General features: G+C 46.5%; 3 protein-coding genes and 1 long non-coding RNA gene across 15 annotated transcripts; 1 reads left to right on the top strand and 3 right to left on the bottom strand.

Annotated features, from left to right (window-relative positions):
* Window positions 1–30,197: 30,197 nt before the first annotated feature.
* On the bottom strand, window positions 30,198–44,486 carry ST14 (suppression of tumorigenicity 14). Its single transcript, XM_032201905.1, has 18 exons — window positions 44,330–44,486; window positions 43,995–44,122; window positions 43,386–43,456; window positions 42,754–42,914; window positions 42,258–42,293; window positions 41,585–41,822; window positions 40,693–40,832; window positions 40,173–40,270; window positions 39,516–39,625; window positions 38,444–38,574; window positions 38,049–38,153; window positions 36,968–37,075; window positions 36,427–36,540; window positions 36,109–36,231; window positions 35,532–35,718; window positions 31,968–32,227; window positions 31,546–31,682; window positions 30,198–31,011 (listed from the first exon to the last, which is right to left on the bottom strand). The coding sequence occupies exons 1-18, from the start codon at window positions 44,484–44,486 to the stop codon at window positions 30,850–30,852; spliced, it is 2,466 nt and encodes an 821-aa protein (XP_032057796.1). The 3' UTR covers window positions 30,198–30,849.
* A 23,311-nt stretch (window positions 44,487–67,797) lies between these two features.
* NFRKB (nuclear factor related to kappaB binding protein) lies at window positions 67,798–86,050 on the bottom strand. Of its 3 annotated transcripts, none has more exons than XM_032201821.1 (26): window positions 85,913–86,050; window positions 85,344–85,497; window positions 84,693–84,894; window positions 84,470–84,597; window positions 83,232–83,406; window positions 82,919–83,020; window positions 82,268–82,341; window positions 81,788–81,872; window positions 81,151–81,331; window positions 80,357–80,465; window positions 79,747–79,873; window positions 78,784–78,849; window positions 77,921–78,000; window positions 77,784–77,827; window positions 77,268–77,328; window positions 76,222–76,396; window positions 75,517–75,623; window positions 74,890–75,013; window positions 74,366–74,445; window positions 73,437–73,657; window positions 73,062–73,335; window positions 72,509–72,727; window positions 71,255–72,040; window positions 70,431–70,537; window positions 69,549–69,684; window positions 67,798–68,768 (listed from the first exon to the last, which is right to left on the bottom strand). In XM_032201821.1, exons 2-26 carry the CDS (start codon window positions 85,476–85,478, stop codon window positions 68,643–68,645), a joined length of 3,924 nt encoding a protein of 1,307 aa, XP_032057712.1. In that variant the 5' UTR covers window positions 85,479–85,497; window positions 85,913–86,050; the 3' UTR covers window positions 67,798–68,642. The 3 variants fall into 3 exon arrangements, with proteins under 3 accessions (XP_032057712.1, XP_032057711.1, XP_032057713.1); XM_032201820.1 differs by having other exon boundaries at window positions 85,921–86,050; XM_032201822.1 differs by having other exon boundaries at window positions 77,268–77,325; window positions 85,921–86,050.
* Window positions 86,051–86,909: 859 nt separating this feature from the next.
* PRDM10 (PR/SET domain 10) lies at window positions 86,910–131,042 on the bottom strand. Of its 6 annotated transcripts, none has more exons than XM_032201772.1 (24): window positions 131,018–131,042; window positions 122,143–122,332; window positions 120,129–120,293; window positions 118,407–118,466; window positions 115,487–115,606; window positions 114,247–114,454; window positions 113,630–113,871; window positions 112,346–112,549; window positions 110,218–110,290; window positions 109,625–109,742; window positions 108,551–108,680; window positions 106,154–106,381; window positions 103,704–103,715; window positions 101,259–101,606; window positions 99,264–99,419; window positions 98,078–98,257; window positions 97,206–97,316; window positions 95,894–96,094; window positions 95,164–95,307; window positions 93,982–94,152; window positions 92,623–92,763; window positions 91,609–91,777; window positions 90,890–91,002; window positions 86,910–89,906 (listed from the first exon to the last, which is right to left on the bottom strand). In XM_032201772.1, the coding sequence occupies exons 2-24, from the start codon at window positions 122,233–122,235 to the stop codon at window positions 89,670–89,672; spliced, it is 3,624 nt and encodes a 1,207-aa protein (XP_032057663.1). In that variant the 5' UTR covers window positions 122,236–122,332; window positions 131,018–131,042; the 3' UTR covers window positions 86,910–89,669. The 6 variants fall into 6 exon arrangements, with proteins under 6 accessions (XP_032057663.1, XP_032057662.1, XP_032057665.1 ...); XM_032201771.1 differs by lacking the exon at window positions 131,018–131,042 and adding an exon at window positions 130,935–130,993; XM_032201774.1 differs by lacking the exon at window positions 131,018–131,042 and adding an exon at window positions 130,935–130,993 and having other exon boundaries at window positions 122,185–122,332.
* Window positions 131,043–131,121: 79 nt separating this feature from the next.
* Window positions 131,122–140,992, top strand: LOC116497828. 5 transcript variants are annotated; one of them, XR_004254134.1, is made up of 6 exons: window positions 131,122–131,182; window positions 132,073–132,624; window positions 132,756–133,814; window positions 136,407–136,568; window positions 137,991–138,122; window positions 139,374–140,992. It is a non-coding gene; the product is annotated as an uncharacterized LOC116497828 (long non-coding RNA). The 5 variants fall into 5 exon arrangements; XR_004254132.1 differs by having other exon boundaries at window positions 132,073–133,814; window positions 136,412–136,568; XR_004254133.1 differs by having other exon boundaries at window positions 132,073–133,814; window positions 138,058–138,122.
* The last annotated feature ends 1,114 nt before the right edge of the window (window positions 140,993–142,106 follow it).

The following is a 142,106-nucleotide window of genomic DNA, read 5'->3' as shown; positions in this document are numbered from 1 at the left end:
AATATCATTAGACCAGGAGAGAGGCTGGACTTATTAAATCGCATTACCATATTGGCAGAGTTTAGATTCCTGTCCTGGAAGAGTGTCCTTAGCAAAACAATCTGCCTAATTACCCCTTGGTCCAGCGGCCTTGAGTGAGAAAAAACAGATTTCACAAAGTAAAACTGATTCAGCTGTTACCTTTCCAGTCCACTGTCCTTAAACAAAGCAGTTGCATCTCTCCATAACCTTGTAGTGAATGAACTTCAACTCTCTCAGCCAAGTCTGAATTTAGCTTGTGTTTTTTTTATCTCCAGAGGTGTTTCATTAGCTCAATTACAAGTGACATGTTCCACTATGCGCTGCTGACTGAAAAAACTCAGCCAACGTAAATCCCTCTCCAAATAGAATCCAATTAACCTCTTACTCCCCCTTCCTTTAATCCCCCATGCCCCATGACTTGTTCACAGCCACTCCTTTTAAAGAAGACCAAAATAAACTACTTGAGGTAACTATGCACTTAACAACTGAGGTGTTTGTACTTGCTTTTTTGGTTCACTTGGGCTTGGGTGTATGCTGTTATTGTTCAAAAACCAAGAGCCTGTGTTTTTTTAGATGGCATCCAGTGACAGTTCTTTGTTGCACAAGTCACAGTTTGGGCAAGAGTCTGTCCCTAGGTTTGCTATGTGGGTATTTTCTGTGCCTCACTGTCCCCATCTGCAAAGGACTTGCAGTGATCCCCAGTAACATTTAGAGAGGCTGTTGAACCCTTTGGATGCAGACCACTGTGTAACTGCAGAGACCACACAGGGACATACATGGTGTTATGAACGTGCTTGCTAACGATTCATTTTGTTTATATGCACTTCAGATCTTCGTTAAGCATTGCATGTGGTTAAGGTGCCTGGGTGTTGCACTGGCTTCCTGCTTGGGGCTGAGTTTTGCCCTAGATCCATTAATGTTTTGGCAGCAGTGCTTCCTCGCTGGTGTTGTCAAGACAGTTAGATGCTGAAGTCATCAGTAAGGCATATAACCCTAAATGGATAGGTTGGATCAGTGACCTACTTTAACATACAAGTCTTGCACAAGCCTGACCTTCTCCCCACGATCCGCCCTGAGACCTCAGCAGCAAAACCCATCCCGAAGTGTCCTGCGTGTTGTTCTGGTCATGTGCTGAAGGCTCGCTAGCAAGGCAGCAAGTCCATCAGCTGGGGCCAGGAGCTGTGATTTGGAAACCTGGAGTGCTTGATTAGGCTACAAATCCACACAAACATCTCTTTTTCCTGGCTTTTTCTTCCATTGTACCCACAGTCTGTGTCCCAAAGAACTTGTGTTCCCTGTGGGTTAGTGGTAGGATTATTACTGGCATTTTGTCTGCTTGCATGCTCCAATGAGATCTCAGTCTGGGCTGAGATTTAGGCTGCAGCAGTTGCTGGGTTTTGTTTAGTTCTGTTAGCAGAAGGTGATTTTAAAAATAATGTTTAAATAATATATATATATTAATAATGTTTAAATTTGTTTTCATCTTCTAAGCATTTTCCTCCAAATGGGACTACAACAAATAAGCAGTAACACTCAGAGAGTGGTATAAATCTGCTAATGAGGACAAACCAGCCCTGTGGAGAGATGAGAGCAGGTTCTACCAGAGGTAAGCAGAGGCCTGGCACCCCATAAACTGAGAAATACAGTCAAAGACATACAGATAGAGTCGGTCTCTCCTGATAATGATGCTTTGTGCATTTTGTGGGTCTTAGAGTAGCACGATCAAACTCTCTGTATTCCAAGCAAAGCTTGGAAGTGTTGCCACAAACCGCAATGTAAAGTTTCATGTCTTTGTGGGGTTCCACTTTTTATTCCTTTAAGTTTGAATTGCCTGACAAACTTGTTTCCTAAGAGTCTGGTGTGCGGACTGACATCGTGGGTGCCATATTACTGCCCAAACTGAGTTAGTCTGGGATAGACTAGAAAAGCAGACATCTGCCTTGGGAAGGCTGAGAGGTTCTGGATGGTTGTCAGAATGAGTGTCAGCGTGGTGCTTGGTGGGGTAACACAGGCAAGGCGTCCAGACTGGTGCGTGCCTGTATTTATTTATGTGCCTTCATTTGTGCTGCCTGTTGAGTGATAAAACAGGCTGAATGCTCTGTAACGTGGGAAGGCAGAGATGAGGCTATACTTAACTGCAAAGTCAATACTGAGAGAACTAGTCTGGTCAGGTTTTCCACAGACAATTATCTATTTATTCTCTTCATGTAACATCTCCAAATCCTTTTTTGGCTTTTATGCTTTTAATTCCCTTCTCTTCCCCTAAGCTGAACATCTATCCTTCCTATCTCCTGCTGTCTAAAGCCCATTCATGCCAGTGGTCCAGCAGCCTTCAGACAAAGCACATGCCTCCTGGTTTCCCTTGTCATCAAAACCAGCAGGCTTCTCCTCCCGTCCCTGCACCCCAGGCAGCCCAGGACTGTTGGCTGCTCTGCTCTGGGCCCAGCTCATGAGCCTGGGGTTTATGGGGCAATGGGCCCGATCCCAACCCTGAGCTAAGCCTGCCTAGAGGTGCTTTCCCCATCTCCTGCGTCAGGCTGGGACGCTCACAGGTGTCTGTCCAGTTCAAAGCAGGGGTGAACCACATCCCCCAGTGCTTTGGGCTGTTTGAAATCCACACAGCATTTCTGTGGCTTAAGCCCATTTCTTCATTTAACATTCTCATTCCTGGAGATGTTTTGTTTCTGCCTATCCCCTTAAGAGGTCAAGTGCTTCCACAGGGAGGTTAGCCTGTAGTTTTCCATGCACCCTGACTACTCCATGCACGAGTGAATTTGTTCTGTGATAATACAGCCGAGCAGGCAAAACCACAAGTAAATCAGACTTTTTTTTTCCACTTTTAATAACAGTTTACTATTCTGTAAGTGCATGTAAAGCACATGCCCTATTCCCTCAGCCAAGGAGCTTGACAGCTTGTCAGCAAGAACTACCATAGGTCTAGAGTGACTGATTTATACAAGTAAAAGCACACGTGCCAAGACCTGGCAGCAGCTTGCTCCTTCTTTTTTTTTTTCTTTTTTTTTCTGTAACAACTTGGCAACTCTCTCTCTTCTCCTTCATCCAAACTTTTGCCTTTTATAGTCTTTGAATAACGCTTTTTTTTTTTTTTTTTTAATGTATGTAGCAGTTTCCCCTCCCTCCTCTTTCAGCCATTTGCACTCCTTATCTGAATTGGCCATGGGACAGAGGATCTTGGCCTCACAACAAGCAGTTCTTGACTGAGTACACAGAATCACAAACACGACTGCACATGGACTCATGTTTTTGGGCATGGTAGTGGGTGCATCTCCAGGGCTTCACGACACATTTACCTGTGCTCTGATATTCCCATGCTCCTGTATTGTACATGCTCATGTTAAAACTCTCCTTCACAGAAGCATATGCACATGTATGAACTCACATCAGTGCAGTCAAGTATTTATTAACATGGAGTCTCATGTTCTCAGAATTACACAAATTTGTCTGCATTATCCAAGTGGGAATTCTTACACGTTTGCACACACGAGCCATCCTGCCTTACCGTATGGCCTGCAACATGGGTTCAAACTTGTTTATGTATGAGGGTTCATTGACTTGCCCTATCTCTCTCAAGTCTACATTCAGGTATGGGCTCATACGCAGCTGTGCAGCCACACGGTTTCTCAGACACATGCATTCTCAGGCACAGACAGTCTCTCACACATAAGCTTATAGATTTATGATTTGTTGTGAGAGTGGAAAACAGCTGCTGCAGGCTAATCAAATACAGCAGAAGATTTAATGCAAAATATTGAAAAACACTGTCTGGTAGGAGGGTGAAATTCTTAAAAACATGCTTGTCTCGTGGCTCTAGGCCAGTGCAAGAAGATTTGCACCTGGCCATGATAAACGTCAGCAGCGGGTCTGGAGGAGGCTTAGAGGGCTGCCAGGCACATGGGGTAAAATTCACGTTGGGTCTGGCCCTATGAATAAGCTACATAAGTTTGAGGCCATGGTTTTTCCAGGGTGTGCAACAGAGCTGCTCAGCATGGACCAGTAGGAGTAAGAGTAGTCCAACTTGAGCAGAAGCTTTGCAGCACATTGGCAGAGCAGGCTGAAGTCCTCGTTGTTCGCTCACTTCTCCCTACCTCCGTGGACAAATGGAAAGCCTATTTCTTCAGGGCTGTCAATTCGGCACCTTTCACCAGCTCTGCAAAGGCTGCAAAGACTTGGAAATAATTAACTGCAAAGGAAAGAATTTCATCTCAGGTTTCTGCTGACTGACGACACAGGCAATTTATGATGCCACAAGAAGCTGGGGCTGAGATTATTTCTATGTAACTCCCTATGCTGCTGCTTGGCAGCTTAGTGACTGTGTTGGAAGTGACTGAACTGGATTAATGCCTTGTGGATTTGCACTGTAAACTTCCATGAGTTTGGAGTTCTGGGGCTCGCCCTAGCTGAGTACAGACTAGGCTGTGGCACTGGCCATGTTCTCTCCTGCTTTCCCTGTTGCCTGTAGGTGGGACTTTCTGAGCACAGGTCTTCCCCTTCTCACCCAGCAGGGATGATCTCACTCATTCGTTTCCAAAGGTGAGAGCGCAGAGGGTCTGACTGAAGTTTATCTGGCACTTGGAAAAACAGATACACAGGGCTGGGCTGCAAAAATAGCACGGGGCCAGTCTTCAAAGTGTCCTTCCCACAGAACCTTGGCAGCTGAGGCTGGTCTGTGCTGCTGCTCGCCTCCTGCTCCTTTGGGTGCTAGGCAGAGAAAATAGGAGATCTGAGAAGGGCACTCAGTTATCGTGGCTAAAGGACAGGTGTATTTTGTTCCTGTCTGTGCTTGGTCTACAAAAGGAGACAAGAGGCTCCTGCCCCAGTAGTGGTGTTGATGTCGAACCCAGTGTTTAATCTCTGTGTTTCACCTGCAGACCTGTGTTATTCATTCTGATTGAAGAATTCACAGACCCAACCAAGCAAACCCATTCTCCTGTGAACCCTACTGTGAGTTGAGAGTGAATAATTTCTGAAGAGTAGGGTTACGTGGCTGTTGGATCTGGCCCACTGATTCTGTACGTGCCTGTCTTCACAATCTTCAGCCAGCAGCTTCCTCCTAGTTATTCCTGAATCTGCCTGATCCAAATATGCTGTGACGATCTGCCTGTCTTTGCTGTGCATGTTAGGGTCATCAGGTGAGCAGTGCAGTTCAATCTGTAGCTGTTCTTTGCAGTGAGCCACCAACACGCCTACGTACTAGAGAACCAACAGCTCTGATTCATGGCTGATGGGTGCCGTTCTGCCAAGGAACCCATCTTCCCCCTCTCCATGGGCAGGCAGCCCTGGGTGGTATAAAGTGCACATTGAAACACGCTCTCCAGGGATCCGAGAAGCATCTGTTCCTTCCAGATGTTCAGTTGTCTTATTGTTTGTTAGATTTGAGGCTAGGAACCCCCTTCAGTTATGTGAGGCACTCACTGTTCTCAGATGTCTGGGAGAGCGTGGGGTGGGGGAGAGCTGGCTTTGCGTGACGTCAGCAAGGAACAGAGGCAGAGGTTTCGTGCTTTTTGGAAAACACTTGAAAGGCCTTTGAGATCTGGCTAATCTCCATTGTTCTTGTGTTTTCCGGCAGCAGAATGAGAGAGGAAGAATGGAAAGAGGCAAGAGAACAGAGCTGAGAATTGGAACTGGAAGCTTCTCCTGTGCTCAGGCAAGCTTGGCAGAACACATCGTGGCAAATGGAACTGGATGCAGCAGAACCCAGGCTTAAGCCTGTCTCAGATCGTAGACCCAGCACAGCCTCCTTAGATCTGCAGGATCTTTGTGAGTAGAGGAGTGTTTCAGCTAGCCTCACTGAAGCAGACCCAAGTGCAGCTGCTGAATTCAGCTGTGGGATGGGGCAGAGGGTAGCACTGCACAAATGTGAGGACTTTCTGCTCACAGCCATTTTATGTCTTTGATTTTTCTACAGGTTTGTTTTCTTCTGTTGTAGATCATAAAAACACTGTTAGAACCACACATGCTTTGCAAACTTTGATCCAGTAACACAGGTAAGCTGGGGGACAAAGCTGCAAAATGACTTCACAAAGTTGCCAGTAAATGCTCAGCAGAGCTGGGTATTGTAGCTGCAATGCATGGAATTCCACATTAAACCTTTAAACAACCCCCCCTCCCATCACGTTGCATTTCAGAACAGTATGGGCCAGTTGTAGAGTCTGTCCACATCATTAGATCCTAGCTGATGGGTGGGCAGGTTGAGATACATGGTCAAATCATTTTGGAATGGAAACATTTCAAAGTGCAATGATATCTAAAACACATGGCTTGAGGAACAGAGATACCGTGGCTCTTTATTTTTCTGTGTGGGCTCAACCAGGTATAGATTAGAGCAATTCTGGAGTAGAAACCTGACACTGGCCAGAGCAGTGCCATGTCCCTTCCTGCTTGTACAGCCCACAGACTTTCCCACTCAATACTTCTTCTCCTTCCTGTGCACCAGCAGAAAAGCTTGGTTAAAAAAGAGTCATTTTCAGCTCAAGGTTTTAAATGTTTTGTTCCTGATGGTGAGTCAATGATTTTTCCAGTCCCACCCCCACAATAAACAAGTGCAGGCTGAGTGTGGTCCAGAGGAAAATGTGAGTTACACATGTCCTGGCCACATGCTCCTCCGGTACCAATGATAACCATATGGTGGCTCTCAGACCCTAGCTCTCCAACGAGAAGAAGTGTTAGCAAGCATTAGTGCAACCTCCTGCAGAGCAGATATGTAACCTAGCCTCGCCTGTAGCTGCTTGCATGTGCCCAGTAAACACCTTCACAACCTAGTACAGTTGTAGTGCCACATTTTGTGGTTCAGCTATGGCTAAACTGGGGAAGGTTGGGCTGATGGGCTTGCTTGAGAAAATTCCTAAGAATAGCACCATGGCAGGTGTATTGCCTGCCCTTTTTGCTAAGCCCAGACCACAGAGTAAGCAGGCCTTTGCTTAGTAATTTTATGGTGATATAGGCTGTTGTTTATTTATTTATTTTTTTAAAGACCTGTTTCTTCTGTCACCCTCAAAGTAACAGTCAGAAATGTGTATGGTATAGCCATTAATGTAGAAGGATGTTGCTATACTGTTAAAGCATCAGTGGAGCTTGGGGGAATTGTCCCTCCCTCCCTCCCTCAGTCTGTCCCACTCTTCTTTTTCCCCATCTCATCAACCAGCTGCTCTTCAGTCACGTCACCTTGTCATGGCACTGGGACCCATTTCAGACAGCCTTTATATGCCTTCATCAAGGTAGACTGTGCTGGGACAACTTAGTCCTTCATCTCCCATGCCCTCTGGAATGCAGGTACCCTAGTATAACAAACTCATCGCTGAACCCACAGCTCCTACTGTACTTCTCTGCTCCAGTGTTTCGCAGTCCACCAATTGCTTGTCAGATTTGGGGACTGTCCTGGAAGCAACCATGTCCCAGAACCAGTGCAGGAACCACAGCCCTCAGCAGGCCCCAGCACACATCATACCACCTACTGCCAGACTGGGAACTTGCCCCAGGTTGGCTGCTCTCCATTCCCTCACTCTCTGTTCATGCCTTATATCCATTAACTGTCCAGCCATTGCATGATACTGCTTGCATGAGCTCCTAGACCCCCAAAAATTAGCATCATCTTCACCATTTTCTGTAGAGTTAATGGGAAAGCTGAAGCCCAGAGATCCTGAAGGATGTTATTCCCATCAGGTACTTTTAAAGATTTGGTCATGGAAGAACTCAAAGGAAAAAAGGGAATTATATTAGAACCCCTGTCGTTTGAGGCTGGTGCCCTGGTTTTCCTTTCTCTGAGCTCGCCCTGGTCTTTGCTCACATGGTGTGGGATTTCCACATGCGTGGCTCCTCATTTCTTGGGAACATTCACTTTATGTAAGCTCTCTATATCTCGCTTACCTGTATCTTTGTTTCTTTATTTTGAGCTACTAGCGGGGTAAACAGGAAGAGGTTCATTTTTTATTTTGTAGTGTAAAACCTCAGCTAGGTAACCTTTATTAAAGCTAAGATAAATACACAGCAAACATAAGCTTTACTCAGGCACCAGTTCACAGGAACTTGGCAGAGGCCTGCCTGCGTTTCAGAATCCTTGTCCTTTTTCTAGATGAAAGCCCTGCAGAAGGATTTGTTTTTCAGACAGAAGGCAAGCCAAGTTGGTGATTTCATCCCAAGGCAGGCTGTGTCAAGCTGGTCCTATTCAAACACGCAGGAAATCAACCTTGGAGCTCATTCAGAAATGAGGATGGAGAGTGGGGGTAGAGACGGGGGCTGTGAGGAGGATGAGAACTTGGATTTTGAAACTGAACTCCAAACAAGCAGGAAAGATACCTGCTGTCAGTGTAGTGCTGAAGGGGCCAGTCCTTCACCCTCTGAAGGATTAACTGGCAAGGTTTCAAGTAACATTTCTTAATTTCTCGCTCTTCCAAGAAGCAATCTCATCTCTGTCCTCATGCAGCCCTGCAAAGGCCGTGCACAGCATCACTCTGATAACAGGTCAAGTGGCTACCACAGGCTAAGGGAAATTTTCTCAGTGCCCTCATTCCAGTGCATTTTTTTCTGTTTAAAGCAATCATTGTCTAATTAAAACAGTTGCTTTTTGACCTAAAGGGTGGATTTCTGAGCAGAGAGAGGGAGAGCTTGCTCTGAACAAGGGAGAGGGAGAAGGAGGTAGAAAAGTGATACTTAGGGAGCGGTTCTTTACCAGCTACTGTAATGATCTCCACTTGAACATTAGTAGAGCAGCTACACAGCACCAGTGACAGAGGGGAGGCAAAGGATGGCAGAATTCAGAACATTTATTCTTGTCTGATACAAAATCTCTGAGACCCTGGGCCAGTCACTTCATCCTTCTTTGTACTCATTTCAAAAATGAGAATATTTCTCTTTCTCTTATGGAGGAGTATGTCTGCCCCCAAGTTTTGCTCCACAGGCACATGAGCAAGAGCCTCTCTGAGTACCTCGATGGTATGATCACATTTATCCAGCTCTCCAGGGAAGAGTTTTCCCCCTCTTTCCTCATCCTGGAATGTGGGGGAAAATTCTGTTTAAAAGTTCCCTCTGCCTTTTGTACCCTCCAATGGGTACTAAAGTACCCATTGTACTTTACCCTAAGTATGGATTGGTACCAATTTAGATGCACTGGCACAAAAAGAAAAAACCTGTACCTTTACTTATTTTTTTCTGATGATGTGTATACATCAAGTCTCTCTGTGAAAGCCCTTACTAGAGCTGTGACCAAAGCAACATTTCCCACCTTCTCTACCCATGCCATATCTGTTCTGGCAGGGCCCAGTTCTTTACTTTGCTTGTCAATGCACCACAAAGGGCAAAGATCAAAAGAACCTGCAAGAGTTTTGTTGCTTCCTCCTCATTTAGCTGTAGCTCCCAGCAGCAAGAGAAGCACAATGGAGAAAAACTTGGCACAATTTTATCTGATGCTTTTCTGCAGCTGCAAACTTGCTGTTGTTCAGTAAAGATATCACTCCAAGACACCCCACTGCTGTGCAGCCTTTCCAGTACAGCTAATCACATGGGAAATTAGGGAGAGAAACCTGCTTGGGATCTGTGTGTGTATAATTCTTCAGCCCTAAATAAGACCTGCAGGGACTTCCCAGCAAGGCAGATACAGTTTGCTGCTGCTGCTAGAAAAAGCCAAGACTTGCCCCTTTGCACTTACTCTTTCTATATAAGAACTTCAAGGACTGCAGTCCTTCCTTTCTAGCAATTGCTCTCATGGATCCAGATTTTAGTGGTTTGGTTTTTGTAATCAAGCACTTTCTGATGTGAATAATACCAACAAAATGTTTGCAGCTTGGCCTGGAGGATGGGAAAAATGCAGACACCAAAAGCCAAGGCAGTTTTTTAATGTCGATGCTCATTAGGTATTTTTTAACATTAGTGGCTGGTGCTGGAATCTGCCCACGCAGGCTGGAGGCTGAGGAAATATTATTTGCACACATCTGCTCCAAGAGATACTGTCAGACTTGGGGAGCATCTTGTGGTAATTAGGGGAATTCATTCCTTAATTTGGTCCAGCAGAGTTCTTTCCTGATTTTTTTTTCTGTTTGTGAGTTCCTTTAAAATTTTATTTTCCATGTTGTTTTTTCAGCAAGTGAAAAGCTCCCAAGCAGTGTTCAGATCCCGTGTTCACATAGCACCTTCTTCCCTGTGAATTGCAAAGCACTTGGCAAAGCTGGGCAAGAAGTCTTTCTGAAGGAAGGGAAGAATAGCTTGCAGTCACGGGCTTGAAATAAAACAAAAAAAATGTAATCCGTTATTGCCTTTCCACTTTCCTGTTCCTGCCATATCTTTTCCCTCCTCCCTCCCCATTCCCCAACCTACACGTGTGCATTTGCTTCCCAGACAGAAGCCCCTACAAGACCTCAGTGCCCAGGTTGAAGCAGACCAGGTGCCTGCCTTTGACTCTTCTACCCGTAATGCTTCCCTGAGCTCTCCTCCCAATCTCCTCCGCTGCTGTTCGAGTGATGTGTGCTTAGTGGTAAAAGAAAGACGTTTAACTGGATCAGCCAGATGATGTCCCAGGCCAGAAGTGGTCCAGACAACATCTGATGAAGTGAGACTGTGACACACTAGCCGCTGCCTTCTGGAGCTCTCTTGGAAGCCACGTTTCCTCACCTCACTGTTGTCTTCTTCTTCCTTTCTGCTGGTCTTGCCCAAGGCAGGGTACCTGTCCTCCCCAGCCCAAAGCTCAGTCCCCCAGAAATGTTCACCTCCATGTGTTCCTTTACAAAATCTTTTAAAGAAGAGGACAGCTTTAAGGCCCTGTGCTTTTTCTGAAGAAGGGGCCTTTAATATAGTTTAATTAAAAGTTCGTCCTGCGGAGCTTGTTTGATGTCAGTTTTGAAATTCTGTACATTTGGTTTCCATTCTTATTCTTTTGTGTGTTTAAATCAGTACATTTCCAAATAAGGTTTTTGTGTGCTCACCGCAGATCTCTGTGCTCACTCCTTGAACCTTAATGCTTTTTGTAGCATTGAGCAGTGACAGGGTTATGTTAACCTCTCTGCTTCACTAGGCACATTTGTTCCCTCAAAATCAACACAGCAGCTGTAGGCACTGACATCTGAAACAGTCCTGGCTCTCTTTACGGCACGGAGTTTCTCTTTGGTCTGTGTGGATTGCACAGGGTGCCTTGAAGGAACACACAGACAAGCAGGTGCTCAGTCCTGCCCCACGGGGCAGTTTTTTGGGGAAAAGCTGCTTAGGCAGCGTGCTGGCTATTTTGGGACATTGGTGGGTGAGTACCCGTGGTGGGGATAAGGCAGGTTTGTGTCAGGCCAGGCTTGGTTTGGGGCCAGGTGCAGCTCTACCCAAAACTGCGTTAGGCCAAGTGGGAGCACCTGGCTGGATTGAAATGCTGCTCCTCAGGGCCCTCCTTCTGCCTGGTGAGCTTCCATATCCCTTCCTGGGGTACTGAGGAATTATGAGGAGGAAAAAGTGGAAATCCGAAGGTAGGTAGGAATATGTTTTTGTAGATGAACATGGGAGGCCCTGGCTGAAACTGTTCAATGTCAGATCCAGGAGACCAAACAGTTGCTTTCGGGATCCTGTGCTTGGGAGAGTGCAGGAAAGCCAAGGTGGAAAGTGAGTTTTAGAGCCTAATGCTGACGTATCAGTGTTGTTTGAACTGTGGTTGGGGATACAGCTGCACAGTGACTATGTGTCTATCCCATCGCACTCTGGAGAGCAAGGGAGAGCTACGGGATGCTGCTGGGAGAGGCAAGGTGCCTGTGTTGTAGCTTTTGAAAAACCCTTCACAATAAAGTGAAGTTAATCTAGAAAAATCCTGAGATGGGACAAAGTTCCAAGAAAGCTGCAGCGCCAATGCAGGATTTAACCCCCCACCAGCTCCTTAGTTTCCATTTCTAGCTCAACCAGTTGCTAGAGCCCTTTCCTGGGTGGCCAGGCACCTAAAAACCCTTTTTTCTAGCCAAAATGGAGAGAGAAAATAACAACATATTTCTGTCCTGCAGCACTGAAGCTGTTATTGGAGCAGCTCTCTGTTTTGTAGCCAGGTGAACATGCTGGGAAGACAACACGATCAAGAGGTGCTTTAAGTGCTGAGAAGGCGCCATGAAAGGTAGGGGGAAGAATCTACTTCTGTGTGAGCTGTTTAAGATGCCTGAGAAGTGGCTTGGGAGGGCGCTGCTTTGTTCTGTGCCTCTTGCCTGTGCCATGATCGCAGAAGTGCTGAGATCTGAATAGTTTTAATTTTATTCCTAATCTTGTGTGCTGTGCACAGATCATAAAAATCAGTGATGTGGTTGCCCAGTGGAGACGAAAGCTGCTTACCTGACGTGTACGGTGAATAACAATGAGAATTAAGTTGCACATTTCAGAATTGCTTCTGCTGTTCTGGATGGATGAAATTATGCCACAAAATGGTGGATTTCCTGACGCTTTACCTCTTTCTCAGCACCCACACTGTTTTCATGTGGCTTTTTCCATTTGTTGTCCTTTTCCTTTGAGAGCAAAGTGTATGGAGGTCACAGCCCAGGATCCACCCCTGTTAGTTTTGAAATGGGGAAAACTGCGACCCAGAAGTAAGATGAGTGTGCTGAGGGAGGTATGGTGATCGGGGGGCTCTGAATTAAGGCGAAGTCTTCTGAAGGCTGTGAAGCTGTGTTACGTGCCAGTGTCTTTCGGCCCATGGCATGACTGATGGAGAGCTGTCCCGAGAGGGAAATGGTGGTAGTGGTCATGGGGCCTGTGCTTCAGGAGTCATTTCTGTTGTCTGATACCAAGAAAGGATCAGTTGTCATGGTTACCAGCCTCCCCTTCCTGGTCTTGCCAAATGTCTTCTCTGGAGCCTCGGGCTTGGAGCAGGATTCAGCGTCTCTCTCCTGGTGAGGTGACACGCTGATCCAAGCACCTTGAATTTCAGATTCACCTGCTTTGGAACACTCATGTGACACTGCTTTGTGCTTGTGTATCTCAAGGGTGTTCTTATGTTCTTGCTTTCTTTTTTTTTTTTATATATATAATTAATAAGGAAGAAGTAAATGAAATAAAAATTAAGCTCTGGGCATTCTTAGGGGTGCAACCCTGTGCTTGCAATCTGGACAGAGACATCAGGTGTCTGCATGGGCCTGGGGGGTCTCAGTTCCCTGTACCCCATGCACAGGGTCAGGGACTCAGCACAGTCAGCATCTCTCTTATTCTTCTTTTCTGTATTCAAACCACAGCACGTCTAGTTATGAAGTGACCTGAACCACGGAGGTCTGTCTTTGCAGGCCTTTTGGTTTGAATGTGACTTTTTTTTTTCCCTGAATGCCAGAAGAAGCTTGAGTGAAAGGTGAGCAGGTTAAAAAGGAGTCTGTCTTTTTTTTTTTTTTTTTTTTTTCCTTCCTTTTTTTTGAGCTGGACTTGGTTAGCATTCCTTTTGAGAACTGAGTAAAAAAGGACTCGTGTGAGTCGTGCTGGAGTCCCAGGCAGCAAGGGAATGGCAAGGATAGCAGCAGGCCAAGCTGGAGAAATTCTTGAAGTAGGAGGAAGGTGAGGAGTCTCAAAGGAAACATGAGGTCATTTCCCTTTTAACATAGTACATTTCGGAGATATTTTAACAATTAATCAATATCTAAATCTGCAGTCCATTATAGGGCTTGGCAATGTGTTATTTTATAGTCTAACAAATGGGAGCCTGCCTGTGCTAATAGGTTGAATCCCTGAGCTACAGTAAATGTTACTATCACATGGCAAGCGGTAACTTGCTCCTCCCTGCCTTTTTTGAGATGAGGTCAATTATATTTACCATTTATGGAAGATATTCTTCTAATTAAAATGACGAGGATACAAGGAATCCACTTTTGCTTTCTTTATTTTAAACGTTTAAAGTAATAACCATTACCAAAACCTGGGAATGAGGGGCAGGGGAATCTCTCTGCATAGCCAGCCAAGTGTTACAACATCGCTTTGGCTGCGGGCTCCAAGGCTGCTGCTAAGCCCCTTCGTAGCCCGTGCTGGAACATCTGGTCCATCTCATGATGGATGGTCAGCCCGAGCAGCCGGGCAGTGGAGTCTGGGCCCGACTGCTGCACAAGTGCCCAGACTGTGGGGGCTGAACAGCTGTGTCTGATGTTCTGAGCACAGAGCTGGGAGCCTGCGCCGCCTGGGACACTCCTGGGGAAAGAGCTCAGCTTGCAATGTCACGCTGGGAGGTGCAGGCTGCAAATTGGCATTCTCCGTTCCCTGTCAAGCTGCTGGGTGGCCTGAGAGCTTCTGAGCAGAGCGTCGGGCTTGCAGGTTGCCTGGGTTTCCCCAGCTCTATGAGCAAAGTCCCAGTGAGGTGTTCCTGGCGTGACATGTGCATTTCTGTAGGCCTTGTGGTTAGGCAGCAACCCCTTTCTGCTTTGCTAGCACTATGTCTGGTGATGTCAGCTGGTATTTATTCCTCTGCCCTGCTTACCTGGATAAAAACAAGCTCTGGTCTCTCACCATTTGGATTGACTAACTTGATCAATCTCCTCTCAGGCACAGAGAGGAACAAAACCCAAATGTTCATTTTATTTTTTATTTTTTTTGCTCCCCCCTCATTCTCCAAACAACCAGATCGTGCTTCTCTAACTTCTGTCTGGAAGCTTGTTTGGGTTAGCAGGCGGTGAGCAGCAACTCCTCACTCCCAACCTGAGCCTTTCTGGAGCTGGGGAGGGAATGGACTTCCGTGTCTACTTGAGGGGTTATCAGAGCACAGCGTCACGGGACTGTGAAGGCATTAGTTATTTAATTAGCATTAACAAGGCAATTATTATCTTAATAAAATGACTGATTATGACATTGAAGTTGTATTTGAGGTTTAACAGCTGCAGCAGCCTGACTGAATTGTATGTTTGTTAATCCTCAATGAGGGTGTTCTATTTCACTGAGTGATGTTTATTTAACATGCAATAAGTGTCTTAGTGAATCTCTATTAAAGGCATATGTGGAAACCTTAATTTGAAGCATTACAGAAGAGAGTGAGACTGTTCAATTCATAAAATCCTATTTAAACATTGTGAGCTCCAAACCCAGCCAGTGCCAAAGCAAACTGTATCCTGTACGTCCTGTGCCAGATGTCTCATGTGGGGTAAACTCAGGCTCCAAAGAAAATAAGGTCTGAAGGGAACACTCTGGCCATTGAATCTCCAATCCAGCCTATATAAAGGGGTTTCGTTTCCATTCAGGAAATACAAACCTCTTCTATATGGATCCTGTTCAAAGTGTGTTTGCTGAACAATTCTTCCCAGCAGCAGCGATTCTCAGTAACACCTACGCCTGTGAGCAAAACTGCATCTGGTGGAAAGGTTTGGGAAATACTCTAACCTCTCTGTGAAGTTCTGAGAAAGAAGAGACAATGAATCAAGAAGATTCAATTCCTGAGAAAGAAGAGACAAAGATAGAGAGGTCTCTGGGTGTTTCATATGGCACCGACTAGTGTCTAGCTGGGTGTTAGACACCCTAGCTGTTCTGATTGTGTTCTGGGTCAGATGTGAGATGAATGAAGCCTTAGCAAACATGACTTTATCTTTTCTTTTTTTTCTTTCTTTTTTTTTTTTTTTCTTTCTTTCTGTGTCCTATGACGTTAGGCAACTTGCTGCCACCTGACCACTGTGGTTCACCACACTCAGCAGGGTGCTCCAGGGCACTGGGGAATTGACCTCTGGGAGGCTGAGGTGGTGTCCCTGGAGCTCCTGACTTCACTCTGAACCTGGCGTGTTTCTGTCTGAGTGCCTCTGGTATTTTGCAGGTAGATGCATGTTCATTTTGCTTGTGTTCAGAGATTTCTGGACGTGAACCAGGTCTGAACTGGCACCCTGTAGCAGCAGTGAACACAGCTAAGAGGCAGGATCCTTTAGTGCTAATTTGGCACTGAGTTAACGCAGGCACAGGACTTCCAGTTGGCTCAGAATAGGCAAAGTGCGTGTAGAGACATGACACAGGCTGTATCTCAAGCTCCTCTGAGTTTAGTGGCAATTCAGCTCCACATCCACACTTTTGGACTCCGATGCCAACCTTCTGGGCCAGGCCAGCACTCAGCCCTTGGATCTGGGCTCTGCTTTCCTTCCACCTACATGAGAACTGTTCCTGCTGGGCCAGGCAAGGGATCGGCAGTCCTGGCAGCCTTCACAGCATGAGCTGTTTGCCTTGAGTGAAACACAGTAACTGGAGAGGGACCCACACTTTGGGCTCCTGGGAGCTCTGCTCTGCTCCCTCAGGTGAGTGCGGGCAGGCTGCACTACCTGTGAAATAAATCTGCTGGGGTGAAGCCTTCTTCATGTCTGTATGAGGTCATCTGCCACGGTAGTAAGGTCCTGCGTGTTTTCCCCTTAAAAAGTCTTGTTCTGTGTCAGAGAGGGAAATGGAGGGTGCTAGGAGGATTGCCTGAGGCTATTTGACAAGGAAACAGCAGGCTGCTTTAGAAGCTATCTCCTGTCCAAGAGACACAGCTACCCTGATGTCAGAGGCTATTCGGATCCTGTACGAACAAGACTGTCTTCTCGCTCACTGCTGGCTCTGGTGGCCCCGTTGGCTCTACCTCGTGCTGTGCTTCAGCTGTGGTGTGAAGGCACCAGCTTCTGCCTGCTGGGCTGACCACGTACCTGGCCAAGGTACCAGGAAGCCCACCAGCAAATTCTGGGGCACCCTGCTCTAAGCACCTTGCTCTGAGCACATAACAGCCTTGCTCGTAGTGGGAATTTGCTATCCAAGACTGGCAAGGGTTCTGGCCCCACGCAGTGGTTAGGTTGTGTTCATCAATTTCCCTTTCCTTGCCTGTAATTTCTTCAGGGCAGCAAGCCAAGCAGACCCATAGGCATGATCAGAACATGGGATAAATATTCCAAGTGGCTTGATCTATAGGAACATGCGGATGGGGGAGGGAATGAGTTCATCTCCTCCGTGCTCTTGGCAGGGCTGTCCCTATATCCCCCTGCGTCCTGCAGTGGGGCGATAAGCTGGCTGCAGGGAGAATGTTCTGTCCCTTCCCTGGAAGAAGAGATTCATCTGAGCCTTCCTCCTGGGAGCAATCCTTGGTAGGCAGCTGAAACTTTCCTTTTCCTCTCATCCCATGACTATTAGGGAATATCCAGCCCCTTACATTGTCCAGAATAATTCCACTGAAAAGAGGATTAGTGCGTTTCAGTAACCGCGGGCTGTTTCTTGTCGTTTACCTTTTAGCTGCTTTCTCCCAGGTTGGTGTCTCCAGCCCCTAATGATTTCTTTTGTTCTTGGAGCAGCAGGTTATTGCAGCTTCCCTGTAAGAATACATTTAAAACAGAAGGGCAGGGAAGGAGCAAAGACGTCCTTGACTCTGAAACACCTCCGGTAACAGAGCAGAAAGCAGATCCCCAAGGCCCTGCTTTCAAAGGTGTCTTAATTTGCTGTCTGAAACAGTTGCCAGGGTTTCTAGTCCTGTCAATCCCATCTAAAAAGAAAAAAAATGTTGTAAGTACAATTTTTACTGCATACAGTTGCCCAAACAGGTGGGGTGAAATCAGTGTGAGCTCAGGTACAGCCAGTCGGATCAAGCAGTGTAAAAGGCACCTGGTGGATGGTGACCCGACACCGTGTCACGCTAAAGATGTTTTGAATTTCTGGCACGGACAGGGGGAGAAGGGTGAATGAGAGCTGTGTTGGGGGTTGTTTTGTTTTTGAGAGAGGAAGCATTTCATTTCTGATGGGAAGTATTTTGTACTTGCTTTCTTCTGCTATCTGTTCCCAGCTCAGACAGCTCTTCTGTTCTTCAGCGTGCTTGCCCAGGGCTGTTGTATATGACTGTTTAAACAGTGTTTAAACAGCCATAAGCCTGTTTATTTACCGAGGCTATAAATTATCTTGAAATCAGAATTCATCATCCTGCAAATACCATGTTTCAACAAGCAGGCTGGCTCTCTGCTAGCATAGCAATAGTAATAGACCTCCTCGCTGCCCTGCCAAGTCGCTGACAGGGGCAAGTGTCCTTGCATGGGCAGCTGCTGCCTCGCGGGGATCCAGGCAGACTCCGAGGGCTGATTCCTCTTTGTGAGCTGATCTGCTAGCAGACTGGGGAGTACAGTGGCCACTGCAGGTCTCTGATGGATGAACTGTGTGTTCGAGTTATCTTGTCCTTGCCGGGGTTTGCTACGAAACTAATGATCTGTCTCTTCCAGCCGTTAGCAGCAGTTGTCTCTACAGTGTGAAAGGCTGACGATAATCAAGGAACGGGCTTTTCCCAGTGGAATTTTCTCCCTCACTCCAGCTAGTAACAGGTAACTGTTTCTGAAGCATGTGGCTTTTAGATGACAAAGCCAGCAGTATCCTGCTCGGTGTTACTGGGGATATTTCCTTGACTTTGTTTTGCTGAGGCTGTGGACATAGAGAGTGACTAGAAGAACTTGTCTGAAAAGGCTTAAAAGCGACGCTTCCCCTATGCGATGTGTAAATTCCTTTCTCAGATAACGTCTGCCTTAAATATTTAATCTCGGCGACTCAAGCAGTTGAGATTAAAACCCATCAAGGCAGCTGCCGTGCCCTGGCTGTTGCACAGGGTGTGGGTTTTCCTCTGGATGCTGACATTGCTGCTCCCATTAGCACCTCACCTCAAGCTGAGAGTGGTCCTGGCAGTCCAGAGCCCCAAACCTTTGTATGAGCTGCGTTGATCAGGTTGGCTCACTCCGCAGCAGGTCTGGTAGCAACAATAGATCATCTGACTTACCTGTTGTGTGCTGTGTACGCCTCTGCAGATTTCTGGAACCACATAAACCAGAGATGGGAAAGATTCGAGGTCATCCAACTTCTCCATTTTCCCCCTATGGGGAAGGCTTGTTCCCTACACTGGATTTTCCTGTACTTGGTCCAGTTTGAAGTGACTCAAGCAGCAGGGTTTTCATCGCTTCCCTTGGGAGGCCTGGCAGTTTTCTTGCCATGAGAGATGTTTTCCTAATTCTCCACCTGATCCGTTCCTCTCCCTGATTCCAGCCCCACAGAGTGGCCAGCAAAAAGCTACGGTGGGCTAATGCTCATTAGGTTATATGAGCACTGGTTAACTCTTTCTGGGTGGCTTTGATGCTTGTCCTAAGCAAAAAGGAGAAATTTGGATGTTTGGAAAGGAGAATGTTATGGTGCTGGAAAGGAGAATATGATGGTGCTGCGATGATGACACTTGTCTCAAAGACACTGATGGTGTAAGTAGTACAAGTCCCAAGACCCGTGGTTCTTATAGGATTTAGAGGTTCATGGAAGGTTTTCTTCTACAGCATGTAAGCATACCTGCAGCTGGTGAAAACTGGTAAAATAACCCCTGAAATGTTCAACTAAATGACAACCTGAACGTGCAGTAGTGGCTGTTCTTTATTTTGGGGCTTTGCTTGTGCCTAACACTTCTTCGAGAAGCTTGTTTTTTCTTAACAAGCTGGAGGTTTTCCCATGGATTGCTTTCTTTGCTTATCCTGTCTGTGCTGCCAATGCTGTGTAACCAGTAGCTTGACTCTAATGCTGAAGTAGTTCTTAAAATATCGTCTACTAACTGGATTGGTCACGATGGGATAAAGCCATCTTTCATGAAGGATGAGCAGGATCAGGCCTTGGAGACACTGTCAAAGGGGAGCCAGCACAAGAAGAAGGGAATAAATATTTAAAGTGTGGTTATGCAGGGGACAAAACTAGATGCAAATCTAATGGTCCACAGCTCAGATAACTGCAGAAACGTTTAGGGCAGAAAGCTGGTAGCAGTTGAGAGGTCTGTGGTGGTGTAACACAACGTGATGGGCAGCTTTGTGTTTGTTTTGTCTGGGGTTCCCCAGGAGGCTGTTTTATGCTTTATCCAAAATGAGTAAAAGGGTTCTCAACCTTTCTTCTTTGCCACGGTTTGACCAGACGTAGGGAACAGCCCTGTGTTCGTGTCTCTGCCAGGGGGATGGAGGGCACTTGGTGTGTCTGTGTCCCCTGGCAGCCCCACCAGCCTCGGTGTGCACCGTGAGGAGCTGCTGCTCCCCTGGGAAGGGAGGCTTCTCCGCTCTGCTGAGCGCCACGGCTGTGGTGCTTGCTGGGGGTGGGCACAGCCACGGAACATGACTAATGGGTAACATAAAGAACCACCTTCCCTGCAGCCTGATTCACCCGATCCTTGCACAGATTCAGTCTTTCCTTCAAGGAATGTTTGATAATGCAGCGCGCACCGCTGAGATCACCCTTCTGGCAAGTGCCTGCTGTGGTATGAGACCCAGTCATCTGGCAGCACATTGCTTACTGCAGTCTCCAAGGCAACCCTCCATGCTGTTCTTCTTTGGAAGCTCTGTGCATTCGTAACGAAGCTGTCATCCCTCTTACTGTAAGTGCAGCAGATGTGAAAGATTTTACCTGTGCCAATGAACCCCAGGCCAGGACACTGCTGCTCAGAGGAGCGGCGCTGCGGTGGGCATCCCACCTCCCTCTGAAGGTTGCTGCCTGTCTGCTCGTGGTGCCACAAAATGTCTCCTGCCCTGCCTGCTGTGTCTGTAGCCAGCTGTGTTCACACAAAGAGACCCTGAGGATCACACGAGAGCTCTGCTGAGGCAAGGCCTTGCGGTGCTGACGTGCCACAGAAAGAATTCGTCCCGGATGGCTGGTCCCAAGGTGGATTTACCAGTCCTGCAGTTATTTGCTTCTCACTGACTAAAATGTGAGTCCTGGTGGGGAGACAACCAAACTGCAGCTCACTGCCACGTCCCATGGGGGCTGCTCTGAATTTCTTTTGAGCAGAAGCTGCCAATTGCTCAGTTTGGAGGCACAGCCACCCTCTGTTGTGGGTGCTTAACCTGGCAGGTCAGAGGGGCAATTATCTGCCTCCAGCATCCCATCACAAGTCCTCTTGGATGCTCTAAGAGAGGTTGTAAATCAGGGAGGGTGGATACCGTGTCCTCTGAGTAGGCCTGATAGATGCTCAGTGCTGGACTGATGAGCTTCATTCTGCCTGCTGCAGCCTATGGAGAAGCTCTTTTTTATGTTTGCTCTTCTGGTTGGTCTGTTGGTCATACAGAAACCGGGGTCTGGCTCTAGCTGAGGGTATTGCAATTCTTTGGGTTGAGCGAGGTAGGGGGAAAGTCTGTGCTGTTCATACAGAACGAACCACATCTCCCTGGTAGATCCCATGCAGACCTAGACTGGAAGAATCTGTCCAGCTTCATCTGCTTGAAAGCAGGCATCTAATTTCAGTCCTTGATTTTAAGGTCACCAGTGCAGAGCAAGAGACTCCCAGCTCCTTGGAGAAAGCCAAAGCCCCTGCTGGAGCAGCCGACCTGCCTGGCAGCTGGAGTCAGATGAGGTGATGAGCCTTTGCCACAGCCCCTCCTGATCCCAGTGGGTGACAGGTTTGTACAAGCTGGGGACGTTCTCGTTCCCTGCTGTGAGCTTCGGGAGAGATGGTGCTGGGTTAGGTGCGAGCTCTGGTGCTCTGCAGCGGTGGCTTTCTCGTCTGCTCCGCGTCCAGCAGCAGCTGCTGGGAACACCCCATAAAGATTGCTTGCTCCTGCTTTCTGACAAGCTCTGTGCTCCCAAACATGCGCAGACCCCTCCACCTCGCACACCTCCATCCCTGCCCTGCCATCCTAGCCCTGGCTCTGTCCCAATTTGTCTGCCAGCTGTGCCAGACCGCTGGGACACGTGTCTTGGGGCAGGTGCTTTCCAGGAACTCTGTGGCTGCTGCCCTGTCTGTCTGTAGTTTCACTTGACATCCCCCGAGGTCTGGAGGGAAGAAAAGGTATTTTCCTCTTGCCCTTGGGGTGATGCTGTAAGGTGGTGGTACAGGAGCTGGGAGCTGCTTGACCTGGGCCTGGGGGGTGAGAGTGGGGAGCTGCCCCTCCGGGCTGAGGAGCCCCAGTCCTGCAGCACCCTCAGGGTCCTGCTGGGCACAGAAACAGGTAAAAATAACATAAAATAAAACAAAAATAATAAAAAAAATAACAGGTAGCTGTGAGGTGGGAAGCCTGCCCCATGGGTTGAGGTGTTTTTTGAAGGATGCCGTGCAGGCAGTCCACTTGGAAGCTTGGCTGCTGTGGGGGGGGGGGGGGTTAATTTTGGGGCTGTTCTTTTTTTCGCTTGTTTCCCCATCAGCAGGCTGGGGAATACGAGTCGGGAAACAAGTCAACAAGCAGACAGTGGCATGTGAAGTGAGTCCCCCTGCTGGCACAGCTGTGATTGCGAGGCAGTGACACAGATGATAAGGAGCACATGCAGATACAACACCAGTGATAGCAGAACTCTCCCAGTGCCCCCCAGTGCTGCCCAGATCCCCCCTGTACGCTCCCAGTGCTGCCTAGAGCTACTCAGCAAACTCCCAGTGACCCCCAGTGCTGTCCAGAGACCCCCTGCATCCTCCCACTGCCTGCAGGGCATCTCCAGACAACACTGGAGGGCACTGGGAGTGTCGCAGGAGGATCTAGAAAGCACTGGGACTGTACTGGGAGGTTCAGGACAATACTGGGACACACTTGGAGAGTACTGGGGGGTCTCTGGACTGCACTAGGGGGCACGAGGAAGCTGTAGGCAGCACCAGGGGTGCTGAGAGATTATTGAGGGGCTCCAGAAAATGCTGGGGGGAGCACTGGGAGTGTACTAAGAGGGTCTGGACAATACTGGGGGCTGCTAGGAAAATACCTGGGGGATATAGGTTGTATTAGAGGGCACTGGGAGAGTACTGGGTTCTCTGGTCGGCACTGGGGGACACTGGGGTTACTGGGAGGGTACTGGAGAGCTACAGGCAGTAGTGGTTTTGCTGGGGTGGTACTGGGGTACTTGAGGTGGTGCTGGGAAGTTACTGGGTGTCCTCGAGGAAAGCACTGGGAAGTTACTGGGTGGCTGTGGGCAGTACTGGAGGAGAATGGGGCTCCAGGTAGGGCTGGGTGGTTCCAGTATTACTGGGGGGAACTGGGAGGGTACTGGGAGGCTCCAGGCAGCCCGGGGGGTACTGGGATGATACTGATAAAATGGTTTGGAGGAAGAAGGCAAGACCCTGAGTCTGCTAGTTTGTGAGGGGTGTCAGATGCTTCACTGCTTGCACTTGTTTTTTGTCTAATTGCTTTCTCCAGCACTCACGAGCAGTGGGGACAGGCTGGCAGTAGAGCACACCTCCCTCCCTGGCAGTGTGAGCGTGTGCTTGCTGCGGGCAGGCGGCTGTGGCTGCACAGAAGGCTGCCTGCCAGAGAAGACAAAGCCCTAAAAGATCTGTAGATCTGTCCCCCCTTCAGCCCTACTTAGGCAATGTGAGGTTTGCTGCTCTCACCTGCCCTTGTTGCAGTGAATTCCCCACGGTTCGATGTGCTGTCTGCCCTTTGCATGTTCTGAAAAGTCTGTGTAGCAGCTCTCCATCCCCACTGGGTTTGTTGTGCACGTGCCAGACAAGAAGAAAGCAAAGTGGGGTCTTTAAACCTTGCCTTGTTCAATTGCAGAAGGGAGCAAACGCCTGGGATAATGGATGTAAAGAAGGACACAGTCAGTATAGTGAGATATATGGACTGGGGCAGGAGGAGAAGGCAGAGATTCACCAAAAATGCAGGACTGGCAGAGGCTGCTCATTGTGGGGTGGGCACCTGTGGGGTGTCTCTGAGCAAGCCTGAGCCTTAGTGCCTTATCAAGAGAAAACTGGAAGCTTTTAAGGAAAAGAGAGCAGGAGAAAATGCTTTGTGTGCCCTGGACCAAATCCTCTTTGAGCCCAAGAGGGCTTTTTAAGCACCCAAGGCTGCTGTGTTGGTAAAACTGCCTGGAGCAGCACGCGGGGGGCATGGGGCAGGATGCTCAGTGCAGCTCACAGCCTGGGGACAGACCCGGTCCTGTGCATGGCCATGGGAGCAGCCAGGCTGCCCAGCCAGGCGGTGTGCATAGGTTTTCCAAACAATCGTGTGGGATGTTTTCCTTTGATTCATCGGCTGTAATTCCTCCCAAAGACCTGGCATGTTTCCTGGTGGCTCGCCTTCCACGTGTCATCTGTTCCCCTTTGGGACTGGCCTCTCCAGGAGCTGACCTCCCGGTGGCCCTGCCTGGGGTCACTTCCATGGGACACGGCTTTTCCTCAACCCCACAAGTGTCTGGGGGGCTCCCAGCAGCACAAAACCCTCCCGGCTCCCTGTTCCCTGACCCTGCTGTTTGTGTTGGCTCCCTGGGGTGAGAGGTTGCCCCTGCCATCGCGTTCGGGTCCCCGATCTCTTTACTTTTCTCACAGTTTCTAAGACAACCGGTGCAATGAGACACAAATGTCAAACCCTCTTATTTCTGTGTGCCTGGGGACCAGGCTGCCTGCGCCACCGCCAAGCTGCTGCTGGATTATACAACCCTCGTGTTTCTGCTGCTCGGTGTGACTGCTAACAGCTCCCAACCCCAATTTAGCAACATTTCACCCCTACCTGCTTGGGTACGAGCTCAGCTGCGCTTAGATGGCTTCTGACTTGTGTTGCTGCCTCTGCAGAGCTCGTGTTGGCATTTTGCTTCCATCCCACGTGGGGACAGGGTCTGGGGACTGCAGGAGGAAACGCTGAGCCTCCCCTAACGCTGGGGAGCAGAGAGCTGAGCAGTGGCACTTCCACCTCTCCCAGGGAGCTGCTGCTGGCTTCGCTCCTGGCCCTGCTGCAGCCCAGGGCTCTCGGCCTTGCCTTTCCCTTGCTGAGGTGGGACACGCAGCTGGGGGACACTGAGGCACGGGGAGATGAACGAAGCACAGGAGCACGAGGCCAGAGCAGGGACTGAAGGCGCCACGATGAGGACGGTGTCCCGCAACCTTCGTATCGCTTAGCCTTGTGGATGCTTGGGTTTGTGATTTGGGTTTTGGGGTTGGGCTGGGTTTAAGCACTGGGCTGTGCTGTGCAGGGGATGACAAGTGTAAGGCCGTTCTTCCTTCCAAGTGGTGCCTGAACCCTGCGGTACCAGAAATGCCCCACATTGAAACAAACCACGCTGCTTGGGGTTACAGCTCGGATCTTGTAACGAGCAGGAGGAGGAGCGCTCCCTCCAACACCTTTCAGCTCTGTGATCTGAATGACTACAGAGGGGAAAGTTTGGGACCTTCTGGTGAACGGGGGAACAACTCAAGTGGGCTGCTGGCCAGAAGCCTGGATCCTTAACCCGAGGGAGGGGACTTCCCGGGCTGATTCAGAGCCGCTTTCCCCCCAAAACGAGGAGCTCACGGAGGCACCTTGCAGGCGAGGCCAGCTGCTGTGGCCGCCTGTCTCTCTCCATGCAGCGCTGCCTACACGAGTTTCCTTCCCTGCCTGCTCATTCTTTCTCTCTCCACTCTCTCCTCTTGGCTCCCTCCCCTCTGGCCTGCTGAGAGGTGCCTGGGGTGCAGCTGCGGGCCTGGGCGCTGTGGTGGTGCTGCGGGAGCCTCCTGGTGCCTTGGCTGAGGGAGACACCTAGTGGGGCCGTGCTCCTGGGCGCAGCTCGGCTTGCTCCGGCTTTTATTTCCTCCCCCGTTTATTTTCAATCCCAATGAAGGGCTGGAGCAGAAGCTGAGGTTTCCAAGTGGCCCCTCTGTACTGGGTGTGCACAGTGGGTGCTTGGCAGGCCAGTTCATTGGGGTTTCCTCACCTGATGCTGTGGGAACACCGGTTGGGATGTGCCTGGTTCCTCTGGCACTGTGAGGTGCCCACCTGGGCTCTATCAGTCCACGTCCCCTCTCAAGTGGAGGCATTTTCCATCCTTACCCTGCCTTGTGACAAGGCTCTGGAGCCCAGGTGGTTGTCACCTGGGTGCTGAGGGATGGGGTCGCCTCCAGAGGGGCACACCAGAGAGGAACATGCCTGTGGGATGGCTGTTGTTACCCCCAGGGCCTGTTTGCTCCGGGTGCAGCCGGGCCTCCAGGAGCCCCTCACGCCCTGAGTGTCTCCAGGACAGGGACAATCGGTGATGTTTTGTGTCCTGCTAAAATCCCACCCTTGGCACTCCTCCCCGCCATGCTATGTCAGGCTGAAACAAGGCAGTGAGAGCAGCAGGGAGGAGAATGTGAGGAGGGAGGTATCTCTTACACAGAGGTTCCTCACTGAGGAGCCTCCGTGTAAGAGGTACAGCTACGGGCTTGCAGAGGACGTGCTGGCAAACGCCCTGGGTACAGCAGTGAGAACACGAGAAGTGAAAGAGGAAATTGGATCCTCTTGGGAAAATACCTTCCCCTGGGCTCTCTGCCCCCTTCCTGGGGCTGCAGCGTGTCAGCAGCCAGCACCAGGAAGCCAACACCCAAGGTGAGAACTGGGCACTGCCAGCAAACCTGGGCTCTGCTGCTCGGCTGCTTCTCTCCTGCCTCACGTATGAGGTTTTGGATGCCCCTGCCATGAGCTTCATCCAGCTGAGAGGGAGCTGCAGCGCTGTGTTGTACCTATGAGTCCTCAGGTGAGCACAGAAACTGGGCAGTGGGAACCAAAGCAGTAACTGCGCTGCTTCAAAGCAGTGAGCCCTTGCACAGCTTTGGGGTAGAGCACTTGTAATGGCAGTTTCCCCCCCTCTTCCAGGGGGACTTGCACTCATTCTTCTCTCTGTACAACAGAAATGCCCTGGATCAGGTTATCAAACCCTGGAGGCAACTTTGAGGATACTGGTCTTTGGTGAGGTGAAGGTGATGCTGGAGTCATAGCTCAGCCATCCATTAATGTTCTCGGCTCTCCTCCCAACCACTTCTTTGAGCTCTGCTTTGCCAAACCCTCAAGACCACAACGCAAACAAGACTCATCTTGTGTTACAGGCACAGTAAACACACACCCAAAGCACTGCCAGGAGTGAACGCAGCATTTTCTTCCCTGCTCACCCCCCTCGTGCATCAGCCGGTGTTACACCAGCCTTGCACTTGCCCCCTTCTGCCTTGGGTGACAATGGGAGCCCACCGTGGTGGGAGGAAGGAGATTTTATTTTTTTTTTTATCAGGGGTCACCGAGGGGTGGCTTGGAGCAGAAGCGAGCGCAGCCCCTTGCAGACAATCAGAGTCTGGTTACGCATATGTGTGGGGCATAAAGGAAATGTGCTGGCAAAAGCAGGGATGAACTTGATGCATGAGCCAAAAAGGCTTTTAAGAAACACCCCCCTCTCTCCCCCCAGTAATTCAGGGCAGATGATGCTTAGTGTAGAGCCTATCTCAAGTGATAGCCGAGACCGACTGCTGCTCTGCATGCTCCAGCCTGAGGCAGGGCTGCACATGGAGCCAGCCTCTCGGGACCACCCTGCTGCTGGGGGACCGAGCTGTTTCCCCAGAGCCCCTCATTTGCTTCGTGCCAGTCATTGGGCTTTTAAGGGGGAGATGAAGCACTGCAGGGCCTTTGTGCCTCACCAAGAAGGGCAGAAACGGCTTGAAAAGCGCTGAGAAAATTGGTGTTTGGTGCTTGTGGAAGCTTTTGCATGCCATCTGGTAGCAGAAATGCAGTCTCAGGCTGACGGACGGTCTTTTCTAAAATAGCAGTGGAATATTCACTTAGTGATTATTTATTTATTTATAATGAGGAAGAGGAAAAGCTGCTGTCCCACAAGAGGCCTATAGCAGGGTCTCCAGGCCCCTCTGCATGCATTGATGTGGAATTCGCTCTGGGGTCACACCCGCTGCGTCAGACACGGGCAGGATCAGGCCTCTGGAGAGGAGCGGTGCTGGGCACCGAGGTCTTGTGTCGCAGAGGAACTTCTGAAGCCAGGTTTCATGGTCTGACTGTGTGAGGAAGAGCCTTGCCTCCCAAGGTCAGGGGGTGACGGGAGCAGAGTGACTCTGGCCTGCCCACTCCAACTCTGAGAGACAGCACAAAGTCCTAAACGTTAGGGCCGTTGTTCCATTCCCTGTCCTGCCCAATGCCTGCAGGGATTCAGAGGTGGCCTCGCATCCGTGTTGTTGTACCAGTGGGCACAGCGTGCTGCAGCAGTCCAGAGGCTGCGGTTCAGCAGGCATCCCCCCTGCAGTGGGTGGAAGCCCCCAGTGCCCCAGCCGAGGCAGGCAGCTCCAGCCCCAGGGCAGGTTCCTGTTCTCATGCTGAGGAGAGCTCAAGGCTGGGGGTTTAGCAAAGCAGCTGTTTCCTGCCTGCCTGCAGAGCAGGCAGGACCCCTCTGGATGGAGCTCGATAGATCAGGAGGTGGGAGCAGCAGCTTTGGGGCCTGGATGACTTTTCTGTTCCTATCCCCTTTCTGTTCCAGGGATGCAATCGGACTTGTCCGGGCTGCGGGCAGCAGACGGTTCCTGCACACAAAGCACAGCCAGCGTGGGACTCATCCTCATCAATGCCTGGAGCCACACAGTGATGAGACCGGACAGAGGTAGGAGAAACTACAGGAACTGCAAGAAGGGGGTGTGGGGAGAGGGAAGACCCCTGAGCAGTCCCCTGCAGAGCATGGTTTGGACACAGAAGCAGCGTTGAAGCTGAACATTGCACCTACAGCAGCTGCCTTCCACGAGGTGCTGAGGTGCCAGCCACAGGGCAACACAGCAATGCGCAGCCCGGCTCCGCAGGCAGCTGAACAAGCGACAGCTTCAGGCGGGGTCCTCCTGCTGCAGTCTGCCCTTGGGGTGCAGAGCAGATTTAGCACACCCTCACGCTGCAGCCAAACACTCCCAGCACTGCCGTGCCTTGCATCAGAGGAGCCCTGTACCAGGACAGCTGGCAAACGGCTTCAGGGCGGCTGTGCCAGAGCCAGCATCGCTCCCGAGGGAGCTGCTGAGAGCTCGGCCAGAAGGGAGAGCTGCAGCCGGGGGCGCCCAGCCCAGCCCTGGACCACCCAGGTGCCAGTGTTGTGTCAGAGGTCAGGGCTCACAGTAAATGCTTTTATGTTGTTGCAGTGTTGTGGAAGCACAGATATTAAAAATGTTTCTTTTCTTCCTTTGTAGGGATAAGTGAGGCTGGGGCTGTCCCCTACACACCCTCAGAGCCCAGCTCCTGGAGTGCCTGGACACTTCCAGCATACCAGCCATCTGCATCTTGGAAGCTCTCGGTGGTGAGATTACGGAACTGTTAAAATCCTTTTGTCACCTGGTTAAAGAAGGGGGCAGGAACAGAGCAGCCACTGCTGCACAAAACCAGCTGCACCCTGTATCTAGGCTGGAAACAAGTTGGTGCAGTGGTTTTTTTTTGTTTGTTTGTCTTCCTGCTTTTTCCTTAGGGCCCGCTTTCCTGCATGAGGAATAGGCAGCGCACTTGCGTGCCCAGATGCAACCAGTGCTAGCTGTGGAGGGAAGCCCAGCAGCTCAGCCTGGTGACCTGCACCAGCTCCCACCAGGCTGATGGGAGGTGAGTGCTGGGCTGTGGGGATGCTCCTGTGTGTCTCCAGGTGGGAAGCTGGCTCCAGAACTGCCTCGTGTCAGTGCTCAGCGCCCCTCCATCTGTGCTGTGCTTGGAGTAGTGTGAAAAAATCCCTCCTGGGCCTCTCCAGCCTCTGGAAACACTGGAACCTGGCTGATGTCCTTGGGGATGCCTGAAACAGTACACTGGGGCCAGAGGGAGCTGCTGTGAACAGGAGAGGTAAAGGGTTTTGCAGTATTTCCAGTTAGGATGCTCAGCCTCCTCCTTGGAGAGCTGGTCACAGGGAATGGTTGGGAGTAGGGATCTGTGCTGCAGGTTCTCAGGAGCACCTGCACAGAAGCCCATGAAGAACCACATAAGAACCACACAGCCAGAGGATTAGAAAATATTGCAGTTTATTAGAGCATCTCCACTTCATAGAGTTTTACAAAACAATATATTTACAGGTCTGACTAATCTCGATGGGAGTGTGCTCTTCTAGGGCAAGGACCTGGCTACACTGAAAAAAAGAAATCAAATCAGCACATTCAGAAGTCACATTGTTGTATTTTCCTTACAAAAGTAAAAAGAGCAGAGGAGTCTGGTGTCTGTCAGCCTTGGAGCCGGCAGAGCCAACTCACGTTGTCATGGCAGGGACAAGCTGCAGGAACACGTTCAGTCAAACCCTTCAGCTCCTTCGCCAGCTTGTCCCTGGAGGCTGCCTTCAGCGAGGAAGTCACTGTGTGGTGGTCCTGTCCACCACAGCTACCTGAGTGCAGGGCTGCCCTGTGGGACCAAGCAGCTGAAGCTGCCAGCTAACCCCGAGCATCGTGTTAAGGCACACGGGTAAGGCCACCCTGCCCAGCCCTCAGTGCAGACGATGGCACCCAGGACGTGCTGGCAGACCCCAGCATGGTTTCCTTCGAGGTGAGTGGCAGCACGTTTCAGCCTTACTGCTCTCCTTCAGTGCTGCAGCCTTTGGATCCTCACAAGGCCTCGGACGCAGAGGAGGACAGAAGCTAAGTCAGGCAAAGGACGGCAGGAAACCGTGGCCTGGGACCGTGCCAGTGGTGGGATCCAAAGGGCTGAACCCCGGTGAGAACTTCTTCCCCCCACCCTCCATCACTGAAGACCAGACAAAGCGGTGCAGATGGCAGTTCAAAAACAAGTGAAGGAGATGGAATATATTCTGAAAGCTTGGTTTTGAACCTGTCACAGTAAAGTTTGCCTCTAAAAACAGTTTTTAAAAAAATCTTTAATATTTTTGTCTTTTAGTTTAGTTTTGTATGTATTTGAATGGCTGTTCATTCAAGTTCTTTATGGGAGCTGCACGAGCTTGCCCACAAAGGGAAATTTCATATACCTAGGCATTGATTTCTAAACTGAGATTTGGGTTCAGGGTAGAAGTACTAAGGCCTAAACTACAGCAGCTCTGGCTGCTCGGTACACACACGCTTTAAATATGGACAACAGTCCAAGGCTGGGCGTCCCAGGCACTCACTCGCAGCGAGGTAGAGGGAGGGTTGAAGTTCACAGTCGAGGCAGCTCTCTGCTCACCGCCGCCACGTGCAGGGAGGACAATGCCATGGGGCCGCTGGTCGCGGCTGGGTCAGTGCCCAGCCAGCGGTGTACAAGAGGCATTCGTGTCCACAGAGGGCTGAGCGTGTCCCTAAAGGCCCGTGTGCTCTTTGATCCACCCTCGCAGCGCGGTGACCCGGCTGTAGACGCCAGGCTTCTCCTTCTGTGCACAGCCGTCACCCCAGCTCACGACGCCAGCCAGGAACATCCGACTGTTGGCTTCCACGCTGATCAGTGGCCCTCCAGAGTCTCCCTGCACAAAAACAAACAGTACCGTAAGCACTGACTCAGTACAAGGTCTAGCAAAGTATTAATGACAAAAACAATCACAAAGTAGTATGAAATAATTCTTTGGCCTTTGAAGGGAACCCTGGAGTTATTTTTGAGATTAAGTCAATACAATTTCCTGCTCACATCCATTCCAATTTAGCCACACCCTGAATCAAGAAAGAATGGGACAGATTTGTAGCAGATATCTAAGTGTGGCAATATGAGTCAAAATGCTAGAATAAAAACAGCCAAACAAATATGGCACTCAGTAACAGCGATAAAGCAGAGGACAGCTGCACCCCTCTCCTACCTGGGGAGCCATTTTTGAGACTAAGTCAATTTGCTGCTGACGAGCAGTCCAATCTGTCTGTTGTCTGAACCAAGGAGCCACATAGCTGTGCAGTGTGTTAAGTGGGGGAATGCGAGTCAACGCGCTCAATAGTGCTGAGCAAGGGGCCTGGCTTGCTGTGACTCCTGCTAACAGCACTGAACCAGGGCTGTCGCACCGCTTGCCTACCTGGCACGCATCCACACCTCCCGTCAGGATCCCCACACACATCATGCGTGGTGTCAGCTGGCCGGACAGCAGCTGGTTGCAGATGGTCTGGTTGATTACCCGGATCTCTGCTTTCTGCAAGATGCTGGCTCCACTGCCTGCAAGGACAGAGGAACAGTTCAAGCACACGGCTGTTTTGAGCAGCAGTTCCCTCCCCTGTGCAGACATCAACCTGTGTGCTTCTCTTGGCCCCGGGCTCTGCCACAACTCGCTTTTTCCTAATACCATTTTCCCAGCAGAACTGAGACATGAACTGCATGTACTCCCAGGGGAACCTCATCTGATTCCAGTCTCACGGCAAACTGAGCTGCTTAAGCTGGAATCTCCCATCTGCCCTTTTCCTTACAGCCACACACAGCCCCAAATCCACTGCCAGCGCTCACCTCCTTCCACAGTTGCTCCCCATCCAGTCACCCACAGGTCTTTGCCCACAGGGAATTGGTGGGTGGAATCGGGCAGGCAGATGGGCTGGACGACAGAGGAGAAGGTGACAGGACTCTGCAGCTCCATCACAGCAATATCGTAGTCATAGGTGTAGTCGTTGAAGTAGGGGTGGGAGATGATGCGCTTGATTTTCCTCATTTGCACGTTGGCGTCATTGCGGTTGCCCTGGTCGGTCAGGCCCATGTAGGCTGTCCACTGGCTGGGAGCGGGTAGAATCACAGAGTCACTGAGGTTGGAAAAGCCCTCCAAGATCATCTGGTCCAACCACCCCCTACCACCCATATCACCCACTAAATCATGTCCCCAAGCACCACGTCCAACCTCTCCTTGAACACTCCCAGGGACGGTGACTCCACCACCTCCCTGGGCAACCCGTCCCAACACCTGACTGCTCTTTCTGAGCAGAAATGTCTCCTCATTTCCAACCTGAATCTCCCCTGCCACAACTTGAGGCCATTCCCTCTGGTCCTGTCACTGGTTACCTGTGAGAAAAGGCAACCCCCAGTCCCCCACAGCTTCCTTTCAGGCAGTTGCAGAGAGCAATGAGGTCTCCCCTGAGCCTCCTCTTCTCCAGACCAAACACCCCCAGTTCCCTCAGCCGCTCCTCACAGGACTTGTGTCCCAGGCCCTTCACCAGCTTCATAGCTCTGCTCTGGACATGCTCCAGGCCCTCGATGTCCTTCTGGTAGTGAGGGGCCCAACCTGAACACAGCACTCGAGGTGCGGCCTCACCAGAGCAGAGCTCAGGGGGATGATCACCTCCCTGATCCTGCTGGCTGCACTGTTCCTGACACAAGCCAGGAGGCCATTGGCCTTCTTGGCCACCTGGGCACACTGCTGGCTCATGTTCAGGTGAGCATCAACCAGCACCCCCAGATCCTTTTCCTCTGCACAGCTTCCCAGCCACTCTGCCCCCAGCCTGTGACACTGCATGGAGTTGGTGTGGACAAAGTGCAGGACCCGGCCCTGAGCCATGTTGAACCTCACCCCTTGGCCTCTGCCCACCAACCCATCCTGTCCATGCAAAGAAGGCATTAAGAACCTCAGCCTTTTCCTCATCCTCTGTAGTCATGTTCCCCCCTGCATCCAGTAAAGAATGGAGATTCTCTTTAGCCCTCCTCTTGCCATTAATGTATTTATAAAAACATTTTTTGTTATCCTTAACCATAGTGGCCAGGCTGAGCTCGTGCTGGGCTTTGGCCTTTCTGATTTTTTCTCTGCATAAGGTGGCAGCTGCAAGGCACAAGGCAAGGGGCAGCATGAGGCTCTGGCTTGCAGAGCTCATGCAGATGTCCCAGCTCATGAACCCTGCCCACCATCTTAAAAAGTTTCCTGGAGAAGTGCCTGTAAAAAATGTTGTTTCTTCTTGAGACAAGCAAATGGCTAAAAGTGGGCGTGCAGCTGTCTGGGTGCCCCGTCACCTTGAATCCCACCACATGTCAATCACTGTAGTGACTGCAAGAGCACAGGGCACTGATCTGACATCTCAACAAATAAACACTTGTGTACTTCAAATGTCTGCTTCCACTTCACAGAATCACAGAATCACAGAATTTTCTAGGTTGGAAGAGACCTCAAGATCATCGAGTCCAACCTCTGACCTAACGCTAACAGTCCCCACTAAACCATATCCCTAAGCTCTACATCTAAACGTCTTTTGAAGACTTCCAGGGATGGTGACTCCACCACTTCCCTGGGCAGCCTGTTCCAGTGCCTCACAACCCTTTCAGTGAAGAAGTTCTTCCTAACATCTAACCTAAAACTCCCCTGGCTCAACTTAAGCCCATTCCCCCTCGTCCTGTCACCAGGCACGTGGGAGAACAGGCCAACCCCCACCTCTCTACAGCCTCCTTTAAGGTATCTGTAGAGAGCGATAAGGTGGCCCCTGAACCTCCTCTTCTCCAGGCTGAACAAGCCCAGCTCCCTCAGCCGCTCCTCGTAGGACTTGTTCTCCAGGCCCCTCACCAGCTTCGTCGCCCTTCTCTGGACTCGCTCAAGCACCTCCATGTCCTTCTTGTAGCGAGGGGCCCAAAACTGAACACAGTACTCGAGGTGCGGCCTCACCAGAGCCGAGTACAGGGGGACGATCACCTCCCTAGCCCTGCTGGTCACACTGTTCCTGATACAAGCCAGGATGCCGTTGGCCTTCTTGGCCACCTGAGCACACTGCTGGCTCATATTCAGCCGACTATCCACCATCACTCCCAGGTCCTTCTCTGCCTGGCAGCTCTCCAACCATTCCTCTCCCAGCCTGTAGCTCTGCTTGGGGTTATTGCGCCTCAGGTGCAGGACCCGGCACTTGGCCTTGTTAAACTTCATGCAGTTGACCTCAGCCCATCGGTGCAGCCTATCCAGATCCTCCTGCAGAGCTTTCCTACCCTCAAGCAGATCGACACACGCACCTAACTTGGTGTCATCTGCAAACTTACTGAGGGTGCACTCGATGCCCTCGTCCAGATCATCGATGAAGATATTAAAGAGGACCGGCCCCAGCACCGAGCCCTGGGGGACGCCACTAGTGACTGGCCTCCAACTGGACTTGGCTCCATTCACCACGACTCTTTGGGCCCGGCTGTCCAGCCAGTTTCTAACCCAACGAAGCGTGCGCCAGTCCAAGCCAAGAGCAGCCAGTTTCTTGAGGAGAATGCTGTGGGAGACGGTGTCAAAAGCCTTGCTGAAGTCAAGGTAGACCACATCCACAGCCTTTCCCTCGTCCACCCAGCGCGTCACTTTGTCATAGAAGGAGATCAGGTTCGTCAAGCAGGATCTGCCTTTCATAAACCCATGCTGACTGGGCCTGATCGCCTGCTTCCCCTGCAAGTGCTGCGTGATGACTCTCAGGAGGATCTGCTCCATGAGCTTTCCTGGCACTGAGGTCAAACTGACAGGCCTGTAGTTTCCCGGGTCTGCCCTCCGGCCCTTCTTGTAGATGGGCGTCACATTTGCTAGCTGCCAGTCGATTGGGACCTCCCCCGATAGCCAGGACTGCTGATAAATGATGGATAGTGGCTTGTCCAGCTCCTCTGCCAGTTCCCTCAGTACCCTTGGGTGGATCCCATCCGGCCCCATCGACTTGTGCACATCCAAGTGCCGTAGCAGGTCACCAACCAGTTCTTCATGGATAATGAGGGCCACATCCTGCTCCCCATCCCCTTCCACCAGCTCAGGGTACTGGGTATCCAGAGAACATCCGGTATTGCCGCTAAAGACTGAGGCAAAGAAGGCATTGAGCACCTCCGCCTTTTCCTCATCTCTTGTAACTAAGTTTCCCCCCGCATCCAGTAAAGGATGGAGATTCTCCTTAGTCCTCCTTAGTCCTCCTTTTTGTGTTTTCACTACGAGACTCTTCCCAAAACCCAGCTGTCTCTGAGGGTGTTAAATCAGGCAGTGGCCAAGGCCAAAATCTGTCACAGACAGCAGCACATTAAGTGTCCCCAGGCCCTGCAGCAAAGCGTCCCCAGCTCAGTGAGCCTGGCAGAAGCAGCCCTTGGGCTCCCACCTACCTGGCGTCCTGCAGTTGCAGGAAGCAGTGTGCTGCAGTCACCAGCCAGGTCTCCGAGATAAGCGAGGCCCCACAGACGTGGCCCTGGCCCGTGACGTGGAGGCTGACCTGCCACGGCCACTCTCCCATGTCCGAGTTCTGCCCACCGACGATCCTTGACTTCCTAGTAAAGGAGCGGATCCCGCAGTCTGGGGTGAGGAAGGAGAGGGGGCACTTAAATACTCTGGTTTCTGTTTAGCACCTCCCCTTCTTTCCTCTGGGACATCTCCCGCAGCACAAGTGCCCCATTACCTACACCAGGGATGGCTGATGCTATCAGCTTAGGAGCACAAACACCGAATTTGCTAAAACATTTACTGGCCAAGACAGTAAATGTGTAGACAAATTATTGTCTGATATCTGTGTGAGCCCTCTCTAAATGTGTTGTACAACAAAGACACTCAGCACAACACCACTCAGCTATTTCCAGATCTGAACGGTTGTGTAGAAATGCCCAGGGGCTCTCTCCACCCTACTTTAGTGTTTATCTGAGGGGTCCAGCCCAGAAACCCATGTCCCCCCTTTGCGTGGGTACTCACTGCAGTTGTCCTCATCAGAATTGTCCTTGCAGTCCTGCTCGCCGTCACACTCTGGGTTCTGTTTGGTGATGCAGAGTCCACTGCGGCACTTGTACGTGTATTCCTTGCAGGTCACTGTTGTACCTGCTGCAGGCAGGCCAAACAGGGAAGGATTAGTGCCAGTTCTGGGAAAATCATGCTGTTCAGGGGCCCTTCACCACTTGTGCCCTCCCCAGGACATTGCCACCAGATGCAGGAATGCCCTCCTGGATGCCCAGCCACAAGCACATCCATAAGAGGCTGTATTTCAAGAGAGGTCTCCCGCAAACCCATCCTCACCTTTGCTACAGCTGCCTTCATCACTCCCATCTCCACAGTCGTCCTTGCCGTCGCACTTCTGCGTGTCGGGGATGCATTTCCCGCTGTTGCACTTGAAGCTACTGTTTCCACAATCTGGGGAAAGAACAGCTCCTGAGAACAGCCGGGCACTGACACCTCACCGGGGAGGTGCAGGGCACAAAACCTACATGGCTGCATCCACCTCTCTCTCCCCTAGGGCAGGTGAAGCCTCTGCAGCTACAACACAAACACCCACTGCCTGTGCCCCCAGCCTTTTCTTCTCTAAACTGCACACCACCAATTTATGCAATCCTTCCTTTCCCAAAGCGTTACATTTCCTACACTTTTACTCATCCTCAAGCTCCCACCTGAGGCTCCTGTGTTGTCCCAAGGAAAGCTGCCCCGCAGTGTTCCAGGTGAGGCCTCTCTGTGCCGTTTTGGGCTCCAGCAAGGCACTTGGCTTCCTCTGCCCCACGTGCCTCCATCGCCCCCTTCACCTTGCTCAAGCCCTCAGCCCTGTGCCTGCAGGGAAGTTACTTACTGCACTGCAGCTCGTCGCTGTCGTCGCCGCAGTCATTCACGTTGTCACAGACCCAGAACTTGGGCTTGCACCAGCCGTTCTGGCACCTGAACTGCTGCTCGGTACAGACTGCAAAGGGACAGAGAGAAATCAGGGGAGGGCCTGCAAAGGCACCCCTGGGTCACCAGCCACACATCTGCCATTGCGCCCACCGTAACGTCACAGGAAGATCTGGGTGGCTCCCGCAGTGGGTCTGCAAGCACATGGGGACAGGTGCACCAGAACAAGCACACGTCCATAAATACACATGCCCTTGAGCTATAACACGGTATTTCCACTGCCCAGCAGACACGACTATCTGGAGAGCTAAAATGTCTTAATCTAACAGTAAAGCTGAAGCTCACATTTCACCAGCCTAACAGCAGCAGGACAGGCAGAGGCAGCACTGGAATGAGAGACGTAGCAGTGGGAGAGCACTCGAGATACCCAGATCACCAGGGCGGCCCCTCACCGCCCAGGGCAGCGAGAGGGCAGCCAGGCCAGCAGCACACTCCCTCAGAAAACAGCCCCAGACCTGGCACCAAGAACCCACAGCAGGAGAGGCTCTCATCTCTAATTAACTTCAGACCCTGGACAATCACATTTTCTATGGGATTGCTCTGTGAATCCAAGAGGAAAAACTGTTGCACAAAGAAACAACACCCATGTAGTATCACACGGGTTTTCCACAAGTACTCTGCAGCCCAGTTCCATAACACAACGCATCCACCCAGCTCAGACAGCCAAGTCCTCAAGAGCCAGGAGGACTAAATGGGAAAACATTCCCAGTTGGGAGGAACTGGAAAGCAGGGGAGATCCCACTGGGAGAGGCCTAGATTGGCATGAACCCGCGTCTCCTATATTGGAAAGGATCCCAAACTGATCCCCACACCAATGGCCTCTCACTCCAGCGTGCAGGGTGAGGCAGTACTGGTGCTAGCCAGCAAGGCAGGCAGGCAGCTCACCCGCAGGGCCCAGCACAGCACGTTAGCCCAGCACCACCCCCAGCCCCCTGGGGCGGTGCACCCTTCGGAATAAAAGCCAAAAGAAAGGACAGACTCACCACAGGACCTCTCGTCGCTGCCATCTACGCAGTCCATCCACCCGTCGCAGCGCATGCTTTTCTCAATGCAGCGGCCCGTGTTGCAGGCAAACTTGCCAGGGCAGGCTGAGAGGGAGAAAAGGGGTAAAAGACGTGAGTCCTTCAGTCTGTGGCACTTCCCCGAAGCACACAACAGTCCTAGTGCTCTGGGCGGCCTGCTTACAGCATCCACCATTAAAAACAGCTTTTCCTCAGAACGGAGGAATACAAGGAGGTTCGCAGGAAAATAAGACTTGCTCCTGTTGCCCCAAAAAGTGTGCTTCATGATTTACAGGGCAGCAGAGGAGAAGTTATCTAGTCTGCAGCAGACATCTGGCAAATTATTTTCCCTCTGCAGCCTCAAGATTTCAACTTACGGTCACTGGAGTCGTAGGACAGGTACTCAGCAGAGAAGCCGGTGTCTGTGTACGACAGGTCTGAGTGGAACCGGACCTCGATTTTGTTGGTGGTACTGGCCACCACAAACTGGGAACGCTCCCCACAGTACCTGAAGGGAGACAACACAAAGACCAGTGCAGTGCTATAGATCAGCACTGAGCAGCCCTTCTTCCACCCCTGCATTCTCCATCACCAGAAAGGAGGAACTCCTCATGCCCAGCTTAGGCAGAAGGAAGCAGGTCCAGCACAGGGTGCACCCTGTGCTGGACCTCGAGGGCCACACACAGGAGCTGAAATTTGCTGCACCTGGCAGAAGGCTGGGGCCTTGAAAACAGCCAGGCAGAAGCTCATCTAGATCCGTGATGTCATGCTGATCGCTCTCTCTCTGATCTCGGACCCATCAGGTCTCTGGGTGTGTGCAGCCTCTAAAGCCCCAGGATCCCTCCCCATGGCAGGCTGGTAGGAAACCCCCTTACACAGGCACCCCTGCGGGAACTAGAAGGGTTGCAGCCACAGATTCTGACTTTGAAACCCTTTCTCCTCAAGGAAGGGCCAGCTCTCTCACCCAGAATGTTGTGAAACAACCCTGCTCACTTCCCATATGCCGTACCAAGCTGTATTTTCGGTCCAGCTGCCAATAGGTTGTGCAAGAGTTAACAGTAAATGTAACAGTGAGTGCATCACAGAATGCAACGCAGTCACCCTAATAATGGAGAAATACCCATTCAAGCAAAATCAGGCCAGATGTTTCTACACAGATCTGCCTTTCTGCATGTGATGCCTAGGATGTGATACTCCACAGCCTGCCTTTGCGTTTTGTTTTTTTCTTTCAGCTGCAGCATGCAACAAACCCATTGTCTGATCCCCAGATTGGGCACTGAGCTTTGAGAGCAGGTCAGACCCAAGCACTCTTCTGCCTCATCATATTCCAAAGAGCTTCAGCACCCCTGCTCCCCCGGCAAGTTTAAGGAATGCACAAAGTGCCATATAACGAAACGCAGCCCCTCCAAGGACCAAAGCCACAGGTCAGACAGACAGCCTGACGCCTACCTCGTGCTGTTGATCTGAACGTAGTCCTTGGGGCAGGAGCTGACTGGGATCCCCGGTTCCAACACAAAGAACATGTTGAAACGCACCTTCACGTTCTTTTTAGAGGGAACCTGAGGATGGAAGCAGAGGCATGCAGGTTTTCTGAAGCACAGAAAATGGGAATAAGTTTCCTGGGTTAAAGGTTGTGTTTGAGGGGAGGGACAGAAGACAACCAAAAAAGGAAAGAAGTCAACAGAAAAACTCCCTTCCCAAAAAGCCATTACTGCTCCCCTTGTCATTCAGTCACTTGGCTTGCTGACCCCAGGATCCCAGATTAAAGAAGCACAAAACAGAGGCTGAAGCCCGGCATTTGTCAACAGTGCCTGCTCTCCCAGGTTGCCCTGCCACCAGTTTTACCAGCAAGTGGCAGGTCTGCCCCGAAGCCCAAATCCTCAAGTGCTTTGTGTAAAGTTACAGTGACGGGAGGCTACAGTGAGAGTCACACAGGGTTCAGGCCTCTCTCAGCTTCTTCTGCCTTTGACACCAGTCCTAAAGCCTCCCTCCAGCCACGTCAGACTAAGCCTCCAGGCAGCATCTGCTGTGAGCTCATTTGCTCTGTGTCCTGCATAAGCAGATTTATTTGACAGACTAATTAAGGCGAAGAGGGGACTGTGTTACCTCGATGTTCCAGACGCAGTCCAAGGCTGGGGGGTAGTGTGCTGGGTAAAAGGGAGTAGTGAAGGTGCCGCTCTCTCCTTTCAGGGTCCCACCGCAGACTGGAAGATAAGTAGGAAGATGAAAACAGGTTAGAGATTCAAAGAGATGTGGCTTTCCCAAGGTATAGCTGGCTATTGCCTGGGGCAGGAAAAAAGGCAGATGCATCAGCCTCTAACAAGGTTAAGTTGATCTCTAGAGAAAGCTCCTGCTCCAAGACTTGGAGAGAACCCAGGAGATCAATTAGGTGCTTCCTGCATACATCTATCTGCATGTCTAATCCAACATAATTCTTATTTTGCCCTCCTCACAGGACATCATTACAGCAGCCAAGAGCACTGTGGACAAGGCAGGCTCAAAGAGCCAAAGTGAGACCTGCATCCACATCTCCCAGCCCTGGAAACATCCCTGGCAAACTGACTGCAGCCACAGCTGCCCCTGGCAGAGAGATGCTGAGGGAAACTGGACCAAGGCATACACCCACCTTTCGTCTTTGGGAGCTGGAAGAACTCAGCCTTAAAGCCAGGGAATCTCCCCTCCTTGTTGGTAATCAACGTGACGAGCATAACGTTCTGGGAGGACAGGAAGGTCAGGTTGTAGGAAGGAGCATAATTCCCACACAGCCTAGGAAGGAAAGAACAAAATCTATTAGACAGCTGCAGAGAGAGCCTCCAGTGGCACCGAGCAGCAAGGAGCAGGGACAGGAGCCCCACTCCCAGCAGCACTCCTGTGCAGCTCACCATCACCCTGCCACACCACTGCCATACAGAAACTTAATGGGGAGCTAACACAAATGTGTTTACTGTGTTCAGTTTTGGGCCCCTCGCTACAAGAAGGACATGGAGGTGCTTGAGCGGGTGCAGAGAAGGGCGACGAAGCTGGTGAGGGGCCTGGAGAACAAGTCCTACGAGGAGCGGCTGAGGGAGCTGGGCTTGTTCAGCCTGGAGAAGAGGAGGCTCAGGGGCCACCTTATCGCTCTCTATAGGTACCTCAAGGGAGGCTGTAGCGAGGTGGGGGTTGGCCTGTTCTCCCACGTGCCTGGTGACAGGACGAGGGGGAATGGGCTTAAGTTGAGCCAGGGGAGTTTTAGGTTAGATGTTAGGAAGAACTTCTTCACTGAAAGGGTTGTGAGGCACTGGAACAGGCTGCCCAGGGAAGTGGTGGAGTCACCATCCCTGGAAGTCTTCAAAAGACGTTTAGATGTAGAGCTTAGGGATATGGTTTAGTGGAGGGCTGTTAGCATTAGGTTGGAGGTTGGACTCGATGACCTTGAGGTCTCTTCCAACCTAGAAAATTCTGTGATTCTGTGAAATCACCCTCTTCCCTATCTCCCCACCCCATGGAGGAGCACCGAACCCTAGGGATGCTCTGCTCACCTCACCAAAGCGTGGGGCTCCACGGGGCTCAGAGAGTTGTACACCTTGATGTAGTCACCGTTGTCTGTGCACTGCTCCAGTTCCAGCGTCCTGAAGGTCAGGCTGATGACAGAGTTGGCGTCCGCCCTCAGCGTCCAGTAGCAGCGTGCGTTGTTGGGGTACGGGCTGTTGGGGAACCCCGGCGTGGTGAAACTGGTGACCTCCCCTTCCTTGGCGTGGAGGGCAAAAAGGCAGCTATCTGCCCAGGAGAACGGGGAAGAGTTAGCAGGACAAATGAGGAGGGAGAGAGATCTTTCCCATGGGTGCAGGGTTCAAGGAAGAGGACAGCAGACACGTTGAGGTTTTGATTTGCCTTTTCCCAAGAAGCAGAGCGTGGCACTCATTGTTCCTCGCCTGCCGGCAGGGCGTCCCTGGGGAGATGCCTCCTTTAGGGAGCACCCTTGTTATCTCCCTCCATCTACGAAGGGGAAGGATGGACTGGGCCGCCCACCACTGCTAGATAACAGCATGTCTGGCCAACCCCAAAGCAGCTCCAAGCAGCACATGGAGGTCTGCCCCACAGGCAGAGCACCCCGTTTCAGGCACCTCCTCACCCCAGAATGGAAATCACCACCCTGGAGACCCCTGGGGATGCAGAGAGGCCATTGGGAGACTGAAGAAGAGCTGTACTTACTGTCCCGAGAAGACTGAGCAATGCTGGGGTCGGCAGCTGCAGGAGGAAACAGAAGTGGTGTCATCCTGTGAGCTGTAGGAAGTCCCTGTGCGCAAAGCTGCAGAGGTCTCTGGGGTCTGCATGGCAATCTGACCAGGGGAGAGCTGCTCCTTCCCCTGCCTCCACGAGCAGAGCCCCAGCGCGTGCCCTAGGAATCTGAGTGACCAAACTTATCCCCTGCAGGAGGGAGGATTGATCCCTGGCCCTCTCCAGAGGGGCTCAGAGGAGAAGACAGTGTTCAGATGAACGGGAGCAATGCGCACAGCTTCCTCCATCTTTGTGGACCACTGAGTGGGGTCCTTACGCTCACCCTTCAAGCTGCCCCTGCAGCCAAAGGCACCCAAAGGAGGGGTGCAGCTGGCAGCAAAACCAGCAGCAGTGACACGCCAAGCACTAAGAGTCCCCCTTCCTCCCCTGTCCCACGCAGAGGCCCAGGAGTCACTGAGACAGCACTCACGGAAAGCGACAATCGACTCCACCTTCAGCACGGGGTTTCGCAGCCGCGGGTTCAGCTTCTGGATCAGGCTCTGCTTGTCTGCCATGGCCCTGTCAAGATCCTTCTCGCGGTACTTGGGGACGACAAACTCTGACCAGTAGTAGGCAATGACGCTGCCTTCGCTGCAGAGGAGGGCGATTACGGGATGAGAGCAAGGCCAGACACAGGAGGGCAGATATAACACAAGAGAGGGCCAGGCTACTTGGTAAGCCCTTTATGGAGGATGGCCATGGGGAAGGGAATCTCAATAACAAGCTGAGCAAACTGCAGCCCAGCAGAGGCCTCCACCAGCCCGGGGAATCCCTTCCCGAGCTGCCAGGCACCAGCCATGGTGGCTCACAGGGCTGTACTGCGCCACACCTTGACTTCCCCAAGACCTCTCCTCGTGAGAAACAGACAAAATACACCGTCTCAGCACAAGGCTTTTGAGGTTGCTTTTCACTGCCCACCCTTTAAAATGTCACTTGGAGTGGCTACTGCTCCTCAGTAGTCACCTCTTTCTGGAGCAGCCCAGCAAAGAGGTGTATGGCCATGTGACACCCCAGAATTGCCCCCTACACTCCCACTCTCAGGCAGCATCTCCTGACACCCACCTGAACGCAGTTACTACTGTCTCCTTGTGGTACGGGCCAATATCTGGATGACTCCTGTAGATCTCCTCCACCTAAAAGGAGTTTAAAGAGTTCAGCATGGCTGGAAGTGAGGAGGGTGGAAGGCTAAAGACAGACAGAGGAAAATCAGAGCACGTACCCAGCATCCCTGGGGTGCAGGAACCTGCAGGGGCCAAAAAGCGGAAGAAGGAGAGCTGAAAGAAGGAGAAGGGAGAAGTGTCCTGACTCCTGAAGCCAGCTCTGGCCTCAGCCCCCAGCCCCAAGGCCTGCTCAGCTGCAGAGCTGCATTTCTTCTCTGACCCTGACCGCCAGACCTGGCTCTCCCTTTGGTCCTGGGGTTTGCCCAGGCAGCCCCATAGGCACACTGAGCTGCAGGGGCAGGGAGGCACAGCGGCAGCGGGGTGGAGCTGTGACACCAAAATCCAGGTGAAAGGCAGGCTCCCCGTGAGCAGCTCAGCGAGTCAAACAACTCGTGAGGAGCAGGGAGAGTTAGGAGGAGCGAGACAGCTCCAAGCAGCCTTACAAGCAGCAACCCTGTGGCCACAGGGCAAGAGAAAAAAAAAGCAGGTGGAGGGATCCAAGAGCTCTTACCGTGCTCTGCACCTTCTTGGCCAGCATGGTGAACTCTGGTGAGCTGGAGTTCTCGTAGGCATCAATGAACTCCCAGTTCAGAACCCGCAGGTGGCCGTTGAAAACCTTCTGGACGGGCGCTTTCCTATCTGGAAGGTGACATTTCACAGAGAAAGGCAGTCAGAAGAAGCAGAAACGGGCTCCCTGCTTTCTGGAAGCTCTGGCTGTCACTGCTGCTAAGGTCCCACGTGAGCAACGCACGGTAACGAAGCTCCCCCGAGCCCAGAGCAGCAGGGATATGCTCCTGGGACATGCCCCCACCCAACCCCTTGGAGTTGGTTGAACCTCACACTCACATTTGAAGTGCCAAACCAGGAGGCCGATGACGAGGGAGATGAGCAGAAAAGCAACGATCATGATGGCAACGACCACACGTCGCTTTGGGCCACGCTTCTCCATCTTCTTGGAGTTCATGGCCGGGAGGAACTCCACCCCTTCCTCCACGTTGTTCATGTCCTAGGAGGGGCAGGGAGAGCAGGACAATGGAGAGGCCATTCCCAGAGCCTGCTCTGCAGATGCCCAACCCCAGGGCAGTCTGCCACGCAAGCAGAACCACAGAGCTGTGGCCTCAGAGCATCACCAAGAGCACAAGGCGCCTTGGTGCCAGCAGCTCCGCAGCCACCCGTGGCAGACCAAGCCCCGAAGGCTCCTGCTCGCAGACACGCAGTGCTAGCACGTGCCTCTTCCTCACTCACCAGAAGGAAGTAGGTGCTTCCTTTTGGGCACCATCCAAGGTGATCAATCCGAGCAAACTCCGGGGCGAGGCCCTGCACACCCCATGACCACAGCAGGTCACAGCCCCAGGACCTCCAAGATCTCTGCCTCCCGGCAGGTGAAACTACAAACATGGGTCCAACCCCCCGAAATGCCTGCTATGTGGCAGGCGTGTCACCCTCACCCCGACGGACACGGCAGGCTATAAATAACATTCCGGTAAATGAAGAAAACGAGCTACTTCCTCCCCACACATCCACACAGCTCTGTGTGTCTGCCCAACGCTCCTACAACCCTGCCTGGATTTCCCCCTCGCAGCAAACACCTGGGAAAGGAAATAAAACAAAAAGCCGGCCACAGAACGAATGCCCACAGCCAGGCTCTCAGGACAAAGCGTGCTGGAAAATAAAGGGCAGGTCTCAGAGGCAGCCACCCGGGAGCGAGGGATGCCACCTGCAGCACACAGCTATAAGCACCCTGCAGCTCTGCAGGCACAGGATGAAACCACTGGACAGGGAGGAACGTCAGCAAGCCCTCAGCGCTCAGGATTTTCCCTTTCTTGCACCTTTTGGCCCTGGTTTACCTTCTTCCATCCTTGCCCTGCCAACATTACCTGCGCCAGCCAGAGAGGGAATCAGAGCAGCGTGCTCCATCCTCAGAACGGGGCACGGCGGCAGGGACAGCCCGCTTCCCAGCACAGAGCTGCCCGATGAGACAGGCTTGCTTCATGTGTCCCCTCAACCCGTACAAGGAGGTGGAGGGATTACTTCACGCTCTTCTTACAAAATCTGGAGGGTGTAGCTGAGCAAACCAAGCCACGCGCCAGGAATTTGCCCAGGCAGGAGCATCCCTCTGGCCACTGTGAGCTGCCCAAAGCAGGGGGCAAGAGGGCACCTCGCCATCCCTGCCACTGCCCCTCTATCCCGAGCCTTACGGGGATCTGGCAGCTCGCTGGCTGCGTGGCCAGGCAGGGGCACAGGGCTCTGGGTGACAGCAAGGACACAACAACACAGAGCCCACCGGCACACGCTCGCCGCTTCCAAACGCACTCCTGCGCTTTGCAAGGGGGAAATGTCATCCCTGCAAACGTGAGCCCGGGTCGGATGCTGTCTGCTGTCTGCCAGCCGGCGTAAGAGCTCAGAAACATCACCAGCTGCACGAGGACAAATGTCACAGACACCCAGAAGCACACAGCACGTTGGCAGAGACCTCTGAGCCCACGGCACCCTCCCGATGAGCGATGCTCCCTGCAGGACAGCCCATCCGCCTGCATCACCCTCCCACTCCTCCTGCCCTTCCCTTACCCAACCTCTGTCCTCTCCTGCCACATTAATTTTTTTTTTTTTCCAGGCTCCTCCCAGCCTCTGCACTTCAGCACAGCCTCTCCTCCTGACGTGTTAGCCTGAGGCCCTACGCAAACCAACGGGGACAGGGCAGGGGAAGCACCTTACCCTCCGCTGCTGTTGGGCTGCGTACATTTAATCCTCTGCCAACACTGCCTGGAAGGCCATCGAGATGAGAGCAGCCCACGCCTCCTCACATCACTTCTCAGAACAAGCTGCGTTTATCCTTGAGCAGCTCTCCGCTACAGCATGGGGAAGGAAGCCTCCATTCGGGTTATTTATTACGGCAAAAAACAAACCAGCACAAACCACAGCACCTCGAGGTGCCCGACTGCTTTCTGTCATCAACATCCAGCCACCGCCAGGAGGAAGAGAAGGCTCTGCAAAGCCACAAGGACGGCACCACGGGGGTGCTCTCGCCTGTTTGCCTTCCACGATCGCACAGGAAAACTTGAAAATGTAAACCAAGGAAACTCCTAACAGGAGGCACACAAATGGAAGTTAAATACATGCCTATGCCTCCAACCAAGACACTCTTCAGTTGGAATCAGGGTTGCCTAGAGCCTGACACACCACCCGATGCGCTGCTGCTAGCAGGAGGAAGGTATTTAAGTCACTTCTAACACCTGCAGGAGCCTGTGGCAGGAGAACAACCTCCAGGGCTTCAGTGATGCTCATGCAGCAGCTCTCCTGGGCTTCCTGGGGTGAGCAGGAGCCTCCTGCCCCAGCTCCGAGGGGAATGCCGTGTCTGGGTGGGTAACAACAACTGGGCACAGGCTGTTAAATCTCAGCCTCAATAATACACTCCCCTGGCAGGTTGATTTCAGCCAGATGGCTTTTCTTCTCTGAGAGGGGGATCCTGCACTTCTTGCCTAATATTGAAGGGTTGCAGCAGTGATAAAATGACGCGCAGAAATCGCGCCTCCTGGAGCTGCTGGGAGCGCAAAGAAACCCCTATTCAAAGCCTGACCGCCCTGAGGAAGCTGATTCAAGTGGTGTATTGCCATCTGTGCAGTGGTGACCACAGGTGACTGAGCACGGAGAGCCAGCATCCTCCTCCCCAGGCGCTGACCGACCGGCCAGCATCGCTCAGCACATGCGATGCGCTCCAGCTCCAGTCCCTGCGAGGAGGAGGAACGTGGCCACGTCTCTGGCTGCAGGTACCTTCATCCCCCTGCACGATTCCCCAGGGCTCAGTTTCATTGAGCTGAGTGAGGGAACCACGCTGGCAGAGAAGCCTGGGGCTCGGCAGCAGGTTTACGGTACTGCTGTGTGAGGTCAGGCTGTGAAACACTCGGCTCCGTGGCCGGAGCGTTTTAACACCCTCTGAGCTCACAGCTGTATCTGTGCAGAAAGCACATAGAGAGGAACAACCATCAGCGTGATTAAATCAGAAAGAAAACACGGTTTCCTTCCCCCTCTACACATAAGCACACACACACCACCTCTGCGGCTGCAGAAAAACCAAAGCAAGTTAGGCAAAAGATCTTAGAAATAAATCTTTCTTTAGACAACGTCTCTGCTTATCTTAGAAAAAAGGATGAAGGGCATTAAAGCTGAGAGTTTGCTGCTGAGACAGCAGCGATATCCACAGCACCAAGGGGAACTAAAGGAGCGTGGGGACTCTTGGGAGATTAATTCTATTGTTATTATTATTTATCATTTTTATTATTACACACGTATAAGGTGCATAAGCACTCACTGATATTTGTACTCTCTAGATGTCACCCAGAGATTAGAGTCAGATACGAGAATGGATTCCAACAGGTTCCTGTCCCTGCCCTCTGCTTTGAGCGCCAGGCCTCATCCTCTCGTCCACACTCACACCTAAGACCACCACTGCAGTCCCCAGCCTCCTCTGACACTTGTGTCAGGCTTTTTAGCTAAGCTGCTGCACGCACCTTTGATCCCTGTGGAGAACCTCGTCCATACAGAGGATCTGAAGCATCTCCCAAGCACTACGGGAATGCTGGATCGGATTGTGCCAGGAAGATTTCAGACGAGGCCCCGTCCTGACCTCTGAGTAATCGCCCCTGCCCTGCTCAGCACGAAGAGCACCCGGCTGACCTTAGGACCAGACGTGTCTGTGTCCGAACAGCACAGCTCAGCCTCTGCCCCTCACACGCATCGTGCCACACATCCCCTCTGCTGCCTCTCCTGCCCGTCACGGAGACACAGCTCGTGCTGCTCACCACTCCTCTCAGCTAGGCAGAAACCGGACGGAATCAAAAGCAAAAAGAGTTGAAAGATCACAGTTAAACCGAGAGGCACCCAGACGTTTTATCTCCTTTAGCTCACAGTTGCTGGATGTTTCCCTGGCACATACTGAGCATTCCCTTCATCACGATGCATCTGCAGATGGAAATCAGGGAGGATGTGAACGCGCGTCCTGCTCTCACCTTGTCCATGGCTCCCCAAGAAGCAGTCGCCAGCACAAATTGACTCGAGGTCTGACTCTTCTCACCCGTCTCAATGAAACTACTTCTATAAACATTAATAGAAAACCTTTCCTGATATTCTCTCCGCGTTAGTCACAGGCCCAGTTACTTCCTCTTGCTCCTCCTCACTCGGTTCTCAACGTCACCGCTCCCTGCAGCAGGAAAGGAGGTTTCTGGCTGGAGCATCAGCTGGGCTGGTGCTGTGCCCTGGGAGGGAAGTCTCATGCCAATCAGGTGGAGGAGTCAGAAAGAAATCCCCACGGGGATGAGGAGCCAGGACACACCACCACCGGACTGCCTGGCAGCAGCAAACTCCCTCTGCACAAGCCAAAAGCCGCTAGATGACAAAAGGGAGCTGCTTCTGTATCAGGATGTGCTTGGGTTTCCCAAAAATATCCTTTGGGGGTGGTAACGAGTCAGGAATTAAGTGCTTAACTGTCCAAGCCTCCTCCTGAGCTGACAGTCCACGCTGACCAAGGGAACAGCAGCAGAGCCTTTGACTAGTGCTCCGAGCCCCAGGCTGGAGCTGTGGTGTGGGGAACCAGAGTTCCTCCCATCTTTGTAAAACCTCGATTTTCCAACAAACAAATCACAGGTTGGGAATCCTATGTTCTACATCTGGTTCCCGTGGGTGCTCCGCTTCTTGCACACCTTGGTTTCCCCCCCGAGAAGAAATTCCCTGAGGAAGCTTGGGAAAGGAGCGTGCACGGAGGGATTCATGTTGTGTCCAGAGGTCTCCTTCATACAGCTCCTCGGCGATGAGAGCTCCGGGAGAAGTCCTGTGCAGAGCTCTTCACTCCTCCGTAACCCAGCCGCTCGATGTATTTTTAGACAGCAACTGCAATCCGCCCGACTGGACAAACCAGAAGCTGAAGTGACTAATTCTGTCAGCAGGAAACCCAGCAGGCACACGGGGAGGGTGGGAACTGCCACAGCATACTCGGTATTGGAGACGTTTTACTGGAAAGCAGAGATCTTCCTGCAATGGGGAATCCCAGAAAGGCCAGCTCTCTCCCCAGCAAGAGGTTTTGGGGAGGTTTACAAAGCATCTTTGCGATCAGCATCTCGCACACAGGTTGGTTTTCAGGCCACAGATCTGCACGGATCACGGGAGGGGAGAGCCAAGGCAGTGTCCCCAGGCTCTGCTCGCAGCCCTCTCTCCACAGCTTGGCTCCTTCCCTCTGTCCTGTGCAAACCTGGAGCAAAGACTTTGCCAAAGGCTGACACAAGCGTCCATGGCCGAGGAAAGGAACCTGGGAGAGGTCTCAGATGAAGCAGCGTCATCAGGCCGTGTGGCTTGACTCTCGGGTAATTACACCCTTCAGCTCCCGGGCTGTGATCCGAGAGGCAATTCCCACCTGCCCTTTTGCAGCCACACCTGCCTCGGGAGGTGTTCAATAAAATCTGAAACAAACATCACATGAGCAGCGTGGTACTGGAATTGAGAGGAATGAAACCCCTCGACTCACCAACTGGCTCAGAGCTTGGGACCCTGCAGCCTTTAGGATCGAGGGGGTGGGCTCGTGGATCTCCCATCCCTGCTCACAACCACGTCCAGCTGCTTTGCTGCATCAAAGTTCCGTCTTTTGGAGAGGGCACAAGTCCCTCACGTTTCTGTTTGAGCAGACTGTGGACACCATCACTTCCCACTGCAGATCTGGAAACGTATTTTATTCTCTCAAGCCTGAGGTTTGACAGGGGTGCAGAAAGGGAAGCTACGGCCCAAGCAGTACGTTAGCACCGAGCACGTTCCTTGAGCCTAGCTGAGGCAGAGAAATGGACATTTCAGAAGGGCAGTTCGGATCTTAGGGACCCTCCAGGGGTTTACACCATGCGGGGCTAACCTGTTGCTGTGCAGGTAGAGCACAGAGAGTTGTTTTTTTCAAAACCCCAAGTTTCCCAGATCACACTGAAAGCCAAAACCAGATTTTTGGTGTTGGCATAAGAGGAAACAGAAAGTTTCCAACTGAAAACCACCACCAACCCAACAACAACAAAAGCAAACCCACCAACCAAACCTAAAGGCTGCTGACACGGTGTGCAGCGTGCAACTCACTTCACCCCAGTAGCTCACGTACAGCTCCACTGCTCTCGAGATCGACGCCTGCACCAACTGCTGCTGAAAGCCCTGGTACTGCTCCAGAGAGAGAGCCGATAAGAACAATCTTCTCTCAAATTCTTGATAAGAAATACATGGAAACAGCAAACAGAAGAGCTGTGTTTCTTTAAGGCACATTCACACTGTGTTGCCCCAATATTGGCAGTAAAACACTTTGGAAACTTTGCCAGTGTTTTATTTTTCTTTAGCAGTTCCTTATTAAGGGCAATTGCACTATAAAACGATGGCACCCGAACTGACGAGGGAAAAGGGAGCAGGAAATAAGGGACAGAGTGTCCTCCAGACAGACTGTCCACCTTCCAGGCTCTGAGGGTAAGTGCGACAGTGAAAGGCACAAGTCACACACCTATCCCACGCACAGATCTCCAGCTCAAGTCTCTATAGCGTTCAATTGTCTTGTGACCATCCTGAGTCATGCGAGAAACTCAATTCCTTTAGGTTAATTACAGAAGAAACTAAGTTAATGTTTGCGCAGGACAGCACGGGCTTGGCTTGCTGCCCCGCACCGGGCTTATCAACGCAGCTGTGTCATGCAACGCAGCAGCTCATAGAAGTGACCACATTTATTTGTGTTTCTGTTACATGAAAAAAAAATCACTGCTGTAAGACTTTGTAATTCCTGGGGAATGAAAGCTGCCTTACAGGCCTGATCCATGTAGCTCTGAGCCTTGAAATTCTTCCCTGTAAGATGCTTATTTCCAAAGACCAGAAGAGAAGCACGCCCCAGATGTAAATAGCTTATTTAAAACACTCTTAAATCTTCCATGGTGCGGAGAGCACTGTCTGAACAACAACAATACTCTCAAGGAGGCTCATAAAAGCAGCTGCACTCCAGACCTCGATGAAACATCCTAAGCTCATCATTACATTTCACCCACACTCCTTACTGACAGTTTTGAGGTGGCTCTGGGCCAAGACATTTGAATGCTTGGGGTCAGCAGCAGGGGAAACACCAGAACGTCCTCCAGGCAAAGCCTTCTCCTGGCAGGTCCGTCCCTGCTAGCTGTTGGGAGCTGCTCTCTCCTCTGCCCCAGCATATTGCCCAGATACCGCAGCACACCTGTGTGTAAGGCTGGCCCTAGTGGCCTTTGGATGGTAACGGTGTATTCTCCTCTGGGCAAGGCGAGAACCTTTGGTCTGATACGTTCCCCAGCCAGGCCCTCAATAACTCTCTCCCTCTTCCCTCAACAGTTTTACAGAGCGATCTTTTGTTTACAGAGCAAAGGTCTCGCGTACTCTCGATCAGCCCCAGCCTCTTTCTCGTCGTGCCTTCCTTATCCCTGTTTGCCTTTGGCAAGAAGAGCAGCAAAACTGGCCCGAGCAGCAGCTCACCCACCGGGGGGAAAGCTCTGCACCTTTCCAAGGGCGAGCGGCAGCTTCCCCTCGCGCTGCCCCGAGAGCCGCAGGAGGAAGCACGGCCACTGCAAAACACGTTTGTTCTGCCATAATATTCGTAGGCCCACCGAGCCCAACAGCAGGGCCACCAGGGGTGTTCAAAAGCCCTCGTCTTGCTGGGGGAGACCTCTCAGAGCAGATCAGCTCCTGTTGTACTCAGAGCAGGGGAGGGGACGCGGTGTCCCCTTGTCAGGGGACAAGGGCTTGAGGCAGAGCGGTGGCAGCGTGAGCGACTCCTTGTGCTCCTGGCAGTCACCACAGCCCCGATGCACACAGACCACGGGGCTGGAGGCAAGGAAAACTGTTTTTCTTGCTCTAGGCCAGCTTTCTCATCGGTGCTAACACAACCTGCTGCTTCGCTGCCGTCAGATAACAACCGCTAAACCCTGAACTCGGGGACCTGCACCAAGCAGCCTGCAGGTGAGCTGGAAAGCACTACGGTCGCAGTTTAATTTAAAAGCCTGGTTTTCAGATGACTTTGTGGCACTGAACAAGCACTGGACACACAACCCCAGAACGGCGTGATGTGGCGTGCTGTCCCGGCCCGACCCTCAGCCAGGCAGATCTCACGAAGCAAAGACTGCGGTGAAAAGTCGCTCCCTTTCAACGCCCGGAGATAATACACGGGTTAATTAGCAAAGCCCCAAAGCCCTGGGTTAACGCAAGGCGTGCTGGTGACTCGAACTGGTTTAGTTGGGGCTGTTGCTAAACAACCCGGCTTCACTCCCGGCACACTGCTCGCCTCCCCGCATCGCACCACAGCGTATTTTATAAAAATACCCGAGGTGGAGCGGCGCGGTCACAGAACCATAAAACACCCGCGTTCAAAGGGACCCTCGGGGAGCGGAGCCCAACTCCTGCGTCCCCAAGGGACCCCCAAAAACCTCACCGTGTGTCTGAGCGCGGTGTCTGAGCGCTCCTTGAGCTCTGTAGGGCTCGGGGCTGTGCCCCCATCCCTGGCGAGGGATGCTCCGATGCCCACCCCCGTGCCCCGAGCCGCCCCCAGACCCCAGACCCCGTTTCCCCTTGAGGCTGCCGGGCTCCAGCACCGCCACAGCCCCGCTGCCCGGCTCCCGGTTCCCCGGGGCTCCCCTCACCCCCCACGGCACCCACCTGGGGCCGGGCGCTGTACTTCATGCTGCCGCCGGGCTCCATGGCGAGCGGGGCCGCCTCAGGCCGCCATGGCGCGGCGCTCCCCGCGCTGCCGGGCCCGGCCCCGGCCCCGGTCTCAACCCCAGCCCCAGCCCCGGCCCCGGCTCCTCCTCTCGGCACCGCCCGGCAGGTGCCGGCAGCAGGAAGGGGCCGCCCGGTGCCCGGCTGAGGGGGGCAGCCGCCGGCTCCCTTCACGAAGGATCCCCTCACGGCAGCAGGGCTCGCTCTGCACAGCCCCTGCCGGGGTGACAGCGGCGGTCCTGCCTCGAAACCTCCCCTCAGAGACAACCCTCACCGCCACCCCACACGGTTTTCCCCCCCAGGGTCGAGCCCACCCTTTGCAAACACTCACATTGGGTACGCTCGAGGGCTGCCAAAGCCAAATGTTTCCTGAAGGCTGCTCTCTGCCAGGCTGTGGCACCTGAGGAAGGAGCCGCCTCTGACCAGAGCAGACCAGATGCAAGACGCCAAGCACGGCAGCAGGAACGGCACGTGTGCCGAAATCGTGCCTGTCCGCTGACCCGCAGTCTCCTGGGGACTGGATGGTCTGGTATGAAAGGGTGCTCCCAGGCAGCAAAAGGCAAACACCCGGGATTTGGGAATGCTCTAATGTAGATGTGAGAGAGGGCTTTCAACACCAGAATTTGCATTCCTGACCCTTACTCCATCATTTTTTCTTCTCAGAAAGGTGACCACCACACACTGATTTCTAGGCTTCCTACATTCAACAGTAAGTCAGGACTAAAGACTGCTGAACCAATACCATCTTTCCTGGAAAATTTTCCCTCCTCTGTGTTGCACGTGATAGTCTATACCAACATACAGAGTCTGAACTGGCCATCCTTTACACCAATTTCAGCCCTGAAACTGATTTTTTCCACGACTGAAGTCCCAGAACTGTTTTTGGCCTAACAGAAGTTGTCTGCTGATTACCAGTGCCTCAGGGAGATTTTTGCTGGGTTACCTTTGTTTGCCCTTGCTTTGAAATGTCTCCAGCAGAGTGCAAGTTTCCTGTCCCGTTTGTAGGTGTCTCCGTGGGGAAAAAAGAGATCACATCAGCTCTATGGTCCTGCTGTTTTCTCTTTAGGTGAAAAAAACAACTTCTGTGCTCTTACAGAAATATTTCTGCCACTGCTTCCCAGCCCCCTCATCAGCTAGCAGAATCCCCTCCGCTTGCTGAGCACAGCACAGCAGGAAGTGTCTCCGGATTTAAGGTATTCCCCTTCAAAAGGTGGCTTTGTTAGTCAGCCTGCTGAAACTACCTGGCTGGCTGATGTCAGGGCTGCTCTCAGCTCCCTCGCTGCTGCCCAGCCCAGCCCAGCGCTCCAGTTTTACAGCCACTCCCTCCCTGGCCAACTGCAAGTGCCCTGGTCTGATTTAACACCCCAGTGAAACAGCATATTTCAGGTACAAAGTAGCTATTGCAAGCTGAACCACTGCTCTTTGTTTCTGTAAATTTCTCTTCCTCTCCTGCATATCAATTCATCTCCTCCAGGCAGGTGCCAAGCAAACACTGTGCTCTGGGATGTGGCTAATGAGGGCTAGACGCATACTCACTCTTTGAGGCCCAAGGTGTCTTGCAAAGATCCACAACTCCTGGTTTCACACGGAGCTGTGAAGGCTCAGTGTTTCCTGTTATTCAAGCCACTGACATTTTACAAACTAATTCATTAGCCCACATGGGTCTTTGAACAAGGGGACGTAATCACTGCTAGGAAAACAAGAAAACAATACATGTGCTAAATATAAAATATTATATAGCTGGGAGGCAGGCAGTTCAGAGCCCTAAATGATAGGATTCCCATTTCTTTGTTGCTGAAGCAACAATTTATTTAGTGGAATTGTTGTAGTACTGGCTAAGTCACCATAGTAGATGATGGCCCCCTCCTTCTGACCACTATAAAGACCCAAAACATCAAGCAGCAATTCTCAATAAGCAGTCGGCCACGTGCTTTTGCAGTAGTAGACACTTCCATGCGTCTCTCCAGTCTGACTGAACCCAGCAAGTCAGTGTCTCCACTATTAAGAAAGATGTAATTGAAGCAGAAAGATCAAGCAACTTACTCACTTGGAATGGTAGTAGTCAGCAACAAACAAAGCCTCCATTTCTGCCCACTTATATCAGTTCATTCAATAAAAGCTGTCATCTTTTCCACCTAACCTTTTCTCTTTGTATCAGTATGGCCACAACAGCAGCGTGAGAGCAGAAAGTCAAGGTTTAACACACCCTCAGAAAGGAGATTACTTACTTTAGGTATAACCAAAACTCGTAGAACCAAGTCTGCCTTTGTTGTAAGTGTACACAAGTTGCAAGAGCTAAACTACAGCAAGCTCGACCCCCTAGAAGAGTCCTAAAGGAGACCCAGATTGGCTTCTGGGATCAGCAGCCAACACTGTCTGAACTGGCAGAATACTTCCAGCCCCTGCTCCCAGCCCTGGAAATGCCATGAAGGAAAAAGAAGGGAAAGCACAGCTGCTTACACAAGGAGCGAAGGAGGCTGCCTGCAGGGGAAACGTCGTCTGGTGGAGGCAGTTCCCAGTAATTCTAGCTCCACCAAGGAGCACCGTCCATCCACATGGCCACACCAGTGAAGGGCTGGATTCGGTCAGTGACAAAGGGTTTTCCTCACTGCAGTGTCTCAAGGATTCTGTTCTCAGTGTGACTCCTAAATTCAAATTTCACCGACAGTGCCCTCCCACCCAGATTCCTGCCAGACAAGCCTGAAACCACCCCACACATGTCTGCAGCGAAAAACTTTCAATCCGGTTTGGCAACTTGGACAGCGATACAAAAGATTGGGAGAGAGATAAAACTCACAGGGTGTCCTGTTACTTTGCATTCCAATGGGTAAATAAAGGGCTGATTCAGTGGGAGGAGAGGAAAACGTCATCCAGAAGCACCATGGTTTTCAGCTGAACCGGCAGCCCCCAGAGAGCAAAGGAGCGTGACCTGGTGGTGAACACCGGGTACCACTCAGCTGATGATCACAGGCACAGCTCTTCCTGCTTTCAGGCCTGAAGCAAGTTGTCTTGGTGTGATTCAGCCTCTCCATCTGTAATGCAAGGGGAATAATTACTGACCTTGGAGAATGGGACCTGTAAAAGTGCAGCAAGGTGCCTTCAATTGGCCACTTGATACTATGAAGGCAGAGCTGAACTGTGGTGCTACTTTTCAGAAAGCTTTTCAAGGATTACTGTTTAATTTGGACGGGAACTTAACCTTTGATCTCAAATGCTTCTTTCAAGAGCTCTGGAGTGGGAATCCTGCTTCCAGAACACAAGTTTGGCAGGGATCACAAGTAGCTTTGACCCTTACATCAGTAATACCAGCCACTTCCACCTGCTTTAGTGCTTAGCCAGATCAGTGCTCATTACAGAGCCTTCCTGAGATCATGAAAGCTGGCCAGAACACAGGGCACTAATGATTAGCTCTATCCTGTGGACAGTATGGGCGTGAGCAGTGAGCAAAGGATGTGATAGTATGAAACCAGTCTGCAATGAGAAAGTCCACCCTCAGCTCTCCAGCATGCCCCAGACAGCTCTGAGACACACTTTCAGAATTAAGGGGGGATAATTTCTTGTGTCTCTGTGGAACTGACAGTTTGTGTGATGGGGCTAGGAAGTATGTCATAAAACGTAAGCTTGCTGCCAGGACGCTACAGTTTGCTGGGTCTTTCTTGAGCACTTCCATGGCTCATGAAAAGGAGAACCTCTTTAGTGAGCTCTGAATCAGCAACAGCAGAGTTTGCCAACCAAACTCTAAGTGCAATAGAGTGGACAAGCTTGACTGCCAGGTTTCTGGCACTGCGTGTTTTGAAACCCGGCTGCACACTCGGGCACGCCCAAGATTCAAAGTCAGTTAAGGTTCTGTCTGTCTGCCTGACAAGCTACAAGTGCACAAGAGCTGAGAGAAATGCAGACAATGTATTGAATTGCCTATATCTCTTCGGCTTGTTACAAACAAGTAGATCTAACTTGTGCCCACATGCTATGCTTCCTCATTTTCAACAGAAAATAAAAATTCAGACTGTGTGGGTGTTGTGGGTGTAACCTCAGCTGTTTACAACCGGAAAAAGAAAAAAAAAAAAAAGGACACAGACTTGAGTTTTCACTTATTCCTCTTTAATTCCTCTTATTTCTCTCACTTTGCTGGTGCGGGATATGGTATATACTGGGTCATATAGTTTTGTTGTTGTTGCGTTTTATTTTATTTTTTTTTCCCCCAAGTTTGTATGGTCCAGCTTCTGTTGCCTTTCAGTCAACATACTGCCTGGTGTACTTCCAGTTATCCCTCTAGTGGGGTATGGCAAGACTGCATGTGCTGTCAACCTGCCCACCCTAAAGCAGGAAAACTGGCGTGAACTCACCCACAGAGTTCAGTCTGCCAGAGGTGAGAAGTGATACGTGCTGTCCCAGATGCTGCTAGTACTCTCTAGGATGAGGTAGCAGGGTGGATGAAACATCCTGCTGGCTAGATCAGGCTTGCAGACCTGCTCTAGTCCATTCTCCATCCCAAAAGTAAGATCACTTTGCATGTTTGTCTGCCTCCCCTCCTCCCAAGACAATCTATTCTAGCATTAGGTGACTTACTTTCTATTTAGTGGTGCAGGAGCAGAAGCAGAATGAGGATATGGGCATCCTGGGAAGGACAAGGACACTTCCACAGACAGAAACTGATCCTTTAATTTAGGGATGAGCAGCCTTTGGCATGGAAGACCAAGAGAGCTGCAAGAGGGCTCTCCAAGTTCAGCAGGCGCTGGGAACCACTGCTAAGCATGAGATGGGATCCTGGAAACCTGCTGAGCAGCAGCACCTCACCTCTAACACACACACACCATTTCTACACAGTGAAAAGATTTAAAAAAAAAAAAAGTTTGTTCAGGGATGGGCAGCAATGGCAAACCTGGTGAAGCTGAACATCTGCCACAGGCGTGTGAGGACAGCAAAGGAAGAGGCTATGTACCTTACACTGCTGGTGATGGAGCTGCTTTCATGTCACTTGATTGATCTCCTGGGTGATACCTGCACTGTCACTTGTCTCAGCCCCAGCACAAGTCAGCTCTGCAGTACTCACAGGGAAGTTCTGACTGCAAGCAAGCTGTGTAGATCTTGCTGCAAAGGAAAACACGACGTGAGAGTGTCTAGCATCTGCAGCAGCGCTCACAATAGGAGGCAGAAGTGCAAAGTACAGTGGTGGAAACAGCAGATTTATAAACACAGTAAGAGCTGAAATTTGTTCTTCCTACAAGCAGACGACATCTTCTGACTTCTGTGTAGGGCACAGGTTAATTCCGTTATTTGTATCAGGGTTTTTTGACTTGTGCCCTCATAACAAAGTAATCTCTTTAGCTACATTTCCTTGAAAATCTGTATAATGAGCAGGGAATCAGTATGCTTATGGAATCAAGATACAGCATACATTGAAATCCAGTTACACAAAGGAGGAACAGACTCTTTGTACCTATAGCGAAAGCACAGGGAAATCTCACAGAAAAACCTACGTGGAAGCAAGCAGCATTTGTTATCAGCAATTGATTCACCTCATAACAAAACCAGGATACGCTATGGTACAAAGAACCTCACCTGTCACTTTCTCCTGGTGGGGTCCTGAAGTAGGCACAAAACCCCTAGGTAGAGGTACCTCATCGGGAATATTTAAAGTTTAAACCTGGTTGGGCCGAAGTTCTAGTTAGTCCCTTTCCATAATGATAGGGTGAGGGATTTTTTGCTAGGTTTTTGCTTTTAAAAGCAGACTTTCTTATTGGAAGTTCTCACATCCATACCCCTGCTGTTTGTTTCTGAAAGACTATAGTGCTTCCCACTGCCTTTTAGAAGTTAGCTGAGGCTGTCCTCAATATCTGTAGCAGGACTAGCACTTGGCTATGGAAGAAAAGAAAATGAAGAACCACTGATCTCAGCATTTTCACCTAGGTCACGCAGCCAAAAGGGTGACCACACCTGACTTAAAGAATAATGCCCCTATTGTGTAAGAGCAGACATAATCCTCACCCTCATTTCTGTCCTGTTCCGTGTACGATTTAGACTGACAGATGCGAGCTATCAACTTGCCTGTGTTTGTGTGGGGACAGACCTCTTGGTACTGAGCTCTGTCCTAAACAAGTTAGGAGAGTTTAGATTGCTCCTCGGGGGGGCTGGCATAGATGGGGGAACACGGTGGAAAACAGCAGCTGTCTGCCATCAGCCTGAAGCATGCAGCAAGAGGGAGAAAGGGAACCTGACTGTGGTAAGCTGCTGACTGAGAGGACTAGGCGTGACGGCACTCCTAGCACAGAGGTATGTGTCATTAGGAGCTGTTTTATTACATATACCCTACACGCATATATATGTACATATATGTGTGAATATAGATATATGATGCAGGTGATCCTCCTGTAGGAGGCTTTCCTTTGGCAGTACTGTTGATGAGCAGCTGGGATAATTCCAGTAATTCTCTTTTAGCATCTCAGTACTCTCCCTCCTGTGGGCCAGAGGGTGCTGATTCAACCACACCAATGTTGTGCTTTTGACTGCACAGTACAAACTACAAAACGTGAGCAGCACTGAACACAGGCAATTATCCTCTTTTTACGCTGTAGTGAATCAGAACCTGTGGATGTTTTATTGTGAATTCTCTGCTTAAGAAACACCCAGGGCTTTGGTGAAGTCTGCTTGCTTAGTATTGCCTCCCAACCCAGAAGCTTGGCCTGAATCTTCCAAATATTTCTTGGTGCAGCCCTGCTATATGCCAGACAATAAATCCTGGGTCTGTATCTGTGTATTTGTGATGCTGCACATCTTCGTTGGACTGTTAGAAAGGTGCAGATGGTCTTAATGATTTGCATTGCCACATGGAAAACTGAGCTGGAAGAACTTGAAAAGATACAGAGCATGACAGGAAGGATATTGAAAAGCACAGACGAAGCTGAGGCATTTTTAAGCCTGGAAAAGAGATGGGAAAGTAGGAACACAAAGCTCCACAAAATCACTAATGGCCCACTAAACAGGACTTATTTATACTCTATCACATCGTCTTTTTCAACAAGGGAGAAAACAGCAGAAGTTGCACAAATGCTGACAGTTTTTCCTTAAGAAATTCATCAGAAGTCACAAGCCTGCCAGCAGCTATGGATGTGGTTACCAGCAGCTGTGGCAAGGCATTTTGGTTGCCCTTTGGAACAACAACAGTGTGGTAGCGAAAAGATAACTTGCACAAGGAGTGCCACGCCATACTGCCCCATAAGATGATTTGGTATCATAAGCTATCTCAACATCTCTGTCAGCTATCACTAAGGGCACACTCACCTCTTCTGAGCCTCCTCTTAACTTCCCATTTATCAGCCAACACCAGCTCCATGCAAGGCCAGCTATTGCCTACCCACCCTGCTCCAATCTGATCTCTTACCACAGCTGAAACACAAAGCTGGCCAGAGCTCTGTGGGGTGCTCTGGCCAACCCAAAGGAAATGCAAGCACGTGTGGCACCTGAGCTAGATCCAACCTAACCTGGATTTGCTGGTACTGATTCTTAAACTGCAGCTTCACTCCAGACAACATACCTGTCCAGCAGGTGACAGGAGCTTGTAGCGTGTTGTAGTTCAACAAGCATGTTTTAAATTTTAAGGAAAAAGAGCCAAATGACCTTAAACAACCTTGGCAGAAAAGTGCATGTTATGGAGTTCCTTGGCTCTTGGCATGTGTCAAAACCCATCAGTAGCATCCTTTTTTATCACGCTAGCTGTGCCACATAAAACAGGCAGAAAAAATGGCCTTGACAATGGAGAAACATGGCCTAAAATGGACTTTGTTTTCCTGCTAGTGCTTCTGCATGTTCTAGCCACTTCGGAAACACTGTTGCCTAGCAAACTGAAATCAGAAATATGGAAATCTCAAGTGTACTGGAATCTTTGTCAGCTCATTTATACTTCCTATCTTTTGCTAATATTTCTTACTTATTCTGCTGGGAAGAGCCCTTTTGCAAAAGGAGCAAGTCATTCACGACAAAAAGATTTTAAAAACGAAGGTCACCTTGCCACCATCCAAAATATCTTCCATATACCGTATTAGAATAAAAAAGGAAGCTGATTAAAAAATTAACTTCTGCAGATGACTTTGAACCAGGAAAAGAAAGTTGTGCCAGCAGACAGCTCTAATGCAAAACTGAGCAAATGCCAGAATCCTTATCTGCAATTGCTTTTAGCAGAGACTGAGGTGCTCTCTCTCTAGCAAATGTGTGTTATGACAGGGAGTCTGGAGGGATTTCACCCATCTTGGTAGCACCTTGGGATCAGTGTATGCCATTACAAACAATAAATACTAAGTTCCCTCAATAATGGGAAAAGAAAGAGAAGCTGCTTAATGGGTTTTGAAGAACTTCTCCTGTCGTAGTTCCTAGATAAGCTTTAAGTAGACATGTCTGCTTTCTAGCTTCAGAAAGACTGCCAGGTAACTGCGGAGTTAAGACAACCAATCACTTTTTTTTTTTTCCAAGTGTGTATATTTGTTTCAAAAGAGATACTAACTTCCTATAAAAGCCTGCCCTATGACAGACAGTAGAGCTGTTCTTCCCTTCCCTCGGTTGCTCTGTGTCTTTGGTCAGCATTTTTGTCCTCACAGTTTATTCCTGCGGGACTCTCCTTGCATCGCTACAGTACTAACGCTAGCAGCTGGGTGAACCTGTTAGCCTGGATGCACAAAGCCAGCCACCCACCTCGTCCACAGCCTCTCCGGCACAGCAGAAATGCTCAGCCCTCTCCCACTCGGGATGCTGCCAGGGTTCAAGGCAGCAGCAACAGGATCACGACAGCCGGTGACGCTGCTGCCCTATGCCCACCAGAGGCAATCCAATCCACTCAGCTACTTACCTCCTGCTCTGAAACACACGATGGTAGTGTGGGCTTGCCTGAAGCTGGGAGCCATTCCGATGTCTCCTGCATCTTGCAAGAGCAGCACTGTTTTGTCCCCATGGAAGGAGCTCCTGAGTTTGCTGACTCTGGGCAGATAGAGCACCCTTTCACCATGTCTGCGTCACTTTGACTCATAGCCACAACACAAGCTTAAAAACAAAACCAGAATAAATCCTATCAAACCAGACACAAACCCAGCTTTTTACTTACAAAGTGTAAATAAAAACGTAAATAGCAGCTTGGTTTACACTTAACAGTGCTCCTTACTGCCTGTATTTACACGTGTCCTGCTCTAGCAGGAGACAGAGACTGTAGAAGTACTGCCCCTGCAGGACTCACCTTCTGACTGTGGGCTCTTCCTCGGGGTCACAGCTACCTAAATACACCTTCATGGTGCCTTTCAAAGACATAGGGCGCTATTTTTGTGACAGCAAAGCACTTCGGGTTTTTTAGGGAATCCTCAGTTTTGCACATTAACATGTTCCTGCCTGCCCCGCTATCCTAGCACGTTTGGAACAACTCAGTGAGGTTTATGATTTTAGTTAAGTTACCAGCATCCTGCAGAGACCGCATATGACACTGTGACAACCCAGCTGACAGAACAGATAACTGTCTCTCTCTGCTTTTTACCAGCTTTAAGGCAGCTTCAGAGTCATTACATGACAACCTGATTTGGAAGAGTTATTTCAGTACAGGAACACTGTTAAAAGCAAACCGCAATACAAACAGCTCACCAGCCTATTGCTTGTCATTTACACTACACACACTCAGGCCACGCCAACTAGGAAATATAACTAACTTATTTCCATGCAGAATAAGGCAGTGCAGAGATGTCAGTAATTCACAAAGTTGCAGTGACTCAAGGGCTTTTGACTGTCTGCCCATACCCGTATCTTCAGTGTGTAACTGAGAACAGGGAAGAAACAATTCTTACCACGGGCTTTGGGGCAGCTTGCTTAAGTGGTCAAAGAGCCCTCAGCACAAATACTTTTATAAGTAATCAAGCATATTTTTGCATGTAGTGTTTCCCTCTGTCTCATAAATACCAACTAACCACTATTTCCCCAGGGACAAACCAAAAAATGTTCCCGTTGCTAAAAATTTATTCAAAATGACTCATCATCACGTTAAAGTTACTTACCCAGCTTCAAACAATGTCAGCATCTTTTCAGGTCCTTGCTTCAAGATCACGTTAACTCTTTCTGCAGCATCAGCACAGCAGGTAAAACGGCACGACCTTTGGCAGGTTTGCTCTTTTACTTTCAGGGCCACCACCGCCTTGCTCTGGATCAGTGCATCCACTTAGCAGCGCCCCTTCCTGGATTTGGTGACACCTGCTTTCTCTAAGCGTCATTGCAAAACCGTCTGGTCCCGGAGCTATTAAAGACCAGTGCATTCCTCCCTCAAGGATTTTGGTTCTGGAAGGTGAGTTACTTTGCTCCAGGCTTCGCAAAATGGAGGATAGTGAGAAAAAGTAACGTTACAAGACTTAGATGTAAGGCTTACCAAGTTAGTTTGGCAGATACTTCTAGACATAAGTGAACAAATTGGTCCTTAAAACTTTTACCTCCATTTTATCACTCCGTTTTATCAGTTTTTAGGCCTCAATGCGGGACACCTTACACAAGATTAATCCCTGCTCAAGCTGGAAATTGCTGATAGCATTTATAACTGAAAAGGAATTAGGACTCCTCTAAAAGATGAACGTCCACAGTTCACAGGTATGAACTCTGTTGGCCTTGTGGGAAAGCAAGTGTCAGAGATCATTTTAAAGGCAAAGTATTTACATTATATTGGGAAAAATTCACACTCTAAAACTTTGAGAGCTCTGTCAGCTGACAGGATCATGTCTTGGGACAAAGGAGAGTAATTTAACAATAAAACTAAATGGAATCTGAGAGATCTGAGTTTAATACCTTGTACTACCACAATCTTCCCACATACTCTTGGATTGGTCACTTTACATAAGATGCATCATCCCCCAGCTAATTATTTAAAAGCCCAAATTAGTTAGTCAAAGCCAAAAGCTAGTCATCCGGAATTATTTTTATAGTCCATGGAAAAGATTGGTTATATCCAGAGAGCGATTCGTCCTACAGGAAGAATCTGGGGGCGATCAGATGAATCGGCCTCTGGAGGTCTCAGCGGTGAGTAATTCAGATTTCTGTACCTAGAAGTTTAATGCACAAGTAAGATGAATCCAGCCTATCATCTCTGGAAGCCATCACTTCCCTTTGCAAACAGATGCCACATCTCTTCAATACCTCCTAGCAGCAAAAAACAGGAGATACACTGCGCCACTGTAAGATGCGGGAATGCTGATCAGGTCCAGACTCAAACGACACAGGGTATTGTCCACCCACACTGCACTATCAATGTTGATTACCACCTGCTTCTCCTGGCACACCGTTATTCTACTCCTTGTTAGCCCTGGCTATCCCATCACTTACTGGTACGCAGCAGGACTGGACACGGAGAGGCACAGTGGGAGGAATGGTGTCCATGGTTTGCAACACTGACCCTCTATTTTATTACACATCCACAGAACTCCCATTAAGTGACCACGCTCAGGTTGTATTCAAAAGTTCTGTCAGCTACAGCAATGCCACCCTGAGGCTTTTATCGAATGAAGCACCAGGTCAGTAACTCAGCACGGCTCAAAATACAAGCTTAACAGATGATGGCGAGTTCCAGCACACCCCAGCTGCCTGGCTCACAGAAGTTTTCGCACCATTGTACAAAAACCTGAACCAGCCCATGAGGAGCACCTCAATATGCAAACTAACCATCAAGGCACAGAAGTACTTTTTTTTTTTTCCCCCCCTGTTATTCAAGGCTAGAGCAGAGCACAGTGTTAATGTTTAACCGTTCTGCTGGTGGTAATTCACACAGCTGAACTTGGATGTGACCATAAAAAGGAGTGAATGATGTATTTAGCCACGACTGAATGGCCCAGTGTAGCACCGTGGGTGCCATCTGATTTACAACATATCTAACCTACCACGTAACTATGATTCAAGTAACTTTCAGACTGAGGTTAGTTCGTTGCTACCCAAATGCAGTACCAAAACGCATCTCTGTTTGAGGCAGTCTTCTTGCTGGCACCTAGGACACAGCAGCACGTTCTCTTTTCCCCACATCTCTTCCCACTTCTTGTCACAAGTCGCTGTGTTTAGGGTTGTGGAGGAAAAGCCTCAACAGCAGACTGCCATCACATACTGTACCATCAACAGTACTCAGCCAGAAGGGTCCCAAAATCAGGCGTTAGATGCCTCACTTACAGGAGGCAGAACCAGGTGCAAAAGCCCAGTCTGCTGCTACTTTGTTCTTGTTTCTATGGTTCAGTTTTGTCCTGTGAAAAACAAGCATCAGGGTTTCTGTATTTACCTAAAAACTGTGCCAGTGACTTGAAGAGAATTGGGAAAGGAAGATCAGCTATTAAAAATAGGCAGGTTGTTGCTCAATTTACTCTTTGCTTTTAAGAAGGAACAGCTGAAGCAACGCCAAGGAGAGTTCATTAGGCTATGAGGGCATCTTACTGAGGTATATAAATACAGATTTCCCCCATGATTTAAATAAAATGGGCAGTTGTTAAAATAAAGGTTAGAGTGGCTTTAAATGGCCTGCGGCAGTTTGTGCAGCACACTCAGTTCCTGTGAGCAATGATTACATGATACTCTCTTGGTAGAAATAAACACCTATCCCACAACTTTTAAGAAACAATTAAGGCTCTTGTGAAACTCTAGTGAGGATCTCACTGTGACGGAAACAGGCTGCACTTCTATTTTTTAATTAAAAAAGGTAATGGCAGAGATGTATCAGACTGAAAGCCCTTTCAGTTTCAGGTCTTTGCTGGCCAAACTGTTGGAAAAGGGCTATTGTCAGCATACTATTTTCCCTTGGACTTCTACCCACGCGTGTGCTCCTGGGTGCAGCTCTGCAGCACTCATCTGGAGTTTTCACTCCCCAGTGCAAGGGGACATAGAAGCAAATGCCACCTGGACACACAGCCTAGCTTAAATATACCCTCAGCCAGTCCCAGCATACACCCAAAAAATTAACTCCAGCCCTTCTCTGCCCTCCACCTCCAGTCTATTGTGTGGAAACTAAAAGTTACTTATTAAAACCAAAGGCTGTATACTTGCAGTAGCTTAAAGGTTATTTTTCAACCAAAGTGGAAGGAACTCGTCAGATAGGTGCAGCTGAACCATGGAACAGGCTGTACTTTGTTCTCGCAAGGCAGAGTGCTTTTCAATCCAGCATGTAGCTCTTCCACACCAGAACCCGGCAGTGACTGATGCTCTTTCCCCAAAGATCACAGGCTTCAAAAGCAAAGAGAATGGGCCTCTGTCAAGCAGTCATGCATGTCAAGGTAGCTCACGAAGGCAACCAGTTTAGCAGTTATGGAAGGAAGGAGATTGTGATGATTCAAACAGCAAGACTCTTAAAAACTCAGCAGCAACACTCAGAGATGCACTGAACTCATGCGACTAGATGCACATTTCTTGTTTTGTTAAACTTAATGCTAGAGACAAAGTCACATGGCTACTTGCAAGAGGATTCACAGAAATCTAAGGTGCTTCACGCTGTAATCATCTTTCAGCACTTGATTGTAAGTTTTGACACTGAGAACTTTATTATAAATAGAACAGTGCGGGATTATCTTGATTATTCTTTGAATTTAGAGGCTCTTTCACATAAGCAATACAAGGAAGTTGTCATTTCTTCCGCTTCTCATTTTTAGCTTCACAACTAAAAGGATTTGTAGAAGGACTTCAGAATGTCCTCACCTACCTCCCAGTCCACAGCCTTTTGGCTGTCTGCTTTTTTGACAGATTTGAGGTACAAGAGGCACAAAAATCAACAAAGTAGGACAGGTATTCAAAAGAGCATCATCACCCCATATTCTGTTCCTGTGGCATATAAACTACTTCAAGCGCTTGCGTAAAAATGGTGTGTTGGTGTTCTGCTTATTCAATGCTTGCAGCTAGCAACTTTGTAAATTTAAATACTCAAGTTTCCTCCAGCCCACCCCTAAGTAGGGCAGCTACTGTACAGAAAGACTGACACACCCAGCCCAAAGCTCTGAACAATTTGCTCTGCTTAGTTGCAGTTGGTCTGAACAGCAACACACAAAGCTCCAGCTGAGGCTTCTGTCATGAAGCTCCACTAGCACTGGAAAGTGCTGAACTTTAAGGCTCGTCTCTTTGAATATATTATATTCAATAAGACTTAACTCAGAGCAAAACACATTTAAAAAAAAAGACCACAAGAGAAACCATGTTAGAAAGAACCATCTTACAAAGGAAGATGGACAATCTATTAGCCCTTGGCAAGCTAGACAATCATGTACATAAAACAACAAGCTGTACAAAACTGAATAGAGATGGCAGAGATTTGTAAGGCTTTCTGCACTTTTATTCTTCTCCTGGTCCAACATTTCTTCGGATCTCATTCAGAGATAGCTTCAAGGTCACATCAGAACAGCAACAAACTCATCTCTGGTATGTGCAAAATTCAAACAAATTTATAAAGAGAGAAAATTGTAAAGATAAAAACCAAACTGAAGGCCAGGATCATGGGTTAAAATATTTCTTCTGAGTCCAAGAGACGACAGTTGGGGCATATTTGAAAATATATTCCAAACTTTTAAAACAAGCTAGTCTTTTTTGACTGATAAAAAGATTTATTTGTTGTGGAAAATGAAGAGAGGATGCTTCTAGTGAACATTTTCTTTTTCCTTTCCAATATACTCTCATTTGCTAACAGACTTGTTCACACAGTGACTTTTTGTATCTCCTCCACTTCTCATTCGTCTCATGGGTACTTTTATTTTTTTTTTTACAGCAAGAACCGTCCTGAACAGGGACTCTCATACTACCCTTGACAGAAATTTGACAGAGAAGTGGAATCTGCTCAACAAGAAGTTTGAGCTCAGAGATAGGGCAGAGGTATTTTAAAAGTCTCTATATAAATATTACATTGAATGTGTTAGGATTCTACCTCCAGGATACGATACAAACAAACCCTGGTGTCCAAACCACAATCTTAAGTCACGTATATAAAATCAGTGACAGCTAGACTCCACTGAAAGGATGCAAGATGCCTCTTCTTCATGACTTTGAAAAACCATTGAGCTACCCCTTCCAAGCAAGTTTTCCTGGTTAAGGAATACCCTTAAGGAAGATCAACTGCTTTGTCTACAACACAAAATGCACTGAAATGACAGATGGCCATTTGTAAAAAGACTTTCAGATGGAAAAAACAAAGAAAAGGAAGACATTTCTTAAATGCTGAATGCCACAGAACTTGGCTCTACAGCTCTGGACTGAAACGTTTTATAGATACAGGATCTTTTGCTGTGGAATTTCTACCTAGACAGCACAATGCTGACTCCAGACAAGCAACATGTGTTGCTTTCAGCATGTGACAGAATCCAGTCCGATCCCTAGCCATGACTGTGGTTGGTTGCCTTGGGTGGTAGAATGGAAGATGACAACAGATTCGGGGAAGCTCTTGGAAAGCAATCTGTTTTCAAACCAGTGTTCATAGCTGATCTTGGGTCTGTTTTGGAGATGGAGCTGTTGTCACAACCACAGTGGAAACTGCTTTAGTTGAGCCAGACACCGTTCCCTGCTGGAGATGGGAGGCTGGTACTGTTTGAATTCGGACCTGTTTGAAATGGAAAGAGAAAAATTCAACTCATGTCAAGAACAACGTGGTGACACATTGCACCTGCATCACACTGGTAACTTATCTGCTTCTGCCACCAAAAATTCAGTTATGTGAACACGACCAAGCACCAAAACATATCAGGAGCAGAATATGGCACAAGAATATCCTTCTATCCACTGTTTGCTTGGAAGCATGGCAAGAGGTCTCAAGATTAGAGATGAAGAACTAAAATCTAATGTGAATAAAAACCTATGTATCAGCTGCTATTACAAGTTTTCAGAAGGACTTGGATCCATTGGATATTTCACTTCTGAAGACTTGTTACTAGCAGCTCTACTTTATCTTAAAGTAGATTACTTTTTTGGAATTTGAGAACACTAGGTTTCCAGACTGCTTCTTTGTATAACTGTCTTTCAATGTGATTTCTTCAAGAAATGGTGACCTGCAGAAGCCGAAGTAGAAAGCGCTACAAAATAAACAAACAAAAAAAAACCACCAAGCATTTAGAAAAAATCCTTCAAACAACTGGAAACGTTTCCTAACAGGACTTTTAGTTTTACATTCATTATACTATCAGAACTTCAAAAACATTTAAAAACCATATCTGGATGCAGGAAAAGTAAAGGAAATAATGCAGTGCATATACTTAACACAGGTGCTACAGCCAAGCCGTGAACCTGTACTTTTTATGGAAACCCATGCATCAAATGTAAAGTCCTCGTGAATACATCAAGTCATCAAAAAAGCAAATAATAGCATCATTCTCCTTGCCTTTACCTGTGTAGCTTGGCCTTGCTGCTGCAGCTGCTGCAGTTGCTGTGCAGTCAGAAAACTCACTGGTTTATTCCCAGCGATCAGTTTTGTCCCTGCTGGCATCGTAGTCAGGATGATATTTCTACCTAAGCCACTGATGCTAAGGAAAGAGAATTGTTGAAAGGTCAATAAACAGCAGAGCAGGCTAGATTTTCCACAAATTGTTCTTCAGTTGCTAGGAGATTGCAGTTACTTAGCTAATTTACTAATTATTTTAATTATTTTTTTTCTCTCACAACACTGACAAATAACACAAGTGAAAAGTTTTTGCTGACTTTTCTCACGATGAGAATTACCTATCATAAACCCAACCCTCTAACTCTGAACCGTGTCTGCTAGTCTGATCAGGCCCGAACACTTCCCAAGGAATGCAGAAAATAGCTAAGCACATAGTGTTCTGCCGTGAAATATTAACTGAGGGAGACACTACTAGAATTTATGGAAGAATAAACAGAAAGGCTGCAATATCTGAATGCCAAAGGAACTTGCACAGAGGCAGTTAACACAGCACTAGTTTCTTTAACGGAGATGGTCTCAGATTGCAAATATCCTTTAGGTACGTCACCAGCTTAATTCTTGCTCAAACAAAGAACTAATCTAATAGCTGGTTTCAAGGCAAAGGACATTATTTTTTTCACACTATTTGCTAGAACCTGCATCTCAGGCACCTGCACAAAGACTGCATTCTCATTGCCAGGCACTGCATTCTTTCATTTCCTTGCTGTTAATGGGTCCTATCAACAGACTTAAGTCACTACCACCACCTGCTTGCTAAAGGAACCTAAATGAGCAGAGAACTGCCTCATCCTATTTCTAATGCAAAACTACCGGATGCAGAGTACTCACTTGGCCCCAAGGTTGCCCTTGATGATGGGGGCAGTCACCACACTCTTGCCTTTCACTGGCTGGCTGATCACTGACAGAGGCACCGTTATTCGTGCTGGTAGCTTGCCCTAGAGAAGTTGAAGAACACGTGAGGAGCCACAAGGAGAGAAACTGCTTGACAACATGCAATTACCACTCAGCTTGCTGCTCAGGAGCCCCGGGAGTAGAAACCAACAGCAGTGTTGCTGATAAATCTGTGTGCTGTTTCAGGCTAATTAAAATTCATCTCCATTTCATTCACTTCCCAGTTGCCTCAAACCTGCAAACCCACATCATCCTTGCACTACAATATTTCTCTGGGAAGTATCACTGCATCTGCACAGAGTTTTAATCCTTATGCAACCATGGCACTGTCAATTAGCTTATTCAACTTTCACAATACAGCTTACAGTACATTCAACTTTGGGCATTAAAATTGTATTAACATACAAACCAGTAAAAAAGTTAATACAAGTAACAAGCACTTGTGACCCCATTCCAAAAGAAATTATTTCAGAGGCACGGGGCAAGATGCTGTACTGCACTAAGTAGAACTTTAGATGAGCCAAGTTGATCTCACTCACTCTCTCGATGGGAGTTAATGTAAAACAGACAGCTGACTGTTGTCTGGTTATTCAGTATTCAGCTACAATTTCAATACCATGAAATTAGTTGCAGCCTTGCATTCTACAGTATTTAATTTGAGCTTTTGTGGATATAAAGAGAAGTTTTCAGAAAGAAACCATCAGTCATAAACTATCATTCCTTTTCTCACCCACCTCCACAAAAAGTTCAGCATTACTTACTGCCTGTGACGTAGATACTACCGTGGTGCTGACAGGCACCTGCCGCACAGCGGTGGCTCCTGTGCCTAGAGTTATTGGAGTCCCTGCAGCTCCCGAGGCCACAGCAACTGCTTTTGAAACTGTGGCGCTCATGGTTGGTAACGAGACAGCTGAGGTATGGACTGTGCCAGCCACGCTCACTGCTGAGGATGCGGGTACTTGCTTTGCGTGAGTAGCTACCGTAATAGTCTGTCCCGCTTTGGGTGGCATCACCCCCAGCCCCTGCACTATTCTTATAGTAGCAGCTGGCTTGGCCTCCGTGGATGCCACCGTAGTAATGGCTTTGCTCTTCTGATCTGCCACAGTCATGCCCAGAGCAGGCATCAGTCTGAAAGCGGAGCTTGTTGGCTCTGCAGTCTTTAAGTCGGGAGTCACTTTAACCACTGTGCTGCCAGCTGGGCTGGAAGAAGATGAAGTGGCGGTGCTAGTCTTGGCCGGAGTATCAGCAGTCTGGACAGGATTGGATGTCACGTGCAAAGTTGCAGAGATGCCTTTCCCACTACTGCTGCTTCCAGCAGCTGCTGTGAAGAGGTCCTGAGTCAGTTTGACAGTAGTGACTTGAGATTTGGCCAGGGTGGCCATCATGTCCGGGGTGATACGCAGCACAGTCTGTCCCTTCGCATCCGTGGTGATTGAGGAAGGTGGCAGGCGCAACACGTCCTTTCCTTGGATCCGAAAATTAGTAGCAGTAAGTGGGATGCCACTTCCTGGCTGGGTCTTCATGCCAAGCTGCCCTGTAATAGCCACCTGGAAAAGACCAGAGAAACAATTACATCAAACCAGAATGCAGTCCAAGGCACAGTCAGACAAAAGTAAAACTTCCCCACAGGCTGATGTTTGCACAGCGTTCTTTTCTCCGCTGTGACTAGCATTCAGCGGGATGCTACTGCTCACTGCACTGCTGAAAACAGATTTGGCTGCTCATTACATAGCTTTCCCTAAACCATATGAAATACTCTGGAATTGGCTCTTTTTTCAAACAACACAAATTAAAAGGATCAGCATCTGAAGATGGTAAGTTAAAGAACTGAAGTTAAAGAACCCATGCTAACACATTTTTCACCTGTGCATGAAAATGGGGCTCAAATACGGCACAGCCCATCAACTCAGACACTATAGCTCACTGTAGTTTTGACTCTTTTCACATCTGCGTATCATGTCTGTCACAACAAGTGGGAAACAGCTTGGCCACTCTTGTCTCTCCCTCCCTCTCACCTGCTTGATGATATTCTGGCCAGCCACGTTCTGGATGACAGTGGTAGAGGAGGTGCTTGTGGCAGAACTGCCTGGAGAGCTGGTTACTGGCTTTACAGCAGGACTGGGCGCTGCAGACAGTCCTGTCACGGTGATGCCTGTCTGTCCTGTCACGGAAGTTCCTGGTCTTTGCACCTGCACTGGGCTGGTTTGAGCTTTTACTGGTAGAGTCATCACAGCCTAAAGCAAGACAACACAGGAGCAGCTTATGAGCAGGCTAATACAATCCTGACTAATACTTGCTCTTTCTGTCTTGTGCCTTGGTATGCAAATTCTGGACTTTTACTGCAATGCAGAAATTAATGGTGCCATACAAGCTGGTAACGGAGACAAAAAAAAAAAAAAAAGAGACACCAAACAGCTTTATTTATACATAACAGTTTCTGTGCTCTGTAATGCATTTACTGCATGTCACAAGACAGCAAGTAATCCCTGAGCACCATACTGAAATACTAGGGAGATCCACAGATTAGAAGTCAGAGCTACTCCCGCATTTCCACGTAGCCAGTCTTACCTGAGGCAGCACTTTGGTTTGCGTGGCTGTAGCTGGAACACGGATTTGAGGCACTGATGTAGGTTGCTGCTGCGTTACCACTGGGGCTTGCTGAGACACAGCGGGGAGGCTGGACTGGGCAGCGACCACTCGGACCTGCGGCAGTCCCGAGGACGTGGTGTGACTTACCACCCGGGCGGGAGGTGCCTGGGGCCCAGGCTGAGTCTGTGAACTCTGGGCTGTGGAAATCAATGTCCCAAGCTGTGGCATGGTAGGGGATGATACCAGAAGAACACTATAGAAAAGATAAAAGCCAGGTCAGTACAGACGCAGAACATAACTGAGAAAGAACTAGGAATACTCATACGTGATGTATGAGACAGAAGGGGAGCATACCTTTGGCTGGGTTTTGCTGGCTCTGACCCAGCACTAGATACAGTCTTGCTAACTACAGACACTGGTGGTGGTGAAATAGGCGTTGCTGGCAATGCTGGTGCAGTTGGTGTCACAGGAGTCACTGGAGTTGGTGGCATGCTGGAGTCACTAAGGCTCAGCTGACTGGGCTCTGATGCACTGCTGGGGAGTGCTTTCACAGAACTCTCCTTGCTACTTGACTTCTACAAAGAAACCAAACCAAACATGAAGGCCTTTACAAAAACTGGCTGTGAGTGTTGCTCTCTGAGGCCTTTAAATGGATCTATACAGTTACAAATGATGCCCTGGTGCAAAATCCTGAAGTCACAGACGAGTGATGGCCTGCCTTCCTCACCTGCAGCCACACGTGGGCTGGTCAGTGTGGCTGCTCCTGTTCTCAGGGAGAAGGGCATCTCAGCAGTGACAAACATTCAAAAGATTCAGATATCCACATTGGTTAATTTGCCAGCTGCAACTGTTTTAGAGGTATTTCACATCAATATCAAAAAAAATAAAAGAAAGACATCCAAATCCTGACAGCTTCAGCACTGCAAGAGGGAGAGCAGCAGACATACTCCACATGCTCTGTTACAGATTAACGTCAAAACTGGATCTGAAGAGACTGTCCCTAAGATGAGGAACCCAAATGAACTCAGTTGACCTTTCCTCTCTCAAGATCAACATGGATTACAGTCAAAGCTGGGAGACACAAAGCTCCCTCTCTCCTACTTCATTCTGTGCACTGGTAGTAGACTCTCACAATCACCAACATAATGAACTGTTAACTCAAAAAGCAATAAAATAGGTGGTAATTTTTTTTTTTATCCACCTTGTTGGATACAGAATTTACAGATCAAGATAAACCCATACCTCATTCCCAATCACAAAAGCATCTGTGCAAAGAAATTTACCATTTTAGCTGGAGGTTTTGGCTTCTGCTGAAGAGCTTTCTTGGCCTTTGCTGCAGCAGCTTGAGCCTGATGGATCCGCTCTGCAAATACAAATTACTGGTTACGGATCCTGAACACAAGCAAACTGAATTACCAAAGTGACCATTCAAAACTTTCATCTTCAGAAAAGAAATTAAACACACATGCACACAGGGACGTGTAATAGCACAAAGAAATACCAAGGCAAATCAGCCCCAAAAGGCTGGAACAAAGATGTGTTGAAGTTTTCAACCTAAATAAATCTAGAGTTGCAGAGTGCTATTTTTGTGACAAATACTCTCTACAAACTAATACGCTGCTCTGCAAGACTTGATTTAAGTGTTGATGGGCTAACACTAGCAAAGTGACTAGGCTAGACTGGTGAATTAATGTTCATTATCCATCTGGACTGAAGAAGCTCAAGAGCAAGTGAAAAACAACATGAGATTTAGACATTCTCAGTTCTGAAGATACAGAACCAAGTAGTACCACCAAGCCAGGCTTACCAAACTCTTCCTCACTCCTGTCCCGGTGTAGATAGATCCACAACTTGCGCCCAATATCATATTTCACGCAGGGATCTTTCTCATAATGTAATCGATCCAAAGCACCACTAACAACGGTATTAACCTGAAATTCAGAATTCATGGGATTACAAGATGTCCCACGTTGGGCTAGCCAGAGGTCACGTACAGAAAAGCCAATCCTGTTTGGCATAAAACCAGAGTGAGTTGCTACCAATCTTCTTTTGGTTAAGAATTGACTGAGAGCAGATGTTGCAGCATGGGGCTCTGCTTGCCTTTGTGGATTAAATGGAGCTTCACCAAACCTGAGGGCTCTGAAAACTTCCCGTTTCTGAATCTCATATTGGAGCAGGTGTATGACAGTGTCAAATCTGTGGCTTTTCTAGCTATTTTCCTTCCTCCAGAATTCAGTTAAGATTTGCAGCAGCTCACCATAATACTACAGAGCTCTCATTTTTCAGTTGAAGTAGTATAAAAATTATTGGGCTTTTGTCACTGCATATTGCCTGGGTCTCAGCAGTGTTTTTTTTTTGTTGTTTTTTTTTTTTTTTTTGTTGTTTGTTTGTTTTTAAGAGAATACAATTGATTCTTAGATAGCATCCAACCTACTTGAGCACTTGTGACATCAGGAGCTAGGAACTGGGAATCTTTAAGCAGCTCACAGATTTCAGCACGAGTTCCTTCTCCATTAGGAAGGCGGGCAGCAGCATCACGAACTGAAATAGAAAATCAGAGCTTAAGCTTCCATCCCTAACATGACTGCTATATACAAATACTTCGACAGATATGTTTCTGTACTGCTTTCTTATCTCCACCTCTTATAGTGCCCAATTACTCACTAAAAGCTAGTCTCCATGGTCTCTCAGGGCCTCTGATGACTATATGAGCAGAGAACACAAATGATCATTTTAAAGCACATCAACTGTGCTGGCTTGGTGCCTGGAACAACGAACGTGAAGACCAGCACTCAAACCCTGAATGACTTCGCAATGCCCCAGTTTCACAACAACAGGCTTAAACCACCACTCTTTGTTTTCCAGTTATATGAGCCTTAGCTTCAGCCTCATGGACTCTCCACTTCCCATTTTCTCTCAGATGAAAAGTGACAGATGCTTCCTTTTCTAGTTATTCCTGCTCCCAGCATTTCATCAGCTTATTTCATAAACTTATTTCATTTCTTCTTCACTTATGTCATACCAGTTCATCCACTTTTCCCCTTATAATGTAGATTCCTAAAGTCATTGTTTAGGTGGACAATGGTGTCTTTTTCTTTCATTTAAAAAATATTTTTGGCAAAGGACGCCATCGCCTTACCAAGAGACAAGATGGTGACATATGCTGGTCTGTCTGATCGCAGGAGAGAATGCTCTCGGGCTTTGTTTAATGATGTTTCCTTGTCAAACACCCCCTTCACAGGACCGACAACTGACTCAAAGCCGTGCATACGGAAAGTGAAAGCTTTGTGAGGCTGGCTGTAACGGTATCGTTCCTGTGTTTTTAAACAAGAGCACTGAATTTAGCATATATAGATGCAAAGACTTGAAACTTGTAACTGAATATGGGCTAAATTACTATCATTCTGTAGATAAAGTTTTGGTTTTTTTAATTGAAGCTCCAATATTGCTGTATAAACTTATTTTGGATCAACACAAGCGTTATCTACTTCAAGCAGAAGACAAAGCAGCACATAAAAAAAAGTGCCCAGGTGCAATATATCGGGTTCACTCTTAAGCAGCTGCACAGACTACAGAGGTGCCAGAGACAGACATTCTGCCCAGCAAACAACTCTGCTTGCAGTGGCAATGTGCCATTTCTTCTCATCTGGCAAGAGAGATTTCCAAAATTTAACCCGGATGGTCTACCATGCAAACAGCACATGTACCCAGGGAGAAGACTCCTCATCATGTGTTTACCCTATAAAATACACAATTTTCCAGCAAGGCCACACCTTAGAGACACAATGGAACTTTTATCTACTACAGACAAGATGACTAAATGTATAGGTGCGCTTATTGCCACTTATCTTCTGCTTTTTACACTTATACATGTTCAAAAAATATAGATACGTCATCTTCATCTGCTAGGAGACGACACAGTAGAGAGAAACGTTGGCACTAACAGTATCAATTAATTTTGCCCAATACTCATTGGAAATAGAGCTGTTTTTGAGATAAGCAGTTGAGCTACATTGTTAGCAAGTTATCTGAGGCTGATACCTATTTCAAGGCAGAAAAAACATTTAAATCTTTTGTGTTAACAAAGTTTTTTGTAGAGTATACAACTCCCATCCCATACAAATTCTCTTTAATGGCCAAATCTCTCAGTATGTGTATTTAAAATTGAAAAGATTATCTTCTTACCTGTTCCTGAAACACGCGTTTCTCTTCTCCAGTACTAGGCCGGACTACGTAGTCAGTCCTTCTGAAACAAAGATCACCATCAGTTCTGAGCAACAAGCCCACAGCGATCATGAAGACCCAAAGGATTAGCCACTCCACTCTTACTGCAAATTCTTCCGGCACCATAGAAAAAATTCTGAAAGCATTTATGCTGATGTAAGTAAGTCCCGCAGAGATCTTAGAGTACACTCTATAGCCTACCTGAAAGTAAGCAAGGACTGTAAATAATCTCGTAATCAGGATGCAAGTTTGAGTACAGGTCTGCTCAGATAACAGGTGAACTTGGGAAAACACAGCTGACTTTGCAAAGTATAGTTAATACATTTGTAAACTCACACTAACAAATTCCCTTCTGCCCCATGATGTAAATTTTTTTTTTTTTTAAGCAGACAGCTGCTCAGATCTAGAGGTGCAAGGACCAAACTCCACAGCTTTAGCACATACTGCAGAAGTTTTTAAGCAGTATTATGTACTTACACTCTGGGAATTGGTGTTGTGGCATCTGAACTGTCTTCATTTTCCTATCAAAAAAAAAAAAAAAAAAAAAGACACGTCAGCATTGGATACAGCCCATCAGGTTTTAGGCTGCTAAAATACCATATTTTCTGACTCACTTTGAAAAAAGTCTGGTCCTTGGTCTCCAACCAGAGCTGAAACAGGGCTGCCAATTCCTTCTCATGATCTTGGCAAGAACCTAGTCCAAGAAATCAAGACACATAGGAAATAGAAATAATTTGTTATTAAGCCAGCTGCTGCTTGTACTTCCCAACCACCTCCTACTCCCTTCCAACCTCTATGCATCACCAGTCACAAGGCATCTTACACACTTCACAGATGCTCCAGTTTCACTACTTTAACACATTCAGGCTCAGAAAAGTGCTAAAACCTATTAAGCACCCTATGTTGGTATGAAGGATGGTGCTTCAACTCCAGGCATAGCAACCAAGATACCATTTGAGATACAGCAATGATACATTTGCAAATGGTCCCCAGTTTCCAAAGTGAACCCAGTCACCAAGTCCCTGAGCAGAAACAAGTGCCTACATAACCTCCACCAAAGACTGTGAAGGGGCTGGAGGAATACCTTGCTGACTCCAAATCTCAGCCAGTTTAACCCTGTGAATATGACCAAGAGTCACTATAGTTAAGAATCAAAAATTCTGCCTAGCAGCTATAGCAAAAATAAAAAATGCTAGACATCTGTAATTCACTCAGTATGAGTCTGGGCACATTTATGAGTCAGCAACATAAATAAAGTTCAATGCCTTTGCTCACTTATTCTGTCTGCTCTTGAAAATAGTGTATTGTGAAAGCTTTGAATGTAAAAAACATTTTTGCTCAGCCAGAAGAACACAAAAGGCCTAACAGCTTAAGTAATAACTCTGCTGGATTTTCTCTCTGGGCTGTAGCAAGCTAGAGTCCTGAAGAAAACCACCAACCTTTACCATAGTAGAAACCATAGAAAAGTACAAGTTACCAAGCAATTTCCACTGCTGAGTTTTTTCCTTGAATTCAACAAAAGGCGAGAAGCTGGATGGAACATCTGCAATGAAAGATGTGCTTTTCAGATACAGCAAACAACAAGTGCAACCCCCAAAAACCTACTGTTGTAACATAAATTGTCAGGTTAGACTCATAGTGACAAAAAAATCATTGTAAAGTGATTATGTAAGTGCGCCTCTAAATTTATACTTGCCTGAAGGAAAGGTTAGCATCTCGGAGTAACAGTGCAATCCCAAGAAAAGAAAAGAACAGGATAATGAGCTTTTCGTCTACAGGCTGTCAGGCAGGATCCTGTTCACATGCTGTGAGGCACAAGGAACTGCTGCTGTATGGTAACTATTTCCTGAGCTCACATGAAACAAACTTTAGATTTATGGTATTCACCAGTATTGTGGGGAACACTAAGGATGAGCAATGACCACAACAATATACATTGTTTCTCCCTTCCAACTTCTTCCAACTAAGCAAATCAGAACCACAGAATAACTTTGTTTAAAAGGAACGTGTGGAACTTAGCTGATCCAAGCCTCAAGTCAAAGCTGGGCCAACTTCACATTTCCAGCAGATTGCTCAGGGCATCATCTAGTTTATTTTTCATTATCTCCAAAGACAACTATAACCTCTTTGTACTGGGAAAAGGCTAATTTCTTCCTGCTTCAAACATCCTGCCTGAAGCACACAATCTAAACGGGAGAAACTGCCTGCTTCAGTTTCACATACACTGGAATCAAGCTGGGTCTTATCTACTATCCACATGCAAACTGAGTCTACCACAATCAAGAAAAAGAAAGCCATACAGCTTATAATAAAAACACTGTCAACAATGCAGTGATTTATTGTAATGATGAATTAAAATTTGATTGGGGGTATAATATAAACCAACACTGACTGGAACTGAGGTACAAGCATCCTACGTATTTTTAACAGACGTTCTTACCTCTGCTGTCACCTGTTAGGTACTGTAAGGCAGGTAAAACCAGCTCAGACCAGTTAGGGGCAAAGGAGAACCAGTTATTTAGTGCACTGGCAGGAGAAGATTGCCAATCTAGAACTTTATCCTCAAGCTGAAAAGGAAAAATAAATATTCTATTAAAGATCTCACACTTTAAACTATGAATGTTTTAATAGAAGAGGAAAGCAAAACAGCTAAACGCGTCCAGGGGAAGAAAGATTTTATATTCATAAAAAAAGATCACCTGACTTTTTCAAGTAACCATATAATGGTATTCCAGACAACAGACACCAAAAACAGAAAAAAAATCTCCACCATCACCAGCTTTGATACAAAGAATTTATCTAATTGTGATCTCAAAACAGATATGGAAAGATTTACGTGTGCAATAGACTACAATTATGAAACACGTTAAAAAACAGAATGTGATATGCACTCCCAGAGTTGCCTTTTTTTCTGTGTGTGCAGAATCTACACTAATGTAATTTAGAGCAGGACACCTCTGGGGAAAATCACTATTACAGAGCTATAAAAAAATTCTGAAACCTAATTTGGCTTTCTGCAAAGATTCCTAAATATGTGGGTGGTTCCTTACCACAGAGAGACTAGCAGGTCCTTCCAGATACAGTATCTCCAAAAGAAGGAAAAAGAAGCTGGAAGATATTTCATTTACACCAAGGCATGGCTTCATCTCTTCAAGAGGTCTTCGAATGAAAGAAAACACAAGCAGAGTAAAAGTTTCCTGAGTAAATATTCATCTTCATATACAGAGATGAACATTCCATATTTTACACATTCCAAGATGCACAAAACCAGAGACAATGTCCTTCATAGAATTATAGAATGGCTCCAGTTGGAAGGGACTTGGTACCATCCAGCCTGGCCTTGAGCACCTCCAGAGATAGGACATCCACAGCTTCTCTGGGCAACCTGTGCCAGTGCCTCACCACCCTTACAGCGAAGAATTTCCTCCTAAGATTTAATCTAAATCTCTCCTCTTTTAGTTTAAGACCATTTCCCCTTGCACTATCATTACCTACCCAAGTAAAGAGTCCGCCTCCATCCTTTTTATAAGACCCATTTAAGTACTTAAATGCTGTACGGAGATCTCTCTGGAGCTTTCTCTTCTCCAGGCTGAACATCCCCAGCTCTCTCAGCCTTTCATCAATAGGAGAAAGCACACTTTCAAGTGTGCCTTCTCTTCTTAGCTCTGAAATTCCGCTGCTGCCTAAGATGCTTCATCCCACCACGGGTGAAAGAGCCAGACAAAACAGAAACAGAGGTAACTACACCTAGTAAGATCTGCAAAGGTACTGCAAAAATCTGAGCTGCAACATTCATTACGCTCTTCATCCCCTCAAAGCATTCAGTGCCCCCTGAATCACTTACTCCTCTTTGACAGATGACAGAGGGATGGGGGAAGGATCCTGAGACAGTGATGGGATCCCGTCTGCATTGCTAAGAGAGTCAGCCAGATCCTCCACCTCAGATTTAATCATCTTCAGCTTTTTCTTCTTTTTATCTTCCTTTTCTTTCACCTTTTTCTTGAGGGTTGCAAGGTCAAATAAGGCTTTAGATATGACAAAAGGTAAGAAAAATAATGAGAAAATATCTTACTATATTTCAGTGAGGATCATTAACTATATTGTTAAGCATATATTCAAAGATGTACATAGTGTAAACTCATTCACTACCAGTCCATTCCAGCCTCCTACTTATTTCCATGATTTTTTATTTAATTTCCCCTCAATGCACTGGTTTTATAGAAAAACCTGATTTTTAAAAAAAACACATTTGGAATCAGAAAGGTGAAGGTAACTGCTTAGAGCAGAAATACAAGTTAAATTCCATCAATTAGTTGGAAGCACCTTCAATAGAAACTGGAATTATCTATTTGCAACTGCAACTTACAGTTTCAGAGCAGCAAGCTAGCTATGTAAAGAGCATTCAGGAGAGACTTCCTACATCCCTAGCTCTTCATACCCTGTGTTTATGCAATGCACAAGTACCAGTTCCAGCCACTGACCTGCTAAGGAACCTTTCCTGCCAGCATTCACACGAGTCATGATGTCCTCAAGAGTCAGATCTGCTGTCATTAAATCTGGGTGATCCTACAAGGGACAATGGGATAGAAAGGAAAATCAGGAAAGCAAAAAGCACTAAGATAGCAACAAGAGTACAGAAGATGACCAAATACTGAAACGTGTCGAACTTATCCGGGATCAGCATATAAAGTTATTCACTGCAATAAAAACAGGGAAGCCTTCCAACCCTGAAATCCAATTTTTTCATCAACTAAGTTTAGTAATCACACATCAATAAAATTACAGAATACGTCTAAGCAGGTAAACATAAACAAGAGTTGTATATGTCCTCCAATGATTAAATATAGATTACATTAAAGGACTGTAGGGGGGCCACACCCAGAAGCACTTTACAGCTAAAAGAAAAAAGACAAACAGACAACATCTAGTACCAGCCACCCCAAGACTTTTTGTCAACTTACAGGCTGACGTTTTCGTTTTTCATGGTGCTTCCTCAGCATCATCTTCAGGTCACTTTCCCCAAGTTCTATCCTGTCTGCAAAAACAACAACAACAAAAAAAAGAGATAATTTGCAGGTTTTTGTTTTCTTATTTTATAGACTACTTAGAATACCGTTTTCTATTTGTTCCCACTCTCAGTAATCTTCAAATTTCAGTAAGTCAAGGAAATTCAGTCTTTTAATCACGCAGTTTATTTCAACGCTTTCTTCCTTGGTTGATCAGATTTAATTGCTTATGCAAGCATGGAAATGAAAAGTGAGAACGAGTTGTGTTGCACAAAGGCTTTTTGCAGGCTTGATTACAGCAACCTTCGGAGGGATTCCCTTAGCACATACTCCAAAACAGTTCAAACCATGCTATACTAATGGCTCGTCCAGTAAGGAAAAATACAACAGAAAAACCAGTAGTATTACACAATCCATAAAGACTTAAAATACTAACTTTTCAAGGAGATAACTAAAATGTGAGAAGATCTGAATGTTTCGGGGACTACAGAAAAGAAGCATTACATGATTTCCCATGAAACAACAGACTATCCCAGCCAAATTCTTGCAGGTTCTCAAAGTAATTCTCATCCCCAATTCCTTACTGACACCTAGTTTGGTTCTCACCTGCTGTCTTCATGTCCAAGGTTGATAACGTGGGTATTACTCTCAGGGGAATCGGTGGACTTGGACAACGTGCTGGAGAACTTGGAGGCCAGGAGCTTAGATCTTAAATATGCAAAAAAATAAATAAATGAATAAATACATTTCTGCAAGACTTATCACCCCCAAACCTAGGTTCCCATGTTCATTAGCATGCAGCTAATAAAACGGGAGCCCGATTTTCATTCCTCTATTGAAGAGGTTATCCTCACATAAAAAAAAAATAAAGTTTTTTCTCCATTCACACCTAAATCTTTCCTTGAGTACAGGGCATTACCTTCTTCATCAGAAGACAAGGTGGTATCTCCACACTCCTCTTTCACTTCCCTCAGAATTTTCAAGTAGCGCCGATGTGCCCGTCTGTCCCGTTCTTCTGCATCATATGATGGTGAGAAATGCTTTCTCCTCAGGGTCATATCAGGGCCTCCTTTCCTAGCTAACTCCAGCAAGTGCTGGAAGATGAGATATGAGTGACATTAGCTATCTTGGTTACATCTCTCTAAGTTAGAGTGGTTAAGCTTAACTCACATTTTCAGGATATTTAACATTTAGAGCTGATGTACTAACTACCTCGATTCTTTACAACCCTTAAAATGTAAGGGAATTTGTCAGATTGACAACTATAAAACCAGTATTTTAGACCATCATTTAAAGGGGTGAAAAAGGCAAAAAGGAAGCTAATAAGAAATTTCTGCATCTTCATCTGCACATACAATGCCTCACCATCACTTTACGTGGACTGTTCAGAGAACCCTAACCACTGGTCTTGCATCCACTTGTACAGTTTCCATACCAAACGTGTAACACAAACATGGGAAACTCTTTTGAAGAAAAAACTTATCCCTTATGACTATAGAAGAAATAGCTTCCCATACATTTCTGTATTCTTTTTCCCCTATCACTATGAGGCATTTAATAAAGCCACTTTCTTCTTCATCCACGCATACACTATGTTGCGATGCCTAAGCTTAATGAAATGATAAGCAAGCATTTACAAAGGACACGTTTCAGGTGGCAGAGATAAGCTGACAACACTATCTACAGAGGAAGACTTCATCAGGGATTTACAGCACCAGAACCAGAGTTTTTTTATCTATTCTATAGCAGTCTCCAATGAGGCTGTGGAATTCACACAACTACCTATTTAGCAAAGTTACTTGTTTCACAATGACATAAATGGCAGAAAAATTGAGGCAGATTCACTTGTTAAAATGAAGTGCCAAGAATGAAGCCAGGGGATGAGATGGGCATGGAAAAAACCCACTACGCTACACAAGTGAGAGCTATGAGAGATTCAAAATCTGAAGTTTGATATGCGTCTTTGCAAACATAACAATGCTTCTAGTGTTCTTATATTATACAGGCCACTGGAAAAACAGAAAAGCAGCATTCTGTAACAGAAAGTCCTCTGAGAACTAGGAATGCACAAACACCAAGACACTTTGTTGTAAAGACAGCCTATTTGTTACAGAACACAAGAAGGCGATGACCAGGCCCCAAAGACAAGATACTCACGTTGCGGGAAGCAAGGATCTGCTTGAGCAGGCGGTAGAAGTACTGCTGCTGAGAGCTTAAGTAGCGTTTGTACTGGGACTTAAAACAGAGCTGCCGGTATTTCACAACTTCAGGGTTGAAGTGCCCATCTATAGCAAAAAGGGTAAAATTACCTCAGTTTTCATTAACTGCAAGTTAAGAACTTAACACCAAAAATACACATAAGAGTATCACACTCACTAACCCCGAAAGAGTTTCTGGGCAATGTGCAGTGGATTTCCAAAGCGGAAGTTTTCACCACTGAACAACGCAGAGATGATTTTGTTTTGATGCTCTCGGTTGTTTTCAGGAAAGCGAGGCAGGAATGTTTTTAGGTGGTCTCGCTGCGAATCTGTCAGTACCTCCTGCCATGTCGACAAGCTGACAACTTCAAAGAAGATCTCAGGCTACAGAAAGGAAAAAACAATAGCAAAGAAAATGTGTACACGTCTTTAACAACTTTCTAGCCCTCAAGGCTTTTTGCAGTTAAGTAACATAGGACGTGAGACAGTGTTTCACATCAAACACAGAAAGCAACAGTGTAAGGAAAAAAGCCGAGGCAATAAATACTGTTATCAAGTAGCAAATAAATTCAAAACTTTTAACAAATTGAACTTTTATTCTATTCTCAAATATAACTGTAAAATAAAAGGGATCTTTATCTAGAAAAATAATGTGACAGAAAGGTCTTTTAAGAAGTTTTACTGATATTATTCAAGGCACTATTCAACATCCTTTGCAGGAGTCAGACACATATCCCTTTTCAGTTTGCTCTCCCTGGTAAGCCCCAGGACAGGAGGCAAACATACTGTTTGTCAATGCTATGGGAACATAAGAAGTTTGTAGTGCTACTCACGTCCTCCAGAAGGTCCTCGGGCAGACTAACCCTCGTTGTGCCCAGCATGCAGTCCTCCATGATCCGTGTGCCGTTTCCATCCCCGCAGGGCCCCAGCTCCAGGGGGTCGGTCAGCATGTGGTCCAGGGAGTCCATTCTCCTCTCTCTGCGGCTCCTGAGCAGGGGCAGCAAACCCTCACCTCACCCACCAGAGCCCCCAAACCAGCTCCATCCCAGGCTGACAACATCTGAGTGAACTTTTGGTGAACCCAGGATCCTTGTGGGTCCCTTCCAACCCGGGATATTCTATGATTTTAGGTGTTTTAACACAAGCTGCACAGCCCGCTGAGGGCACACAGGCCCCAGGGGACACGAACTGCCCGTGGCACCTGAGGGGTGCTCTGGCAGGAGGCACACCGGGCCAGCAGCCGCGACCCTCCCAGCATGACAGGAAAACGCCTCACACCGCTTCCCACACAAAGCCCCGAAGCCACAACCCTCGCGGCGAAAACACCCCCAAAAAAACACCAAAACCCACCAAAAACACGGCTCCCGTCCCCAGAGCCCCCCACCCCGTCCCCAGAGCCCACCTCCTCACCTCAGCGGCGCCGCCCCCTCCTCACCCCGGGGCCGCGAGGACCGAGGGAGCCGAGCCCAGCCCCAGCCGCCCTCCGCCGAGCCCCGCTGCGAGGGGGACGCGGCCCGGGGCCGGCGGCGCTGCCCCCCTCAGCCGCTGCCCCCCTCAGGCCGCCCGCGGCTCCAGGCCCCGCGCACGCGCCCCATGGCCCCCGCCGCGCCTGCGCAGAGCCGCGGGAGGGAAGGGGGGGGGGAAGGCGGGCGGGAAGCCGCGTCGCTGCCCCGGCGCCATGTTGGGGCCCGGAAAGGGCAGGGCTCGGGGTGGCAAAAGGCGGTTGAAACCGGAACTGATAAATAAATACATAAATACATGCATAAATAAATACAGCCCGGTTTTGGATCAATCAATAAATAAAGTCCCTTTTTTCACCCAGGGGAGGTTCGCACAGATCACACTGCTCAGTATTTAGAAAAAAAAAAAAAAGGAATTTATTAATTTCGTTTTTACACCTGCCAGGTAGCACAAGACTATTAACACTAGAACAGTCACTGAATGTACAATAAACATACACATTTAAATAACAGCGGGCGGAGCGATGTGGGACAGCCACTGCAGCATCCCATGGAAACAACCATGTTTCGTCCCAAGTGTCCCAGCAGTCTGAGAGGTGTATTTTTTTTTTTTTTTTAATTTTAATTTTTAATGGGGTGAGGGTTGAGAAACTGACCCAAAACACCTACACAGAAAAGCCTGAGGCCCCAGAAGGCCCCATGGCAATTCCCATCTTTGAGCAAAACATGCCCTGTGCAGGTAGCAGAGTACTGCAGCATTAAGCTCCAGCGGGACATCATTTTAAGAGACAAATGTTTGGGGTGGTTCTGGTTAAAAAATAATAATAAAATATAGTAAGTCCTATGCCTTCTGCACTGCAGAAACTGGAAAAAAAAAAAAAAATAAAATAAAATAAAAAAAAGAAATCTTGGCTATTTTTGTTGTGTTTTGTTTTTGTCTTCTTTTTAAAAGCAGTCCCAGTAGCACAGCTGTGCTGTGGGGCTGTTCTGCTCTCTCCCCCAGTCTGGGTAATCACTATATTTTATTACTTTGGAATGAAAATTCACAATGCTTGATTTCCAGGGACGCTTCTCCCCCAATGAGGCATCAGTTTGACTTAAGACACAGTGAATCACTTAATGCTGGTGTCAAGCTGATGGATAAGTATACTACTATTACTATGGGACAGAGCAGAAACTTTGATAAGGAACATTTGAGTTCAAAGATGCTGTTTTACAATTGTTTTCTGGAATACCCTGTAGTTTTCAGCTTTAAATAACTGGTACAAGAACAAGCAACCTCATTCTGTGATCCTTTCTAACAAAGTTGAATGTAACAAAATTTTGTTGTTTGTTTGTTTAATCCCACATTTGCAATATTGTTAAAGACAAAGTTTGATCATCTCTAAAGACTATAGAGCTTTTAAGACTTAAAAAATGCTCCTGTAGAACAGTGCATTTGCAATATCCCATTTCCAAGTTTCCTATTTTCCTATTACTCGTACCACATTTGATTCGTGTTATTAATCTAGCAGTCTGAAAACAGACCCTTTTCTTGAAAAAGATGCCACAAGGCAAAGCCCAAACCAAGAGCTCCTTTCTGCTCACCCAGATGAACATCGTAATGGCCTGTTACTCAAAAGTGCTCAGCAACATGACTTCAGATGAAGCAAGGACAACTGCAGTTGCTTGGCTGCATTGCTAAAGTAGATGACCTCCCAAATCCATTGAACTGAAGGACTCATCGCTGCACTACACTAAATGGGAGCTCAGGTCTTCATTAAATTTTACCAATCATGTTAATGCCCCAATTATTAATGCCCCAGTACAGTGGTTGCAGAAAGAGAAGCAAAATATCAGGCACAAATTAATCTATGTTTTGGCAACTCACTTCAAGCTACCTCAAAACAGTTCTGAGCTGTCCAATATTTTAAACAGGACTTATCTCATCATGCACAGTCACTATTTCCATACCATATTTAAAATGTTATTTACTGAAGCAATACATGCTACAAGGCTTTGCCAGCAAGTAACAAGACATCCACTTTTTCAGTCTGAGTGTTAAGTTCTCTCATGTCTAAGAGCTTTAACTCCATAAGGCCTGACACCACAACCTGTAAACATGTGTAACACCTACTCACATCGTTAATCCTCATCTCATTCTGTGGGAGTACAAACACAAAAGTTCCAGATTCGTGCTCAATGCAATGTAAGAAGAAATTAGAAAAAAAAAAATCCTCTCTTAGTTCTGTCCTTTCTCAAGGGCCATTAAGACAAAACTTCTTTGCTTTTGTTTTATAAATAAATGTATCCTATGGTACACTGACATTCTGGGATGAGGCTTCAAGCAGAGTGAATGGAGGTTTAGACACAAACAGTATATCCCATCAACAGTAAATGGAGATGTAGTCATATTCTTGCAAATACCAGAATGCATTAAATAACCAACCAACAAGACCCGTGAAGGGGAATTATGTAAGAAAAAAATACACTGCCTTAAAAGATAAAACTTTTTCTTTCTCCTGGTCCCTAAGAATAACGTGAGTTCTGTACGTAGACCAGGTCTACCAAAGCAGGCAACTCGCAGATGGCTTTCTGTGTCCCATAAATAGTGGTCCATTGGTGTTTTTCTTGTACGTGTTTCCTGAGTCCAAGGCTGGTCATTTTATGAAACTGTCCAAAGGAATTACAGTGCATTGTTAACAAGGTGTTTGGAAAATCAGTATAACCAACTCTCCATTCAGTCTTCAAGAGAAAAATACATCCACTTTGAGATGGCAACAGAGATAACTACCCTGCATCTTCAGAGGTGTACTCCTGTACCTGCTTCTCCTGGCACAACTGTCGCTAGAGGTCACAGCAGAAGCTGCAATGCAAGCTAAGGTGAAACTTTTTTGTTTACAGGCAAAAAGGCAATTTTCCCTGCAAACTCTGGAGGGGAAAAGAGATTACAGTGGCTCTGTATTACCATTATGTGCTACTAGGGTTTTGATCAGTTTGTTCCAAACATGGGGTTAAGACTGCACTTTTCCTTCTTCTGGAACTGCTTGGTAAAGTAGGGCAGGGGAGACAGCATGTAAACAGTTTGAGGGGTTGGAAAAATAATAATTTAATGGACTGCTTCTGCACGTCTTCACAGCTTCATTGCTATATCCATCCCCACACACATACACAGTCACTGCTTTGCTGCTGCCCTTTTTCTTCAGGCTGTCTGCTCTCAAGCATATATTCCCTTTCAACTTGGCTGTTGAAACAAAGACAGAAGAAGCGGTTCTGCCATACTCTGGCAATTTACATGATGTCCTCCTGTTTAACGGCTCCTATTAAAAATATACATACATCATAATCTGCCAATTAGCCTTCACTTGGGCAAGCTTTTCCCTTCCAATTGAAATAAGAGTTGTTTACCAGAGACACTTCCATGAAGGAAGAAACAAGGGTCAGCAGACATGCCAAAAAAGTCCAGGGCAAGCAGGTTTCATTTCTCCTTTTGTCCTTTTTGTTAAAAGCTGCATAAAATATTATCCCAGAAGGATTTTGAGGGTACTTCTTCATGGTCACTGAGGACTTCAACCCTCTTAAAGCATTAAGAAGAGCTCCAATATTTTAGTTGAAGTTAAGTGAGCATATACTTTAAAACGTATTGAGCTCCAGGACACCCATACATTTGGGCTTCTGGGAGAGGTGAAAAGTACAAGCAAATGACACTGCAAGGCTTCTTCATTCATGTTCTGCTGAGAAAGTTCTTGGTTTAGTGATGTGCACTTCACTGCCCCCATTCCCATTGGTGGTTGTAGTGATTATGTACTGGGTTGTTTGCTGCTGATTACTCGTTTGAGATTCCAACGTATCAGCATGGGCTGGCGGCTGGGAAACACCAACCTGTACCTCACTGGAGAGCGAAGAGTTTTGTTTGACATCCAAATCAGGTTGACCTTCAGATATCACATAGTGAGTCTGCATGAAGAATATAAAAAATAAGTAATTGTTTCATCTTCTATATCTTTTCTGTTGTAATTATCTTCTACTTTCCTGCTGCTGTGCTGAAAGACATTTTGGTATGAACAAGGAATTTTGAAGTTGAGAATGTAATGCTTTTAAGTGTTATTTCTGAGACCAAGGTAACACAAATTAGACCCCTGCTTTAAAGTACATTGGACTACTTTGAAATTTGGGTTAGTTATGAACACTTAAACTATTTATACAGTTAATCCACCATTAGAAATTAAAATAGCAATTTACAATACAACTATTCTGAAAGTTTCTTCTATTTTCCATATGTTCTAGCAGAAGTTTCATTTCCAGTGTCCAATATCAGTGTAGTAAAACTACCACACTTCCTTATGCTGGATTGCTTCCTAGGTGAGATAGTAATTCTCAGAAATGTTTCTGAAACTTGGCCTCATGGATACAGCTTAGCTGTAAATATTTTTACTGCCACTGAATCATACCTTCTCCTACAAATGTGAGTAAGTGAACACTTTAAACCCCAAGGAGTCATACAAGGGTCTGACAGGCATGGGCCTTGCAAATGGCTAGGTGCAGAAAACTGTTCTTGACACATGAAGGAATATGATGCTACCTCAGAAAAAAAAAAAATGATTCCCTTACACATATGAGATTATGTCTTGCCTTTTGTAACCTCAAAGTCGACAACATTACTAGATTTTACCAGTAGCAGTTTTCTCCTTAGCCTATGACACAGCATTTCTTAGCTGTTTTGCCTAGAGATTCCACCCAGCATACGTGTAGAACTCACTACAATCATTACAGAAAGCCAAAGTCCTTTCAGACAATACAGTACAGAACTCTATAGATGCACCATTGCTCTCTGTGGCCCTGTCATCATTTTAGAATTCCTTTAACCTTCAATCTAAAGGCTTTAAAAGCTCGATACATTATTCTAGACAAAAAGAAAAGGCCATGATTATTTTCCTTACCTGAGTAACTGCTTTCACTTGCCCTGTGTTGACAGTGGTGACAGGTGTACCTACAGCTGTCTCTGTGATCACATACTGGCCTTGAGGAATGGTCATCATCTGAATCTCAGATGCTGAAAATTGAAATCGGAGAATCAAAATATTCAATCAAACTCAAAGATCACCTTGAAAGATAATCAAGTCTTGCATCAATAACAAGAGTAGTTGTTGAGGCCTGTGGAGTTTTAAAAGGCTTTTTGCAACCTGAATTTCTGCTCAAGAGAATTATACCAGATAACATTGGCTGCGGATTCTCTTCATGCATATAACTAACAGCTTGTTCTACCCCCAAGAAATTACAGAATTATCATCCAGAGCTTTATGGACATGAAGTCATTTCATGTCACCCTCATCTCCTGTATGACTCTTTGAAGCATCCATCCAAATTTGAACAAGCTGCTATTCACTATATGGATTCCTGCTGAGTGCAGGATCCTTGAATTAAAGGTGCCCAGTCTGCCTGTCCAGACTACATATCAAGTAATTATAGATGTACAGTATGTATAAAAAAAAAGCTAATACAACAATTTTCATTTTCTAAAATTGTTTAATATTCATAAAGATCTACAAAGACATGCTCTCCCATTTGGAAGATATTCTCTCCCATTTGTTGGCTGGTAAAATGGAGAACATAGCAGTTCTACACACTAGCCAAACTTCCAGTTACTGCTGACACTTACAGTAGCTCCGAAATGAGTTCCATGTGCTGGGAAGATATGTGTGCTGGACTGAAGACCCTTGCTGCTGCTGGAGGGATTGGTTTTGTGTAGATGTAGCTGTCTGCATCTGCGAGGGGCTGAGTTCCTGCTGAGATTGTTGTGAGGAGGGACTCAAAGGTTGGCCCCCAACCTAAAAAAAAAAAAAAAAAAAAAGTAAGTGTTCTCCAGCATGCTGAAGGGTTGTATGCTTCTGCACTGTTATAAGCACAGCCTCCTCGTCAAGGGAAAAGAGGTGTGGGAGTTTCTATAGCATATTGAGTACAAGAACTGCAAAGTTCTCCTCCCTTCCCCCAGGCTTGTGTCTCTCTGTGGTCGGTAAGATCAGAAAAGAGAGACATGGCTTGCCAAAGGATACATGGGACCCAAGGGAATGGCACAAAGCTGCATCAGGGGGGTTCAGATAGAATACTGGGGAAGAGTTCTTCACTGAGGGTGGTCAGGCACTGGGACAGGCTCCCCTGGAAGTGGTCTCAGCACCAAGCCCGCTGCAGCTCAAGAAGCATTTTGGCAATGCTGTCATACATATGCTTTAATTTCTAGGTAGCCCTGCATGGAGCCATGAGTTGGATTCAGTGATTCTTGTGGGTCACTTCCAACTCAGGATATTCTATGATTCTGCAGTAGCAAGTCTGATAGAGGATGGAAGCCAGAGGCTTTAAACTATCCCAGAAGATATTCAATACCAATATATTCAAATATTAGAAGAACACCACTTTTCATTTACATCTTCCAATTGGCTAACTTTATTCAACCACAAATAACTGTAAACTTGTCCATTTCTAGCCGTTTATCTCTACCACGTATACGCTCTAAAAACATAACAAATAGCCCTATGAACATTTGGGAACCACCTGATGATCTCAAAGATGCTCAAGTGGCACTCATTTCATGTGTGGTCCTTTAATTGACATACAAAAGACTCTGTCCTGCATCACAGTATATAATACACCAGCTGCACAGAGAAGAGTGAAATACCTGCGACGATGGCTGAGTTGCTGATGATGGCTCTGTGACCTGGATGTGCTGCACCTGGATGGCATGCTGCGTGTACGTCTGGGGGTCATGAAGCTGCCCAACATCTACTGTGGAGTGCTGGGACTGGTGAGGTGAGGTAGCCTAGACCGAAAATCAAAGCAGAGGTGTGTATTTTGCATTCTTTGCAGAAGCAGCCATATAAACTTCTGTGACAAGATCTGGAGCAATAAAGTATTTATTGCACTCCTGTGAGACAGAAAAACACACTTAACAGATGCAGTTGCACTGAGGTGGTCACATCCTGGTGGTATCAACAGAAAGGACTTGCCTACGGTCATACAAGTCGTCTGTAGCAGAGGCTAGATGTGAGCCAAAGGGTCTGAAAAACTGGATTAGTATCACAACCACGGGACCATCCCTCTTTGTAAGTATCTGTCCATATAGTACGCTCATACTCAAGAACTGCATGTCTTGTACTGCAGTTTGACATAGCTGTGCCTCAGGACAAAGTGCTTAGTCTTACTAATTAAAAGCTTTTTGGAGCAACACCTGTTAATAATAATTAATTTAATTACAAGTCTCAGATCTTGATAAATCTAGTATCAGCTGCAGGAATTTGTGCTCCTGTATTGTATTTGTGCTCTTATGTTGTCAAAACAGCCATGGTCTATGTTAACTGGGGCCATAGTTTAGGCCTTTATCAACCAAATTCATAATTAAATTGGTAATAACTAGGTCAGAGAACACTGAATTTCAGATTCAAATACAAAGACATGGTAGTTTCAGCTTCATCCAGTACCTACTGGATTTGAATGTTGTGGTGATCTCTTATAGTTGCCTGAATATAAATTTTCCTCAGCTCACTTATCCTAGCTACACTCTGTTTTTATTTTTAGGAGGCTGTTGGGCATCACAGAGAATGAATATTCTAATAGATAATACGAATGAAAAAGCAAATGCTTTCTGTACTTCTAAATTTTGGCTCTGGCTCACTGAGAAAAGGAAGTACAAATTAGTCCTCACAACCACAGAAGCAGGTCACCCACTGACCCAGTTTTCAGTTGCTGGAAAGCCAGCCTAGAGAAGACTCGAGTGAAGTTGCCCAGATAGAACTAAATTAGGACTCTGTTGATAAAGTCTTCATCAAAGTGACCAAGACTGATAGGAACATTTATGCCCAGTACACAATGCTTATGATAGGACCTCTATCCACCACCAAGCAATTTGTCTACACCACTTTATTTTATTTTTTTAAGTAACTACGCCTTAACAAACCTCCCAGCAATACAGCCCCCAAAAAGCACAAGCTTGGTATGAGAAGGTCAAAAAGCAGATCAAGTGCCGCAGCTGGTTACTCACCTGGGCCACTTGAACAACCTGCAGCTGGATATGCTGAGGCTGTTGCAAGCCTGTCGTGGACTGAGACACAGGGATGTACTGGATCCGCTGGTAATCTCCCTGGGGTGTTCGATAGTCTGTTGTGAGGGTCTGGGACAGCTCCGTCATCGCTTGCGTCAGTAAATCTGTTGTCTGCACAGGTAGAAAGATTGAAAGAATATCATCTCATATTGTCTTCTGGACTGAATACCTCTGCAGGGCTGTAATTCTTTCACTGCACTGAATATAACACTTATACCAGGGATCTTCTGCTAGTTTTGCTCTACTCTCTAAATGCTACTCAGGATCATCCAGGGTAAACTTAACATACAATAATCATTAAAAAAAATATTCTGACTTAACATTTTTTGTCTGGGTAACTAAGAGACAACTCTTAATGCAGGATTTTTGTTACCAAATACAGTACTGCTTCCTCAGACATGCTCCACGTTTCCCTCTCACCTGCCAAGGTGATACTTTTCTTGACAACTGTATTTCTAAAATTTGCATTAACATTTAATGGGTGAGTCTGCCCACTATCAAGCCAGTCTCTTATCCAATTTCAATCTTTAAATAGGAGTTTTAAATCGTTGCTAATAGGGCTCTTAAAAACTTTGCAGCATCCCAGCATCATTAAAGGACACAAGACTGATTTTCTATTCTCTACTTTCACTTCTGTAGCAGTTGATGCATTAGCAGTGGAGAAATCAACCACTGGAGGTTTACAACACTCAGTACTGCACTGCTCAGAGGATTACAGCAGAATTTTGACTCCTCTGAATGGAGTTTGATCCAGTTCTCTGTCTATCATTGTTTAACATGTTGTGATCATCAGCACCTGAGGAGAACAGCCTCAGTGAAAATCCATGAGATGTGGATTCCTGAGTTAACTGGGCATATGTAAAAGTATTACGTGGAGTCAGTAGCACATGCCTGAAGGGAATGGAGTAGGAAAAAATGCAAATCCCTAGAGCTCTAAAAAGAAGTATATAATTCCCAGATGAGCAAAAATACAGCACAGATTCAAGAACAGAAGTGACCTCAAGTAGTGTCCTAACACATGTTTTTAAATGATGTCTGCCAAGAACACTAAGACTACAACCAGAGGGCTTCTGTCCCATTTGTTTCCCTCCGTTGGCCTGATTTAACATCTTCAATCCTTACCACAACAGTCTCTCCGGTAGTGCTGTCAGTGGTTAGAACGGCAGGAGTGGAGCTGATGACAGCTGTCGCCAGCGGGGCATGTATTGTGTTAGGGAGCTGAGCAAACTCCGGGTGCTTCTTGCGAATGTGCTGTACCATCTTCGTCTACAGAGATGCAAAAGAGCATTAGAAAGGTGGTTGGCCTCTCAGCTTTGGGTCAACTGAAATCTAACAGCCACGTGGACTGCAGGTTTTAGGTTTCCCTCAGTCAAACAGCAGGAAGATTCATGCTACACAATTTTCTGGTCAGGAAAAAGGAAACAAATATTACAAAACTTCTGTTGATTAGAGCTATCTGATACTGAAACACTGCCTCAAAAGAACCTATGGGCTTTTTTTAACCCCAACATAGCTAAATATTTTGGGGTCACTTCCCCTCCCTCCCCCCCATTTTGTTTCCTTACCCTTCTCCCTTGCAACTAACAAGTGAGTAGTTTCCGAGCTTTTCTGTTCGTGACCACATACTGGCAGCATTTACATTTCTTCTTTCAAGCTCATGTCCTCTATTTATGGAACCTTTTTGCCATAAAGCTAGCAGGCTGTGCCGGCATTGTCAATACACAGCATGAAACCAGCACTGTGGCTCAGAATAAAAGAGCTTTGCTTGCAGACTGACAGATTACAAAGACCAAGGTGAAAGAGCATCGCCAGGGAGAGGCTGTGCTTCGAGGCTAGGAGATGACCCCCGTACCTTACTGCTGTACTGTTTGGAACAATGAGGACAGCAGACCGGAGGGGTGGCTATAGTGCCTGTCAGCTGAGTGTGGGTGCTCAGCATGGGATCTGGCTCTCCTGGACCTGCAGGGCGCAGCTTCCGGATGCTTGGAGGTAGCTCAGCACCAGGATGGTTCTTCAGGATATGTGCTTTGCGTTTGCTGGCACTTTTGTACACCTGCAGGGTGAAAGTTTGGAATGGAAATGGTGTAAGCCCAAGGTCAGCACAGAAAACAGATACCAGCTGTCTTCACCTGGAAGGTTTGCATGTTGCTTTAGACAGTATGCTTAGTTGAAACCCCAAATAATTACAACATCACGCATGGATAGACATACACATTTTAGTGTTTAATCAGCCTATAAAAGCAACTACTTGTGTAGGACGCAGAAGCTATTTGAGAACATGCTGTATGCCAGAACAAAGCAACACAGCAGGACAGGAAGTGAAAGGAAGACCTTTTTAGTTCATTCTTGAAGTGCAAATGTCAGGGAAGCCACTGGTAAAAGTTGTAATTTGTCATGAAGGGTGATGCATCCACTCTTGCATGAAGCATTAAATTGCTTTAATAGCATTCAGTAATTGAAATATTTTTTTATAACAAGTTCTTTGCCACAAACCAAATAACATGCTATAGCATTATTTAAAAACTATCTTTTTATTCCCCTTTGAACAAAAGGAAGGAGTCATCACTGAAGCATGTATTAAGGATAAGAACAGTCAGTCAAAATATATCTCCTGGTAAATAAAGGCCCACATACATAAAAAGCAAAAGGCCAGAGAGTAAGAACAGAAACCAAAGTGCAGAAGAAGCTTCAGGCTCTTCTGAACACTGGGAATTACTGGCATGTGACTGAGTAAGCTGCTTAAAATAAAAAGGAGTTACAGACTCATTTTTAGAAGTGATATAGAAACCAGAAAACAAAACAAAACAAAACAAAACAAAACACAACAGTGCTCAGGAATTATAGCTAGGTAGGATACTTAGTCCTGTGTTGCAAAAAGTGATACAAGACTAAGGGCAGGTCACTGCTTGCTGGATCAGAGTATTTACATTTTACCTACTCCAAACACAGCAACCACAGGAGGACAGCAATTTTCTATTAGTATTCAGATGTCTTGGCCTAAGTGCATTTCATCTCAATTTCTTTTGGACAGTGCTTGCAGGAAAGTTGTTTGCAAGCTCTTCAGAAGAGCTGCAAACCCTGCCAGATGTTGCTATGCAGAGATAAATTGCCTGCATAGGGGTCTAGAACTGAGCTACCCTCTGAGGGCTGACTTCCTTACATACCTTATCACAGTACTGACAGAAATAATCTCTGTTGGGTTTGATGATGGGCAACGTGAGCTCTGGCACCTCTTCTATTTTCATGTCTGGATGTCTCTTTGATAAATGATTCACCTTAGGAGAAAGAAACAAAAGAACAAGAGAGCACATTACATCTGGAAGCTAAACAATTGCTCCTTCTCCTAGACATGGATAACTGCCAAACCAAAACTGTAGCGATGTTAGCCAGCAGCACCAGAAGCATTTTCTGTTGCAAGGGTTATTGTGCATTCACAATCAGCTACTGAAGGTAAACATGGCCTTGCTAGATCTCATTTACAGTTTCTCTCAAACTAAGATGGTAAGGGGTAAAGTAACTTGTCAGAAACCTCACGTAGCTGAGAACAAGGTAATGCAAAGGACCTCTGCTAGGAGATATTACAACCCTCATAAAATATGCAGCAAGACATCTTACTGCAAACATCCTGCCACAGTGGCGATTGCAGGGCTTGGCCAGCAGAGGCCCCACTCGAGAAGGAGGAGACGACAGGGAAGACCATCACGAAAGCTGAGAGGCAGTTAAGGCTGAGCTATGCAATACATTAATCACATATTCTGTTAAATGCATTACAAATCAATCAACATTACACAGTGCTGAGATATGGTGGTGACAAGCTGACATACAAGACAGGCAATGAAATCCACAAATGCATGCATTTGCTGAGGAGGGAAGATGTACAGGTTTAAAGAAGATGCAGAATCCCAAACCAGCTACAGAATTATCCCCGTTTCACAGCATCCTCATGTCCCAGCCATTGGAATTACACCTTTATTCCTCAACTATTCAGATGTGAGTACAGAATTTGTGAGAGAAGCTAGAGCACATGGACACTCACCAACATTCCCCTCCGGCGGAAACCCATCATACACAGTCGGCACTTGAACATGAAGCTTTCATAGTCAGTGGAAGCTATGCGAGGCTTGAAAGTTTTGGAGCGGCTGATTCGGTCAGCTTTCTTGGCCTCCCTTTCTGGGTTGTGCATCCTCTGCATGTGCTCTCGCAGTTTGTCTTTCCTCTAAGGGAAGACCAATCACAGGGAATAAATAACAGTAGTAACAGCACTGCTTACTGCTACAAGCAGGAGTTAGGATGTAAGCTGTTCAGACCTCTCTTTGGCTTCTCCTCTCCAGGGCTGCTGATAGAGCTGCATGAGCTGGACAGCACAGCAGGAACCCTTTGGGGCTTACGTTTATCACTGAAAAGAAGCTGAGGTTGCTCAGCCACAAAAGCAGAAGCCAAGCTAATGCTAACTTAGCAGCTTCAGTAAGAATGAACCCCCCCACTTTGGCTTTTCTCTGAATTAATCTAAAATATTATATTCTAGGTGTAATTCTGTATGCCTAGAAACTTGCATCGCTTAATGCTCTCTGATGATGGATGGCCTCATGCCCCACAATGGTACTGAGCCTGTCCAGATGTTACCCTGCCTCTCTGGACACATGCTGTGTCCACAGCTTCTTCTTCACCAGAAGTCCCTTAGTACCTCATGGGAAACTAAGTTAGCAAGAAGAGGCTGCTGCTACCACGGTTTAGGTGGCTCAGCCTGCTCTGTCTGTTCTGGAGAGATCTGGAAAGATGTTATGTGCTGGCAAGATGCATTCCATGGACACAGACACCTCAGCCATGAATATTATTAATCCGTTGATATCAGTAAGTTTTCTTAGCTAACTTGATAGAAGTAATACAACACAAGCACTTGGCAATTGAGCTGTGTAATGAGCCAGTTCTTAATGAGAAGATGAAACTGCCTTTGCTATTAAATTAACTTATTAGAAATAAGATCTGATACATGAGCCACCCTATTAGGGCAGAGCATGCTGGGCTGGATCTTGCCCCTTTTCTATCAGAAAGGTATGTTGTTAATCTCCCACTACACAAAGCAGTGCACCTTGCAGGAAAGTCTAGCATGTTTACACATGGGTTTCTTCCACTTCTGAGAGAATGACGTTATCTTTGAAAGGGGGGCAAAGAATGTCATTCTGCACCCATATCAGGAATGATCCAGTCAAGAGTCATCTCACCTTGAACTGCTTGCCACACGTGGAGCACAGGAAGTCTTTGCGGTCTGAGTGTCGCAACATATGGAGGCGCAGCTTGTCGGGACGGCAGAAAGCCTTGTCACATTCTGTGCACTGATAAATCTTTTCTGAATGGAAACTGCGTACGTGTTTCTTGACCTAGAATTGCAGATCATAGAATAATGAAATTTATTCAAAAAATAAAAATAAAAAATGCAAGTGTGTGTGGTAACAGGTAACAGTCTCAGACATCCTTACAGAAAAAAGAAAAAAGGATTCTAAGAGTTCTCTAATCTGCTCTGGCTTTAAAAGACATTGAAGTTGATCAGAGCAGCTGATATCTTGGTGATACTTTCTATAAAGCCATGACATCTCTTATGCATCTGGATAGACTATTTAATTTCCTCAGGACTGATTCTTGAAGGCATCAGCTATTGCACAGTTGAGTACTCAATGGGCAGCAAAAGTCCATGATGTACTGGTTGTACTGAATCATCCTTGAGTTAACATGTTCATATAAGGTTCATTATCTTTACTTCATTTGTAAGAAATCCAAGTGCAGAGACTAATTCCTTTCAGTCAGGAAGAATGAGCTGTCAATTACAATTGGCAAAAAAGCAAACCAAGAGAAAAGCATTTGTAAAGGATTCCTGAATGGCAATTACTTTTGCATACTTTGGGACTACTCTTGACCTCTTGAAGCATCCAGTTTTTTTTTCTTCTTCAATAAAATAACTAATGAGGTTTGACATATGAAATCCAAGCACTATTCAAGAATTGGATTTCCAATGAAATCTTTATTATCTTTTAATGCTGATCGTGCAAGGAACAACTCTGTTGCTCAGAGAAGCATTTAAGAAGTAGGCGGTGATCTATGGTGACTAGACTTAATTATTCATGTAACACCAAATGAAAAATTCATCTTTAAGTTTCAAAACAAGGCCAAATAACTGGAAAAAGCTGTGCAACCTTCTGATTTGGTCAATTTCACAGGAAAGTTTAAGGCGAATTAGGCTGCAGAAAAGCATTTCTGAATCATCAACATTTTTCCTTGTTCAACATTTACAGAAGATGAAGTTTCTTTGCAGTGATGGAATTATATTAGTAAACCACTTTTCCCCATCCTTTCATCTCTAGCCTATCGAACATTTTATCAGTTCCTATTACTTGACATAAACTAGATTTCTACATTTCAATTTAAGTCAAGCAGCTCAGCAAGACATATGGACCTCTTTGTCCATATGAAGTATAACGACCGTGTGCACAGTACATCTCAGGTTTTTTTTTCCTTACCAACCATTAAAATAATATACTTAAATTCTATTGATGGTCTTCTCCAATGGCTCTGCACAATGCTCAAAGTATGTACATTACTCACTACTCCAGCACCACCTCTCCTAAGCATCATGCAGAGAATGGGAAGAATAAACTACCCAGCCTGAGGGGCAAGTCAGGAGGCAGACTGCACTGATCTGCCCTGGCATTTCTGCAAGGTTTTTCAAATAAATTACCCTGGCAAAAACAGTCAAGGGATGAAAAAATATTTGTAACACACAACACCATGTGGTTTTTTGTTTTGTTGTTGTTGTCATTTTTTGATTCAGAGTTTTAACAAAAAGGACAAGGTGTATTTAAGTTGCATCCAGCAAAACACAATTCTTTTTGTGCTCTGGATCTGTGCTGACTAAAGGTAGTTGAGACCTCTTTCCTTAGAGATTTTCAGGGGATAAGGGACTCCAGCAGTACAGAGCGTTCTAATGCATGCTGAAATACCACATCTAATGATTCAGTGGAAAAAGCATTTTAACAGCATAAAACAACATCTAGCAATGCTTGGTCACTCTTCCTAATTTTGGAAGACATGGGCCCCTTTATTTTGTACAGACATGTACAGCACAGACATACTGTACTATACAAAAACAGTACTGAAAAATTCTTAAACAGAGCGGCTTGCATGAAACCCAACGAGAAAGACTTTAAATCAGGATGGCATCTCACCTGGATAAAATCTGGAAAGCGCTTTTTGCAGGTAGGGCAGGTGAAATATCCATCATTAACGTGGATGGCCACATGATCTTTAAGCAGATCCAAGCGGTCAAAGGACTCAGGACAGAAAATGCAGGAGTATGTTTTCTGGTCCATGTGGAACTTCATGTGGCTCTCAAGAGCACCACTGTTGATGAAGCCCTTGTTGCAGATGTCACAAGTCAAAGGGCAGTTCCCCTCCCGTCCATGAAACCTCAAGTGCTGATCCAGTTTGTCCTTTTCCCGGAATGCCTTCCCACACTGGAGACATTTGAATGGGCGAAAGGATTTCCGGATAAACAGGTGCTGAAGAGCTGCATTCTGAAAGAAACAAAGAGTCCATCAGTGTTTAGTATTATGGACAGAACCCACATACAAATATTTCAAGATAAAATACAGAAGATCAGTGAACTTAAACTTCAGAAAACACTTCTGAGTTAGTCACCACTTCACAGAAGAGGAGGCTGTGATGGACAGAAGTTAAAGGCCATACCTGCAGTTGTGCACCAACTTAGGAGAACACAATGCCAAAGTTCCCTCTTCTGTCCCTCTTTCCTGCTGACTTAGCTAACCTTTGTCTTTAGCATGGCATTCTTCTGTAAAATAAAACTAAATCCCTCACCAAACTACAGACCTTGGCTTGAGAAGAGAGCTGCAGTTCCAGCTCATTTTTCAGGATTGGGCCACGGTTCAGCCACCATCCTATTGCTCTGCCTTTCACGCAGGAGCAGGGCTTATGAAATTCGACAGCCCGTTACAAAATCAGCTTCTGCAGAGATCACCACAGAGATGTGCAGCAGTGGTTTAGCATTGCCTAGAAAACTTCTTGTGGAATACACATTCGAGAGGTGCTGGCCTAAACCTTTTTGCTGTTATTGAAACGACTGACTTCAAAACATTACAGCAGGGGCAGAATGGCAGATTTACAAGCAACAGGTAGGAACTTGTGAGCAGTTTGTACTTCTTTGCCATTTAGTATCTATCACGTGTGAGAGCCCGAAAATGCAGATGATGAAAGAAAAAACACAGTGCTAAATCAAGAGAAAATCCAATAGCTTTGTTGGCTACTCAAAAGGGTAGTTGATTATACACAGTCAAACTTGAAATTGCTTTTCTTGGTATTGCAAGAGAGTAAGAATATTGTGAATTGAGCACAATGTGAGTTGTGCAAATATCCATTTGAAGATTTAATACACTAGGCTGCTCTTATCTTTCTCTGCACTTTTATACCGTATGCAATTTTGCTTCCCAATCCCTGCTTTGTTTTGGTGTATGCTTTTCTGCAAAATTTCATTATTCCTCTTCACTCCCCCCCCACACTTTAGATTAATGCAATGGAGCCATTCCAGTCCCAGTATCAGAGCTGTGAACAGCTAGTGATGGACCTGCTGGCTACAGAAATAGGTGAGGGTGTTCTGGGCCTGCATACCAATATTGGATGATAACCTAAGTTGGTAAATTGCAAAGCTTGAAGTAAATCGTATGCCTGGATGCATGAAATATCACAGCAGACTGTCACCCATATGGTATGGAAAAGAGACCACGATACTGCTATTTCTCTGCAAGAAATCTGAGGAGCATTTACTCTTCTGCAAAAATCTACACCCTGTCATTTACTGATGTCTCCTCTGTTCAGATGTTATACACAGGATCTGCAGCATGATAGTTAGGAGAAATAGTGCTAGAATATTGCTGGCACCTATGCTTACACACATTCAGCATTACATACTTCTGCATGAGACACAGTCAAGACTACTGCAAACAGATTTCCCTGGTTTCCTCTCTCCTTTTCTTGTGGGAATGCCTGGGCTGCCATTTGCTGTGTCCCATAAGTCTGCATCAGCAGCTGACATTGAGAAAGTCAAGTTAGGAGCTCCTCTGCTGTGATGAGGAAACAGCTTGGGAATACTGTGAAATGCTGTGCTAGAGATTAAATTAGTGAACCTGAATAATCCTTTTTACCATGTGAACTGCAGAGGTAAACCTATATTTCCATTCCAGGAAAAGGAACATGATTGCAACTGTTTTACTATCAAAGACCAAAAAAATGCAAGCAGTTTCAGACAGGAGAGCTAAATGAACCCTTCCAGCCATCTCCATTTTACAGATGATGAAATGGAGACAATGGGAAACACAGGGGTCTGCTGGAAGTGACACCAGACACTTGCAATATGGAAACCTCCACCTTCAATTTGCAATTAGTTAATATGAAAATGACTAGAAAAATATGAATTGTTATTCAGGTAACAGTTCTGGACATTGGTTGCTTAAAGGACAAATAAGACAACTGATGATGTGGGGGGTCAATCAGGAGACACCACACAGAAGCTGGACAAAACATGGATGGCAATGTTGTTACGTACCATTTGATTAGATACAGCAACAAAAACCACACAATGAAACCAAAAACAAACCTACCTGCAGCTCCAGCTGAGCAGGCAGCATTGAGGGAGAGAAAAATACTTATGTTACGCAATGGACTTTAAAACAGAAGCCTTGACTTCTGCAGCAGTCCTGCTTCTGTGGGTCACTATGAGGGCCAGCTCTTCCAGCTAGAGTTTTCTCTCCATTGAGATTTTAGCCTTAGGAAACACTAAACAGATCTTCAAAGTTTACCCTATAGTTAATAACTGCCCAAGAGGAGTTAAAGGGCAAAGATAAAAAGCACAGATAGTCTTGAAGGTGTTTTGTGTCCTTTTATCTTTTCTCAGATTCAGAGTTGATTATAGTGATGTAATGTGTACCGTGGAGCCACAGTGAGAATGAAATGCTTTTAGCAAAAGGGAATAGTTAGGGCACGATGACAATGAGACAAGGATTAGAAGGGTGGAAAGTTGAGGCATGGGGACTTTTTGAACCTCATCTTACTGATTGTACTCTTCATTACGCAACCTGTTACATTTCTTCTCTCAGAATGAAGGAAATGACTGTACCTTTCAAATCATATCCCTATCATGCCCGTTGCTTCCTCTGAATAAAGCAGACACCTACATGAAGGACATGTTAGGATCAGGTCCGTGTGTTAAAAAAAAAAAAAAAAAGCCATTTGGAAATGCAGGTGTTTCTGAGATCAGCCCGTAAGTACTCTGCATGCTGCCCAGAGCTGAAATTAAAAATACATATATATTCCTTTTGGCTGCAGACAACAACGCAGCTCTATTTTCTTACAGAATTTGGGTAGGCGTATCTCTTTTCAATACTAAGGAAGGACTGCCATACTTAAGGTCAGATCTCTAAGGAAACTCCACAGGCTCTAAAGCAGAGGCTGAAAAATGAACTGATCCTATCAGGACTTGAACCTAGGGCACCAGAGCTCAGTACTTCGAGCTAGAATGAAAGCACTCTCAGAACATCACTGCCTTAAACCTTAGAAAAGCTGAGGAAATTCACAAAGGATCACTATTTCTGAAATTGCAATGCTGCATGAGTCATAAGGAAGAACTAGAGCTACACAGGTCTCCAGATCATAAGCAACAGTCAAGACTTTCTACCTGTTCTTTGGAAATTAATGACATACTACGCTCTTACAAAACCAAGTATTTGCTCTTTTATAATACTATGTTCATGCTATTTTAAGAAGGTGCTGTGAATAGTTGGATAGAATGAGCATGTATAGGGTGCCAGAGCTCGATGTGGTTTTTCAGTGATTAAAAAGTAATGCAGCTAGTTTACTGTTATCTCAAACTCTTGTTGCTCAGCCTGATGCAATGAGGAAAGGTGCTATGCAACCACCTATATGCCATTCTGCCAATGCCCCTATCTTGAAACATCTCCAGGACTCTGCTGAACTCAAGCTGCTGCACGTATAGAAAGCTGGGGAGATTTGATGATAAAAACATGTTACTTAGAACTAAACCACCACTGCACTCCTCTTATTTGTGATACATTTGTGTAAGTTTTCAGGGAACAAAAGCTAAGCCACAAAACAAAGAAGTAACTTCAGAATTTATTTCCTTTTCTTCCTACATTTACTGTTTGCCAAAATCTTCCCTCTGTATTTATGGGGCACCATCACCACTGGTCTTGCACACATACTGCTGTAAACTGAGGTCAAAATTTGGCTCAGCATCTTCCTATACAGAACGGTTACTCAACTCTTTTCTAATCCTTTCTCATCCCCTAAAAGCAAAAGTCTTACCCCAATTGCAGCTGTTCCTTTCTCTAATCAAAATTTTACACATGGAAGACAGACAAAGATTTTCGGCTAAATAAACCAATCTCACAGTTACATGGCTTGAAGGATTATTTGCTTGAATCATTTCCCTCCCACGCACAGCAGAGAAAAAACAGCTCACCCAGTTGACACAAAGCTCAGGTTTGAAGCATTTGCTGTCTGTACACAAAGTTGTTAGCATAGGTTTTAATCTCACAAACAGGCAGGTTTGCTACCCCAAGAAAGTATTTTATCACTATCATCATCAAGTAAGTGGATCTAAACAGAGGTCGTGGTTCCTCTTTGGCAACTATTTGCAAGCCAGGAGTTCTGAGAGAGACAGATGGTGCTGTGAACAAGTCATTAGTCTGTGCCACAGTACCATGATCCAGCCGGCTGTTTGAAGCGCTCCTGCTTGCCAGCTCGGATGGACTGTGCTCCTGTGAAAGAATTACTGTGTTGGAATTGAATCAGCTCCAATTGGTGACCAGTTCTCGATAGCATCTCATGAGATACCCGTTCTGCACATGATATTTGTCTTACTCTCAGAAGAAAGAAGTTTGCTAGGAATGAGATGCTTTATTCAGGACTTGGAAATGGATACTACAGTGGGAAAAAGTGACCAGCTGCTCCTTGCAGGCAGGTCCAGCATCCTGTGCATTACAGCATGTAGAGAGGGTGAGAGAAGACATGAGCCGCCATCCTCTCTGCTTACCCTGATACGCTTTGCTCGCCTCATGTCATCTGCTGTCATGGTGCTCTGCGTAGGCACCGTGCTCTCATCGTGCTGCGGCTGGATCTGTAGTGGGTGGTTTTCTGACTGCTGCTCCAGTGCCGACTGTGTCTCGGATGGCACTGGAGTCTGTTCCTGCTGCTCCAACCCATTCAGTGTTGCTTGTCCGGCCTCATCAAACTGCCCCTTGCTGGAAAAATGCAGCAAGTCCTGAAATCGCAAATCATACAACCAGTGATTATTCCCCCCACCCACTGAAAAATGCTTTGATATTACTCAGCAGACAACCAGATTTCTACATAATCACAAGCTATAAACAAAATGTGTCTACGCTAACTCTTTGCTAATGTGTTCCTTTGATGCTCTCAGCAGTTCCCCTCCACCTACAGCAACAACATTCAGAGCACTGGGGAAGAAGTGCTGCAGGTAGGTGACTTTTTTGGCCATTGTATTATCCACAGCTGATCGGACACGGACAATCAAAAAGACCCAACTGTTAATAGCCAAGCAAACTCTTCTGCACTAGTGACTCCATTACTGCTTTAATCAAAGATGATGTAGGCTGACCTGTAAGAAATTTTAAGACCAAAGTGAGTAGCACAGATCAGGCCTCCAGGAAAAGCAGAGAAATTCTGTCTTGTTGAGATTGTTGACATTTTGAAACATTATCATGTATTCATATGCAGTGCCTTTCCTTTCTAGAAAACTAGCTGGAATGATGAACTGGAGAGTGACAAACGAGATCATTATACTGTGCAATGTGTTTTACTATCCAGTTTCCAAGCTCTGCATACTCTCATCTATCCAGCTGCATACATTACTTATGTTTATCACACAAAGCTGTTTTCCTCCTCCTTAACATTATCATAAAAAGAGGGAGGGTGTTGGGAGCAGGAAGTACACGCCACAATCTACAGTTGTTTTCCTTATGAATTCCAGTAACTCCTCCGGGATGTAAGCCTCCAGTATTTGAAGGAAAAAAACATAGATCCTTATGTGAAGTCACTTACAACGCAACTAAGGAAACTTAAAAGCACAAGCTACAAACACAGAGCACCAAAAGTATCAGCTCAGCGCTGGTGCTGTCAAAATGCAGAGACAGGCAAGGGAGAAGAAAACCAGTGAGATGCCAGAGGAGTGCAGCTGTTACAAACCATGAACACTTACCAGACAGAGAGACTTAGCAGAGCAGTATACTATTCAGAGTCCAGTTCTGGTCTAAGTGGCAAATTTCCTCACTTGCTGACACTAAACTGTGGTCATGACATCTCGAATCTCAAGTTCTCAGGCAGATGAGCTTGTGCCTAGTCATTAGCAAGATGGGCAGACCTCCAAAGACCTGGGACATAACCATTTCCCTGCTCAACTGTATAGACACACGTGAGCTAACTCTGGGCCATGCTCCAAGCTCAGAGGATGCGAGCCACGTCCAGCCCAGAGGCCACTCACACCCATTAGCGTGGGACCGTGCCCAATAAGCCTTGTCTCTCTGGAGAGAAGAGTTACAACGCAGCATTATGTTTACTTGCCTAAATGGAGCTGATTTGTGGTTCAATTTGCAAAGAGGGTGACGTCGTCTGCAACTGTCTGCATTTAATGTCAAATTTAGGGCAATACTGCATGCTCAGAAAACAAACAGCAGGCACTCACAGGCAATGTATACATTCCTTCCTCTGAGTCAGCACTGAACCATGACCTAGTGAGATGCCAGAGGAAAATTACCACTCCGGTTATCAGCTTTCAGCTAAGTCATAAAAGTGAGCCATTGATTCCTTGTGACACCCTTCATAAAAGGACTTGGTGGTAACCCTAAGCCTGGTCAGCATTAGACAGACTTTAGCATTTTACTTATACCCATGCATCGCATTAGGTCCCTACAGAATATATAAAGTAGCCAAAACCAACTATAACCAACTTATTGTAAAAGAAGTTTTTGTAATAACTATGCCTACAGAAGGACCTTTTGTTAATATTAAAACATTATAAAGAATCATAGCTCAAACTGATTTAATTCTACCAGCAACGGCTATAAGAGCAGGCTCTGACTTCATGTTCCAGAAAGGACAAATGTGAACCTAAATTCCCATTACGGTTTTATTGTCTAAATTACTTCTGTGATGCTGCTAAACAGCCGCAATAACCTATCTCACTGCTAAGTGCTTTGGGATAAAAGTTGCTGTAGAAATGGAAGAGATTTTACAAACTTTAGAGATGGAAAGTAGCGTGTTCCCCTGGCAAAGAATCACAGCTAGGAAAAACAAGATTTGCTTAGGGATAAAGCAGAATACCCTCAATGATGCCCCAATTTTTTCTCACTGGAATTTTATAACCCACAATATCTTTTTTTTTTTTCTCCTCCTCTCCATCTCCCAAATATACCTGTGTTCCTTCTTCACACTTTTCTCCATTTTCACTGGTTACTTCCATACGCATGAATTTGGGAGGGCGCCCTGGGCGTCTGCCTGGTCCAAACCTCCTCTTTCCTCGCCCACGACCTCTGCCTCTGGCTCTGCAGAACACATTGTGCTCCAGGTTAGAGACAAAAAGAGATGAATTTGGAATCCCCACTCGTTTTATTCTTTCTTTCTCAGCAACTGTTATTTACCCATTCAACTCAGTAACAATGGCCTGCAGTAAATAATAAAACTTGAAGAAATTCTGGCCAAAAAAAAAAAGAAGTGTATTGGTTGGTACTTATTTATGTTGCACTCTGAGAAATCAAAGCCCAGAATACATTAAAATTGTGGGACCAAAAGGACTACTGCCTTCTAGCAAGTCCTCAGCCATGGCGACTCTCCTACTTCAACACCCCAGTGTACAGTGTGCTGAAAAGCACTTTCAGGTAGATGAAACAAGTGCACAAAGAAACCAGTTTAAAACCTGAAGCCATAACATGCCTCCCCAAAAAGGCACTTAGCCACTGATGTCAGACAGTAAACCAAAGGGAACAGCGTTGTGTAAAGGAAAACAAAAGCAACAACAAAAAAAGCAGCCACTTGCTAAGTTTCAGGAAAAAGAAGGAACCAATGTCTCCTCCCTGAAAGATGTTTCTAGATTCAGCTTTTAATAGGTTGGGGTAACTATCTTCTCAGTTCAGTGGGGAGCCAAAGCACTAGATGTCTCACTCTCTGAGCTCTGCATCTGGGTATATCAGAGAAGCATCAGTATTTCACTAGTTAGAGTGAAATACTGCAGTTTAAGTCTGGGGAAAAAAACAAAACCCAGGAAACTCACCAATTTCAATGGGGGTATTTATTTTCTTCAAACTATTTCTTTTGTGAAGCCCCTTACACCAGTCAGCTTCCTGGTGCCATGTTCTCACCTTCTGGTGCTGAGCCATTCTCTCATGTATCCCCAAGTTGGTTAGTAAGATCTGTAGGGCAAAAACCCTTCCTTCTGCAAATTTTGCGAAGCACCACAGTGATATAAAGACAAAGGTAAAGCTCTCAGTACCTGCTGAAGAAGTCCAGCTTCTCATCATGGGAGTTAAGGTGCTGCTGGAGTTGCTCTGAGCTCATGAAGCGACGGTTGCACTCGTAACATGGCCAGTTCTTCTCTTGCTCTCTGAGAACTATGTTCCATTGAAATGTCAGTAACAGCATTTCAGTCACCACCAATTAAACGCTTCATTTTTTTTCCCAAGCATTTCTATCCTCTGTGGGACATATTCCTCCCCTGAAGGTAAGACAGACTGCAGAATACCCAGCACAACTCCATTTAGCTTTGCTTTTAACCGCCCTGCACTGTAACATGACTGCAGCTCATTGTAGAAATACAAAAAGGTCACTGGGGAAAATTCACATGGACTCCATACGCTGCTTGAAATTCAAGAAGATTTTGAAGTAAATCCATGTGTGGAAGAGCTCCTACAGAACTGTGTGGCTCTGGTATAAGCTAGGTAAGGTCAACAGGAAATTCTCAATCTAAAGCAGTAGCACAGAAACACACTTCTTTCCAGCAGCATATAGGCCCTGAACTTGAAACCCAGAAATCCAACACCCAAGCACCATTATACCAGAAACGCAGAAAGCAGAAAAGCTTATTACCCTTCCTTTCCTCCTCAGATATGTCATGGATCTTCTGGTTCACAAATTCTGCGTATGAGGCAGCGTACCACACCTGCAGCAGGAGAGACAAGGTAACGTAAAGCTTTCTTAGATGGAACAAGAACTAAGAGGAATGTGTTTGTCAACATTTTTTAGGCAACACATTTACTTTATCCACCTCAACTCTTATTCTTATTGCTCCTTTCATTCTTGATAATAAAGCCTGTTGAGATCAATATACCCCTGCTGATGAATAGAAGAGCTTTGCTTAGAAAGCATATCCATTTAATTTTAAGGTATAGCCTCCTAATATGAATGTTAATCTCACACATGGCTACCAGTAGTTCTAAAGGAAATGAGATTAATCTCTTTAGATCTGACTGTATGACTGTAAAGCATGGATGCCAACAAGGCGCTATAACTTGAGAAGGCGGTTGTACCAAAAGGAATGGAGCAATTCTAAATTGAGGGGATTTCCCAATTCTTTTCTGCTCTCTTTAAACAGACAACAGGCAGCACGGTCTGCAGAGACTCATGTGAAGTGTTCCTTAACTTCCAAAAGACTGGAGCAATACAGTCCTGCTTCCCAGAACAGAGGACTGACTGCCAGGCTGAGCATGCTGGACCCACTTGCATTTAAGAGCAATTTTGGGAACCTTTAGCAGAGACCAACCCAAGCGAGAAAGACAAAGGTTACTGAAGCCTAAAATCAGATAGTTACATTTAACTAAGAATTTTTGCATCATTTCTCATCTTATCTTACTGTCTTATTATAAAGACTGAATTTTGAAAGAGATTTTTTCAAGAAGGCATTACCAGGTTTTCAGCATGAGAAACCTGGGCAAGTTTAAACTTGGAGTGGGCCACGGGTGTTTTCACAGCAGTGGTGAGAGCAACACTTCTAACTCCATCCAAGACTCACTCAGCAGGTATGTGCTACTTTGCAGCCATCTCACTAGCAGGACAAAGGTGGAAGCCTGGAGCTCCTAAACTACTCACCTGACACGCAATGCACAAGTTTCCACAACTGCCTGATCCTCCTAGTTCAATCTTTGGACTGAATTTGTATCAACGCCTTATATCCACTTAGTGAGGAAAACACACTGTAGAGCCTGGGTAATTTGCTGCCAATTATCAAACTGATTTTACCCCAAAAGACATTACTAACACATGGAGCAAGAAAAATGGTGCTTCTACAGGCAGATCTGTACAGATTTAATTAAGGTCTGATTTCAAATTGATTAAAGAATAGTTGAAAAACGATGCTTGGATATACTTAAAATGGATAAACCAGGTTCCTAGTGATTCAGTTTAAACAAATTGAAGACTGATTTCAGGGGAGGAAAAAAGATCCTACTCTTAAAAAAAATCAGCAACAAGTGTGTAACCAGGATTCTAGTATAGCTAAGTGTGTTCAAAACTTTTCTTTTTTTGTTAAATTGTTGTTCTTCAAAAGTTTTTTTTCTTGTATGTAAATTCCAATATTTTATTTATTATTTTTTTTCTGTTCCTCCTCTCCCACCCCCCCCGCTCCAGTTCCCTGGATGTTAAAAACGAAGGCCATCTAAACCAGCCATGCTGCTTTGAGCTGAAAGTAATCAATACATTTTTAGAGGGAACAAAAAGTAACTCACAGAGAAGTCACAACATCCATTATCATTTTCCACATGCAAAGTTTCAAAAGTTCCAGGAAAGCCAGGTAAAGTGAAAGACCACATTCACTTAAGGCACCAGAAAACATGTCAAGGGCACATAGGACTAACTGGAAAGGGCATCCAGAACTAAAAAGAATAAGACTACTGTAATAAAAATTAGATTGCATCAGCAAAATATATGCAGTGTAAAGCATGACAGTGACAAGCAAATCATTTACATACTCTTATTTTAAGCTTCCTCATTTTATATCTGAGCCAAAGCTCATTTAAAATCCGTAAGTGGCTGACTACTGACTTCAGTGACATTTGATTCAGGCCACCATGTGCTTTTTCAGAGGAAAAAGACCTAAAAAATTGCTCCAACTATTAACAGCAATCATTTCTGACACTTGGAAGTGCACTTATTACGGAATCAATCTCAGAGTTGCTACATCAGTAGAAAAATAAGTCTGAAAACATGAGCAATGCCATACCTTGAGTTCCTGTTTGGGCTCCACATTTTTGATGGTTGTGTAATAAATATGGTGGCCGTACTGATACGCAACCAGGTTCTGCTCCAAATGGTTTTGAGCTGGACGCACAAACATCATCCAGTTACAAAGAGCCTCACTAGAAAGTTCAAACCACAGGTCCTCTTGCAAATCTCTGTCTTTTCTGTCACCCTTATCAAGAGACACCTGTAATAAAATCCCATTACATATGACTAACTTTTTGGCAGCAGGTTCAAAAGACTTTGAGTTTCAAAAAAAAAAAAAAAAAAACAACCCACTATGACTACACAACTTTTACATTAGGAAAGCAATGAAGGCATAGATTTTCTCTTTACTAATGGGGATCCAGAAACAGGCAGCACACAGGAAAATAATTTAAAACAGGTAATGATTTAACTAGAGAGGCACAGCGTACCCTTCCATGGCTTTCACGAGCAAGAAGCACTCATTAAAAGGGTCATGCACAGTACTTGACGTATGACTATAACTGAGGCACAAGGAGCTGAAGCTTCAGTAGGCTACACGGCATCTGTTGTCAGATGTTTCTAACTGACTCACCCACTTCTCCCTGCATTCCCTGACTCACAATACCTCAAGCTGGAAGAAGCTCTTCTTTAGATGAACTTTTGTTTGGTTACCAAATCTGCCCGTTGTCCTTGTTGGACACTGACCACCACGGAGACTAGTGCTCTTAAGACTGTGGACCTTATCTCCTGCAAGCAATGGACTAACTCCTATAATCAAGCCAGTAAATACATGGCTAGAAGTTAGTTAAGTCCATTTACCTCATGCCAATAGACTTGGCAAGGGGAGTGGGAGAGAGAAAATCTCCTCTCCCCCACATCCTGTGGGAGGAAGGAGGGAAAGGGGAAGAAAAAAAATATTTTTAACTTAAGTTACGGCATGACGCAAAATAATGGCTGCAAAACATCCTCAAGACTATTTTTGCCTACTGCTATTTTTATGTCCAGATGCTGCTTCAGCCTATGTGAGAGTGATTCACAGCATTTCGTATTTCATATCATGAGTCCCATACATCACAACACCATAATGCCGGAATATTCACCATGATTACTGCATCTCCATGGATAGCAGAGCAGACTTGGAGTAAAGCAAGCTGGATACTTCCGAATTACATTCAGAGAGGAAGTAACAGAAGAACATCTCTGGTGAACTAACTGATCACATCAGAGGCACAGATTCAAATCCATGGAAATATAAGTTTAAACACAAATTCCTCCCTCCTCCTCACACCCCCCCCCTTACCTTCAGATGGATATAGCAGTCTTTGAGTTCGGTTTGTCTAACCAGAGGTCCTTCCACAGGTCCAAACTGTGTGCGTTTGGGGATACGCCTTTTGGAGAACACACCTCCCAAAAACCTGTCTATATAGAGCACCAAGGGGAGGCTGGCTCTTGCCTTAGTCAGCACGGGCCGGTTTGGGATTGGATGCAGAGGTCCATGTTTCGGACACACCGAGGGATGCGCGTTATTACACTCTTCACACCCTGTAACACAGAGAGGACACGACTGTCAGGTGGACACTCATGCACCAGCTCAGAACAGACAACTCTATCTCTCTGAGCATCTTTGGCTCAGCTGTGGGAACATTTATTCCAATAGCCTGTCTACATTTTAAAACACGTAGGCCAGCCTCCCACAAAATAAAAAATAAAGCAGTTCACTGTTTCCACCTAGGACAAAAATCTTGTCTTTTAATTGAGACAACTGAATATGAACATACATTTCTGGATATAAAGGACTTTAGCTATTACTGCAAGATTCTGAATAGTCATTGACTCCACTTATTAGAGGGCTGGTAAAAGCAGAAAACAGAAAGGGGAAGGGCAGCAGATACACTACACACTGCTTCACATGCTTACACAGATCATTGGGATCAAAGGGTCGAGGTGGATCTGGATCCCATTCATCCATGTCAGTGTCTTCCCCATCTTCATCCTCATCTTCATCCTCGTCATCTTCCTCTTTTGTTTCCATCCTTCCCATTTGATTCTGCAGAGGTGCTAAAGGGTCAGAACCATCCACCGCCTCCATAGGAGGTAACACCTGGTTATGCACCGGTAACGATGCCTGAGGACAGAAGCCACAACAAGCAGTCAGAACTGGTTCCCAAGGAAAAAAGCTCTTACAAGGACAAGCAATGAAGGCTCTTGCTAGTCTACCCTTGCTGCTTCCTTTGCTAATGGGAGAGGAGGAGGAAGGGAAGTGAAGCTACCTAAAAAATGACTGCTGAGGGATGTTTCACATCCCTGCTGCTGACACTCTCACCCAGGACAGCTGTGCCACTGCCTAATTCAACCCTGGCACAAGGACCGACTTCAAGGGAGAAGAAACCAAAGCGAGAAGTTTCTGGACGGTTCATGGAAGGTTTCCAGCAATTAAACAAAGTCCAGGCTCTGTGGAAATTATCCAGAGCCTAAAGCTGTATTTTAGCTTCTTTTGTATGAGTTGGAGAGTCCTGTACTTTGGCAAATGGTCTTTTCTCTCCTATCGTACAATCAAATCAAAACAATCCCCAGAGCACACATGTAAAGATCAATAAGGGAGGAGATAACACCAGGACTAGATACAAACTATGAGACATGGAAGACATTTAAGGGCATTGCATTCTCTCACTATTTTTAATGAAGATTCTCCTTTGCTTTCCCTACAAAAAAAGTTAAAATCAAACGGTGTGCATTGCACAGAATATCCATCACCCACAGCGGTTTCTCAGGTGTAAAACAAGAAACACCACACACAGAGAAGCTGTCTTAAGAGACTGGCAAAGAGACCCAGTGGATGCCGGTCCTATGTGACAGCCAGAGTTACACCTTCTGTTCACTGTGGTTTTCGAAGCTGAGAAGAGCATTTTAAGGTTGTTGCTCAAGACAGAACAATCTGTAGAACAGGTTTCTCTGTGTATTAGGTACATAATCTCTCCTAAAAATCCCCACACATTCCACAGTGAGATGATGGAAGACAGCACAAATCTGTGCTACAGCCTTTTTTTTTTTTGTATCTCCTCCCATATCGCTCAGACATGGTTCATCACCTGAGACAATGGAGCAACGAAATCAGCGTACTTTCACATGGAAAAGAAAAGGGTGCCTGGCAACTTACTCTATCTGCTTGTTGACCCTGCTCCAGAGCCATTTGCTGGGGGGATTCAGCAACGCTGCCAAGCACAGACAGGTTGGTGGGATTCATGCTCTGAGCAGCAGCAGGCAAGAGCACAGTTACCTAAAATTATAGGCACTCATTTTAGCACTGCATCATTTCCATCAGTCACTTATATATGGGCAGTGCCCTGCATGCAAAGCTCCCTGGAGTCCTACACTAGGTCAAAAACTGCAGCATTTTAATGATGTTTGTAGCAGGGATGATGGATTTGCACAAAGCCTGAAAATCCAGGAACAAAAAGAAAAGCATCAAAACTCAACCTAGGCTTTGCAGCTTTTGGGTTTCTTATGTCCCACTCCTGGCTTTAAATTAAGGTGCCATCCAGCCTGGAATTCAAACTGACTAAAACCAAAAACTGATGAGCTCTTTAGCTCTTGGTAAAACCACTGAGTCAAGGTCTTTGTTTTTCTCTTCCATCACCATCTTATTTTTCCAGAGCAAAGGAAAAAGGAAGATAGTAAATTTGAAGAAGCATCTTCTCCTGATTTTGCCTGTATTTCTTCTGCTCAAGCAAATCAAGACCCGTTATAAAACAAAATGGTGTACAGACCTTGTTGGAAGCTCAAGCACTCATAAGTGAAAGGATTCCAACAATTATTTATTACATTATTCAGTCTCACCATACTTTTTTGGTTGTTTTTGTACTCATTTATATATGTAGTAATAAACACATTCTTGCATACTGCTCACATACTCACATACTGCTCCCATCAAGTGATAAAAAACAAATCAGAATTAAGATCCCAGGAATTACCTCTCCTGTCTTTTGTGTCTTGCTTATCTATACAGCCACTTGCATGGTTATCCTGCATGATTTTTCATCCTTCTCTACAGCTGACATTATGTGGCTACTAGTTTGTGTCTCTGACTTTTAAACAGCTTTTACACCAAAATTAAAACCCCTGTCCCTCTAAAGAGTGTTTAATAAATATTGATAAAACTGAGAACAGTGAAGTATGCCAACAGTAAAGGAACAGACAAGAAAATCCATAACATAAGCAGACAGTTTAAAAACTTCAAATCTAGTTGCTAAAGATATATTAAAAGTAATTTATGAAACTGTTCAAAAATCTACAGAAAAAAAAAAAAGACTTCAGGGAAGTATGTGAAAGTGAACAGGAAACCTCCAGGACAATGGCTGACCCGGACTGTCTGCTATTGACATTTTTGATGCCAAGTGGCAATAGAAAAGTCATCATTACTCAATGGCAGACCTCCAGGTCTGCCAGCAACGAGAAGTTCATACAAGCTTATGTCTATTTGTACCATATATTAGCATTTCTTACTACCAATCACCCTTCAAACATCTCTACTTTCATTTCCATGTCACTTCCAGACATTGCAAGCAATATAAGCATTTTTTTAAAAAAGCACCAAAAAAAAACACCACCTTTCCCTTTCTTTTTAAAGTAAAATTTTTCAGAGACAAGAGTGGCTTAAATTATTATGTTAAGCTTTGTCATAAGTTTGGGGATGTTCTGCATGAAATGATGATGTAAAAATACCTGCAAAGGCAGTAACTGCCACGAGACTCTGCTGGGGCTGCTGTCATGGGGTTGGAAGGGAGGACAGGCTGAGGACACACGGACAAGTATTTATGCCCTTGATACTCAACACATTATAGCAACAGCTCACATCCTCTGCTGTCAGAATGCTATTTGCACTGCACTTAAGTATTCTGTCCTTCCAATTTGATCATATATTTACTGTAAAGTTTGTTGAATAAGGTTTGAGACAATAAGATAGCATTTTTTGGCTTCCTTATAAGAGGAGAATGATGTGGCAAAAAATCCAAAACAACACCTTCAAATATGTTGAGAGAACAGGAAGAAAACAGCTAACACCTTTACTGAGTCATTCAGTTTCCTGCTTGTGCCTCAGTTTAGGAGGCCTCCTTTTCACAAGAAGAAACTTGATTTTCAATGCACGTTCAACCCTTTACTCTGCCCCAAGACTGCCAATAAGTACACATTTTAATGATAGCATTAGTAATACGGTAACGATTCAGACCTAACACTTTGATTCACACATGCCATTAGCGATTCAACAAGCAGTAATGATTTTAAGTCTCTATGAAAAGTGTAGGATTTGCACTAGAAATCTAGATCTGCAAGTACCTACACCTGACTACCACAATGCAGTCTCCACAAATAACAGTAAAAAATAACAAAACTCTCATACCCATACTGAATGAAAAAAAGAAAAGTCATCAAAACCTTTGTATCATCAAAACTTTATAAGCAAAGCCTCCAGTTTTGTTCTGCTCCCAGTCTACTTCACACTGGCATGCACATCAGCCAGAACACTGGGTATGCCCTAGTGAGGTGAGGGAACCAGTAATTGAATTCCTTCATGTTTCATGGTTATTTTCCTGTGAAGTTTCTGGTAGATCTGAAACTTGAATCAAGATCAACTTCTATCCCGTGAAAGCCTTTTATGAACATTTAGGTTTTCGGATCAGAATCTGTATGACAACCACAAACCCAGTCTTTCCAGAATGACATTAAAATAAAGTCAGCTGCATCAGATTGTTGACTTATTTAAAGCAACACTGTTGAAAGTTTTTTCATGATATCTGGGGCAGTAAATTTGTATTTTTGCTGAACATGAATTAAAAATTAAATTCAAATTCTCTTATCTTTTCATTGACATTCATGCACAAAGAAGTCAAGGTAATAGCAGCTTGTTAACATGCACTTTTTGTTCATGATCACTTAGACAACAGTCAGTGACTGAAGACTGCCATCCGACAAATCCAGAGAGGGAGCTCATTATGCTCTATCACCACAGCAATGTCCCTATGCCTTCTGTACCAGTTTCCTTACAGTTCCAGGGCCAAAGAAAATGATGTCTTTCTTACCTGCTGTGTAGTGGCATCCTGTTGGACGTAAGCCACTTGGGACGGATCTGTAAACAGAGTCTAGACAAAGTGAAGAAGGCTTATCAAATTGGCCTCGGGGTTGTTTACTCCCACCTCAAACAAATATCACCCTGACACCAAGAAATGATCCATGTAAGAATAACTCCTTTGCTAGCTTTTAACACAGCAGATTAATTCATCTTAACCATGTGAATCTAAATGCACAGAAATTAAACTGAAATTGGGTACTGCTCCTGAAGAACAGAATTATGTTTACATTGTACTTCTCATCTATATATTCAGAATGCTTCACATGATTTATTTTAAAACACAGAAATCACTTTGTGAATTGACGATTTGATAAATCATACAGGATGAAATGCAGTAGCTGTGTGAAAGCTAAATAATACTGAGGGCAGGACAGAAGATAACTCTTAACTTTATCTTTCCGCAATCACAACAGAGCTCTTCAAAAGAGAGCACGCATATATCAGGCACATCCTCCATGTGAATTTGCTATGGCTAGGGTGTTGGGTTTTATTTCATAAAAGACATGGCAACACCAATATTCCTATGGTAGTCTGCAAGAACAGCCCTGGTGGGAGAGCTTCCATCTAGGAAGAGCAAAACTTGGAGGAAAACTATGCACTGACAGTGGTCAGCCTTGCTTGTTTTGCCACTATTCGGAATACCAGAGCTTGAAGCAGTCTGGCACCAATAAAAAAAAGAATATATATGATGTAAGAAGATATAAGAAGAATTCTTGTGTTGCTTTTTGATTACATCCCAATTGCATAGCAGTGTCTTATCACTCCACTCCATTTTTAATTTAGACAAAGTGATAATATTCAAACTGTTCCGGAGTCACCTGGTCAGTAACTTACAGGGAGACATCCTCTCACAATATCTCATCCTCTCAGAACACCCCACCATGTAAGAATTGTTTTTATGTAATAGCTAAGGACTGCACAAGAGAAAGATCATGCGACACTAGGCTATGCCAGCGCTGCTAGTGCCAAGTACATGCACTTCATAGCACTACTAGTCTATTCTGTCAAAGAACATAAAAGGCTCTTGATGAAACATGTCTATTTGTGTTTTTGTTTTGTTTTGTTTTAATCTGTCCACACAGAGGTACAGATGCACACTGTATTAACTCCATATAAATGCATGCTGTCAGAGGGGAAAAAAGCTCTTTGGTATTTAAACTAATTATGAAGAAAAAAAACTTGGCCTATGCAATCAACAACTTCTCTGAAGAGAAACTACAAAATTAGATTGAATACACTGAGATCCTCTGCAAAAAGGCAAGGCTGTTATTGTTGCAATCAATTATTAAAACTGCACTATGCAAAACAAGGACTCTTCTTCCAGAAGACACACAGATCTCTCAGCTTTTTACTGAGCACTGCAGAGGCAGAATTTCTGAAGAGATTATCAGTGTTTTGGAAAACACCTTTGATTTAATTACCATCTCGTCCATCTTTAGTGAAATAACAAGCATTTCATAATTCATAGCCTCAACATCCTTTGATTACCACATTTGCACATCAGACTGAAGCGAACAGCATGAAGTCCCTGTTCAGCAACAGGCAGATAAAAGCATTAAGAATAACTGCCTGCTATTTTCCAGTCACATCACTTGGCTGGGAATTGGCTTTAATCTCAAGATCGCTTCAATTTCTAGGTGCCAGAACAGGGTGGGCTCAGAACCACACATGCCTGCGTAGCTTCCACAGGATGGATGTAAACTAGCGTGTGCTCCGAGGTGTCCACGGAGGTGTAGGAGGTGCCATCCGCCGTGTAGACCACCTGCTGCGAGGGACGGTCCTGCTCATCGCTGTACACAATCTGTGCCACTGCACCCCCTTCAGGGACAAAGTGCACCTGAAAGAAAAACAGATCCTGTACTGACACTTCTGCAGGCATACGCCTATGGAAACAAGACAAGACACATCAACCGCACTGGAGCCTTTGAAAGTGTGGAGAACCTTCTGCCCCAAACACGTAACCAGTTGTTTTGCAAACAATAAAAATCTCACTAAATAATACAAACTTAAAATCTCATCTAAATGATGCTAGCAAAATAGAAATCTGGACATAAAAACTACCATTGGTTTCTGTTTCTACACTGCATTTTAACTGAAGACCCAACAGGTATAAAGGATACCTTATAATACCTAGTTCTTGAATCATCCTTTGAAAATTGGTAAAAGTTCAGATTTGAACTGGTGTTACGTGTAAGATTCATTGGTACATTATTTCCATTTATTTTCAGTTTGCTTTCTAGATTTATGATAATTACTTCATTCAGCTAGCTCTGTAGTTGGAAGAATTTTTTCTGTTTGACAAATGGCGAGCAGTATCTATTAACTTTGATTGCTGCTTCAAGTAATACGATTGCACCTATCAAGAGGCAGCAATAGCATGTGTTTGATGGCTTCTTTGTAGCATGTACACACAGTATCAGTAGAAAATTCAACTGTTCAAACAGAGAAACATATAACTGAAAGCATTAAGCAGTGATTCCGAAGGCTATGAGAACAAGTTACCTCCAGGGCAGTTGTTCAAATCCAAATAAATGGATTTTGATTGAACATTATGATCATAAATGTTGATCAGTGGCCTACCTTAAACAAGGTAGAATACCTAATTCCAGTGGTAATAGGAATGCTCATCTTTTGACACCTTTTATACACTAAAAACCAATTCTAGTGGATGTGAAAAAGTAGCAGTTATCAGGAAACCTAGCTTTAGTATCCACATCCACAACTGTATGTTTCCACATAAAATGAGGCCACATTTGCATATTTTATTTACTTTGTTTCACCTTTTAGCTTACGTTTCAGAAGACAGCTGGTACTTCCCAGGGGATGCTAAGCGCTGATTTCATACAATAAATCCTTATGCAAACACTACAGTAAGGATGCACACAGCATTTCACATTTGCAGAGCACTCTGCAAATACTAATCAAACCTTTTAGCTGCCATGTGCAAACAACAGCATGGTTATCCCCACCTTATGGATAATGGAACACAGGTTACTAAAAGCTGTTTTTCTTTGCATATTTCAAAGCTGGAAATTACCAGGAAAGACAGGATGTCTTGGCTTGTGGCTCAGCTGACATGCAGCAACCTCTTCATAACATATTCAGAAGGATAAATCAAATTACAGTCTTCTAGAAACTCTCAGCTGCATTGTCTCAGAGACAGAGGGACTAGCTGCATACATCATAATCTGACTGCATTAGTCAGTGAAAATTAACATTTCTCCCTTCCCCACTACCCAGATGTCTGACTGGAAAAAATTACTCATGTTACTTTCCTGAAGGTCCACCCACAGTTCCAACCAATTTGACTGATGCCAACAAAACGGGCTGCCACAGACCACAGATTTTGTTAATATTCATTAATCTGAATACCCTTTCACTTTCCTATGTGGCTATATATACGTATACACGTATATTTATTTTTGGACATTGAACCTTGTATAGCTACTCGCTGGTTTCATTCAGCTCGTTTCAGATGTCTGCGTATTCACTGCTGCAGCTTGCGCAGCTCACTTTCTGAAGCTTTAATCTGGAATCGTCACAGACATGTTTGTATTTCTTCTCAAATACAGACTGAGTTTCCAGACCATAAAAACTGCCGAATTGGAACGCCTGCTTGCTAAGCCACCACACCAAGCCAAATTCAGTTTAAGCAGAAGCCAAGAGCTCTGGAAGGCACTAGTCACCTGAGCAGTATTCTGCTCCTGCTCAGCAGAGTCAGGCCACACCTGAGGACTTTCCTCTTTTGAGTCCATCTCCTCTCTGCCGTGGTGCTCCATGGTGAGAAGTATCTACTGGAGGAATGTCTGGCTGAGTAGGTTCATCTCTTCTCCGTGTTTCTCCTTCCAGAAGACATGGGGATCTTCAGTAACATGGCTATAAAGAAAGGAGGTAGAGACATTAAAGCAAGAATGTAATGCAATCAGTTCTCATTGCAATGGAAGGGTGCTATGAGGTTAGCATCAGCTCCTGCACTACAGGAACATACTGCCAGAGTAAACTGGGCTTGGCTTTGCAAGCATGAGAATTCTCGTTTTCCATTCTGAATACGCCATATACTATTTTCCACACCCTATTAAGGATGAAGCAAGTCAACCATTGCCACAGTTGGCACTGAAAGATACCTCCTGAATCCCTCCTGCACTTCCTCAGCCACCAGCAGTCCACAGGCATACGGCCCTTCAGCACATGCAGGCCCAGAAATCAATACGTGGTGCAGAGCAGTGACCTTAAGCTCCTAACAAGAAAACAATACATTCAGAGACACAGTGCTGGTTTCCCAGTTCATCTGAAAGAGGCTTTGACCAAGAACCAAGCGGCTTCACACTTACGGGCAGCTTTCACCTTGCACAGCAGTGCAGTGCCTGTTGGTATTCAGGCAGTGTTACAGACAACTCCCAGAAAAAGAACAATGAAACTTAAACTCTAAGTGATGTAAGCCTGAAGATCCTGACAAATTGCTTCCAAGCTAGGTTTTATTCACCTCTTGCAATTTTACTGGGGCCTCTCAATCTGCCATTGGGAATCTCAGAAGGGTAATTTACAGCTCTGGTGGTTCGTTTAGTCGGTGGTTCAGCACCTTCCCAGCTCTTCCCCTCTAATGTCATATTAAATCACAGGCCCAGGAATTAGCATGAAGCTGAACCCATTCCATTTTTCAGCTAGTCCAATTAACTTTATTTTATCCTCAGTGCCTCACTGGGCTGATCCAGTGCCAGTACCCTGTCTGCGCGCCACGAAGAAAGCAGAAGGCTCCTTGCTGACGCTTTCATTCATTTGCATTTTAAATGCAAATTATTTTAGTCATAATTTATTCCCATAAATGCTAGCAGTTGGCTTGTCACTGACAAGCTAAAAAAAGAGAAGGAAAAAGGCAGCAGGCATTTTCAGCCTTCTGCTGATTTCACCAGCAACGAGTGGGCTTTGTGGACCCGAGCACTGGCTGCACCACGCCACGGGCCTCGGCCAGAACCCATAAATTAACGGTACAGAAATGTGTTGGGCTGACATCACTGCACAGAATGGGGGAGGAGGAGATCACAGAAATCACATTACTTCCACATATACAAAGGGAAACTTTGGGAAAGGCATTTCTAAGACATTTCTGGGCATTGCTTGAGCCTAACGTGCTGTCTCATGCTGAGCAGCACCCAACGCACTGCAGGCTGATCGGACTTCTTATAGGCTCCGTATTTCTCAACACAAGGCATCCAGAAAAGCACTGAAAAGGAAGAAAACACATGTACCTGCTGGCTACGCTTCAGCTAGAGGATCTCATTAGTATGAAAAAGTGAACTGGAACAATGATTGGGACAGAGAAACGCCCAGCCTTACCCTCCGAGTGCTGAAAGCTGGGTCACTTACAAATATTATTTATATATTCTAGCTCCCATAAGCTCTGCTGTATTAAGAAGTATTATCCATCCCTGCACAGTACCTTTCATCCAGCAATCTCAAAGCTGTGTTGTTGAGGATTAATTCAGGGATTTCCTCCTATCTAATCCTATCACTTTCACCCAACTCCATCACTCACCCCACTGGGTCGAGGTGATCACACAACTGCTGGGAGAAACGCGACCGCATTTATGGCAGGGACACAATCTAACAACCATTTTGCATAAAAGTAAATGCCTGTCCTGTCAATTTTGTTTGGCTTTGTTCGTCCCAAAAAGCTCTTTTTTTCTTGCCTGTCATGAGATACCAAGAGCCAATTCAGGTAATTGCACTAGCACTATCCAGTAGTTTAATCAATTAAGCAATACCTAATTGCTCAGAACAATTAAAAAACACTAGGCTTCAAGGTTTTGGCATTGTTGTTTTGTTTTTAATATATAATTATCTTGTTAGCAAGAATGCAATTAGATTAAGCAGTGATTAAGAGAAAGGTATGGCTATGGCTAATCCCATATGGTGCAACAAGTAGCAGGATTTTTGGCTGATTTCCCCACAAGCAGATACTGGAGGTCTGTAAGATGCTGACTCACTCCTGCAGACTCCTTCAGGCACAAATAACTCACAACTTGAGCAGAAAGGAGACTCAAGGTTTCAGACAGGTCCTTCACAGACAAAATTGGATGTGAAGATTCATAACTACGGAAAATAGTACTAACAAGTTGGAAAGGAAAGAAGATGATGGTATTTTCAAGTTTTGCAATGGTTCTAAGGGTTAACATCTCAAGCAAAATCTCAGTCTGGGGAGGGAAAAAAAAAGCAAGGTGGAGGCAATTCAGTGTCTCAGTGCTATAGTTTCTATAAATGGTCCTGTTACATTATTGCTGTTCTTCACTGAAATAAAAAGTGTATATGTGTATACTGCTCAGCCCAGCCACCTGTGTAGCAATACCACGCAGACGGTATCAGCTGCGGGATTTGCTGATGCCTTCAGCTCCTGTACTATAAAATCGAGCCTCTGGTGCACGTTCCTGCAGGAGACTGGATCTCTGTGAATTGATAGCATTTCTGCTAGCATCACCAAAGCACGCAGGACACGTTTCCCTGGAAGCCTGGATCTGCTGAGTAAGAAGGCAGCGCAGGAGCAGCCAGACTCCCACAGAGGTCCCCAGGAAAAGCAGTGGAGAGGGCACGAGGCAGGAGCAAGCTCTGAAGTTTGGCTGGTCAAAGTCAGGGAAATGAGATCTGAAGCTAAGATTAAGGCACTGAGAAACGGTCAAGCTGGAAAGCACGATCCGGTCTGAAGTCAGAGACAACAAAACTACCAGAAAAAAAAAACACCTGAGTAAGCCTGCCAGTGCTGATGACAGACAAGTCACTTGTTCTGCAGCCCTTTTACGCAGGACACTCTCCCTCATTAACCCCACGTGATCTTTTCTCCTCCATACCCCCTAACAAAACCCATTACAGCTGTGACACTGACAGCCACAGGGCCTCAAGACATTAATTATTTCCCTGGGGACTTGTCTCCGCAGAGATGTCTCACTGCACAGGGAAGCAACAGCTGTCCAGCTCAGCACATGTACCCACAGTATTTATTTATTTTTTTCCAAATTAGCTGTGGAGGAATCAGGATGAGCACGTTGGGCTACGTGGTGTCTACACTTCAGAAGAAAGGCACATCCAAATGCTGATGTTACCTCACACGTGGGCAAAAAGTGTCTGCTCCTCAGCCAGAGGTCTGCCTGCCTGCCGGGGCTCTGATTACGGTGCTCAACCTGAGATAGCACCCATGGGTGCAAGCCCTCGAGCTCCTGGGGTGTGCCCACGTTTTTCAGGGGCAGAAGCGTGCTCAGGGGTCGGAAGGGATGCTTGCCGGCAGCTCTGCTTCTCCCCCAGGCTTCTCAGCGCCCAGTTCGGGGCTGGTGCGGTCGGCAGAAACACGGGGCAGGAACGGTGCTGTCCTGCCTGTGCACCCAAAACATCCAGCTGCCTGCCTCCTCGGGTGAGCACAAGTAAACCAACAGCCTCTTCAAGACACAACAGGTTCATTGCTGTGTGCAATCTCCATGTACCTGCCTTTCTTAATACCCTCTGGGGACCCACAGCCTTGGCCTTCCTCTTCGGTTCCTGCCTTTTCCACCCAATCCCGAACATCACTAATGGTGATGCCTGTCCTCCACGGCTCCTGATGCATGGAAAACTTCTTGGTGTCATTGTCTGAGCAGTTCGTCTTTTGGAAATCTCCCTTGAAAACTCCTTTTGACTGCCACAACACGCTCCAACCCCTCTCCTGTTCCTGCAGCACGTTGTTTTATCTCAGGCTGTGTTATTCAACCAGCAGCTCTCCCCACTCCCTAGATTCGGCTCTGGAGGATGAAAAACTGCTACTCGGGGGCAAAACCTCATTCCCCATCCTACACCAACGGGTAGGATGTTATTGCTAACACAACGTCAGGCAGGGAATGGGAAGGAGAGGTGCTTTAAGACCCCAGAAAACAGCAGGCACTGGTCTTTTGTACCTGGCACGCAAGAATTTTTAACGGGAATCGAATGCAGTGAAACCACGCAGGGCTTCAAAGGGAAGCTCAGTTCTGAAACCCAGAGAAAGGCAGCACCAACAGCACCTGCACTTCCTTGTGACCCTGCTGTTAGGGAAGGAGGCTTTCTCTCAGCAATGGGACTCTACAAGAAGATACACAGACAAAAGCTCTGGGGCTTCGTCCACAGCAACCTCTCTAAGTCAAATTAAGAATATTCTGCTGAGAAAGCACCCGAGCCAGTAGCTGCCAAACATCCATTGCTGTCCCTTCCCTGAGATGACAAGAATGGGGGAATATCAAAGCTGGGCAAGGGGAAAAGGCCGCCTCCCTTCTCAGGGAGCCATAAAGCCACTGCAGTATCTCAAATGAGAATCCACTTTACAATAATGGTGCATAAAACAGCTAATGTGATTTACTCCCCAGTGTAAAAGAGGCTTGCATATAGATCGGGGTTCCCTGCAGCAATAACAGCAGCGACTATTAGCTTAATCCTTTAAGTACTGAGCTCACTGACCACTCTTCTTCACTGTTAACCATATGCAAGGACAGCAAGATTGTTACGAAAGGGGTTTTATGGCTGTGGGTCTTCCTCCAGCTTTTAATATGAAAATGATTTATGATGCTCAAAAGGAACATCACATCTGTCTGCAAAAGCTATATCCCACACTTAAGTTAATTACCCCAGCCTGCCTAGAAGGCAGAGTTGGTGCATTTCCTGAGATCCCTTGGCAAGAAGATGCTTTCATTGCAGCAGGAGGGCTGGGAAGCACGCTGGGTTTCTAACCTCATTGACTACTGAGTCACGACTGCTGTCTCTTCCTCTGCATCCTCATTCATCAAAAGCACATATTGTTTCAAGGAACTCTGGCTCCCGTGCATTTCGGCTGACGGTTAATAATCAGGTAATATACGAGCACAATATTTATGTTTTACTGGTGAGTTAGAAATGGAAATCACACACCAGGCTGGGGCAGCCAAGATTATTTATTGCCACAAAAGGAAAAATGGCTTCAATTTATTTAGTCATATAATAAATAGAAGAACTCAGCCAAACACAAACTCACTCTTTACTCAAATTGTGCATAATGAGTCGATCTCCCCATACCCTTACATCACATCCATCATCACAGCAACAGCGCAAGAGGCCTCTTGGATCTCCAAGGCCAGCCCTCTGCTACAGCACGCAACAGAAAGGACATTGCCCGAGTGCCAAAATAGCAACAGCACTTGTCAAACGCATGACAGCGTGGTGCAACCGTGCTGTTCTCTCAGGGCATCATGGAAGTAGCTACAAGTCTGACTGCTTACACTGCAAAACCCAGGAGATAATCACCCAGTGCAGGTGAGCCCCAGGAGGGATTGACATCCTACAGGGGGGCCCTACAGACTGGGCTGGAGACGCAGTTCCCTCTTTCTGCGTATCCTAATTCTTGAATTAGCCAAGTGTTCCTCACTGTATCTGTCCTTCGCCTTCTGTGTAGGACAAGAGACAAGTTCATTAGATTTATCCAGACACACACGATGCTCTTTGTAGCCACCTCTCCTCCCATTTGCTCCATCACCAGATACCCGCTCCAATAACTGATGTCTGCCTCCCATACTCAGCTTCTTCAATGTGTTACCGCATTCTTCGCATCGCCTTCTTTCAAATGTTTCATATTCTGAAGTCCCTGTGATATCACCGCCTGCTACCACCACACACCACAGTTCTCGGGCTTCAGCTGCTTGAGGCAGTGACCCCATTCACTTAATTGATTTGGCTGACTAATGAAAAGGGAGAAATATGTCAAGGGAACAAAACAGGGAAGACACCTACTCGAGAATAACATAAGCAAAAAAAAGGAAAAGAAAAGGTCTGTATTGAGATGTGTCCTACACAGCTGCAAATGCAACTTCGAAGGAGACACTCTCATGGTTCAGGAGAAGACAACAAAACCATACCACCCCCACAGTGCTCTGCTTCACTCCAGCTTCCTTTTGCCTCCTATTCCTCCTCCTGCTCAGGCACCTTCCCAAAACTACCTCCACTTCAAGGTGGAGTTTGTTCCCCTTCCTGCAACCTGCTCGTGCTGTTTTCTCCCTCCCACCTCTCTGCATTAAATCACTGCTGTGCTCCAAGCTCTCAAAAGACAGAACTACCACTTCTCTGAACATTAAAAAAAAAAACAAAACTTGCCCGTTTCAAAATAGCTGCTTGTCTGAAGTACTAGAGACCCCTGAGGGCAAATCAGGCTGTCTGTGCATTAAAACAGGTGGCTGCTTAATGCATAAAGCCAGTTAAGGGCTATAACATAACCTCTACTTCTCTGTTCTACTAACATGGAAATAAAAGTGGCAAATAGAGCCGATCTCATGTTTAAGTCAAAACAAAATTCACAATACTAAAACAGCCTCCATAATTAGCTACACTTATAAGTCAATTAAAATTCAGTTTACACAGCTGACAGCAGCTGCAGGTGGTCAAAAAACACACTGGAAAGTAGCTGCTAACAACAGAGCAAATTACCATACGGAGTTTCTTTGCAGGTTAACAGTAAGGGTGCCAGATGAGAGCAAACTCCTCACAAGATCTCTCAAAGAGCAAGTGGTCAATTCTTCCACAAGATATTAACAGTTACATTTAAATTTCCTCCTATAACAAGGAAATAAAGCTGTGTCCATGAAGCACCTAGTATACATGAGAGGCATGCATGCATGCAGCAAAGCGCCAAAAAGCATCACAGCTCAGGAGACAAGTTCTCCCTTTCAGGACTGAGAAACACACCTTCGTACTTTTTCCCCCACTAAAAATGAAGGTGTTAGCTTGAGATTGTCAATTGCTATTTCCACCACAGACTCAAATAACCCTCCTGTAAAATCAGTTGATTCACAAGCATTTCATCTTCTAAATGAGCCAACAGAAATAAATAAAATTCAATTGAAAAAAGTGATAGAAGAAAGCAAGTGCTCGATCCAGTCTCCATATTTAAACTTTTAAAGGAAAACATCAATACACCTTTCACAGGGACACCCAGCCTTAAGCTTCTTCATTCTCCAGTACCACGAATACATCCCCAATGTGCCAGAAACATTGGGGCATTTACCAAAAAGTGCATCCCAAGAACTGACTGCTTGTTTCACCCTGGGGGCTGTGAAGCTTAGCAGCCTAAACCAGAGGGTTTTAAGCTTTGGAAAGACCACTTAGGGATCTGCCACGAGCAGCTGGGAGGTAAGAGCTGACTTTGCATGGCTTGAAGGGTTTCCGACAGGCAAACCAACCCTTTGTAGGGCTGGCTGACCCTTTAGGGCTGCCAGGCCTGCAAGGCAGTGGACCAAGGTCTTTTTTTTTTCATTCCAAGTAGGAAATTTAACAAGCTGCCACTGCTTCAGCACCACAGTGCCACAGGAGCGGACGTGGCACCTCAGCACCACAGACCTGACAGCAAGAGGACCGAAGAAATAAAAATGAGACAGCCACATGCGGTATCTGTACACAGGTGTATTAAGTAGGATATAAAACCAGCACAAAACTCGGTGCTGGCACAGCAGCGCCAAACTTCACAGCCCCACGCCCAGACGCGTGGCTGCGCTCCCTCCTTCGAGCCCGCGAAGCTCCGGGCCCCTCAGGCAGCGGGAGGGGCCCCAGCCCCGGGCCCTGCCCAGGGTCCCCGCTCCCCTCAGGGCTCTGGGGGCTCCAGGCTGACCCCCCACCTCCCCTGAGCCCCTCACAGGGCTGACTGCCGGTGCCCCCCACCGTCTCCCCCTTATATAACCTCCGCGTCCCCACCGGCAGCCAATCCGGGGAGGGGGCGCAACGCCCCCCTCCTCCCGCTAGGCCAATGAGAAACGGGGGCGCGAGGCACGCGGCCAATCAGGAGGGGCAGGCGCCCCCCCCCCCCCCCCCCCCCCAGTACGGGCAGGCAGCGCTGCCCGCTCCCCCCCCCCCGGGGGGAAAGCGCGAGGCGCCGGCAGCCCCCTGTGAGGGCGCCCAACGGCCGCGCGGCCCCAACCACTGGGGCGCGAGGGGGGGGGGGGGTGGGAAGGGGGCTGCCAGCGAAGGCCGCGCTGCGTTGCGGAGGGGAGGGGAGCTGGCCTAAGCACGGGGCGAGGGAGGCGAGCCGCCCGCCGTCACGGAGGGCTGAGGCGCCCACAGTGCTGGGGGGGAACAAGATGGCTCCAGCATACACCCCCCCGCCCCCCCCGCTACTGAGGTGCCGGGGTCCGGACCGTACCATCGGGGGAGGGGGGGGGAGCGGGGGTGGGGGCAGCCCCTTCTCCCTCCGGCCGGGCCGGGTGGGGGATCCCGGCTGGGGCGGGGAGGGGGGGGAGCGGACCGTACCTCTCCCACGGGGGGGCGGGGGGGGCGGAGGGGAATGAGTGCGCCCTGCTCCCCCTCCCCCCCCCCACTCGCGGGAGCGAACGGTTTGTCCCGGCCGCAGCGCTAAGGAGCCGCCAGCTCCGGGCGCCATCTTGGGTGCGACTAAAACAACAAGTCCAAAACCCCCGGCGGGGCCCCGCGGCGCCCCCGGGCCGCGCTTCCCTCCCGGACCGTCCCATCGCGTTACCTGAGGGGGTCCCGTGCGGGTGGCGCGTCCCGGCCGCCGGCGGCGGCCCCGCGGCGGCCCCAAACCCCCCCACCTGTCCTCACCTCACAATGGTAGCTGCAGAACGGGAGGGGGGGCGGCCGCCCGGGCCTCATTACCATAATCTGCCTGGCAACAGCCTGCGGCGCCGCGCGCTGATTGGCTGAAACGCGCCCGCCCGCCGAGACGGGGCGCAAAAGCCGTCAAGAAAAGAGCCGGGAGGCAGGCAGGTCAGGGGGCCGGGGTGCAAGGGGAGGGGGGGGCAACCCTCACGGGGGGGTGGGGGAGAGACCCCCTACCCGGGCCTTCACTCCCCCCGGGATGCCCTCCACCAATCAGAGCGCCGCTCTCATCCGCGCTCCTCTCCGCCGGGCCCCTTCCCGCCAATCCCAGCGCTCGTCTCATGGCGGCGCTCCGCCCCCCGCTGAGGGAGGCGGTGTGGGGGGGGCGCAGGGGGCGCCCCCTGGCGGTGGGGGGCGGGGGGGGAACGGGGCCGGGGCCGGGGCCCCCCCTCAGCCCCTCCGAGGGGCGACCCCGCGGCCCCCCCTGGGCTCCCGCCGCCGGGGGGCGCCTTGCCCACAGCCCTTGGCCCCCTCAGAGCTCTGCCCTCAGAGCCGCGCCTCAGCCCGTTAATGGCCAAACCACGAGGAAATGCACCCAAAAATGCCTCCCCGGGGTCCCCTCAGGGCTGAGGTTTCTTCCAGGTTTATCGCCAAGAGCTCCACCCCGCCATGGGCTCTTGTGGCCCAGTGACCCAAAGCCCAGTGCTGGAGGAAGGGCAGAAATTGGCTAAAGATGACTCAGGGCTCCTACAAAAACTGCTTCTCCTCCTCCTCTGCCCCAGGAGAATAACAGCAGGGGCAGTTCTTGGTGCAATTAAGCTACTTCTCCACTCTGGCTGTTAAAAGCCTGATACAGTCTTCTAAATCGAGGCCCATGTGTATGCTGAAGTCATCCCCATTTGTACTGACCTGTCCCTTCCATGAGCAATCAAGATAAAAATCAGAGATGCAAATTTTCTAACTTGTGTTTAGTAACTTACATCTTTAGCCAAGAAAGATTTTTAAAACTGAAGCGAGTGGAATTGCTTACCCAATTTGGTTCTGTTTTTTCTCCACAGTTCTTCTCAACTCCTCTGGGCAGTTCTCTTAACTTGAATTATGGAAGCTATGGAGTCAATTTCTTTCTCTACCCTGTAAAACAGCTTCAATTTCATTATACCACGCTGAAATGTTGGGATAACAAATAGCACAAGAAAAAATATAAGACCAAACAAAATTGCTTTATTTCCCACATGTCTTAACAGCGATTTGTACTCATTCTAGCAAGTCAAAGCGTTTTCATGCTGTTGTATTTTTATTTGGGATTTCTGAGAGTCTCCCTAACATTTTGAAGACTTGAAACATTTTAGAACTGACTTGGATACAAGCGTGGTATTGTGTCATGTTTTCATGCAACTATATCGTTCTGCAATTGAGCACAAAACAGTGTAGGACTTCAGGGCTGTCCTTTCCTGGCACATGGGTCATGTTCTGAAAGTTATTTGGGGATATTTTCTTCCCTTAGCTTGGAAAGACTGATTCAGGGCAAGTGCACAGTGGATGTAGCAGGCTGCCAGATGCAGAAAAAGCATGCTGCTCTGATTCATCATCTGCAGTATCTGGAATCTGATGTAATGCCCATTGTATTTCCCACATTTAATGTGTTCTTTCTGATGCTCCAGCACAGGCTTTGTTTTTCCAAAAGCCTCGTGCTGCCAGAGTGAGAGAAGCCTTCACATTAGGTTAATTTATTTATTTCTAGTTCTCATAGATAGTCCAAATAATTTCCCTGTTCGCCTGTCTGGAACAGTGCTGTAACCCTTCATTGAATCCTCCTTTCTCTCATCTCCTGGGTCATCAGGTCTGTATCTCCATCTGCATTGTCTCGTTTGTATACTGCTGTTTCAGCACTGCCTCTGCTGCATGTGTCCTGCCTTGCCTATTTTGCCTTCCCCACGGCCTACACGGCTCGTTTTTCTGGACCGCAGCGCTGTCTCCCACGCAAGCGTGTGTATTCTCATCCTCCCAGCGAGGGCCGTGCTCTCATTTCAGGCTCCAGCTGGAAAAGGATGCTGCAACCCCGCCCTGTTTCATTTACTTGCAAATATCTTTTTGACCCAACTCATCTTGAGCATCTCCATCGCCTAGTAAAACTACTGCCACAAGTCTTTGCCTTAACAAGACCTCCTCCCTCCAGAACCACCGCTCCCTACAGCTGCTCGGAGACCCTCCAGCCTCCTTTCAGACCGCCAAAGCTTTTCTGTTTTTTTTTTCCTGTCTATATCTCTTTGTTGCTGCTTTTGTTGGGGCTGATTTTTCATGACGTTGTCCCATTCTGAGAGGCATGTAGATTAAAACATGACAAAGAAAAATGCTCAAGTGCTGTAAACTCATTTGAGTTATGTAAGCAGACCGTGCCTCGCTGGCCCTGTTGACCTCTCCAGACTACATCTGTGCATGATAAGTAGGCACTTGCATCCAGGTTTGCAAATTAAACTGTGCATGGGCTGTGCACTGTAGTATCCATTGAACTTCCCTTGTACGAGCCTGATTTAAAATACTAATCTAGAAGATGGAAGAAAATGTTTGTTAGAACCTTCTAAATTATATTGCAACTGAAATGTGATTACTTTGCATCCTGCATGGAGAATACAAAACACGGTGAAGTTAATGATATGAGTTTACTGATTTAGAGTAAGCCACAGAAAATTTAATTAAGATTGCTTCATGTAAAACATACAAATGTAACAAAATGCTCCTGTTTTGGTTTCCAGAGCCATTTTCCCCAGAGAAGAACAAAAAAACCTTTCTTTTTAAAAAGGTAAATTATTCCCCTTATTCTGCAAGGAAAAAGTTTCACTAAAAAGTTTGTCTGTAACCATGTTTAATAGCATCTACCAAATAATCTCAAAATTGCTTTGACTTAAAACTAAGGGAAAGGTGTACCATTAAAGAAAGCATTTCATCACATACATTCACTTTTGACTACCTTTTTTTTTTTTGTCATTCATTCCCCAACATTAAATAAATATGGTCAGCAGGCAAAATAAGTGACAAAACAATTTACATGCCCCATAACAATCCTGATTGTGCTTTTTGTAAGAAGTGCATCGAGTTTTAGGAAAAGGCAGCTTTTCAGTTCACCATGAACACCTACTAGAAGCCATACCATGGTATATGAACTGGGAAAGAGTGTTCTGGCTGCAGAAATGCCTGTAGGAAAAGCACTTTGCCATTTGCATGCCACCATCTCCCTCTTCCATTACAAAAGGCTGCTGCTTCTGAAAGCATCTTGAGGTCTGAGTTCAGTAGGAGGGAAAAATCAACCACAAATCTTTGGTGTTTCACAAGATCTGAGGTAAACTGCTTTTGTTCGCAGGCTTCTCCAGAGCAGGGCCCATTTCTCCTCCTTTTTGTGCACGGCTGCTACAGGGGAGTCCTGGCCCATCAGCAAGGCAGCAGCTTGTGGCAGCAGTAAATGCCCACGCTCACAGACACATATGGGAGCACTGATGCACCAGAGTTTTTTTGCATTTCAAGACTTTTTAATTAGAGCATTTCCCAGAAGCCTGCACTGGACAGATGTAGTTCAACTTCAAATCCAGGTCAGCCACTTGATCTCGGATTACTGTGCATTTAGTCCCTACAAACCTCTTCCCCCAGAAGGACGTTCAGCCTTCACGCGATTCGCCCCGCAGCACTTGCAGGACATAACCCAGCTCTGCTCAGGTTCAGGTGCCACCAGCAGCCATTCCTGGTCACACAGGAGCACTGTCATTAGGGCAGATACTTGTGCACAGTAAACAAAGGATATCTTCATTTCCTCTCCGTTCAGCAGGCTGGGATGACTCCAAACTATTCATGATGTTTGTTGATATTTCTGAATGTGCTAGAAGTAAAAAAGTTGACCAGAAATAAATATTTTCTCTCAGAATTAGTACCGTATCTAGGCATTATAATGAAGACTCATCGCAAAGAATTTAAAGGACTTCAGTTTTCTAGAACATTTTCCTTTGTCCAGCCCTGGGAAAGGTCTTGTAATTACAGGTCCCTTTGACAGCTGTTTTCAAAAAAGAGAGTGAATTGATAAAATCAGGCTTAGCTAGCCTCTGTTGGGAAAGATGGGATCCTTCGGAGATATTCCTCTTACTTCTGGATACCTTTAGTTGATAAAAAAGGCAACATGGAAAAAGTTTGGTGATAAGTTATGTTTGATGCTTGAACTGCAGCCACATTTTCTGAAAACCATGAATCACAGAATCACAGAATTTCTAGGTTGGAAGAGACCTCAAGATCATCGAGTCCAACCTCTGACCTAACGCTAACAGTCCCCACTAAACCATATCCCTAAGCTCTACATCTAAACGTCTTTTGAAGACTTCCAGGGATGGTGACTCCACCACTTCCCTGGGCAGCCTGTTCCAGTGCCTCACAACCCTTTCAGTGAAGAAGTTCTTCCTAACATCTAGCCTAAAACTCCCCTGGCTCAACTTAAACCCATTCCCCCTCGTCCTGTCACCAGGCACGTGGGAGAACAGGCCAACCCCCACCTCGCTACAGCCTCCCTTGAGGTACCTATAGAGAGCGATAAGGTCGCCCCTGAGCCTCCTCTTCTCCAGGCTGAACAAGCCCAGCTCCCTCAGCCGCTCCTCGTAGGACTTGTTCTCCAGGCCCCTCACCAGCTTCGTCGCCCTTCTCTGCACCCGCTCAAGCACCTCCATGTCCTTCTTGTAGCGAGGGGCCCAAAACTGAACACAGATAACCTTATTTAGTTATGTGCCAACCACAGATGCTATTTGCCCAGGCTTTTTGTAAAACAGTAAAAAATAAATCCCTGGTCTGGGGAAAACCCACAATTAATTTCAATACGTACGAGCTGGTTAGTCTGTCTCCATCCCAGATGCTCAGAAGTGAGACCCTTCTCCTCGGTGTAGGAGCTACAGGGGGGTTCCCAGCCACCAAATCCCCTGCATCACAGCCACCACGAGGTATCTCCTGGGCAAGCTTCCTCTTAAGGGAAGTTGAGGTTTTTGTTCTTGCAGCCTTGACCAGGAGACTCCTCTGGGCGTCACTGAGGACAAGTCAGGGATTTTTTTTTCAAGGCCTATTTCTACTTATTTGTTTTCATGCCAAGATTTTTGCGTTGCTTGAAGAGGGGACTTATTTTTTCTTTCCCCAGTGTTTATTCTCCTGATGTATTTATAGGCAGCAGTCATACCCTCTCCTGGAGTTTGTTTTGTTGGACTGCACAAGTCACATTCCTTTTATCTTCTCCTGTACAATATGTTCTCCAATCTCCAGTTTGTCTTACTAGCTCCTCTGCTGGAGTGCCGCAACAGAACATTTGAAAAATAGCTTAAGTTACGTGATACATTTTTTGAAGTAGCTTCAGAAAGCCTTATTGATTTTTAAGCACAGAAAGCTTCCCCTTAAAGTCTTCAGCTCCTTGCAAGAGAATAGATTGTGAGAGCACCCCCACCAGCCACAGCCCCATCCAACAGAACCCAAACTGGAGACAGCAACCAGAACCATCTGAGAATCCAGATCATCGACAGACCCCAAGGAGATGATGCAGGTCAGTACAACCAGGAATGAAGCCCCCAGGCCACAACACAGCCTGGCAAAGACAACCAAGGTTAGACAAAACACAGCAATCACTAGTCAATCCGTGCTCCTCCAGGATCACTCAGGTGAGGAGTCAAATCCCAGGGCTCTGCTTGCACAAGCACCTGGGCCTGTGGGTGGGCACATGGGTGGGGGCCCCGGGTGGGGCTGTTTGGGGTTAGTAAGATTTATTAGTGGCCCCGGGTCACTAATGTGATGTGTTGTTGTTGAAGTGCTGCAGGTAAAGCCTTGTTCCTACAGCAACTCTGGTTTTCTGCTAGGCCTTCCACGTTTTGATGTGGAATCTCTCTTAAGATAATGTTATTGTTCTTACCCGCTTCTATTAAAAATCTATGGTCCTGAGTTAGAGTAGCAATTTAAAGTTTCAGGGGTGGTTGTGTGTTTTATTTATGCCTGTTTATTCCCCACCCTGAGGCTTGAAGTTTTCATATACTGTATTTTTCAAGTTTCCCTTCCCCAACCTTCTCCTAATGATCAAGAAGCTGGAGATTTGAAAAGAAAGCTCCTACTGATGTTTTCCCAGAGGGTTTGGGGATTTTGTTGTTAAGTGTAAGAAAAACAACCTTTGTAATATTGGCAATGTTGCATTGCTCTCAACATCTCTGGTATTTGAGACTGCAGTGTCCTGTTTGAATAACTGACCCTGCAGAGAGAGCTGCACAAGCAGACACCTGCAGCAGCATGGGGCTGTATTGATTTAGATGTCACTTTGGATTACATTCAAAATATTTTTGCAGAGTAGTTCTTTGCAGTTGGATGTGTCCTTCAAGAGGATAGTTGTCTCAGTGGAAGAGAAATGTTTACTTTGGTGACTGATTAGTGTAAAGGAGGGGATGTTTTGAAACTAAACAGAGTTTGAAAGGTAAGTATATTCCACCCACGCTATAGACAGATACCCGAATGTCTTTGGAAATGAGTGTCTTAGAAGAACAGTAGGTATCAAATGGAGCAAATGTATAGTGAGTGCCAAGATTTGTCAGTGAGTTCAATGCTGCCTTATCTCTACAACTGACAAAAGGAAAATGGTATCATCTGAGACAGCCATTAAGCTTGAAGCTGCAGCCTCTGCCCTGGTACAGATGGCTACAAATGAAAAACTCCTGCTGCCAGCCAGACAGGAAAAACAGGGAAATTAGCAGCCCAGAGGAAAAGCACAGGGCTGCCCAGAGCAGGGAATTCTGGCAGTCCCAGACCACGCTTCAGACAAATGACATTGGAGGAGGGATTCAGATACTGTACTCTGCAAGGAAATATTGTATTAATCTGTTTTTAAGAAATCTTAGTGTAGTGAATGGAACACAGCCCAGTTATTTTTACCTTTTTTTTTTTTTTTTTCTTTTCTCCTTTCTTTTCCTGTTGTTTTTCATTGTAGGAAATACTCCTCATTGTCAAAGCTCATGTGATGTTATTCAAGAGCACCCAAATGTTATGTTTTCCAGGTGTGCCCAGACACCTGGCCAGCCACCAAACAGAGGTGTTTTCTTCAAAGCAGCGGATTTACACGGTAAGGCGAGCATTCATTCTTTCAAACAATTATGACAGTTCTCAGCATTTCTCTGTTATTACAGAATTGTTCAACTGTTGCTTTGAACTCTTGTAACCTCAACCTGCGTACAGTGGAAAAATTCAGGATTTGCTCGCCTGAGCATGAAGCTCACAATAAAATATTTGCTGCAGTTCCAGCTGAGAGTGCTTGTGCGTCCTGCATCACGTTAGGTTTGCTCTGCCTTAATTTTGCAGGAGCCCTTCTGGAAATTTGTATCAAGAGTTTTGCTTCAGTAGAATTGATATTTCACAGTACTCTAAAATCCATTTGCTCAGGGAGGCAATCTTTAAAGATAATAAAATATATTTGGAGCTCAGGCTGGATCTGTGCTGTAAGTTCTGTCAAAGGATCCCAGAATTTGACCCCTGATTTTCAAAATGATTTGAAATTTTCTGTCTAGTGAATTTGACTGCATAATAGAGCACCAGAGTAATAGCAGAGCTATTTCTTAAAGCAAATTTGCAGTCATTTTGATCAAGAGACTTGCCAGCGACTTTGCCCATCCAAAAAGCAGCAAATTTTTGCACTTAAGTGTCTTTTTTGCCACCATGGTTAGATTGTCCTGGAAGTTATTATTTTAAGTGCTGAGTTATTTAGGAAGGTAAAGGACAGGAATACACCTAAGATTAGGTCATTTTACACTTCTGAGATCAGTCTGATAAGGCTGAATTAATCTCCCCTGTAAATTCTGTTTCATCCAAGAATATCCTATTAAGCTGAATGAGCCACTTCACATTCTTGCTGTCCTTCTCAAATGCAAAAGGTTGTAATGAAATGTCTCCTTCTGCCTTAATCTTTGTAATGAATTCTAGAGCATGGCTCCCCTTCTCTGCCCTCTGCTCACTATTTCTCTACAGAACTTCTAGGAAACCTGCTGGTGATACCTGTTTTCATTTCTTCCTACACAAGTTCCTCAAAACATTCCACCCTACTTAAAAATGCTAGAAACTCCCAGCCCAAAAGCTATTGGCATGCAGAGTTAAGTCTGTGGCTCATGCTTTTCCAGACTCTTGTGTAGGTACAGATAATCACAAGTGACTGCCTTGCTGGAACCAGGGACGAGAAACTTCTCTGTGGCATTGCAGCTGAAGCAGGGTGTCTCGCACTTCGAAATCCCTCATCCAAGCCTAAAAGTTTGAAATGGTAGTTGGCTCTGAACTCAGGGAAATGTTTGTGTTTTGTTTTGTTTTTCACACATACTTTTGTTAGATAATCTGTGACCTGGGGGAAGAAGTGATCTGCCAAGCTTTCTGAATCCCTTTCCAGCAGCAGAGGCTGGTGTTGGTAGAAAGGTTGAAGCAGGCACCTGGAAAGAACTGTGTTGTCTGAGTAAGAGATGACTTCTTGCTTCAAGCAGGGCATGAAGAAAAGGAAAGAGGAGGAACCAGCTGCCTACCTGAGCACACCAAGGAGCTGCATTGAGGAGCAAAATATGCTGCAGATTGTTTAATAGGTAGTTTTCACAGACCTGCATCAGAAGGCTGTAGTGCAGCCCTGGTACTTTTTTCTCCCAGGATGAATGCAGCCAGGATGTCGTACAGCAGCCTGGCCTCCATAGGTGTTGTAATAGTGGGCAAATTACATTTTAGTGCTGACTGGGTTTTGAGCTCTTTCTTGCGGCTTAAGCATGTTGGATGAGTTTAAATATTACTCCTCTGTAAACCTCAATACCTCTTGACTAAGAAAGAGAAAACAATGCATGTTCCATGCCAACTTCAGCTGTAGGTAAACAGTGATGTTATTACTCTTTTCTCAGGAGTAGTGTTTTTTGACTGTAGGCAATATCTGAGAAGAAAACTTCTCACTGACCTTGATATTCAGGTAGTCCTCCTACTAACCTGGTAAATGCCAGAAAGGATACCTGGCTAGCACCCTTCACAAAGCGGTCTATCCACATAGCCCAAGGTTGTCCTGCTCTCAGAGTGGTTATATTACCTCCATCACTCTGATTTACTAGGCAGAGACCGGATTACTGCATTCAGCCAGGACTAGGTGAGGTGGTATTGTCTGCTGTGGTCAGTGTGAGAGCACCCTCGGTGGTATTAGAGGTATTAACAAAGTCATGCATTGGTCATCACAACCCCACCGTCTTCCTAAAGGATAGAAGTGCAAAGGGAACCTGCGGTAAATGTATAAAGAAATGGCTTGTTTCTAATTTGGGTTTTTTAGAGCATGGTTTTGATTCTTTGGTCCTTCCTCAGACAAAACTCCTGCTAAAGTAGATACAGTAAAATTAATTAAATGACTGTGCTAGCTGTGCATTGAAATCATTTTAGCAATACTTTGACAGCTTGTGAACTCCCCATTTGCTTCCTGTGAAGCAATCATTTAAAACTCATTTACTTTTCCAGTTTCAGGTTTGTATTTGATTTCCATTCTCAAAGCTAAACAGAAAAAAAAAACAAAAAAACAATGCCAAACATGAAACTGAAAAGTGCAGTTACGCTGCTAACTAAATCTTGCCTTTGCTTAATCTTTTTTTGACCCATTCACTTTCTGTCATGGTGCCTGCAGAAACTGTACAAAATATTTTACAAAATACTATTTCAAATAAATAGAGCAACCACAACACTGCAAAAACACGTTAAAGACACAATCAAGATGAAAAGACAATTCAATATTCCTTTAAAGCATACTGGGAATCTCTCTCCTTTCAGAATCTTTCATCAGGTTTCCTTTAACACCTGACATATTGGTTGATAACATAAATACAAAATAAAAATGAATGAAAGAGCCCTCTACTGTACAGAATGCAGGGTTCCTTCACGATGAAATACTCAATAGTGAATCATGCAATTGTTGGAGAGCTGTTGGCAAGTGTTTGAATAAAAGGCAAAAAAAACAGATTTAACGTGTGCAGTATTTTTCCTTCCCCTAATTTAAAGAAATATTTTCCCAATGCAAGAGCTTTTAAGGAAGAGAACAACTTATGTAGCCATAAACTCATTTGATTCTTATTTTTCACTGCTGTACTTCTTGGATTTGTTTCTGGTAAATTATTTCTTGCCCCGTGCCAGATGCTGTTTTCATTCACAATGAAGTAATAGTTCTTTGTTAGTGATATCACAGTATTATACCACAGTCCTTATTGTGACTTCTCAAATTTAGCGTACTGAAATACATTCTTTGTTGGTTGTTTGGGGGCTTTTAGATCTAGGGCTTGATTGTAGTCAGTCTGTAACAAAAAAGAAGGAACAGAGCCCAGAGATCTTGGACAGTACGCAATTAGCAGAAAAACATAGAAACAAAAGAAGAGCAAAAAGAAAAAGGTTGAATATTTGATATATCCTGTCTCTTCTTGCGTAGACAGAGGAAAAATATGAAATAATACTTGTGTGATTTGCCTTTGTTCAGGCTTTGATCTGGCATAGTTATTTAACTGCTGACCCTGCCAAGGGATATATTGGAGGGGGACAGTTGCAGGGGGATCAGCAGGTGGCACAGGCTGAGGTCTGCTCCTGTTCCCCACCACTCTGTGTGGAATCCAGCCAGAGCTCTGGTGCTGCACCCATCCGCTAAAGCAAGCGTATCCACATATGAATAATTTCTAGTTCATTAACTGAATCACAGGGTTGGGCTCTGCTATACATAGGCTAGAAACTTCGCTGTTCCCTTTTAGACATGTGATCTGGGGTTTCGTATCACGATGACACAGTTCCATCCTGGGCTGGTATAAGGCTTATTAAAACTGGTGTGTGTTTTTGTGCCAGTGTCCGTAGAAATGAATCCTTCTGAAGGATTACGTAAAGGTGTATTTTCCAGAAGACAGAACAAATACAAGGAGGCCAGTTTAGTTACTTAAGGCCTGGTCATTCAAGGAGTGAGTGGAGCTCTCTGGATTTTCAAGGCAGGCTACAGCACTTCACACCCAGTGGGTCTGTGTCAGGCTGTAGGGGTGTGTCTATATGTACACATGTATATGAACTTGTTTAAGCATACACT

Source organism: Aythya fuligula, chromosome 22 (assembly GCF_009819795.1).
Source record: "Aythya fuligula isolate bAytFul2 chromosome 22, bAytFul2.pri, whole genome shotgun sequence".
NCBI classification, from domain to species: Eukaryota; Metazoa; Chordata; class Aves; order Anseriformes; family Anatidae; genus Aythya; species Aythya fuligula.
This window is presented reverse-complemented; position numbering and strand designations above follow the sequence as displayed.

What these genes read in the sequence shown, in the direction of transcription:
- ST14 (XM_032201905.1), bottom strand. Translation starts at nt 44,486, where the DNA reads ATGAACAACGTGGAGGAAGGGGTGGAGTTCCTCCCGGCCATGAACTCC. An exon ending in TGCTCAGTCTTCTCGGGACA is followed by an intron (nt 41,823 to 42,257) that starts GTAAGTACAGCT and finishes TCTCCTGGGCAG; the next exon opens with ATAGCTGCCTTTTTGCCCTC. An exon ending in GAGCCCCACGCTTTGGTGAG is followed by an intron (nt 40,833 to 41,584) that starts GTGAGCAGAGCA and finishes TTTCCTTCCTAG; the next exon opens with GCTGTGTGGGAATTATGCTC.
- NFRKB (XM_032201821.1), bottom strand. Translation starts at nt 85,478, where the DNA reads ATGGACTCCCTGGACCACATGCTGACCGACCCCCTGGAGCTGGGGCCC. An exon ending in GACCTGCTAGTCTCTCTGTG is followed by an intron (nt 79,874 to 80,356) that starts GTAAGGAACCAC and finishes TTTCCTTTTCAG; the next exon opens with CTTGAGGATAAAGTTCTAGA. An exon ending in CAAAACCTCCAGCTAAAATG is followed by an intron (nt 73,658 to 74,365) that starts GTAAATTTCTTT and finishes GTTTCTTTGTAG; the next exon opens with AAGTCAAGTAGCAAGGAGAG.
- PRDM10 (XM_032201772.1), bottom strand. Translation starts at nt 122,235, where the DNA reads ATGGAGCACCACGGCAGAGAGGAGATGGACTCAAAAGAGGAAAGTCCT. An exon ending in CAACTCAGCCATCGTCGCAG is followed by an intron (nt 91,778 to 92,622) that starts GTATTTCACTCT and finishes TTTTTTTTTTAG; the next exon opens with GTTGGGGGCCAACCTTTGAG. An exon ending in GAACTCATTTCGGAGCTACT is followed by an intron (nt 91,003 to 91,608) that starts GTAAGTGTCAGC and finishes TTCAATTTTCAG; the next exon opens with CATCTGAGATTCAGATGATG.